The sequence below is a fragment of the Muntiacus reevesi genome, chromosome 20 (genome assembly GCF_963930625.1).
Source record: "Muntiacus reevesi chromosome 20, mMunRee1.1, whole genome shotgun sequence".
Lineage (NCBI taxonomy): Eukaryota > Metazoa > Chordata > Mammalia > Artiodactyla > Cervidae > Muntiacus > Muntiacus reevesi.
Window position 1 is genome coordinate 31,300,484 of NC_089268.1, and position 141,923 is coordinate 31,442,406.

The window sequence follows — 141,923 nt, forward strand, 5'->3', positions numbered from 1 at the left end:
GGTTCAAAGTTTTAACATTTTAGTTAATACCTGAAAGTATAGTTATTTTCTAACAGCCTGGAAATTATGCAGTGTTTTAGCTGTTTAAGAATTCACTGAGGCTAAAGGAATAATCACATGATTTATTACTTTTATACAAATAAGTTACATTAGGATTGCTCAGATTTTTTTTCTAAACCCTCAAAAATTTGAAGTAGCTTAGAAATTGGAATAAAAACAGAAATTTGGAAAGTTGTGCATAGGATTTTGGATGACAACTCAATTCCTAATAAACAAAATACATGGAACAGGCAAGAATATATCATAATGTTCAGTCATTAATTGGGTAAAGAGACCAGGAATGCTTGCTGTGCTCAAATTCCAAGGTCTCAGTTGATGCAGTAAACAGAAAGGAATTGCTAATGCCGTAGATAAAGTGAGAAATGTGAGTAGATGCAGAAATAAAAGGATATTTCTACAAATAATATGGTAACAAAAAAGTTCACAGGAAAATAATCATCCCCAAGTATTTCTGTAGTAGCAACTCCATTTGAAACATTCAAAATAGGTACCACATCTACAGAGCTAACTGAAAAAAGGTTTCCTCATTTGAATCCATCAGATCCAATTTTAACTATCACAAGGAATAACAAAAGACAGACTTAAAAGTATGTTTAGAGAAATGTAGGTAAATTAAGTTTACTGAGTGGTTAAAGTTCTCATTATGAATAACTGAGATGCAACCACACAGATGACTTGGGACATCATTACAAGATAAGATCAACATTGTTATATACTAGTGTTAGGACACTTTTTTTTAAGATAGCCTTTACCATTAAACAATTGTCATTCCAATATATAGAGGTTTCAGCTAACAGAGCATTTAATCTCCATTTCTCTATCAATGTTATTGTTTTCAGATTATTTACCAGCACTTCTTTTTTGTAGGACAGATCCTCACAATTCTGTGAGGTAAGCTGGCACTCTATTTGTTTTTTCCTTTAAAGAAGGCAGAGAAACGGAATCTTTTGTAGGATTACACACATATTTACCAAAATTAAGACCATGTCTAGGGGACTTCACTGGAACTCCTGATGCCGGGGGCCCAGCTTTAATCCCTGGTCGGGGAACAAGATCCCACATGCCACAACTAAGACTTGGTCCAGCCAAGTAAATCAATTTAAAAAATAAGAACACATCTAGGAGGGTTATTCATCAAAAATCTTTTTTCATTGTAACTACTCATTTTATCCAAGTTAAAAAAAAAAGTTATAATTAGTTACTTATTCATGAAATGGAAGGAAAAATAAAATGGTAGATTTCAGCATTGCTTCAGTTGGAGAAGTGAAGTAGAATGGTCAGCTGACACTAAAATTCCTAGAAACAATTTTTAGAAACACGAAAAGTGATATTTTATTCCATTTTATATACTGATTATATCTTAACTAGGTAGCTTCTTTTACTGGGTCTAATTTTCATCTGAAAATAATTTGTTGACCATCCTTTTAAATAGGCTAGAGTTAAAACCCATTTTATAATTCACTTACATATAAACACACATCTGTTATATATGAAAGTGGGGTGTCTAAAAGCTTATCAGAAAAATAATTTTTTAATCTGAAATCATACAATAGTGCCAGACAACTTCCTAAATATTTTTTTCATAAAAATTTCAGTGTTACTGAATAAAATTTCAACCCTTTGCTCTGGCACTGAAGGCCCTTACAATGCACTACTTCTTCAAACTTGCCTTAGTTACTAAATCTGATAAGTCCTTTAGTCTCTGCAGCTAATGTATCACCCTGTCGATGTAATAAAAATAGTACACAGCAGAGGTAACATTTCTCTCCTCTGAACTTTCACAGTATTCAGGTCATCATTCACAAGTCACTGATCAGGATATTGCCTTATTTAAAAAACAATGTTTTTTTTTTGTTTTTTTTTTTGGCTGTACTGCATGGCATGCAGGATCTTAAGTCCCTGACCAGGGATTGAACTCATGCACCTAGCAGTGGAAGTATGGAGTCCCAACTCTGGCACTGTCATTTTTATGTGCAAGTCTTATCAGTGTTATTATACTGAAAGTCTAAGCCCAAGTATGTATGCATGTGTGTATCTATGCTTTATCCCCTTCATTGTCAGGCACAGGAGGCACTGAAAAGTATTTTCTACAATCCTCCCCTCCTCCATGGAGAAGATTTTTAACTTCAGAAGGAGCAGAAAGAGTAAAAGGAGGCACAGTGGTCCTTTGTTAATCTCAATAGATAATACTTATTGAGTAAGTGTATAATACTTTCTGGTTTGTAAAAGGCTCTCATGTATATCTCTTCACATGACATAAGAAACAAATACCAAAGAAAAATGAACAGTATTTAAGATCAGGGCTATTAACAAACATTTAGGAAAAATAAAGGTAAGGAGAGATGAGGAAATGGTAAGCTTTATGGAGATACCCAAAATACAGTTAATATAAAAGGAAAATTTTACAGGCTAGAAAAGTCTAACTGGAGAAAGTCTGCAGGTTCTTAGAAAACTGGTTTTAAATTATACTCCATGTGGAGGGAGGCAGGAGGGGGGATCCAGATGGGGAACACATGTAAATCCATGGCTGATTCATGTCAATATATGGCAAAAACCACTACAATATTGTAAAGTAATTAACCTCCAACTAATAAAAATAAATGAAAAAATAAAAAATAAATTATACTCCAATGAGGGAATAATGAAGGCAATGAAAGACCCAAGGGAAGTGATACTGGGAGAGGCCTACAGTTTGCAAAGTCCCTAGTCAGCCTGGGGTTCTTCAGAGCAGGAATCCAGCAAGGGACTGGAGAACAGAAAACGTTCTGCTGGTGACTGAACAAAACTGGTCCAGGATTTCATCAAAGCAGAATCCATTCTTGGCATAACCTGGTAAAGCGGAAGCTGGGGAGAGGGCACTCACACCTATGAAGATGGTATTGGTCTTTAAAGAACTTCACAGAAGATGATCTGAGTGAAAACAGGAGATACAAAGAAATTCTTATTGACAGTCTTGACTTCACAGGTTGATACTTTGGACATTGTGGAATCATTTCTGTCAGATCCCAGGACTCCTAATGTGTTTCCAAAAAGATACATTTTCTCCTACCGCCCATATTCAGGTCTCTATCATGGTTGGCTGCCTCTGACCCAGTCTTCCTCTCCCCAACCACAGGGCAGTTTTGAAAACATGAATGACACTTGTTATAAATATCTGGTGTGAATCCTCTAGCCTGGAAGAAGTTTAAGCCTAGCTGGCATAAGCCTTGATGCACTGTGGACTCTAAGTTGGGAGAGAGGGATATCAATAGTGTCTTGGCACTTGGTTAGGTCCAAGATAACCAAAAAGTGAGAAACAAGCTGTTGAGCATCATAGGATTTACATCAAGATGCATAACCATTTTGATCTGACTTGATCAATTGTTTTTTATTTACCTGAATGTGAAAGCTTTTCCCTAAAGAATAGCACAATTAATATGAACTAATGTTAACGCTGACTACAGACTGGAGTTGTATGGATGCAACAGTCTCACAATGTCTTAATGATAAAGAAGCTATTTAAGGCACTCTTACTATAACTTCTATGCTGATGAAGAAATATGGATTCCTCTACCCCAACTCTCAGATGGTAAAGCATCTGCCTGCAATACAGGAGACCCAGGTTTGACCCCTTGGTTGGGAAGATCCCCTGGAGAAGGGAACGGCAACCCACTCCAGTATTCTTGCCTGGAGAATCCATGGGCAGTGGAGTCTGGCAGGCTACAGTCCATAGTGTCGCAAAGAGTCAGACATGACTGAGCAACACACACACACACACTACCCCAACTCTGACAATCTTATGTACTTGGCAATAAACATACTAGATTGACCCAGAATCTAGACCCTCAGAGAATTAGACAAGCACAAGTGGCCTTAAAAAGTCATCAGGAATCCAGACATTAGATTTTCAGAGCTATTAACATCATTTCACTGGTATATTTATTTTTTTATTTTTTGGGGCGGTCCCCCCATGGGGGCCTCACTGGTCTATTTAATAAATGTTTATAGCACCTGTATACAAGGCACAGTGGGGTGGGGATAAGACATCACTGATCCAACCAACAGGTGAGGGATTCATTGGAGGCAAAATGAACAGAAACACCAGCCCCCCAAATCAGAAAGTCAGCCACCCAGAAGACATCATAAAATGCTGGCTGAGAGAGATTAATTAGACAACCTGGAAGCCCGTTTAAGTCTAAAAGGTGAAAACTATTTCAGGTCCAACCTCTTCCAGACAATGCTCTCATAGCTTCCTATCAATCAAGTTTTTGTTTTTGTTTTCAATCACTTTCTAGGTTGTATAGGATAATTCATCTCAACCAGACTCTATTTTCTAACAAACACCTGATGACATGTGGTGGGAAATAAAGCTCAGTTCACAGTTTTCTAGTCAGCAAGGGCTCCAGGGTGGCTTCAGTTCAATGAGGAAGGAACATCAACTCTGGCATGTAAGCCATGGGTCACGGAGATAGAATTTTTTTCCCAACGTGGCTTCTCTGATGTTGAATAAGGTATGAAGTTCGGGTGAAGCCTTTTCCACATGTATCACACTGAAAGGGCTTCTCACCCGTGTGGATTTTTTGATGCTCAATAAGGCTTCTATTCCTAGTGAAACTTCTCTCACACTCATTACATTGATAAGACACAGGAGCCTCAACATTTTCCCACTGGCTTTCCTTCCTCCCCTGACTCTCCCAGGTCTGTCCAGGGTCAGGATTCTGAAGGTTTTTATTGCCATGGATCCTCTGATGTCTCAGAAGATGTGAATTCCGCCTAAAGGCTTTACCACACATGTTGCACTGGTAGGGCTTCTCCCCGGTATGGATTTTGTGATGTTCTAGGAGGCTGCAGCTCTGGCTAAATGTTTTCCCACAGTCATCACACTCGTAGGGTTTCTCCCCAGTGTGAGTTCTCTGGTGTTTGATAAGGTTTGAACTGTGACTGAAGACCTTGCCACATTCTTCACATTCATATGGCTTCTCACCAGTGTGAACTCTCTGATGAATGACGAGAGCAGAGCTTCCGATGAAGGTCTTGCCACAGTCCTCACATTCATAGGGTTTCTCCCCAGTGTGGATTCTCCTGTGCTTAGTCAGGCCCGAACTCTGAGCAAAAGTCTTTCCACATTCATGGCAATAGTGCCGCCTGTTTCCTGCGGCACTTTTCTGCTTTCTTTGTAACTGGCCCTCCTGTTCACCAGCTTCTGCACATGCAGGAGTCTGGCCAGTGGCTTCACCCAGGTGGCGTGGTATCTGCCCAGGCTCCTGTGTTGGATGATCCTCATCTGGAGGCAGCTCTCTGATCTTCAGTTGCACCACACCACCTGAAGAACAAACGGCCAACAACTGTCAGTTATGTCCTGCCACAGAGGAAAGCTTTGTGATGAGTCCCAGGAAGGCAAGAATTACAGAGGTCTGTATATGGCAAGGATGAGGATGTAAGTATTAGAATACAGGTGGGAATAAAGGGGGAGAATGGGGATGCTGGGGAGGAGGGAGTCCTGAGAATGAACGGGGCTCTTGGAAGAAGGGTACAACCTGGGAAAGGAGAGATTGGAGGGAAGGTGGTGAGAAATACTGAAGACTGTGCTGGGGATACATGCAGAGGCTCTAAATTCTGAGAAAGTAAGGCAGGGCCGTGTGCTTGGGATTAGATACTAAAAGGGCTGAGCAGAGGGTGACAGTAAACAAGGCAAAGAAAAGAATTTCTGAAATGTTCTGTGAGAAGTAGGGAAAGCAGGAACTCAGAATTCAATGACCACTGAAAGGTGCAGTCATTTCTGGCTGGAACTCAGGCAGAAGCAGGGTCCACCAAATAAAACTGGCATCAGTGCTGGGAGATCTGAGTTGGAGCCCCCACTGTGCTGCCAATGAGCTGTGTGAACTCAGACAAGCCAGGCAATCTTGTGTGTCTCTGCACCGCATCCTCATCTTTAAGGCCAGGCTCTGCAGTCAGTCTCTAGATCACTTCTAAGCTCTCGCCCTATGGTTCCACGGCCCATTTCCTGAAGAGACCCCTCAGCTCTCTTCTCCTGTCAGGGCTAGCAACAGGAAGGGAAAGGGAAGGAATCAGCATTTACTGAGCATCTCCTGTGAGCTAGATCTAAACTAGAGGCGGTACCTACTTCATCCCACCTAAACTGACCACACACTGGCAGGACAGATGAAAAAGCAAGGCTCATGGACTTCTCTAGCGGTTCAGTGGCTACGGCTCCATGCTCCCAATGCTGGGGGCCTGGGTTGAGTCTCTGGTCAGGGACCTAGATCCCATATGCCCTAAGAGTTCCCATGCTGCAACTAAAGACTTCACATGCTGCAACTAAGGATCCCACATGCCACAAAAAAGACTAGGCACAGCCAAATATTAATAAATACATAATTTTTTTTAAAAAAGCAAGGTTCATTGGAAAAGACCCTGATGCTGGGAGGGATTGGGGGCAGGAGGAGAAGGGGACGACAGAGGATGAGATGGCTGGATGGCATCACTGACTCGATGGACATGAGTTTGAGTAAACTCTGGGAGTTCGTGATGGACAGGGAAGCCTGGCGTGCTGTGATTCATGGGGTCGCAAAGAGTTGGACACAACTGAGCAACTGAACTGAACTGAACTGAACTGAAGGCTCAGAAGGATTAATAAACTAGTCACATAGCCAGTTAGTAGTTGGGATTCAGATGTGGTAGTTCTAATGCCAAACATAATTCAAACAGCTTCTAATAGCCTAGTAGATGCTAAGCCAGGAAATTTTAGAAGAAAGCAACGCCCATCAGTCTTACCCAAGGAGGTCAGGCTGCCACAGTTCTCCTGCCTTTTATCTCCATGCAAGTTCACCTGAGATGAATCCAGCTGTGTCCATCCAGGGGAGACAGTCAGGGCCACATCTTCCATTTTAAATGGCCCCTAAAACAATATGTAATCCTACTTAGTTCCACTCGCCCAAAATCACTCCCTAAGCAGTCACACTGAGTACAAGTCAGTCAGACAAAGACAAACATCATATGACATTGCTTATATGTGGAATCCTTAAAAAGGGTGCAGATGAACTTATCAGAAATAGAATTACAGATGCAGAAAACAAACAATTACCAGGGGATAAGAGGTAGGAAAGGATAAATTGGAAGATTGGGGTTGACATATACATACCACTATATATAAAATAGATAACTAGTAAGGACCTACTTTATAGCATAGGGAACTCTACTCAATACTCTGTAATGGCTTACATGGGAAAAGAATCTAAAAAGAGTGGAGAGGGATGTCCTTGATGGTCCAGTGGTTGAGACTCCACACTTCCACTGCAGGTTTGATCCCTGGTCAGGGAACTAAGGTCCCATATGCTGTGTGGTGCAGTCAAAATATAAATTAGTTTTTAAAAAAGAGTGGATATATGTATATGTATAACTGATTCACTTTGCTGTATACCTGAAACTAACATATTATAAATCAACTATGCTCCAGTAAAAATTAAAAAAAAACAAAAACTGGGTACATGTAATGAAGGAACATTCCCTTTACATGGGTTGTTTATAAAAAACAAGTATGGTACACTTATGCCTACTTAACCCTGTCTCTAATAATATCTTCATCAAAAAAATAACCATAAAGGAAAGAAATACACACATTACAAGAAGTACTTTCACATAAATATCTAAAAATCCAGAAAGTGAAAGGTTTGGAAAGTAAGGACCAATGCAGTGAAAGGAGTGGAACCATATCCAAACTTTTCAAAATATATGTGATGTGCTTTGGCAAACCAGGGATGGGGGCTTATTTATAGCAATGATTTTAAAATACAATGAAATCTAGGTCTGAGGTGTGGGAAAATAGATTCTACAGAGCCTCAAATACTGAGGTCTTCAAGCAGGACATGAAAGACTGGGTAAGAAATTAAAAGCCAGGTTAAGCAAATGCTGTTCAATATCTTGGGCTAAAAGCATACACCTTATGTGTTCCTTTAAGTCCCTAGGGGACAGAGCATGATTTTATATCCCTCACTAGCAGCACAGTTTGTGATACTTAAAAAAAATAAACCAAATTACCATCACAACAAAATCTTCAGTTTGTATTTGCTAAATTTCCCTTGAAGAAAATCTTGTTGATGAAAGAGTTGACCAAACAGATGGGGTAGGAAGAACCGAGAAGCACAGACATTCCCTCAGCTAGGAGTGAAACAGAAAGATCCTCTTAAGTGAACACCAAAATAATGACATGGCAATCTTGGAATAGATGAGAAAACTCAAACTCCAGATGCATATAGGATGAGGATGGAGGAGGAATGGGGAGAAAGAGATCTACTGGGGAGCCCATCAGTAGTGAAGGGTGCTGGGTGCAGGGGGAGGGAGAGGGGCTCCAGCTCACCTGGGACCCTGGGGCGAACCTGGTGGCTACCACAGCGGCATCTTCTCTGCAGCGCCCCCCAGGGGCAAGCCTTGGAACCTGGAGAACTGAGAAGGAAAGCACTCTGGATGAGATCTACTCTGGCATTCAGACTTCCTGCCTCGTGGAATCCAAGTTCAAAAACTGCATAGATAAATTGCTACAAAGAAGTTTATACAGCATGTGTGCCTTTCCAAAATTCCTGATCCTGGCCAGCTCAAATCCTTAGACCTAGAGATGTGGTGTGCTCCACAGAGGCACAAAATTGATGGGCAGATCTTTGGTAAGAAATGGAAGCAGTATAAAGACAAAACAAAGCATTCCATCTAAAGAGTCTTTCATCTTGAACATTCTGGAAAGAGTGGAAAAGAGGATATTTGTTCCTGCTAAAATTTATTTAGAAGCTTAGAGTGCTTTTTTCTTTAGTTCTATTATAAAAGACTAAGAAGAGTCAGATTAGCCTGAGCCCAGAAAGAAGGAAAGAGGAATCTACTTATATAGAACTTGCTCAGATTCAAGAGAAGTAAAGGGGAACTTCAGGTTTTCCTGTAAAAGGTGAACTTGGCAGGAGGCAGAAAATAAGTTAGGTTAGGCTAGAACCTCTGTTGAAAAATAAAGATTTCATGTTGGCTGGCATATCCCAGTGTTGTTTGTCTTGGAAATCTGCCCAAATATTCACAGCACATGGGAAACACTCAGGAAAATATAGCAGTTTCCTACTAAGTGATTTTTCAGCCCGTTCTAGTGACAGGTTTTGAAGATTTACACTCTTTGATTTGCACAAGTCCTACAATTCTGGAATATTCTGACAGGCTTTATGCATTCTGTCTTATGTTCCTCTTAGCACTCACTAATATCTGAAAGTGTATTATTAATTTACTTGCTATTCTCCTTACTAGAATGTAAGCTCCACTGGAGGAAGAAATCTATGCTATGGACCATGTTATTCCTGATACCCACAACACCAACACTGGCTACCACATAGGAAGCCTCCAGAAATATATGTTGAATGAATGGAGATAACTGTGTTGCTAAAAAAAAAAAAATCAACTCTTTCCAAAGACCAATTTTAATAAAGTCTTATTTATCATGCCCAGGTTTGGTTAGGAAAGCTTTCCACTATTGTTTGAAATCTCCCTGCTTGTCTCAGTCTCAAAGAGAAGTAGATCTGTGATGGGCATATAAAGCACCTACCTACAGATCTGTCCTTTAGGGGATCCTGAAGTGAAACTGGGTGAAGTCTGTAGAATTCATGCTGCCCAGAAGATAACACTCACCTCTGTCTGGACTGGATCCCAGAGATTCATGCTTGAGTAGAGCCTTCACTGGCTGCAACTGGATATTTCGTGGCCTCTGAATGGGTGTCAACACTGCCATCTTGCAACAGAGCAGTTCTTGCCCTTGGCCACCACCTGGGACCTAAAAGTCATTCATTTATTTATTCAGACACTTCTATCACATACTCTATGTGCTAGTACTTTCTATTTCCCAGTACTTTCTATTTCCTTTCTATCCATTATTTCTAAGAGCTTTATGAATATTAACTTAATGCAGATAGCAACAACCTTAGCTAGGTACTTTTATTATCTGCATTCTTGTAATGGTGAAACTGAGGCACAGTGTTAAAGCAACTTGCCCGAGGTCACCCAGCTTAGGCAGAATGACTCCAGAGCACCCAGCTTAGGCAGAATGACTCCAGAGCCCACGTTCTTCAGCATTACTCTGTGCTCCATCATTATTTATATTTGCGATTTTGTAAAAACTCTTTGGGAACTGGTGCTAAGTTCTCAGAGAACACTAATATGTTTTCTTATCCTAAAAAAGAGGATAATAATTTCTAGCTTACAGGGCTTTGCAAACTAGCAAATAAGGTCCCAGTGTGTGAAATCACCTAACACAGGGCCTCGTGATGGTATGTCCTCGTTAAATGCAGGTTTCCATCCAGACATTTGTACTTAATGGGTTTTCAAGCCAGTCACAATCATTAGCTCATGTACATCTTAGAATTTCCCACAACAACTATGAAAAATGAAAAGCCTGAAGCTGAAACTTGAAGTGATTCTTCTCTTATTACAAGGCTAAGAGGTACTAATGCCAACTCAAGAATCATGGTCTCTGCGTCACCAATTAGAAGCCTTTGGTCTGGTTATGTACATGCTGAAAGGAACACACAAGGATACAATACAAAGGGACCTTAGTCTTATACAATATTCAGGAAGATGGAAATAAATATGAACCCAGGGGTTTCTAACTTGTGGTCCACAGATTCCCTCCTAAGTAGTCCATGAATATGAATAGGAAAAATTATTTTTACTAGACTCTAAGCAAAATTCATTATTTCCTTTAATCATGAGTGGAAACAGCAAACCAAGGTGTTACAGACAGTACAAAAGACTCTGTCACCAACTGAAACTGCAGGTGTTTTCACATCACATTACAACCACGTAAATGTTATCAAAAATATTCACCATCACTTTGAAATTGTACTAGAGTTATTAGGCCTGTCCCTAGATCTCACTATTTAGTGCATTAATTTTTAAAAGCGCATATATAACTTTACCATACATTTACTACTTTGCTAACTGTATTTCAATATAACTGAGTTGCTTTTAATCTTTTATATTTTACTTCAGGTATTTAATAAGTACTATTATGTGAAGGGGTCCAGAGACTTCACCTTACTGTCAAAGAGGCTTATAGTACAAAAAGAGATGGAGAATTTCTGGATCTTAAAGAAAAGCCCCTCACTCTGATCTTGAGATTTCAGGAAGAAGCCGACCACAGCTTGCAGACACTAAACCTGTTCTACCTGCGGCATCGGCCCATCCGGCTGCCTCTCCAGATACTCCAAGAGCGCCACCACCTCCTCCCCGCTCTCCGGATGCTGCTCCCGCACCCAGCTCTGCAGGTCCGTCGGCAGGATGGTCAGGAACTGCTCCAGCACCAACAGCTCCAGCATCTGCTCCTTGCTGTGCGTCTCAGGCCGCAGCCACAGTCGGCAGAGCTCCCGAAGTCGGCTCAGCGCCTCGCGGGGCCCCTCAGCCTCCGGGTAGCGGAAGCCTCGGAAGCGCTGGCGGGAGTGCTCGGGGCTCGGAGCCGGGCTGCCTGGGGCGTGCGCCTCTGCAGCCAAGACCGAGGCGTCCTCTTCTTCCACCTTCACGGTCAGGATCCCCGTCCGGTCCTCTGAAGACTGGGCGTCCAAAGCTGCGCTTTCCTTTGATTCCCTAGCCATCGTGGACCAAGGCAGTACTTGAGCCTCACTCTACCTGGGAACTATATGTCTTCGGAAAATTCTTGAAAGGTGGGAAATCACTATAGGACCGTAAAACTGCAGCGGTCCCCTTCCGCGAGTCCAGGGGCGAGGACACCCTGGGGAGCAGCTTCACAGGTTGCCCCTGCAGTCCGCGCCTCTGCAGCGTCCTCCTCTGCACCCCACCCTGAATCCCACAATAAGTATCCTCAAAGATGTCTTGGTGCAATGAACAGCCTCCAGATGCTGGAGAAAAATTGAGACAGTGGAGCAGAGGAAGCCCAAGTGGAAATCAATACCACTTCCCGGGCCCTCTAGGAAGAGCCTCTCGGTGGTTGTCCCCGAGTTAACCCATTAGCAACCATGCCCTTACCTCCAAAAGAAGCAGTTAGGGGAAGGAGAAAGAAAGGATGACAGGCTCTGAATCATAAGAAATAAGACTAGATCTTTCGATCTTGTAAGGATGCTGTTGTGGCCTATACCATGCTCTGATGTAAGCTTGACTAAAGAGCTGGCATAAAACTGTCACTAAAGTTCAGTAAAAAGCAGGGTTTTCTGAGAGCTCCAGGCAGGAGGACACCCTTTCCCTCAGAAACATCAAAGAAGCAGAACACATCACCAAGCACTTGCTCGAAGAAGCAGTGGCTGCCCCTGGCTGTTGCCCCACTCCAGTGACCACTCTCTTTTCTCCCCTTCAAGGCTAAACTATTAAACTTGAAAGGAAGCCCGCCTATCTCTGATTCTAGTCCTCAATTTCCATTCATCCATAACACACTGTAGGTGGCAAACTGCCAGCAAAGCCATTGAGATTGCTCCTGCAAAAGTAACTATAGTTTCCACTCCCCTCCTCACCCCTGCACATAACAGTTTCCCTTTCTATTTTCCATGGCTTCTTCTCAGGCAACCACTTTCAGGCTTCCCACTTCCAGAAACTCTCTAGTCCTGTTATCTCCTTTCTTTGCTCTTGTTTCTTCCTAGTCCTCATTTACCATCTACCATAATAGTTAGATCTGCAGCTTTTCAAGCCAAGTTACCTGAGTAATCCTGGCTTTACCACGTACTAACTGGGTGACCTTGGTAAATTATTTCAACTTTCTGTGCCTGACTTTCCCAATCTATAAATGGGGATAGTAACAGTAGATAGTGATGGAAGAAAATTTCACCTATTGAGGTATGGGGAAGTTTGTCTGACTTACAAGATGTACATCTGCTTTAACCATTAAAAAAAAAAAAATGCATTCACCTTATTGTTCACAATGTCCACTTTGAAGATAGAGATAAATGCCCCCCACCTCCTATGAGGCCAATGTTATTTGTTCTGACAAGTTATGAAACTGTGGTTTAGGCACAGTTGGAGCTGGGCGGGGGCGGGGGGATGCATTGTGGATATGGTTTCAGACACATTCCTGCATCACTGAGAACTTGAATTTTCTGAACTGTATCAAACTCAAGGATACTACTAGCCATTCTCAGAACAATATCTGCTCATAGCTGCCAGCTGTAACCTTATGGTGTCAAGGTCTCTCCTTGCAATTATGCAACCATGGGCCAGATTCCTCACGTCAGAAAAGCAGTTACAAACATGACAAAGAGAAAGACCAAAATGATCCTGTGGTGTTGGACTGAAATCTAAGGTATCAACATGAACTCAAGTCCCAAAATCTATAGTTACTTATAGAAATATATACAAATGTACACAAGTCAGTGTATAAGTGTATATAGACAGTATTTGATAAATGGCACCGCAATGTTTTGAGATAAATGGAAAAAAAAAATTAGAGGGCAGGGTATATTCACACAATTAAGCTGAAGAAAGCACTAATTTTTTTTCTGTAGTTTTAAAAATATATATATTTTAGTCAGATTTAAAATTTTTAAACTCTATAGAGTGTAAATATATTTTGTTATTACTGTATGTGTAAGTGACTGCTCAAGCACTTTGTAAGGAAATTAGGATATTTTAGAATGGTACACTATGCATTCAAATGAAATGTGCCTTTATGTCATTTTAAGAAAAAGTGTTTTGCAGTCATAAATTACCACAAATGCACAAATTAAAGTTTAAATAGATTGTAAAAAAAAAAACAAAAACAAATTCTAATTGTTTAAAGACATAAAAGTCAAATAGCAAAACCTTCACATTTTTAGAAAAAAATAGAAGCATTTCTTTATGCTCTTGAGTATAAAATACACAGACTGCACAAAATGTGAAGGAAAAATGTAGTACATTTGACATCATTAAAATTTAAAACCACATCAAAAGATACCAGAAACAAGTGGAAACTACAAACAGAAGACTGATGCAAGATGCTTGCGAGCCATATGACCAACAAGGATCAATACCCACATTATACAAAGAGCATCAACAAATAAACAAGAAAAAAGCCAACAGTCAAACAGAATAATTGACAAGAACTATGCACAGGCAATTTACAGATAAGGAGTCTGGAGTGACCAACAAACAAGCAAAGATCTTTAACTTCATTAGTTACCAGGAGAAGACAAATTTTAATACATTTCATACCAATACCTCAGCAAAATTTTGCAGTTTCAGTAATATTTGCTAGTAAGAATGTGAAAATTTTTGAACTCTCATATACAGCTGATGGATGTGTAAGCTGGTGTGCTCATCTTAAAAGGCAATGTCAATATATACTGTAAAGTTGAAAATGATATACACATGGACTTAACAGCTTTAAATTATTTAACTTGTAGGAGTCTTGAACAATTATATTAATTGAGTCACTTTTCTGAGCCAGACACTGTTTTAGGTATTCAGGATACAACATTGACAGAAAAGAACAAAGATTCCTGACCTCATAAAGTTTATATTCCAGTGGGGACTGACAAAAGATAAACAATAAGAATAAATACACAAATTTTAATAGGACATTATGAGAATAATGGTTTTTTAATAAAGGAATAAAAGAATAAGGACAAAAAAGACCTTGATCTTTTTTTTTCTAGTCTATTCTACAGGATTGTTTATGTAGTTGGTAATCTTTAAAGATGAGATAACATATCCCAATGGTCAATTAGCAAGCTTACTTACTGCTTATTATAAAAGCTGAGGATTTTGTAAATTCAGGTTTCCCAGATGCAACATAGGCACGTTGTGTGTGTAGCACTCACCTGAGCCCATCATGTCACCTCCTTGGGACTTGGGGGCAAGGGAAACTGATGCAAATATGATGATCTCATGCTGCTTGCCATCTATGAATAACAAATGTTAGGCTTGCAATCTATAAGAAATGGGCCAGTTAAAGAAGTAATAATCAGGGCCTTATAACCTGGACCCATGCAACAAGGCATGTAGGAGCACTGAAGGCCCAAGGAAGACTGTCATGCATAAGAAGTTTTTTGAGAATTGGAGAAGAACAACAATTACAACTTTGAAACAGTATGGCTATGGGTGGGGGAGGACGTGGACATCCACGCACTGGAGAAACAATGAAATTCTGAGGGCAAAATGTGAAAGGCATTGGGCCTCCATGGAATCATATAAAATTCTTTGCTTCTGACCCAGGAAACTCATATTTTATGCCAGATTCCATGAAAGAATCACAGGCTAAGTTAATTAGTTTGTTGAAAGTGAAAGTCGCTCAGTCATGTCTGACTCTTTGCGATCATGACCCCATGGACTATACAGTCCATAGCATTCTCCAGACCAGAATACTGGAGTGGGTAGCCTTTCCCAGGAGATCTTCTCAACCCAGGGATTGAATCCAGGTATCCTACATCGCAGGCAGATTCTTCACCAGCTGAGCCACCAGGGAAGCCCAAGAATACTGAAACGGGTAGCCTATCCCTTCTCCAGCAGATCTTGCCAACCCAGGAATCGAACCAGGATCTCCTGCATTGCAGGCAGATTCTTTACCAGCTGAGCTACCAGGGAAGCCCTAATTAGCTTGTTAGTAGAATAAAATGAAATCCCAGACCCCAAAAATCTGAGAAAATATGTCCACTAGTCCTTGTTGATGTCCTTTTGGTCTTGTTTAATCTTGGGTCAAAGACCCTATTATGCATACACATAAATCTCAAGATTTGGAGCATTACTTATGAATTTTCCTTAGACATATATTTTCTTTCCATATTATGGTGATAAAGCTTTGCATGCATAACTGCTTTTTTTTTTAAATAATTCTAATTTCCTCAAGGTATAAACATACATATATTGACATAGAAGGCCAGCACTCACTCTAGACACATTTTAACACTCACACTGCTTTCACCTCTTGAGGAACAGTCACCTCGCTGCCAAACAAAAAAAAGAAAAGATATTATGGCTAATTTGTAGACCCTTTAAAAATGGCTTAAGAACACCTCTCCATGGTCAATTTTAAAGACTCCCTAAAAACTAAAAGCCTCACTTCTCTGCTGAGACCTAGAGAAATTCAGGGAGCTTAAGTCCCCCCATCTAATTAGTAGAAAAATTAGGATAGAAGCTTTGTACCCAGAGTTTCAGTTATCCAGTAAGATTTTTACCCACCTATATGGTCAGAGGAGCCTAAAGGGCTACTGTCCATGGGGTTGCAAAGAGTTGGACATGATTGAGCGACTAACACACACACATACACACACACACACACACTTGTTTCTCATGAACAGTATCCCTCACCTTTACCAATCAGCTGTTGTGCAGGTAACAATGGTGACTCTCCTGGCTTGGGTAGCCCACAGTCCCACAAATAAGACTGGAATTTCAGTCATACTTAAGGAAACAGATTCAGGAAAGTAAATAATAGAATCTGAGGAAGTTGGAAAGTGGCAAATGACACCAAACACTTGGATAGGTACTGCCACTGTGAAAGGCTACAGTATGAGCTGTGATAAAAGCCAGTCTTTGATGTAAACTCAAAGAGACGTCCAGTATATTCCTTCTCTCTCCATTTCTCTACTTTTCTCCCAAAGGGATAGGGGCAAACCTGGAAACATCCCCTTAGATAACTGAATTCTATGAGTCAAAGAAAGGTTTCTAGGGGTGAACAGAATGTAGAAGACATCTAGATTTTTCTGAATTGAGGGTTGAATTCTGAGTTAACTTCTTGCTGTGTGAGCCTCAGAGAATCTTCTGGCTATAGCCTTCAACTAGCTCATTTGATATTAATACCTTTGTATTCAACAGTTAATTCTGTACCTTAAAAGTACTCCCAAAGCACTGGCTTCTGCTGCACTGGGTATCATATTGTCAGGATAGGCAGAGTGACCAGCAACTGGTCTAAGGGTGAGAACGTCATCCAGAATGTGACGAGGAGATGGTGATTGTGCTGGAGGATCTGGAGAGAAAACCCGGTAAACCAGGAGAGCAGATGAAAAGGTTGATGTGGGACTCTGTGTCTGTGTGTGTGTGTGTGTGTGTGTGTGTGTGTATACGTGTGAAAAAAATCAAAGTGGGAGTCAGGGCTCTCTCTGAAAAGGCTCCACCACACCTGTTTCTTATCATTCCACCACACATCAAGCAGTAGTTCTTAACTTTGTTTAGTTTTTGGACCCTTTTGAAAATATGATGGACACTATAGCTCCTCAGTGTCTTAAAATTAACCATTACCATAGTAATATCCTTTTGAATCTAAACATTCTTAATTACTCATAGGTCTCAGCTGATCCTCTCTGGCAGGAAGTAGGCAAGAAAGAGTTGTATGTCTCCAAACAGATTAGGAATCCCTGAAATTTCACCTCAGGTCCCACAAACCACACTCTCTTCAAGAGCCTAGTGAGGGGACAGGCTGCCTCTGGGAGCTCACCTCTTCTAGAAAGTCTCAGCTGACTTCAGTGGGAGGTGAGCCACTCTGCAGTAGTGAGACAGCTTCAGGTAGTCAAATGGACAGTTATGGATTTTTTTTTAACAGATGCTTTTTCTGGTTATATACATTTGTTTAAAAATGGATTGAATGCTAAATTCATACCTACTCCTTAGTTTACAAGGATAGAGCAACTAGAATCACATGATAAAGTATCTCCTGAATTGATTTTCTTTAAACAGTTGTAATTTTTAAAAAATCTTGACTCTGTTGTTGATTTTTGACAGATCACTGACAGCTTTCACCTTCTATTTGTCCCTTCCTTTCTCCCCCACATCTGAGTGGGGGAGAAATGTGCTTCTTCACTTGGCACCTCAAACTATGCAAGTCCTTACTTTATCTGTGCATAAGAAGTATTTCCTGGGCCCATCCCCTAACCACGATAAAAACCAGGGCCACTAGCTCTTACCCTCCTTTGCACTGGTGGTGGTGGTTTAGCCCTAAGTCTTGTCTGCCTCTTGTGATACCATGAACTGTTATTTCCTTCTCCAGGAAGCTCCTTCTTTGAGCTTACCTGGCTGTCTGCAATGCAGGAGACCTGGGCTTGATCCCTGAGTTGAGACGATCCCCTGGAGAAAGAAATGGCAACCCACTCCAGTATTCTTGCCTAGAGAATTTCTTGGACAGAGAAGCCTGGTGGTTACATCCGTGGGGTCACAAAGAGTCGGATACAACTGAGTAACTAACACTTTAATATACCTGATAGAGAGCAAAATTTCAAATTCTGTCTTGGAAGTTCCAGTCTCAGCGCTCTTAACCTGTGACATCCTTTGCACTATTCAGGTCAATTCTGGACCAGCTTGGGTGCTGCCCTACTCTCCCCCAAAAGTTCCTTGATGAGAATAAGACATTTTTCATTCATTCTTCATAGCATTATCCCTAGTAATTGGAAGGGGGATTCATACCACCTCTGTACAATAAGCACACTCACAGCTCAAAGAGAGGTAACACAAAATGAAAGGGTCATGTAGTCCTCCATCTACCCCCGTTACCATGTTGACAGTCTGTTGCATATATCCCCTACATGATCAAATCTTGACATATCCATAAGCATTCCGGACCATTCTGGATATGTTCCTAGGCCCATCTTCCTTCCTTCTACTGACAGATGTCCACTGTCTGAACTTTTCTTTCCTTATCCCACATACCTGTTCTGTGTCTGGCCATTATTTCTTCTTTTGGCCCCTGGCATCACAGATTTCATCTTTCTCATGCCCTCCTCATATTATTCCCTCTTCATATACTTTTCAGATACACACCAACTTCATATTCTTACATTTCATTTGGAAGATTTTCTCCCTCCTAACAGGTCCCTTCTTTTCATTGGATTATTATTTCAGATGGAAAACTCAGCAGTTCCAAAGAAAATATAGGGTTATACAGGATGGTATGTAGAACACTGCGAGCATTCACCAGGATCCTAAGTGTGAAAAAAAAAAAAAATGGACACAAGATCAGATTAGAACATCAGCAGACAACTCCAGACCTAAGCAACACAACAGAAAGGAAAGATTCAGGAGATTCAAGATGGTAGTTTTTAAAGCATCTTATGGATAATGATCCAATGCTCTGATGTCTTATGTTAATACTTAGGATACTGATGACTTTTTGTAATGCTGAAGATGGGATGGGAGAGCACTAAGGGAATTTCGGGTGACTGAGCTTAAATGAGGAAATCTAAGAATACAAATATGATGAAGCATGACACTGTAAACAGTGGGATTTGGAGTCAAAAGTCAAGGGTTTAACTGAAAAGACCTGATGTAAGATGTTAACATTAGGGGAAGCTGGGTGAAGGGTACATGAGAACTCTATCTTTACAACTTTTGTGGGGGGAGGGCAGTGACATGCTGCACAGCTTGTGGGATATTAGTTCCCTGACCATGGACTGAACGGGGGCCATAGCAGCGAAAACCCCGGGTCCTAACCACTGGACTGCCAGGGAATTCCCTCTTGGCAACTTTTTTTATAAGTCTAAAATTATTCCATAAGTTAAAAGTTTACTAAAATTAAAGACCAAAGGTTAAGCCTTGGCTCTAAGGTTTGGATCTTCTGAATCTTCAATTCCTCGTCTGTAAAACAGAATAATAATATTCATTTTCCTGTGTGGTTGTTGGGAGAAGAAACTATGGTGAAGTAAATGGAAGCACTCTGAGAACAGCAAAGCACCCAGCCAACGCTGATCAGTGATCCGAGGAGGATCATGCAGGTGTCAGAGGGAAGCAATAGGCAGAAATAGTGTTTACTATGTGGGTACCGGTCACAGGGAACACCAAAGACCCTTCTATTGTAAAACATCAGTAGCACTCTATGTGATCTTTAGGAATTAAACACAGACACAGGTCGTCCTAGCACGTTGGCTGTGGCACTGCCATTTATTAATACATTTTTAGAAAAGGTTAGCAGTCATCTCAAAGAGAATAAATAAGAGGGATGGGGCTAGTAAGAAACAGGAAAGGGCAAAGGAACCAAAGAGAAAGCAGCACCTTCAAAACCCCAAACCTTCCTTTTATGGATGTCCCCAGATCAAAACACCAACATCCGCTGGATCATCAAAAAAGCAAGAGAGTTCCAAAAAAAACATCTACTTCTGCATTACTGACTATGCCAAAGCCTTTGAGTGTGTGGATTACAACAAACTGTGGAAAATTCTTCAAGAGATGGGAATACCAGAACACCTGATCTGCCTCCTGAGAAATCTGCATGCAGATCAAGAAGCAACAGTTAGAACTGGACATGGAACAACAGACTGGTTCCAAATTAGGAAAGGAGTAGGTCAAGGCTGTATATTGTCACCCTGCTTATTTAACTTATATGCAGAGTACATCATGCAAATGCTGGACTTAATGAAGCACAAGCTGGAATCAAGATTGCCGGGAGAAATAGCAATAACTTCAGATATGCAGATAACACCACACTGATGGCACAAAGTGAAGAACCAAAGAGCCTCTTGATGAAAGTAAAAGAGGAGAGTGAAAAAGTTGGCTTAATACTCAACATTCAGAAAACTAAGATCATGGCATCTGGTCCCATCACTTCATGGCAGATAGTTGGGGAAACAATGGAAACAGTGACAGACTTTATATTTTTGGGCTTCAAAATCACTGCAGATGGTGACTGCAGCCCTGAAATTAAAAGACGCTTGCTCCTTGGAAGGAAAGTTATGACCAACCTAGACAGCATATTAAAAAGCAGAGACATTACTTTGCTGACAAAGGTCCGTCTAGTCAAAGCTATGGTTTTTCCAGTAGTCATGTATGGATGTGAGAGTCAGACTCTAAAGAAAGCTGGGTGCTGAAGAATTGATGCTTTTGAACTGTGGTGTTGGAGAAGACTCTTGAGAGTCCATCCTAAAGGAAATCAGTACTGAATATACATTGGAAGGACTGATGCTGAAGCTGAAACCCCAATACTTTGGCCACCTGATGCGAAGAACTGACTCATTTGAAAAGACCCTGACTCTGCGAAAGACTGAGGGTGGGAGGAGAAGGGGATGACAGATGATGAGATGGTTGGATGGCATCACCAACTCAATGGACATGAGTTTGAGTAAACTCTGGGAGTTGGTGATGTACAGGGAGGCCTGGCATGCTGCAGTCCATGGGGTCGCAAAGAGTCAGACACGACCGAGCAACTGAATTGAACTGAGACCAAAACACATTTTGTAGAGACAGGAAGAAAGGTGTTTTCTAGTCTTTACGTACCCCACGTGACTTGGTGAGTGATCCGGAAAACTTGCACACAGCTTGGATTAGACCAGCTCAGCCACCAGGTGGATCTTCTGATGGCGGATGAGGTTGCAGTGGCGGTTAAAGTTTTTCCCACACTGGTTGCAATGGTGAGGGCGCTCCCCTGTGTGGCTTCTCTGATGCTCGATGAGAAATGATCGCCGACTGTAGCTCTTGTTACACTGGCTGCACTGATATGGCTTTTCTCCCTTGTGGATTCTCTGATGCTGGATGAGACCGGCACTCTGGCTGAAGGCCTTTCCACACTCCTTACAGTGGTACCGTTTCTGAATATTGTGGATTCCTCTGTGATTAAAAAGACCCGAACTCTGACTGAAGGTTTTCCCACACTCATTACACTCATAGGGTCTTTCTCCAGTGTGAATTCTTTGATGTCGAACCAGACCCGAGCTCTGAGCAAAGCTCTTTCCACACTCCTCACATCTGTGTGGTCTGGTTCCTACAGGGTTTCCCCAGTGCCTCTCTACCCCACCCTTAAGTTCACTGACTTCTCCATGTCGGGGCCCCTGCTGTGATTCCTCCCAGGTCTGTCCATAAGACACTTTCCCACATGGTTCCACTCTCTTAGGACAATGTTTCCTTAGCACCAACTCTCTGTCCTCAGCCTGGGTCAATCCACCTGAAACAAAAAAAAGACCAGGTAAATGTCACTTGTTCCCTGAGCCTAGTGATGAATGGGTTGCTATGTGAACAGAAATGCAAGGTGCTACTGCTTCTTTTTCTTTTTAATCTTTGTATTTATTTGGCTGCAGGGGTCTTAGTTGTGGCACATGAGATCTTTGATCTTCATTGTGGCATGCAGAATCTTTTTTTTTTCAGCTGTGGCATATGAACTCTTAGCTGCTGCATATGGGATCTAGTTCCCTGACCAGAGATCAAACCCAGGTCCCTGCACTGGGAGCACAGAATCTTAGCCATTGGACCACCAAGGAAGTCCCAAGTGAGGTACATCTATCCTGACGTCACAGAGTAGGAAGGAGGTTACAAAGTGAGGGGCCAGTGTGGCAACACCTTCTTCTAGGTAACGAGGGAAGTTTGCCCTCTTTGGCAAAATGCAGCTAGGTGCCCCTCACATGGATGGGGCCTGAAGAAAATTTTTTTACATTCTTCACAAGAAGAGGATGGTCAGGATCAGAGTGGCTTCTCTGGAGTCTTCCCTGAGAATTCCCTCCACACTGTGATACAGGGAGCCTCAAAGTGACCCTTTCTAAAGAAAGTTATTTTGTGTAGACCTCCATTCATTGGGTCATTTATGGAAAAAGTGCTGAGTTTCTCCTATTCTAGGTACTGTAGGAAGTACTTTATGTCTTTCTAATCTGTAATCATCCGGGGTGCATCCCCAGGACAAAGCCTCAGCTCTAGTGCATCTCTCTTCCTAGAAACTCTGACCTCAGAACTCATTCTCTCACTTCCTTGAAGTTTTTGCTCAATTCTCACCTTTTCAATTCTTCCACTTAAAACTATACTCTTTGTGCCCCATCCACAGCAGTCAGATTCCCTGTATGCTCTTCTATTTGTGCTTTATTCTGTAATACCATCTTCTAACAAATTATATCATCTTATTTACAAGCTTATTATTTGTCTCCCCCTTGCTACATACAATCTTACCTCCATGGGAACAAGATCTTTCTGGTTTATTCCCTGAGAATCTTGGCTGGTGCACAGTGGTGGCTCAATAAATACTTGTTGAATATTTAGAGAAAGGATTAAAATCAATGTTACTACTATGGCTTGAACTGACAGACCCAAGGGCTGGTGCTGAGGCAAAGGCTGTTCCATAGCACTGGTTCACGTTGGACAATAGTCAATCAACCTAATTAGACTGCCTCTATTTAGATGAGTTGAAAGTGAGGATGGAGAAGGGCTGCTGTGGAATCCTTAGGATGTCTTGGGTTCCCTAGGTGTGATCACCACTTTGCAACTCAGAAAAACCCAAAACATTGGACTCTTTCTCCAACATCTAACTGCACTGTCCCTCACACTCCTGGATAGGTACCTCTAAGGACTCCTCTGGGATGAGACCACGGTTCTCCACTTCCTTTTAGCTGGGAGGTGACAACAGGTTTGCAAAACAGAAATGTGTCTGCAGAGAAGAAATGGGCCACAAGTGAGACCAGTACTGCCCTTTTGCTCAAACTTTACATTTACATCTGAAATGTACAAGGGGACTGGGTAGAATATAAAAGCCAAGACATTTCCCACTTTTTAATAATTATCATTTATACAGCATTCCATGAGTTACGAAGCACTTTCATGTATATTATCAAACTAACCACAAAACCTGTTCATGTTAGTATCCCACTTCTTAAAAGAACTAAAGATATACAAAGGAGTCTGTCTATAGTTAGACAGACTATATTTAGAAAGAAATCTGGAAAACACACAGCAATTTGACAAGAGTAGTTACTCCTGGGGAGTTGGACTTGGAGGAGAACTTTTTTACTATGTAAGCTTGTGTGTTTTGGGGATTCTTTACTATCTGTATGCATTTTAAAAGAAACTCAAGTTCAGTGATATAAAGTAACTTTAAATGTTGCTTGGCTAAAAAACTGAAGAGCTGGAACTTGGATTTGGTCCTTGTAATCTCAAGTACTTCCCACATTGCTTTTACAAAATGGGCTTTTCCTGAACATACAACACACATGTGCACTGACAGTGCTGGAGGGAGCACTCTGCTCTGTAGAAGCCCTTTGGATACTCTCCTGTAGCCACTGTAGATGCTTAACACATATTAGTTGAATGAATGAATGACCAGAAGGATTGACGGAGAGATGGATGAAGGACTTACTCAGATGTGCCGTGGAAGAAGGATTCTAAGCATCGTTCTAGATGCAGGCTTGGAAAGTAGAAGAAAGGAGAAAATGGCTGAAAAATGAGAAGTCCAAATTCATGGGAGAGGAAGAAGAAAGTAACAAAGGAACTGACTGGAAAGATGCCCATTAAGGAGGAGGATGAAACCGAAGGAATTTTAGTAAGATGAGGTCATGGGAGTCAGAGGAAGGTCTGCAGTGGGCACTCATCAAATATAGTTTTAATTTAGTTTTAATTTAAATTAAGAGATGTGTTCCAAAATCATAACTGTGTGATTGCTAGAGTAAATGAAATAAATAGAAATGAAATAAATAGAAGCTGGAAACAGAGCGGCAAGAGAAGTTGTAGCTTTGATACACATGGGGTAATGTGAAAGTGAAAACAGGAGACCTCTACTGTGGATACCACACCTCTACTGTTACCAGAAGGGTAACAAAAAGGCAGTAAGAGGCTGTGATGTTATATGTGAGGAATTAGACTGAATTTGGAGCCAATTGTGCAGGGAGAGTTAGAATGGGAAGGCAACTGACTCAGCCCCAAGTACCCAGGTCTATATCCACTGGTGCCCAGTGCTGACACCACTAAGAAGAATACATACAAAAAAATGGCAAGGTCTATTCCATTGGATTCTCTCATCCAGTCTGCCACCTACTAAGTATACCTCATATCTTTTGACTGCAAATGTAAACCCAAATCGACAAGAGTGGCCCTGGTAATTTCTGATAACAGTTACAATGCATTAAGCATAATGTGTGCCACGTGTTTTTCACAAATTGTATTCAATGCTCACAGCGACCTTTTGAGGTATATATTATTGACTGAACTGTGTCATGCCTATCCCAAATTCATCTGTTGAAGCCTTAACTGTATTTGAAGATAAGGTCTTCAGAGAGACAATTAAGGTAATTAAAGGTGGGGTCCTAATCCAACAGGACTGATGTCCTTATAATAAGAAGAAGAGATACCCGAGGGCTCACTTGCTCTCTTTCTCCTCCTCTCTCCACATGCACGAGTAGAGAGAAATGCCCATGTTAGGACACAGCAATAAGGCAGCTCTCTACAGTCCAGGAATAGAGGTCTCACTAGAGATCAACTCTGATGACATCTTGACCTTGAATTTCTAGCCTTCAAAACTATGAGAAAATAAACTTCTGTTGCTTAAGCCAGCCAGTCTGTGATATTCTATTATGGCAGCCTGAGCAGACATTTTGCAGATGAAGAAACCTTGATGAACTGGTTAAGTAACCTGCCCAAGTAAAAGCAGCTTACAGAAGCTCTGAGCATTGCTGGTAGAGCATTTCTCACTCCCTGGTTTCCCAGTTCTGGTTTTTTTGTCCATCTGTGCTTGACCAGGTGGGATATGTTCAACACCAGATAAATCCTGTCCCTCACCTGTCTCTCCGATAGGGTGGGGCTCCTGAGCAGGGTCACATGTGAGTTGGGGCTCCTTAGGCTGGGACTGAAAGGCCAGTGACATCTGTGCTTCCAGAGACACTGTCTCTTTAGAAAGGACTTCTTGTTCCTGTCTGCAGGCTACCATCTAGAAACAAAGAAACAAGATATTTTTTTAAGATATAAGATTTGACCTCTGAAGAAAGTAACTGTCTAAAGAAACACTTCTCAGAAAGACACAGAAAGCAAGGTCTTATTTAATCACCAAAGTCAAGGGGACACAAAGCAGAGGACACAGAGATCCTTGGTGACCGACACATACTCTTTCCCTGGTGACTCTCCCTTCCTACCTCGTGCTGCGGTTCATCGAGCTCTCTCTCCAGATCCTCCAGCAAAATCACCGCTTCTTCCCCACTCTCTGGACAGTGCTCCCGCATCCAGCTCTGCGGCTCCTGGGGCAGGATGGACAGGAACTGCTCCAGCACCAGCTGGTCCAGGATCTGCTCCTTCGTGCTCACATGTGGCCTCAACCACTGGCAGCAATGTTCCCGGAGTCGAGTGAGAGCCTCTCTTGGTCCAGGAGTCTCCTGGTAGCAGAGCTGTCGAAAGTGCCTTCGGGAGATCTCTCTTGCCAGTGGATTACTGCGTTTCAGTCTAGATTCCTGCATTTGGAGATGACTTTCTGCCTCCACTTTTTCTGCCAGAAGTTTTTCCCAAACCTTGGGAGCTTGCACATCCAGGCATAAAATCTCCTTGGAGTCTATATTCATCTTGACCTTGAATAGCTTAAAAGACTCCCTCCAGCTGGAGCTATGAGTTAGAAACACCTTTGGAAGTTCCCTCCTTTTAAGCAGTAAAAGTCATTGTTTAGGTAGAAAAATGGCAACAGTTAATGATAGAAACTTAGAATCAATTGTTATAGACCTAAACCTCTTCACTGAAAGTAGTGACTTGCTGACCAAAGAATGAAATAATGGAATAGATAAAGTCATAATGTACAAAAAGCAGACTTTCAATGTACCCAGACCTCAGTTTTATTCTGATTCTTTTACCAATTGTGCAATCTTGTGCCAATTTCTTATCTTCTTCCAATCTCAGTTTTTTAATATGAAAAAGAAATAGCAATAATACCTTACAGAGTTCATGGAGGAATTAGCGACCAAACAGATCACTCAGAATGGTTAAAAAGTTCAGACTCATTGTAAAAAAGTTAAATTAGAGAGAAAAAAAAAAACTAACTTTGCTTCTTGTCTTGGACTAAATGAATGAACTTACTTTTACTGCAATCTTTACACGAGTTTTTAAAATTAATCTTCAAAACAACCACTAAGGACAGTTTCATTTTCACTAAATTTACAGAAAGGAACGCTTAGGTAGACTGCAAATTCTCTGAGTTTTCCACACTGCTTTGCTGATTCTCAGGGTAACAGCCAACACTGCACAACACCCTACAACATGCTTTCAGATACAAGACCACATTTAATCCTCACAATTACCCTCTGAGGTTTGATTGCAACCACTATTTCACTAGATAAGAAATGGGGGCCAAGAGAAGTTAAGGAGGTTGCTTGCAGTTCAATTATTTAACAAGACAGTCCTAGGAATCTACAGAAGCCCAAGGGAGAAGTCGGCTCACACCCACGCAGGGCCTGATTCCCAGGAGGGCTGTCTCCAAAATGTCAGGAAGAGCAGCCCAGCAGCTGAATTTCAGCGTTACCGGCCCTGGGGCAGACATCTAGGGAATCGGAATCCAGGGTTAAGGGGTGGGAGCGGGGGGATAGGGAGCCCTGATAATGTATCTTTAATTCCTAGGCTCCCCAGGGATTTATATGCACTCGAAGGTTTGAGAATCAGTGAACCATGGGAAAGGGGATTGGAAAACGTCACATTGTGCACCGGAAAATCAGTCCATTCAACGCCCCTTTATCTGCTTTTAGAACCAAAGAATGAGAGTATTACACGCTGGCTCTCCATGAGGAAGGCTACAGAAATTCTACAAATTTGTCCTTAACTTCCTTGTACCCAAATACTTCCCCAGACTTCAGGCATTTCTTGTCCTGAGTCCTAATCCTGCTGCCGTTTCACAGGGAAGACCCTTCGTCCCGGTAACCCTCTCTCGCGCAAAGTATTCCCAGCCCGGGAGACTGGTCGGTTCTAGGTCCCCGGGCACGACCACCGCCCGCTCCCCTCCACCCTCCCCGAGCCGAGGTTCACTTTTCACACCCCTTTCTCAGCCACACCCACCCCACCCAGGTTCTCGGGCCGTCTCTGCAGACCTGGAAAAGGCGAGGGGGTGGGGTGCCCCGCCCCGGCGAGGGGGTGGGGTGCCCCGCCCCAGCACTGGGAGCAGCGCGCCGGGAACAGCGGCCCGGCGGGGCAGAAGCCAGCCCACCGCGGGGCCCGCGGCGCACAGGCACTTCCGGCCGGTCTAGGATCCCGAGTCTCGTTTCCTACCTCCTGCGCGTGCCTCACCTGGAAGCAGCCCCCAATTTCCTGAGCATCCATGTGGATATCAACGGTGAATCACATAATCAGAATTCCATATGTGTGTGGACCCCAGTTAGGTTTTAAACTGAAAACAGAGAGGAAGCACAGACCATAATTATTGAACATGTTTAAAAAAATTTTTTTTTAAAGTAATACACGAACTACAGTTTTTAAAAAACCTAAGACAATGCCAAAATTAATAAAGGGTGGTAATCGCCCTTGTCCCTCTTTAGCCTCACTTCCTTGAGGTAAACAGTCAACTGCCGTTAGCTTGGAATTTTCATATATAGTTCTGATTTCTCACATACATTAGGAGATAGATGGATAGATAGGCATTAAGCTATTTTACAATTCGCTTCCCCCAGCCCCATCACTTACTTTAGCATTTTCATGTCATTTATCTCAAACATCTTTATGGGTCATGTTGGTCTAGCTCATTTAGTGGCTGTGTAATAGTACATCAAGCACCTGCCTCCCAATTTATTTGTCCAGGCCCCTATGTATGACAGAGGTCTTCTTTCCTTCCTCCACCCCTCCCCCAACAGTTGTCTAGATTTCTAGTAGTGTTGGATTGCTAAAAAGTATTGGGTTCCGAACAAATTTTTGGCCAACCCAATAAATACAAAATCAATAAAAAAATCAGTTAAATTAGGTTTACTGGTACAAAAGAGTGTCATTATAAGTAGTTAGTCATTCATCAATTTTATTATGCCAACCAGAACGGAGGCATTTCATAGATTAAACTATGTTTTGTTTTGTTTTAACAGGACCTCATTATTTTATCACAGCAGTAAGAAAGCATTTTGCATGCTAATGGAGGTTCCATGATGGGTTTTAACTCCAAAACTGCAGCTGTATAAATTTCTTTAGTTGTTTTCCTCAATGTTGCCACCTGAAGGCATTAAATAAATTCAGGCTTCATCTCTTACTTTAACTTCTTCCAAATATCCAATAACTGTGTAATCATTAAGAGCACCAGCATGAAGAAAATTTGCCCCAAATTCTGATCACTTTCTCCAATATACTTCACGTGCAAAGCCCTCAGCACAACTTTCCTAAAAACTATATAGTGAGAATAAATGCTCACCTTCTCTTGGGCTTTAAATATATTATTCTCTTCCATTTTTGATGCTCATCTGTAACAAGTAAACACAGTTACCATATACTTAAATATCTCATTGACAGTTGATTAGGCTCTCTAACTGGTTTATATGATTTTTAAGCAGGTAAACTATAGGACTCAGGCCAATTTGAATTAGGGTCAAGTGAACAGCACACTGGACTTCCTTAGAGTTAAATAGCTAGGAGAAAGTCTGGCTCCCGCTTTTCTGTCTGGAGGAAGATTCCCCTGTAGCAGTATCTTGATGAGTGTCCTAGGACAGAAGGGATTATTTTTAACTTAGAGTTGGGAATCTCTACTGAAAATATTTAAAATGCCACTCAGATTAGGGACAAGGAAACACTGATTACTCGGCCAGCAAAAACATTGAGGGTCACCTGAACCTGGAAACAGGCATATTGGGATACTGACTCTACTGTGTGTTTTATCATAAGTTCAAAAGGAAGAAGGAGAAGGAAGAGAAAATATTTGGAGGATTGGTAGCAGAGAAAGTAAGGAACTAGCTGGCAGGTGAATAGACTCAAGTGTAAAAATATTTGTGTCCCATATGAATCTTCACTAACCCACCATGTGAGAGGTTTCAGTAAGAAGTGGGGAAGCTGATCTCCCCATGGATGTTAGCAACTGCTTATTCAGCTACTTCAGGATTTGGTCAAGGAAATTTTGAACATGGTAACCTTGACTACCATGATGGAAGATGTGCATAGACTAAAAAAAAAAAAAAAAAAAAAAAATGCTTTCTTTCACTAAAGCTAATCCAGACATTATCACTGTTGAGCTGCAACCACAGTATGGTGCAATATCCCAGTAGGAACAGCCAGTCACCTAGGGTCAAATTGATTACATTGGACTCTGTGAATCTGCCAGCCAATGCAAGAGGCACTGGAGGGGCAGGTTCAATCCCTGGGTGGGAAAGATCTCCTGGAGAAAGAAATGGCAACCCACTTCAGTATTCTTGCTGGGAAAATCCCAGGGACAGCGGAGCTTGGTGGGCTACAGTCCATGGGGCCTCAAAAAGTCAGACATGACTGAGTAACTGAGCACACCCTCTATGACAGAGCAAACAAAATTTTACTTCAAAGCTTTCTGTGCCATGCTTCTGTCAGTACTGACTTGATGAAAGCCCTACTCATGCCAGCCCCAAATTAGTTGGGTATTAACATGAAATGATTTCCCCTCCAATCTCTGTTTTTAATTGGGTATTTGTGGATCCTTTGTTGTCCTTTAGTGATAGTTTGACAGATTCCATAGCTTTCTGGCTAATTTTCTCTATTAAAGGTCTCATCCAAATTTGTTTCTAATTTAAAATTGCATTATCTATTGAATAAGTTATAGAGCCATGGTTTCAAAGTACAAAAAGTACAAAAGAGACTACATTGAAACATTTCCCTTTGATTTTTTTCTCTTCTGTTGAGCTTGACAATGGTATCATTGTTCCATAGGAAAATGTTCTTGTTTATTAAAGATGAGAACTGAAGAACAAGGGTGGTATGTCATCATGTCTATAATTTACTATAAAATACTTCAGCAGAGAGAGAGGGTGTGAGAGAGAGCACAAATATGGCAAAATGAACACTTATAAATGTAGGTGAGTATATGGTGTTCATTATATAATCACACATAGTAGACCTTTGGGAGTAACTATGTTTCAAAATTCAGATTTTTTAAGACTATTAAAGAAATCCCAGTTCAGTTCACCTTGAGATTTGTCTCAGATGAGTTTTACTGCCAAATTTATGGGGGATAAAAGAGTTCAGAATTGTATGGATTTTAGAACTGTGGACAGAGAAGGCAATGGCAACCCACTCCAGTGTTCTTGCCTGGAAAATCCCAGGGACGGCAGAGCCTGGTAGGCTGCCGTCTATGGGGTTGCACAGAGTCAGACATGACTGAAGCGACTTAGCAGCAGCAGCAGTAGAACTGTGGATAAGAGATCCTGGATATGTACTAGTGTCTCTCTCTCATCTATTTAAACATTTTCAAATTTAAGAAATTTTTAATAAAAATTTTCATCTTACTCCTACCTCTAGTCACTTAATTTCACTCCCTAGAAACAGTCAAAGCTCTCGATTTCTTTTGTAGATTTTCAAAGATATTTTATACATGTGGAAGCAATTATTTATTTATAATTTAACTCCATTATTTTATACAGATAGTAGGATATTATGCACACAGCTCCTCTGTTTGCTTGTTTAATTTTGGAGTTTTTCCCATAGGCATAGATCTCTTTGTTTTTGACAGCTATATAATATTCTATCATATAGATTTATTTAGCCAGTCCTCTATTGATGAGCAATTAGATTATTTCCAAATATTTTCTGTTTATAAATAATATTGTACTAAACATTAAAAAAAATTTTTTTGACACTTGGTAACAATATTTTTAAACATCATTTTATCTACACAGTACTTTACTGTCTAACAGAATACTGAAAATATAGTCCAACATCCCAGTTTTAAGTGCAATATTCAGAGCCGCCATTGTATTTATTTATTTTTTTTACAAAAAATAAACAAATTAACTTTATTAAGTTACCACTTCAGTCCTTATGTTGATTTGTTTACAAAAATATCAGTTTGAAATACATTATCGAAAGTGAACACACAGAATAAATAGAAAATAAGGATGCATGGTGCTGCAGACACATCAACCAACTTATCTTGATCTATTGCCCACTGCTGTAGACAAAATTTGACACAGATTCAGCATTACTGACACAGCAAAGTATCAGGGAGAGGGTTGCAAACTATGAGAAAAGTAGTATAAAACTCTGGACCAAAAAAAACTCTCTGGACCACTCACCAAAAAATAAAAATAAAAAATAATTGTTTATCTGAAAGCTAACCTTAGTATAATACTGAATTATCTACTACTATCCATAGGAACAATTTAAAAATAAGAAAAGTGTCAGGGAACCTTCATTAACAGTATTTTTAAGTCAAAGCTTTTACTTTAAATATCAGATGATTATTCAAATATCCTAACCATGAGGCAGGCCCTAAGACAATAAGTTATAAATAGTCTGAAATTAATAACTTAAACGTGATATGGTTAATATAGTACACACTGCATCAGTATCTCAACCAACCTCTTTCAGGTGAGGTAACAATTAAAAGGTTTAAATTTACAGTTTCAGTTTCTGCTCAGAAGAGTGATATCAGTATCCCAGCAACATTGATGACGTATGCTAATATACATACTACTCTGAATTATACTTGATTGAATTCTATGTACATGTGGTTCCATATTCCAAGTGCAAATTTCAACGTTATGTGTTTATAATCAAAGCTGGGTTTGACAAATGCTTTCTGATGTCTGAAAGCAAATGATGAAAGCACTTCCTAAAAGTGAATAAATATGTGTAGGTGAATAGATATGTGTAGGTGACCATTTCCTTTCTTCTTTATGTGTGATGAACTTCATGAAGCATCAATTCCCGAGGTATGTTTGTTTCTGGACCATACAGCTTACACGGTCTTCTTTTAAAGGCAGTCACCATCTGCTTTACAACTTCATCGAAAAATAATGTGGCAAGCTGAGAGTGTAGAAGTGAGCGAAATTCAAAAGAAATTGAAAAATCCAAAGTACAAGTTCTTGGGTAGCCAGGAAGACCTGGGCTGAAACGCCAAGCGGTCTCCAAATGTTTGAAGAGCTTCCCATCAGTACAGGATGCCTTCACCAAATGAGGTTTCACCAAGGTCACCACTGATGGGTAGCGCTCCAGTACAGGTGGAAACCCAATTTCCAATCGTGTTTTGCAGTATCCAGATCTCCTCGATATTATATCTGATTTTTTACACCAAGGAACAAAATGCTTGTAATCCTCCATTCCAGATACTACGTCATACATTTCCTGCATAGAATAACTAGAAATAAATTCAACAAAGACACATCAGGGTTTACAGTAAGGTATCACATGAAGTGAAGTGAAGTCGCTCAGTCGTGTCCGACTCTGCGACCCTGGGGACTGTAGCCCGCCAGGCTCCTCTGTCCATGGGATTCTCCAGGCAAGAATACTGGAGTGGGTTGCCATTTCCTTCTCCCGCCATTGTATTTAGGAAGTGAGAGTGAAAGTGAAAAGTCGCTCAGTTGTGTCTGACTCTTTGCGACCCCATGGACTGTAGCCCACCAGGCTCCTCCATCCATGGAATTTTCTAGGCAAGAATACTGGAGTGGGTTGCCATTTCCTTCTCCATAAATATTTTTATATATACCTCATCTTACACATATATGAGTATATCTGTAGGATAAATTCCTAAAAGTAGAATTTCTGAATCAAAGAATATTCATTTATTATAGACTACTAAATTGCCTTCAAAAGTAGTTATGAAAATTTCCAGCTCTCTAACACTATCTGAAAGTGGTATCATGCCCAATCTTCATCAAACCTTTTGATTTTTGCCAGTATACTAGTCCCCTATGTTTTCTGTGATGCCAAGAAAGGCCTCCATTGTGCCAAGACTATAAAAGTAAATTCTCATGTGGTTTTTTCTAGGACCTTTACAGCTTTATCTTTTTCCTATTTAAATTCGTGAACCACCTAGAAATTACTCAGTTGTAAAATATGAGATGTGGACTGCACTGTTTTTTTCCCTCAGATGTCTGTCTACCCAGACATCAGTTTTCATTCCAATCCAAAAGAAGGGCAGTGGCAAAGAATGTTCAAACTACTGCACAACTGCACTCATTTCACATGCTAGAAAAGTAATGCTCAAAATTCTCCAAGTCAGGCTTCAACAATACATGAACCATGAACTTCCTGATATTCAAGCTGGATTTAGAAAAGGCAGAGGAATCAGAGATCAAATTGCCAACATCCGTTGGATCATCGGAAAAGCAAGATAATTCCAGAAAAACATATACTTCTGCTTTATTGATTATGCCAAAGCCTTTGACTGCGTAGATCAAAACAAACTGTGGCAAATTCTTAAAGAGATGGGAATACCAGACCACCTCACCTGCTTCCTGAGAAAACTGTATGGAGGTCAAGAAGCAACAGTTGGAACTGGACATGGAACGACACACTGGTTCCAAATTGGGAAAGGAGTACATCAAGACTGTATATTGTCACCCTGCTCATTTAACATTGATGCAGAGTATATCATGTGAAATGCCAGGCTGGATGAACCACAAACTGGAATCAAGATTGCTGGGAGAAATATCAATAAACTCAGATATGCAGATGATACCACTCTTATGGCAGAAAGTGAAGAGGAACTAAAAAGCCTCTTGAAAGTGAAAGAGGAGAGTGAAAAAACTGACATAAAACTCAACGTTCAGAAAATGAAGATCATGGCATCCAGTCCCATCACTTCATGGCCAATAGATGGGGAAACAATGGAAACAGTGAGAGACTTTATTTTTGCGGGCTCCAAAATCAATGCAGATGGTGACTGCAGCCCTGAAATTAAAAGATGCTTGCTCCTTGGGAAAAAAGCTATGACCAACCTAGACATATTAAAAAACAGAGACATTACTTTGCTGACAAAGGTCCATCTAGTCAAAGCTATGGTTATTCCAGTAGTCATGTATGGATATGAGAGTTGGACTATAAAGAAAGCTGAGCCCTGAAGAATTGATGCTTTTGAACTGTGGTGTTGGAGATGATTCTTGAGAGTCCCTTGGACTGCAAGGAGATCCAACCAGTCCATCCTAAAGGAAATCAGTCCTGAATATTCATTGTAAGGACTGATGTTGAAGCTGAAACTCCAATATTTTGGCCACCTGATGGGAAGAACTGACTCACTGGAAAAGACCCTGGTGCTGGGAAAGATTGAAGGCAGGAGGAGAAGGGGACGACAGAGGATGAGATGGTTGGATGGCATCACGGAGTTGATAGACATGAGTTTGAGCAAGCTCCAGAGTTGGTGATGGACAGGGAAGTCTGGTGTGCTGCAGTCCATGGGGTCACACAGTCGGACACAACTAAGTGACTGAACTGAACTGATCTAACCAGATGTCCCAGTACCATTTATTGAGTGATCTGTCTTTTCTCCACTGACTTGAAATACCATTTTTATCAAATTCATAAATATTTGTGCTTACTTCTGGATTTTCTATCCTGTTCATACTATAATTTTTTTTCATTGAAGTTTGTTTTAAAACCCAAAAGGCTTGTTCTTCCTTGTTATTCTTTTCTGAATTTTCCTGGCTACTAATGCTTGTTTATTTTTCACACAAACTTTTGAAGGTATATATCTAGTTTGAAAACAAAATTCTATGTTAATATTTATTGGCATTATATTAACACCTAGACTAATGATAGATGAAAGCTGACATTTTGTCTTGGGATCCCAGATGAGCCCCCAAGATGATAGCTTACGGTGAATGTTGCTGCTGGATTTGTGACCTTGGAAGAAGATTTAACTCTGGGGCCAAAGACAGTCTCTGTCACTCAGAGCTTTGGGTAGATTTTATTAAAGCAACCGGATCGAGAAAGCTTCCAACAATAGGCACTGGAAGGGGGCAGGAGAGTACCCCCCTTGCCAGTTTTTGCAAGGCATCTTACATGCATTAGCGAGCTGTTGATCATAGATAAACACCTCAAGGCTGACAGAGTTGCACCAGGTGCAGCTCTCTCCCACAACATACATATCTGCACAAGGGGAGTCCTCTGTGGGTGAGACACATTGTATAAGTCTTGAAGGAAAACAGACTTCTTTTTTTTGGAAAACAGACTTCTAAACAAGATATATAGTTTCATTAATATAACTTAAGAAAAACTTTCCTATCAGTAAGATGTACTATTTTGTTGGGCAATTCGCAGCTGAAGGTTGGAAATAAGTTACTTTCAGGCAGAACCCATTTTCCTTATAGCAACACAGAACTTAAGGCCCTGCTAAGTGGTTAAAGCTGGAGCAGGAATGCAGGGAAATAAAGTTTGGCAGCTTCCTAGTTTGTCTCCTCCTGGGGCTTGGGGACCACTGGCCTCCCTAGGCAGACCTGCCTAGCCCTTAACCCTTTCATTAACATGTAGAGAAAATTGATATGACTTTCTCTTCATATCTGGCTTCAGTAAACAAGATTTAAAGTTTTCTTATTATTGACCTGGTATTTTCCTCTTAAATTTATTTCTCAACAAAACAAAAAGACAACCTACTGAATCAGAGAAAATATTTGCATATGACGTGACTGATAACTGGTCAGTGCCCAAACATATAAGGAGTTCATTTAACTAAAGCAGAACTAAAGAAACCAAAAAACCCAACCTGATTAAAAATGAGCAGACCAGAAGAGACATTTTTGCAAAGAAGACATACAGATGGTCAACAGGCACCTGAGAAGATGCTCAACCTTGCTTATCATCAAGGAATTGTTAATGAAAACCACAATGAGATATCTCACACCTGTCAGAATGGTTATCCTCAAAAAGTGTATAAATAACAAATGGAGAAAATATGGAGGAAAGGAACCCTTTTCACAATTGGTGGGAATGTAAATTGGTGAAGCCACTATGAAAAACAATATGGAGGTGCCTCAAAAACTAAAAATAGAACTACCAAGGTGGTGGTGGTTTAGTCACCAAATCGTGTCTGGGTTTAGTCACCAAGTCGTGTCTGACTCTTGTGACCCCATGGATTGGAGCCTTCTAGGCTCCTCTGTCCATGGGATTCTCCAGGCAAGAATATTGGAGTGGGTTGCCATTTCTTTCTACAAGAACTACCATATGATCCAGAAATTCCATTCCTAGATATATACCCAAAGAAAATAAAAACACTAATTGAAAAATATACATGCACACAAATGTTCATAGCAGCATTATTTATAATAGTCAAGATGTGGAAGCAGCCTAAGTGTCAATTAACAGGTGAATGAATAAAGAAGATGTGGTATATATACACAGTGGAATATTATTTAGCCATAAAAAGAATGAAGTTCTGCTATTTAAAAAATGTGGATGGACCTAGATGCTACTATGCTTAGTGAAATAAGTTAGACAGAGAAAGATAAATACTTTATATTATCATTTATATATAGAAACCTAAAAAGAAACCAAATGAATAAATATAACAAAATAGAAAAAATTTCTCTGTTTTATCTTTTTTGTTGCTAAACAGATCTTTTCTTTCATTGTGTGTGTGTGAAGGCAATTGATTCCTCTTGTTTATTTTTATAAGTATATTTAGTTTTATAAACAAATCCTTGGATACCTTCATATAATTTTAACTCTTTTCTAACTTATTTCTCATTAAATGCGTTGTCTAGTTCCTGCAGAGCAATATAAAATAATAGTAATCAGAATGGACATTTTTCTAACATGTTGCTAACTTCAAAGAGAAGGCATAAGATATTTCCTCTGAAAGCAGGATGGTGTTGAAGCAAGTTAGATATGTTTATCACGGTTAAGTAAGGAAATATCTATTCTTTTATTTAAATGTTTAATCTATCAAGATGGATGTTAACATAATAAAATGCCTTTTCCATATTTACTAAATGTAGATGTTTCTCATGATATATGCTAATATGGTGAATTGTATTTAAAAGCTTTAAAATTTTAAACAATTTTAATGCTCTTCTCCATTTTGTCATAGAAAAATTTTTACTTCTCTAATGTGCTGCTGGATTCTGTTTACTCTGATTTTATTTAGGGTTCAGCATAAATAAAAATATGTGGTTTTCTTTTTTAATGAATTGATTTTTGGTTGCAGTGGGTCTTGTCTCTGCTCAGTAGTTATGGTCCACGGGGCCTTTGCTCTTTGGCTTGATGAATCTTCCCAAGACTGCGTCCCCACATTGGCAGGTGGATTCTTATCCACTGCACCACCAGTGAAGAACTAGTGGGTTTTCTTATTGGTAATCAATTTTAGTTTAAAGATCATTATTTGTTCCCCACCCCCATCCAAGAACAAATATTCTCTTCTTTTTCTATATTCTAACAGTTTTAAATGCATTAGTATCTGTTCTGTAACTAGTTTATTAAAATTCATCTGTGAAACTTATGTCTGATATTTTTTCAGGGTAGTTTGTTGACAACTTTATGTCTTCAATTGTAACTGGTCTGTTCGGATTTTTCATTTCTTCTAGGGTCATTTTCGTATGTTATATTTTCTAGAAATACACATATCCAGGTTCTTAAAATTACTCTTCATAGCGTTGATTAGGGTAGCATCTTTTAGTTTTTCCTGAATTTGAAATTATGAACACTCCTTCCACACTGGGCTGTGCCCTGCGACCAAGAGAGTTGCAGGAACTCTCCCCAAAGAGAACGCGAACCTTTGGACTGAACGAAACTGGAGCGGAAGGGGCAACGCACCTCCTCTAGACTCACACGGTTTCAACGCACGCGCCATTCTAGCCAGGTTATTTGAAGGTCCGTGGGAGCTGGAGATGCAAGAGAATGAAGAACCCAAAGAACTGGAGCAAATAAGGGGGACTGAGAGAGCAGAAGGCGCAGGTCGGGGGATTCCTCCAAGACAGTGGAAGCACAGGAGCCGTAGCCAAGGCTGCCAGTCCATTTCACTCAAACATCACCGTAAAGGCCACCAGATAACTGTGTAACGGTTAGCGTTCTGGGCTTTGAATCTGACGATCGGAGTTCATATCCTTCATATCATATCAAGCGACCTTTGGGGCCAGTTTAGCTTTGCCTCTCGGATAAGCGACTAGGAGTTCATTTCCTCACACACACACACACACACCCTCCTTTTTTTTCTCCCCCTTTTTGAGTAACACCCCTTTCCGACGTAATGATACGTTTAGCTTCAAGGAGAGAGTTATATTTCAAAGCGAAGGAGTTCTCCAGTCATCATTTAATGCCCCTTTCTGTGATTCCCAAGTGGCCCGAGCCCTGGAGAAGTCAGAAACGGGCATTTTCTCTTGGAAGTTTACAAACTCCTGGGGAGCCGGTGGAAAGGGAAGGAGAGTGAGATTTCCTGAGATGAAGACGCTCTCTGGCCTCAGAATCGTCAAGAACCCTCCTCGCCGCCCGCCGTGCCCCGAAGGCTGCTCACGGATGTGCAACCACTATCTAGGTTTTCCACACTTGTATACAAAAAATTGCTCATTCTCTATCTGAAATTCACAAATAGCCGGGCGTTGTGTTTCATCTGGCACCCCACCGCCGACCTCCAGCGGGGGGCGCTTTCTTCGCTGCGGGGCATCTGCGGGAAGCGACCTCCCTGCTCACTGGGATCATTCTCCAGAGGTGGCCTTCTCTTCTGCTTTCCTTACCGACCCCCACCCCAACCCCAGCCTGGAAAGGCCTCAAAGAGGCAGCAAGCAGAGAAGGCGGGAGCGCAAGTTCCTCCCCCTCTGCGGGCCGTTTTCCCGCGCCTCCTCTTAGGCGCTTTGGACTGGGGTTAAAAGGAAATCTCGGCCTGCTTCCTCTCCGAAGTCTCCTGAAAATCCAGTCAAAGCAACCTCCCCTGAAAGAGTAAAAGCCTTTCTAGATGGAAAGGAAGAAAACCTAGTCTGATTGAAAAAGAACAATAATAAAAAAAGGGGGGTGGGGTGGCTGCTGTTATCAGGCTGGGAGGAAAGATCCAGGTAATGCCAGCTGCAAAATAAACAGGAATCAGTGTTTTCCCCAAGATCAAGCAGCAACTGTAAAGAGCCACCACGGTCCGCCCTTTGAGTGATTACTGCCTTCTTACGATGTCCCAGACCCACTTGGCTACGTCCCATCTATTACTGGAATACCTAAAAGCACCCTCTTTTCAAGACTGTACCTAATCCCCAGTTAATCTGCGTTTCTTCGAATCCCTCCTCAGAAACAGCTATCCACCCAGACTGGCTTCTCGCTCCCCTTAGAGCCTCTTTAGAGTCATTTAAAGTAACTAGGTTCTTAATAAAGGCGGTTTTCTCTCATTTCTCTTGTTGAGCGGTCTTTTCCGGAGTATCCTGTCGCTGTGTTAATTCATTACACTGATTTTGTCAGGCTTGTTCCTGGTGGTCTTTGGCCGGTGCCTTTAACACCACCTTAGCTGGCTCTGTGAGTCCTAGCTGTGTGGGTAGAGGAGGGGTTAGAACAATTAGTCCTGGCAGAGCAGGGAAAAAATCAGGATAGACACTCATGTTGATGCTGGAATGACAGGAGAAATGTGGGTCTTGGGGTAAAAAGATTTTACCAAGGCGGAGAGCAACTAGGATAACCATGTTTTAAAACAAAATAGAATAAAACTAGAGTTTCAAACTTTCGCATTTATCAGGATTACCGCAGAGTTTGTTCAGGCACAAATTGTTGGGCCCCAGTCCTGGAGTTTGTATTTCTAGCAAGTTTCCAGGTGATGATGATGCTGGTGTTGCTTGGGAGAAACACACTTTTGAGAACTGCTGAACTAGAGTAATCTCTTGGATTGCATAGAAGCTAGTTCAGTGACCCAATATGAAACTTCTGATTTAGACATTTAAAATTTTCATTCTAACAAAAGAATCAAATGAGTTCCACCCTACAACCACAGAAGGCTCAATTTCACCAGTCCCTAAAATCCATTAAATCTTTTATCAGTCCAATTTATAAACTGCCACTGGATATCCAGAAAATCTGTAATAAACAAAAGCCACCAAGCTTATGAGAAATCAGGACTCCTATTTCCTTCTCACTGCAGGTGCTTGTGCTTCCATTTAGATGATCTGTGACAATGTTAGTTGAAATAAAAATTCCTCTTATAGGGCTGCAGGAGCAGATGTGGTCTGGTCTCCTTTTTACTTATTTGGTTGGGGGGCTTCCCAGGTGGGGCTAGTGGTAAAGAACCTGCTTCCCAATGCAGGAAATGTATGCGTTCCCCGTCCCCATGTTGGCAAGATCCCCTGGAGGAGGACATGGCAATCCACTCCAGTATTCTTACCTTGAGAATCTCATGAATAGAGGAGACTGACAGGCTACAGCGCATAGGGTCACACAGAATCAGAACATAACTGAAGTGACTTAGCAGGCACACATGCATAAATTAATATAATCTCTATGGAGGAAATTGGAAAATATCTTACAAATGACTACACCCTAGAACGCAGCTTATCTCCTAGACATTTATATTGTAGCTATAGACACACATGCAAAATGGTGTATATATTTAGATGCAGATATATTTACCTTTTAAAATAAGTAGCATTATATACATTGTCTTGCACTATGCTCTTTTTCATTGAACATTATATTTTGGATACACGCACCCATATGTTCAAAGTAGCAGTATTCACAATAGCCAAGACGTGGAAACAACTTAAATGTCCATCAGCAGATGCATTGCTAAAGAAGATGTGGTACATGTATACAATGGAATACTACTCAGCCATAAAAAGAATAATGCCATTGGACCAACATAGATGGAACTAGAGATTATCATAAGTGAAGTAAGTCAGAAACAGAAAGACAAATGCTATATGACATCACTTACATGTGGACTCTAAAATATACAAATGAATTCATTTACAAAATAGAAATGGACTCAAAGACATAGAGAACAGACTTGCGGTTGCCAAGGTCAGGGGATTGGGGAGGGAAGGATTGGGAGTTTGGGATTAGCAGAGGCAAACTATTATATATAGAATGGTTAACAGCAAGGTCCTACCGTACAGCACAGGGAACTATATTGTGATACACCATAATGGAAAAGAATATATGAATAAAAAGAATATATATATGTAACTGTATCACTTTGCCATACAGTAGAAATTAATACCAGAGAAGGCAATGGCACCCCACTCCAGTACTCTTGCCTGGAAAATCCCATGGATGGAGGAGCCTGGTGGGCTGCCGTCTATGGGGTCACACAGAGTTGGACACGACTGATATGACTTAGCAGCAGCAGCAGAAATTAATACACCATTGTAAATTAACTAGACTTCAATAAAAGTATATCTTGGAGAACTTAATACTATACATGCATACTGTGTTTCTGGACTGACACATCAGGGCCAATAATGTCCTACTAGTGGGAAGGGTAATTGGCAACAAAACTTTGCTGTATAGATTTTTATAGTTTTTGAATCATATGAACATAGTACTTACTCCAAAATGGTAATAAATAAAATAAGTAATAAAATGAAAAAATACATTATATTTTTTCCTCCCAAAGTCTATCAAGATGGAAGTCACAGGTAGAAACTGCATGTTACTTTGGGGGGGGGCGGGGAGTGCATCACGGGGCATGCGGGGATCTTAGTGCCTTGACCAGGGATCAAACCTGTGCCCTCTGCAGTGGAAGTGAAGAGTCTTAACTGCTGGGCTGACAGGGAAGTCCCAATTTTTATTACCTTTTCTCGAGGAGAAATACTTAGCCTTAACTGAGAATATTGTAGTGTGTACTTTTTAGTTTTGTCATATCTCTAAGAGATACATATTCTTCCTTGTCAATGATAGGGATCCTTAGAAATGGTTGCTTTTAAAGTTAAAAGATAATAGACAAAAATTCCCTAAAGATAAAATTAACCTGATAATGCCTTAAATAATTCATAATTTTGTGTACACTTCTCTATAAACAACTTTATAAGCTCCTCTAAATTTATTAGGCAATGTTTTTCTATGGTCTTCAATTAATTCTCCAGTGATTTCCTCGGTGGGAAATCTCTAAGCAAAACTTGGAATGAAAATTTCACAGGAGAATGAAACACTAATCAAATGCATCATTTAACAAAGTTCACAGCCATGACAAAATGCTACTAAGGAAGTCGGGAACAGGGTTGGGGGGGGGGGTGGAATAGAAGGAATTAATTCACGTCAGTCAACTGAGTGAGTAACGAATTACCTCGTACAAAATGAGCAGCCACCCCCCACAAACTCAGCCAGTCGACGAGGATGGGATTCGAACCCACGCGTGCAGAGCACAATGGATTAGCAGTCCATCGCCTTAACCACTCGGCCACCTCGTCGCATGTAAGGCTTGCTTCTTCAACGTCTTCTGGCTGGCGTTCTATAGTAATGCATCTAATCGTTCTGTTTCCGGCTTAATCGTCACAACCACAGTGTGAGTTACGTGTCTTAAAGTAAACTTCACAACGGACAATAATTGACGGACAATGCTTGGAGTGGTGAAGTTACTTGGCAAATATCTGATAACAGGTGAAACCAAGCATAATACACGTTGTTGGACACAGGCAAACATTGTCTTGCCAACTCAGCTCTGCGGCCCCGGGAAACACTCACCCGACTTTCACAGGGTCCCTCGACCGCTGCATTTCTCATTGAAGGGACCGGTTTCCCCACCTCTTGATCAGAACTCCCAGGATTCCCGTTTTCTACGTGGTACCAGAATCCCGATTCCTTTCTGTTTAGTTTTGTGATATGCTCGCCAGCCAGGGGATGCCCTCATTTGTCTTTTGTTTTCCTCTCTTGGCATTGAACAGTCTGAAAAATCAGCAACGCAGGAGAATGTGTTTTGGGAAAAAAAAAAAAAAAGTAGAAAAGAGCGAGAGTCTTAATGGGAACTCGCTTGCATCGTAGCACAAGATTGGTTTAGCCTGACTCCTATCAACCAACGGTGGGGTGGGTAAATAATCCCAGATGCGGGAGTCAAGGTCCTGGTTATGGCTCTTTCCTAAGCCCCACTGTGCGGACCCAATTGAGTAACCACTAACATCCCTTCTGGCTCTGACAACCTCTGGGGTAAAATTACCATCAAGAAACTTTTTCCACTCACAAGACTTTGTGTACTTTTAAAGGTGGCTTAACGGTAAAGAATTTGCCCGCAATGCTGGAGATGCAGGTTTGATTCCTGAGTCAGGAAGATGTCCTGGAGAATGAAATGGCAAACCCACTCTTGCCTGAGAAATCCCACCGATAGAGGAGCGTGGTAGGCTACAGACCTCGGGGTCTCAAAAGTCAGACACTAAACAACGAAAAACAAAAATGTAGTGCAGAAGGTTGAAATGTTCTTTTCTACCAAAAATGTTGGTCCCTTTTTCCTCTCTATGAAATCTCTTAGCTCAGCCCTTAACTTTGTTGGGAGGGATTCCTATCTCAACTCATTCACCGAATTTCAAAATACCTTTGATCAGCACGAAACCCTTAGAGGTACTTCATCTAAAATACCGAATAAAACCATCTTATTTGTTCCTTTGAATGGGGCGAGTAAATTGTTACCCTTTGCATCATCGTCATCGGCTACCACTCACACCTACCTCTCAGAGACTCAAAGGCAACCTCATTTCACACCAGTGACTTCAGAACTATTCCTAGTGAAAGCTCAGGGGTGGGGGTGGGGATGGGGGGTGGATTTCTGCTGTTAACTAAGAGTTTCACTGAAGTTTAACTTATACCACTCTACCTACAGCAACAGGTCAAGGAATGTATTTGTTTTGGTCTTATTACACCAATGTCAGTGTAAGTAAACAATAGCTACTGTTAATAAATTTAACACCAAATCTAAGCATTAGAATTAAGGTACTTAGAAAGCATATTTTCAATTAATTAAAACTTTTGGGTTGATAATCTTAGTTTTTTTAACCATAAAGTTATAGTGAGTATTAAATTAGTGAAACATCAAATTAGTTTAAATTAGTTAACATCAGTGAAATGCTTAGAAACTTGTCTTACAAATAGCTATTGCTGTGTAAATAATTTGATATTATGGTAGTTGTAATACTAGCAAAGTAAATAATAAACTAATAATTAATTACATTAAATTGTATTCAAGTAGAAAAGAAAACCCAGTGGGGCGAAAAAACCCCAAAACATTCATGATGGAATTCCTTGGCAGTCCAGTGGAGAAAACAAAATGATCATTGTAAGAAAATTAACACACTGATGAAAATAAAATAGGATGAAGCAAAAAAAAAATCTGAAGAAACCATCTTCCCCCTACTAGACATGTCCATAAATAAATGAGCAGGGCATATATTTAAAAATTCTATCTCCTTTATGTATTGACGTCTTGATGGATAAAATTATATTATACCTGGATTTTCTTTAAAATACAGGAGGAAAAAGTTGGGAAATACATATATGTACATACATATATATTTAGAGAGAGAGATTGGCAAAAATACTAATTTTTACAGTTGGGTGATGAACACATTAGACTATGTTATATTATTTTTGAATAATAATAAAATTATTAAAATAAATAATAATATTAATAATAATAATAGTTATAATATATAACTCTATATAATATATAACCATAATAAAAGTTATATTTAACTTTATTGAATAAGCAAGGAAGAATTAATGCAACGGTCAGGGAGTCAGAGTCAGTCAGTTCAGTCGCTCAGTCGTGTCCAACTCTTTGCGACCCCATGGACTGCAGCACGCCAGGCTTCCCTGTCCATCACCAACTCCCGGAGCTTGCTCAAACGCATGTCCATCAAGTCGGTGATGCCATTCAACGATGCCATCAGGGATGACCATGCCATCCAACCGTCAGGGAGCGTATAAGCAAAGACACATATAACTGTGTTGACAAGAAAAGCTGTGGTAGGGTTTAATACCCTATTTGTAGGAAATTCCTTATCCACAATTTAAAGGCATGCAGGTAAAAGTGCGAAATTGAAAAACATCTGCGGTCCACAGGCTCACAGCTCCGTGAGAAGTTCTCGCCCGCCCGCAATCTCCAAACCTTTCCATACAACGACAGTGTAGACTCTTCGCCAGCAACAACCACCACCCCTTCCCCACCTCACCCTCCAACCCGCGCTCTAAGCTTCAGCTTTTACTTTATTCCCTGGAAGTGCAGACGGTCGGTCGTGGAGCACAAGTTGGTGGCATTAAACCTGTCATGCTTCTTATTGGGGGAGGTGGGGACCTCTCTCTAGGTTTAAAAAATTTTGGTTTCCACCTTCTAGTCTTTATAGCTGGGTAATGATAATAATGGCAAACTCCTACACAGCTCCTACTCTGTGGAGCACTAGCCTAAGTGCTTTACGCGCATTATTAAATAAGAGAATTCCTAGCAGATGCAAAGTTGTAAATAGAATTTATAAACAAGTCTTACTGTACAGCACAGGGAACTATGTTCAATATTCTGTGATAAGCCATAATAGAAAAGAATATATGTGTGTGTAACTGCATTACTTGGCGGTAGAGCAGAAATTAATGCAACGTGGTAAATCAACCGTGAAAGTGAAAACCACTCAGTCGTGTTGGACTCTTTGCGACCCCATGGATTATACAGTTCATGGAATTCTCCGGGCCAGAGTGGGTAGCCTTTCCCTTCTCCAGGGGATCTTCCCAACCCAGGGATCGAACCCAAGTCTCTCGCATTGCAGGCGGATTCTTTGCCAGGTAAGCCACTATCAACGTTACTTCAGTAAAATAAATTTTTAAAAAATTAAGGCAATCCCAGCACCGTCCTTTGAAGATGGGTGCCTGCCCAGGGTCCCACGCAGAGTTGCCCGGCTGCGGTTTAAACTGAGCACTCTTGTCTCCACAGCCCAATGCTGTTACCTTTCACGCAGTATTTCAAACGAGAAGGCTGCAAATTATTTCTCCCTAAAATCCAGTGGAGACGCGATCAAGTTTCATTGACTGGTTTGTTTTAGGCTTGACAAACAAGGGAGAAGGGGAAACCAGTGGTGTAAAAAGTCTTAAAAAGAAACAGAACGCTGGGAAAATCAGAAGCTATTCTTAGGACCTAAACTGCCAAATACCAAACCAAAAGACGGGAAACAAAATCTGCTCAGTGCGCAGGTGAAGGCTTCCCTCGATTTTTCTGGAGGGTTTTGATGGATGTTGCTCTGGACTTCGGTTCTCTAGATGGGGAAAGCTGCGATTATAACTAGTTCTATGACGCGCTTCTCTTGGCTCTTCTATCCCTGATCACAATCCCCACGTCCATTCAAATCAGCTGCCCAGAGCTGAACCTTTCCCATCTGAAAGAGAATCTTAGCTAATATTTCAAAACTGCCCTCTCTGCATCCTGGAGGAATCAGGGGACCAGGTACTGTTCACCTTCTCCGAGAATTACGTGTCCCCAGGCAAACGGAGAAGAAAAGGCAAGGTGGATAACGTGAATTGCAGGAAATTTAGGCTGTGGTAACATGGTTGCAACCTTTTCTGCTCCCGCTGGGATGCCCACTTGAGTTTCTGAAATAGTCTATTGAGTGTGAAATTCCAGGAAAGCAGCCTCTCTTTGGCTGTATACCCTCCCTTTCTGTCAGTAGGTAAACAAGCCACATAAACAAGGTGTTAGACAATACTGGGATGACAAACTCAAAGTTGGGGTATTAGGGTGGATAATAACAGGAAGAGGTTCCAACATATTCCCATGTTAACATCTGGATCCTAGCAGGGTCATAATTTTCACCCACCCAAGTAGCTTTCAGCCATCCCCAAGGCCACAGATCTTTCTTTCGAATTGCCCCCCCCCCCCCCCCCCGTTTCGAGATCAGATATTGGGAAAATCTGGTGGGGAGTGTGGCTGACTTTTTCTCTTATCAGGGAATGCTAAGGAACTGGATGCAGAGAGTTTCGTGGAAACTGGTCTAGTGCTGGAACACTGCCTGGGTATTGCTTGGACCTTGAGATTAAGACCCCTATCTCTCTGCCAAGGGAGACCTTCTTTGTGGTTGAAAGCATTGCTTTCCTAGAGCCTCTAATGAATCAATGCTCTGACGAATCAATCTTTTTAAGAAAAATTATTATTTTAATAATTGAAGTACAGTTGTACAATATTGTTACAGGTGTATGATACAGCAATTTAAAAGTTTTAAAGGTTAAACTCCATTTATAGCTACTATAAGATATTGACTATATTCTGTGTTGTACAATATATCCTTGTAGCTTATTTTATACATGATAGTTTGTACCTCTTAAACCTCTATCCCTACATTACCCCTCCCTGCTTCCCTCTCCCCACTGGTAACAGCTAGTTTGTTCTCTATTTCTGTGTTCCTTTTATTATATTCATTACTTTTTTAGATTTCACAGGTAAGTAATATCATACAGTCTTTCTTTGATTTCTTAATATCCTTCAGGTCCATGTTGCTGCAAGCATGTATTTGTTGATGGATACTTAGGTTGCTTTCATATCTGAGCAACTGTAAATATGAATATTGGGGTGCATGTTATTTTTTTGACTTAGTGTTTTAACTTTTTTCAGGTGTATATGCAGGAGTGGAATTGTTGGGTCATATGGTAGCCTTGCTTTCTCAAAATCTCTGATGAATCAATACAGTACTTGTTTTCTTCCCTACATTTATTTTTAAAACAAATTACAAACATTCCTGAAATTCTATCTTTAACATCACTTTAAAGAGAATATAAGCTCACGTTTCAAGGGTTAAAAAACAGAAACCCCCTCAAATTCTTTTTTCCATTTTCTGGAAGTGACTAGTGATCCTTATTGAGGGTCTTCAGAATCCCTTACAAGATTTTACTGTCCGTGGGTCAGGCTGTGCCTATCAAGGGTTTGTGTTGGTTGATAACCCAGTGCTGAAGGCTGGGAACCAACATTTTCACTGAGGTAAGAAGCCCTTTTGAGAAGCTACTTTAGATTTTGACACTGTACTACACAATTCAAAGAAATCTGGAGATTCTATGCAATTCCTACCAAAATTCCAATGATATTTTTCACAGAAATAGAACAAACAATCCTAAAATTCATATGGAACCAACCAAAATAGACCCCCAATAGCCAAAGTGATGTTGAGAAAGAAGAGTGAAGCTGGAAGCATCACACTTTCTGATTTTAAACTATATTATAAAACCATAATAATCAAAACAGTATGTTATTTGCATATAACAGACATACAGATCAATGGAACAGAGTCCAAAAATAAACCCATGCATATATGGTCAATTTATTTACAACAAAGGAACCAAGAATATACAATGGGGAAAGGACAGTCCCTTCAATGAACAGCATTAAGGAAACTGGAACACAAGCAAAAGAATGAAACTGGGCCACTCTCTTACATCATACACAAAAACTGTCAAAATGGATTAAAGAGTTGAACATAAGACCTGAAACAAAACTTCTAGAAGAAAATATAAAACTTTTAGAAGAAAACATGAAGGGTAATCTACTTGATATTGGTCTTGGTGATGAAAAATGCCAAAAAAAAAAAAAAAAGAGTCAGACCACATTACATTAAAAAAGCTTCTGCTCAGCAAAGAAAGCCATCAACAAAATGAAAAGACAACCAACCTACAAAATGGGAGAAAATACCACATGGCTGATGGGGGAGTTAGTATTCAAAAGTATAAAGAACTTATAAAACTTGACAGAAAAAAAAAACAATTAAAAAAATGGGCAGAGGATCTGAATAGACATTTTTGCAAAGAAGACATACAGATGGCTGATAGGTAACATGAAAAGGTGCTCTGTATCACCAATTATTAGGAAAATGCAAATTAAAACCACAATGATATCACCTCAAACCTGTTTGAATGGCAATTACCAAAAGGCAAGAAATGTTGGTGAGGATGTGGTGAAAAGAGAGTGCTTGTACACTGCTGGTGGGAATGTAAATAGGTACTGTCACTATGGGAAACAGTATGGAGATTCATTAACATGATCCAGCAAGTCTACTCCTTGGTATTTACCCAAATGAACAAAAACACTAACTCAAAGATACCTGTACACCCCTGTTCACTGCAGCATTATTTACAATAACCAACACATGAAAGAAACCTAAGTGCCCATTGACAGATAAATGGATAAAGAAAATGTGGGTGTGTAATAGAGTTCAGTCAAGAGGAAACCTTGCCATTTGCAACTTGACAATATTATGCTGAGTGAAGTGTCAGAGAAAGACAAATACCATATGACCTCACTTATACATGCAATCTAAAACAACAGGAAAAAAATAAAATTCACAGAGAACAGGTAGGTGGCTGCCAGAGTTGGGGGAGAGGGTAAGGGTGAAATGGGTGAAGGGGGTCAAAGGTACAATCTTCCAGTTATAAAGTCATTGGTATGTAATATACAACATGGTGCCTATAGTTAATACCGTATTGCATACTTGAAAGTTGCTAAGAGGGTTTTTTTTTCCTGTTTGCACTGTAGATATTCCCAGCAAAGTGAAAGTGAAGTCGCTCAGTCGTGTCTGACCCTTTGTGACTCCATGGACTGTAGCCCGCCAGACTTCTCCATCCATGGGATTCTCCAGGCAAGAATACTGGAGTGGGTTGCCATTTCCTTCTCCAAAGAGGGTTGATCTTAACTCTTCTCATCAAAAGGAGAAAATTTTGTTACCTGTGTTGATGGATATTGACTAGACATTTTTCTGGTGATTATTTCATAATATATATGAATATTGAATCATTTTGTTGTAGATCCGAATATGCAAATTACATCTAAAAAAAGTGTTGAGACTAGTGAGTCACACTTGACTTGGGCTTCAAAGACTGACACAATATTTAATAACTCTTAATGCTTCATATTTGCCATTTAAGAAAACACTGTATTTATATGGATAGGCTGGAGCCTGAAGAGAGTTAAATATCATTGGCCTAAAAGAGAAATGATAGTTTTATTCACCTCCGAAGTGAGAGGTAGTAACTACAAAGAGACAAGGGGAAACATTCTCCATGAACAGGAAAGTTTTGAGAGTCTTGTTTTCAGAGGATTAAAAGCAGTAGAGTGGAAAAGTGACAGAATGACAAATCATCAGACTAGGTAGCCTAAGAGGGACTTAAATACACCAATATTTTTACCATGGTTGGGTCAGATTTTCTTGCTATTGACAGGGAATTCTATTGCCCAATAAATATTATAAAATCCAATAGAAGTCAAGTGCAGTCACAAAACTGAGGAAATATTTTTCCAGTGCTTGAAAGCTATTACCAGCTTCAGCAAAGTCCCTCACTACATTGACTGAGGGAGGTATGCAGTGCTGAAGCTAAAGGAGATTTCAGTTGTGTTAATGTAATTTGTAGGAGATTGAAAATGCTGGAATGAAAGGCTTACTTTCTCCTCTTCTCTTTTGTCCTCTGTTTGAACTCCAGGAGCTGTGTTCACAATAAAAAATGTGTGCTCTGGGCTTTAGCCATGATGGCCACACTAGACTTTAATGTACTGTGGGCCCAAACCTCTATGCCCTCCACATCGCTTAGAATGTAACATATCTTTTTTCACCAGGAAAAGCTAGTTCTGGGGCGGGGGGGAGGGGGTTTGCGGCGGGGAGATGTCAGGATTGGGAAGGGTCTGCAGGCCACCCAATTCTGGTCAGAGACTTGGTTAGGAAGACAAGGTGGTAGAGAAACAGACAACTGATCTCACACATTCCAAGCTCTTGGATACTCCAGTGACCTCAACTGGTACCATGAAAAGCAATTTCAACATTAAACTAGGTTAAGGCTACTCAGAAATCAAAATGATTTCAAAAAGCAAAACATAAAAAACTCATGAATTCAGTATAAAAAATAATTTTTTAACAGAAGCCCTTGTTTACCTTTTCATTGTATTAGCTGACACTTCATTGCATTTAACAAAAGTAATTACAGGTAAATTTCTTGTTGATGTTTATTTTTCCAAATTCTCAACTTTTCCAGCATTTATGACCTTTAAACAACTTTTCAACACAGTATCTCTGACATTCTTTAAGTAATGAAGTTTAAGAAACATTTCACCTCAATTTAAAAAAATTCTGAATTCTACTTGAAGTTGTCACTAGACATCTTGGCAAGGAGTCATTTTAGTGGATTCTCTGGTGACTAATCAGAGCTGAGCTTCTAGGCTCTACCTCATTCACACCACTACTGAGGCTTAGCAGGATGTGGCCTCTCTGATGTTGGATTAGCAATGCTCTCTACCTAATAGGACTTTCCACACTATTTATATGTATAGGATTTTTCCTCAGAGTGGACTCTTTTATGTTTATTGAGATTTGATTTACGCCCACATTGAGAACATTCAAAAGGTTTCTCTCCTGTGTGGATTTTGAGATGATGATTAAGACCTGTCTTCTGACTGAAGGCTTTGCCACACTCTTTACATTGATAAGGCTTCTTGTTGTGAATCCCCTGATGTTCAATAAGATGCTCTCCCCTTGTAAAGGCCTTGCCACACTCAGGACATTGGTAGGTCTTATCCCCAGTATGGACTCTTTTGTGGTTTCTCAGGCCAGTTAACTGTGTGAAGGTCTTTCCACACTCATCACATGTATATTTTCTTAGTTTAGGAGGGTTTCTGTGCTTTCCTCTTAACTTGTGTTTGTTAAGGCCTGAGTGTTGACTGAAGGCTTCACCACACTCATCACATTTATAGGGCTGCTCCCCAGTGTGACTTCTCTGATGTATGACCAGGGTTGAGTTCACTCTAAAGGTTTTTCCACACTCAGCACATTCATAAGGTTTTTCCCCTGAGTGAATTCTGTGATGTATTATAAGTTCTGAGCTTTGGCTAAAAGCTCGTCCACATACAGGACATTCAAAAGGTTTCTCTCCAGTGTGGATTCTCCGGTGTTGGTTAAGTCCTGCATACTGAGTGAAGGCTTTTCCACATACTTTACATTCATAAAGTTTTTCTTTACTGTGAATTCGCTGATGCTCAGTAAGATTTGAACGCTGGCTGAAAGTTTTCCCACATTCATTACATTCATAAGCCTTCTCTCTGTTGTGCAATTGTTTATGTTCAGTGAGGTCTGCACTATGGCAGAAGGTTTTCCCACAGTATATACATTCAAAAGGTTTCTTTTCAGTGTGGAGACTTTGATGTTTTGAAAGAACTGATCTTTGACTAAAACATCTGCCACATTTATTACACTGATGAGGCTTTTCTACAGTGTAGATTTTGAGATGTTCAGAGAGGCCTGCTTTCTGACTGAAGTCTTTGCCACACTCTTTACACTGATCAGGCTTTTCCTTGCTGTGAAGCCCAAATTCTGTACTGGAGTATGGTTTTTTCCCATTGCGGATCCTCTTGTGCATATGAAGGTCTCTCATCCAGGTGAAGGTTTTCTTACATTCATCACGTTCATGTATTTTCTCACCTGTGGCATCCCCATTCTGCATTTCCAAACTTTCACTAGGCTCATTGTCTCCTTTCTGTATGGCATGCTGACATATAGTTTCATGACGTCCAACAGACCCCTCCCTACACCATTCTGTTTCTTCACAAGGTTCCTATTTCACTTCTAATGTCAAATTCTCAGTCCTCATCTCACCATCTGAAACAACACACCACACAATTTGAGGAGAAAAGGCAACTCAGAAATGATTTAACAGACAGCTAGGAGGGTTAATGTTTATTTCAGATTTAACAGAGCACTTTCTATCTTTTCTTTATTTAGTGTCAGGGATTCAGAGAAACAGGTGAGCCAAATAAAAGGAATGGGAGTAATACAGGTGTATACAGTAATACAGGTGAGAAAGAATAAAGCAAGGCTGATTTATCAATATGGTAAAATTGGTAGGATATCACTTCTGTGATTACCTAAGACTGTAATTTCCACCTACCATAGACTTTCTTTATTGACACCCTTCCTTTCTGGTTTGCTGACTTTGATTAAGAATGCCACCATATATAGAAGCCCATGTGGCAAGGAACTGAAGGTGGTCAGCAATCAGGAAGGAAGTAAGGCCCTCTATCTGTGTGACTGACAAAGAACTGAGTCCTGACAACATCCACGTGAGGTTGGAAGTGGATCCTTCCTCAGTCACAACTCAGGTGAGAACCTATCTTTGGCAGCAACCTTGTAAGAGACCCAGAAGTGGAGGACCCAGCTAAGCCACATACCCAGACTCTTGACCCACAGAAACTATGAGATAATAAATGTGTGTGGTTTAATTGCTAACTTTGTGGTCATTAATTGAGCAGAGAAAAATTCAACTACACTAAATATACAAGAGACACATCTAAGATAAAATGATTGAGTAAAGTTATGAATAAAGGATGAGCAAGAGAAAATTGAGCAAATGCAAATAAAAAGAAAGGCATCATGATGTCAATTTCATAAAAAAGGTGAGACTCAAGCCAAGAGCATGTAATGAGACAAAGAAAAATATTTTATAACGATAAATAAACTTTACAATTTATAGTGACCATGGAACAGATATCAATAATTACATAGAAAATAACAAAGTAACAAATTTTCTAGAGCAGAAATTATAGATGAGATAAAGAGACAAAACAAATAACAAACTTTATTTATTTTTAAATAACAGACTTTAATTATTCTTTCTCTGGCTAGAAAAAACCACCAAATGGACAAAAAAATAAACATTCAGAAGATTTACAAGATTGTTAAATCTATGGATAAACATGTATATCAAGTTCTGTATCTGGAAAATAGAACACCTTCTCAGATGTGCAGTGACCTTTAATGAAAACTAATTTTTGGGTCATAGGAAAACCATAATAAACTCCAAAAGGTGTAAACAACACAAGCATTCTCTGATAACAATAAATCTACAATTAGTAACAGAATCAGAAAACAAACCCTTCCATCTGAACATTTTAAAACTTTCAATTGTTCGTTCAAAGAAAAAATAAGTTTCAGATTTTCTAGAAAATAACTAAAATGCTACATTTCAAAACATTTGGGATTCATCAAAATAAGTGTTCAATGAAATATTTGTAGCATCAAATATTTATATTAGTAATAGATATACAGATCGATCCAGCTCAAAAATTAAAAAATAAAAAGGACAACTAATTAACCAAGAGAATCTGCTCATTTAGGAACACTTTTCTCTCTTCTGTCTCCTTCCCCCTGCTTACGCTTCCTGGGAACACTTCTTATACAAACTACCACAATCTGAAATAAATAAAATTTAAAAGCAAGGGAGAACATAAGGAAGGAATTAACAAAAGTAAATGCAGAGACAAAATATGATATAGAAAAATAATGGAACATTGTAATGATAAAACAAAACTGAATACACCAATATGAACTCATAATTTTTAGGAAAAAAAAAATGTACATCTAGTTCCACCCATAAAATTTGCTAGAAGTATTGTTACCCGAGGGAAAAAGAACACTCCCAGCATCCAGATTTTGTACTTCAATAGCCTTCTCCATTTAGAAGAATTAAAGCTCCTTCAAAAAGGGTTGATACCAAATCTGGGTCTAGGGAAAGTACAAGGTGAGCGTGGAATAATTAATTTTGTTCAGAAAGCAAGGATTCAAAGTTCATACGGTCATGGCAAAAAGAGTGAGGAACAGGGTAGAAGACATCCAGACTAGGCAAAGATGTATCAATCTGAGCTTTAAAACAAGTAATAACTGTGGTATATTGAAACACACTGACTCAATGAAAATTACTAACCCATAATGATACTAACACAAACAAAGTCCTAAAATCCCATGTTGTCCTTTGAGGTGCCTATTAAACCATTCCTTGAATTTGAAAATTGGTATATACAGGGGGAAACTAAGCATCTATCTTCTGTCTAATACGAAGTGATCAAACAGGTAATTTGATGATTTCTTCACTATAAAAAGACTAACAGTTAATAACATAGAAGGAATGAAAGAGTTACAAAATCATTCTGCAACACTTAATAAAATGATTGACCCACAGAAGAATTCTCAAATATTTTGTATTTTGTTGCTGGGAAACTAGTCAATCACATACTACCAAAGAGACACCACACAGTTATAAACGGGAAAAATTAGCTCTTCAATGGAGGAATCATATTGCCATGTCTTTCAATCTTTTTTCCATTTTATGGGAATACAGCATACATGGGCAGCAAAATAAATGATTCAATGAGGAAGCGACCAGAAAGCTTCACAGAGTAGGAAACTTGCCCAGGGTCATGAAAATATCTGGGCCATGAAAGGGAAAATGGGAAAGGGAAACTGTTCTAAAGCAACCAGATGCCTCACACAGCCATGGATTCTATCCTGGTTTGCACAAATCAGCTTTAAAGACATTTTGGAAAAAATGGACCAATTTGAATTTGCACTGAGTTTAGATAACATTAAAATGTATTGCCAAGGAAAAGGGAAGATAATTAACTGAACAAAACAGATTACAAAATAGCACATAGAAATGATCTCTTTTCAGTGAAAGGAATGTGTGTATACACATATATGCATACAAAAGATATTCAAATATAAAATAAGTCACTGTAATCTCTGGAAGATAGAATATTATGCTTGTTTTCTTATTTTGCAACTCTGTATTTTCTAACTTTCTACAATGCATATATACTTCTCTGGTAATAATAAGAGGTAACTTTCAAAAAAGTCAATATACTTTTACAATGTTAATGTCCTATCAGAGTCTACTTAAGGATGAAAGCATCAAAATACTTGAAAGTAACATCTGCTACAGATGATCTGCAGAAAATTCAGCTACACATATTTATTTATTTTTTTTAAAAAATTTTTTATTTTTTATTTTTTTTATTAGTTGGAGGCTAATTACTTCACAACATTTCAGTGGGTTTTGTCATACATTGACATGAATCAGCCTACCTACGCATATTTAAAATGAACATACTACAGAGGCTGTTCTGAGATGACTTATCACCTTTTAATCATTATTACCTAAAATGTCAGCTTTGTCATATCCTTTAACAACTCTCGTCACAAGGAATTAACATGTCATACTTCACACACAAAAAAACCAATGGGGGGACTTCATTTCATTCCAAATTCCCTAGAGAAATTTTTGCCTCACCTGTTTCCTCTGATGGTCGGGGCTCAGGTCTTTCGCCCTTGAACTGGACTGCTGGGGGCTGAACTCGGGTATATGAAGATTCTTCATCTAGTGTTTGAAGGGTCATTGCCTGCAAAAGTATCTTCTGTTCCAGAGCACAAGCTGAAACCTAGAGACAAGTGGCACTCATTAGGCCTGAATTTAACAGGAATTAAACTTCAGAAAGGAGTCTCCAAGAAACATCCCTGGAGACTAGAAGAGAAACCAGGGCCTTAGAGTGCTAAAAGGTAGCCAGAAAGGTAAGTGATGCTTACCTTTTGATCAGAAAGTCTGATCAAATCCTGTCTCTATCACTTCATTTATTGGTTACATCTCCTCCGCTAAGTTACACAACCTCTCTGAACTTAGCTGCCATATGTGATACCACCTAGTTCTTTGCTGCTGTGAATGTTGAAATGACTAGTAGAGTACACAGCATGATACTTACAGAATGTCTTCAGCATCTTTACTCCATCCCTGAATCTCCTGTTTCCCACCCTTCCCCTCCTTACAGGACTGGCTTAGAAAGAAGCTCAGTTCCCTGCTGAATGCTAGGTTTTCCCACTGTTCTCAGAGCCTCCACACTTGAGATGCTCCCAGTTCCCCACAACCACATCAGACTTGTCTCTTCCTATATGTACATTTCTTTCTTTCCAGATTCTCCAGTATGGTCACTGCCTCTTCCCCACTCTCTGGATGAAGCTCCTGAACTGGGACCTGGAGCTCCTGGGGCAGGATGGACAGGAACTGCTCCAGCACCAGCAGGTCCAGGATCTCCTCCTTGGTATGTGTCTCTGGTTTGAGCCACTGATTGCAGAGCTCCTGGAGCCAGCTCAGGGAAAGCCGGGGTCCAGAGGAATCCTGGTAGCAGAAGTGCCTAAACTGCTGCCTGAAGATCTCCCGGGCAGGAGGCTGGTTCTCTGGAAGGCTGAGACCCTGATTCCTGGGGTGGTCTTCCTCCAGCTTCACTGTCACCATCATAGGGCCCTGCTGATCCCATGGGGCTTGGAACAGCTGACCAGCAGACTTTCTTGTGTCCATAGCCATCATGCCTGGAGTTTCAGCTGAAGGCTTCTGAGGGCACCCTGGGGAATAAGACTTAAGTGATAAAGGGATACATGGCAAATACTTCGAAGAACCCACACAAGAAAGAAGGCGACCTGTAACCAAGATAACTAATTTTATTAATTCACTAAACCCACAAATATTTTTTAGAAGCCTACCTTGCACAGAAACAGTTCAAGGTGTTTGAAACGCATTAGCAGAGTGTCCATTCTAGTTGAATGAGTAAAATAAACACAACCAATATGAAAAGTGTATAATATGTGAAGGAGATAAGTAAAAATATATAATTGCCGGGGGTAGGGTGGAATGAAGACTTGCACTTAATGGAACATTTCTCCAAAATCCGGCATTAAGTACGTGGGTGTGGCCCCAGCCTAAAACAAAAATTTCTAATCACTTGGCACAGTTTTTCCACATTCGAGTACATACGATCCAACCTGTGGGAAAGGAAAAGTTACGAACCACAGTCAGAAAATTACTGATGTTTTCGTGCTAATCTTGCAAAACGGAGAGCGGAATTTCCACTTCGTTCACACAGTAGTGGTGGCCCTGGTTTCGTCAGAGCGTGGGAAGCATGGTTGCCAAAAAGGGGACCCCCAAACCCAGGACAGGAGCCTAGCTGAGGGGTTTGGGGCCAGCCTTCCCAAAGCCTCTCAGACAGATGCCTGCTGCCAGCCTCTCCAGACACCGGGTGTCCCCGAGCTGGAACCAGGGCCGGTGCTGGCTGTTCCATGCGGCCCTGTAAGTCTGCGGTCTCGCAGGGTTGAACCCTAGAACAAGGCGGAGGGACACCACAGGAGACTCACCAGACAGGTGCGCTGGCACTTGGCTCCCCGAACTGGACGCTCAGGTGCGCCCCACTTCCGGCGACTCCAGGAGGTCACGTCCCTGAGCGTGCCCCCGTGACCCGCCTCCGCGCACGTGCCGGGCGTCTCCTGGTTACCTTGCAGTGCTAGGACGCTACAGGTTCGTTTCTAGCGGTTCAGGACTAAAGGCGTTGACAGATAACACTAAACCCTGGATCTCTGAGAGTTAAAAAAAAAAGTTTCGGACACTCGCTCTTGTGAACCCGTCAGGATACGTTTAACTGAAAGTGTATGGGAGGAATGCTTGGTGACGACATAGAAAAAAAATGATTGCCCTCTTCCTTAATGGCAGTAGGCCGTTGGCAGTCGGCATCGCTACCAGTTTGTCTCCCCTCTGCCTTCTCCCTAGGCGTTTTCATCTCCTCCGTCCTGCACCCAGAACAGGATTTCCCTCTAAGAGGGAACTGAGCCTTCCCTCTAAGGAAGGAACATGATTGCTATCCTTTAGGACCTCGTGAATATGCTGAAACCAGCAAGAAACACTAAGAAAGTAGAGATGGTAGAGAAGAAATAAGTACAGATGTGGGAAAGAGCTTGGGCCAGAAGACAATGGAAATTTAAGAAGTCAGTGGGAAGTTAAGGAGTCGGGAAACCATCCTGGGGCAAGAAATGGAAAAGAGGTTTGTGAATTGAACTAGTTCAGTTGAGTTCAGTTCAGTCGCTCAGTCGTGTCTGACTCTTTGCGGCCCCATGAATCGCAGCACGCCAGGCCCCCCTGTCCATCACCAACTCCCAGAGTTTACTCAAACTCATGTCCATCGAGTTGGTGATGCCATCCAACCATCTCATCCTCTGTTGTCCCCTTCTCCTCCTGCCCCCAATCCCTCCCAGCATCAGGGTCTTTTCTAGTGAGTCAACTCGTCCCATGAGGTGGCCAAAGTATTGGAGTTTCAGCTTCAACATCAGTCCTTCCAATGAACACCCAGGACTGATCTCCTTTAGGATGGATTGGTTGGATCTCCTTGCAGTCTAAGGGACTCTCAAGAGTCTTCTCCAACACGACAGTTCAAAAGCATCAATTCTTCAGCGCTCAGCTTTCTTCACAGTCCAACTTTCACATCCATACATGACCACTGGAAAAACCATAGCCTTGACTAGACGGACCTTTGTTGGCAAAGTAATGTCTCTGCTTTTTATTTTTTTTTATTTATTGGTTTTTTTTTTTTTTTTGATGCAAAAGCAGTGAGGAACTTTATTACAAGCTCGAGCAGGGACTCCCTCCACACAACCTAATGGCCATGCAGAGAGAGCCCATGTCTCTGCTTTTTAATATACTATCTAGGTTGGTCATAACTTTCCTTCCAAGGAGTAAGCATCTTTTAATTTCATGGCTGCAATCACCATCTGCAGTGACTTTGGAGCCCCAAAAAATAAAGTCTGACACTGTTTCCACATATATTTCCCAAGAAGTGATGGGACCAGATGCCACGATCTTAGTTTTCTGAATGTTGAGCTTTAAGCCAAGTATTTCACTCTCCTCTTTCACTTTCATCAAGAGGCTCTTTAGTTCCTCTTCTCTTTCTGCCATAAGGGTGGTGTCATCTGCTTATCTGAGGTTATTGATATTTCTCCCAGCAGTCTTGATTCCAGCTTGTGCTTCTTCCAGCCCAGCTTTTCTCATGATGTACTCTGCATATAAGTTAAATAAGCAGGGTGACAATATACAGCCTTGACATACTTCTTTCCCAATTTGGAACCAGTCTGTTGTTCCATGTCCAGTTCTAACTGTTGCTTCCTGACCTGCATATAGGTTTCTCAAGAGGCAGGTCAGGTGGTCTGGTATTCCCATCTCTTTCAGAATTTTCCACAGTTTATTGTGAGGAGTCTGGCAAAAAGCAGTTGGCCAGAGGCCATCTGGATGGGGGAGATGACCAGCAGGGCACAGTCTGCATAAAGGCTATCAAAGTTCTGCTCTGGGACGTCCCATCATCAAACTGTTGACTTTAAGCAAAGGATATTACCCTCCATAATGGGTGGGCCTCATCCATCATCCATCAGCCATCAGCTCACCCTTCAGCCCTCAGCTGAAGACCTTGAGACAAAACTGAGATATCCTCAAGAGGGAATTTTGCCTTAAAACTGTAACATAGGAATCCTGCTTGCATTCCCTGCCAGCCTGCTCTGCATAATTTGGAATTAGTAGCTCCCCAATTGTCTGACAAAGAAATGCAAAAAAGCAAAATGGCTGCCTGAGGAGGCCTTACAAAAAGCTGTGAAAAGAAGAGAAGCAAAAAGCACAGGAGGAAAGGAAAGATATACTCAATTGAATACAGAGTTCCAAAGAATAGCAAGGAGAGATAAGAAAGTCTTCCTCAGCAATCAAAGCAAACAAATAGAGGAAAACAATAGAATGGGAAAGACTAGAGATCTCTTCAAGAAAATTCAAGATACCAAGGGAACATTTCATGCAAAGATGGGCTCAATGAAGGACAGAAATAGTATGGACCTAGCAGAAGCAGAAGATATTAAGAAGAGGTGGCAAGAATACACAGAAGAACTGTACAAAAAAGATCTTCACGACCCAGATAATCATGATGGTGTGATCACTCACACTCACCTAGAGCCAGACATCCTGGAATGTGAAGTCAAGTGGGCCTTACGAAGCATCACTACGAACAAAGCTAGTGGAGGTGATGGAATTCTAGCTGAGCTATTTGAAATCCTAAAAGATGATGCTATGAAAGTGCTGCACTCAATATGTCAGCAAACTTGGAAAACTCAACAGTGGCCACAGGACTGGAAAAGGTCAGTTTTCATTCCAACCCCAAAAAAGGCAATGCCAAAGAATGCTGAAACTACCACACAACTGCACTCACCTCACACGTTAGTAAAGTAATGCTCAAAATTCTCCAAGCCAGGCTTTAGCAATACATGAACCGTGAACCTCCAGATGTTCAAGCTGGTTTTAGAAAAGGCAGAGGAACCAGAGATCAAATTACCAGCATCCGCTGGACCATCGAAAATGCAAGAGAGTTCCAGAAAAACATCTGTTTCTGCTTTATTGACTATGCCAAAGCCTTTGATTGTGTGGATCACAATAAATTGTGGAAAATTCTGAAGGAGATGGGAATACGAGATCACCTGATCTACCTCTTGAGAAACCTGTACGCAGGTCAGGAGGCAACAGTTAGAACTGACATGGAACAACAGACTGGTTCCAAATGGGAAAAGGAGTATGTCAAGCTGTATATTGTCACCCTGCTTATTTAACTTATATGCAGAGTACATCATGAGAAATGCTGGGCTGAAGGAAGCACAAGCTAGAATCAAGATTGCCGGGAGAAATATCAATAACCTCAGATAAGCAGATGACACCACCCTTATGGCAGAAAGTGAAGAAGAACTAAAGAGCCTCTTGATGAAAGTGAAAGAGGAGAGTGAAATACTTGGCTTAAAGCTCAACATTCAGAAAACTAAGATCGTGGCATCTGGTCCCATCACTTCATGGCAAATAGATGGACAAACAGTGTCAGACTTTATTTTTTGGGGCTCCAAAGTCACTGCAGATGGTGATTGCAGCCATGAAATTAAAAGATGCTTACTCCTTGGAAGGAAAGTTATGACCAGCCTAGACAGCATATTAAAAAGCAGAGACATTACTTTGTCAACAAAGGTCTGTCTAGTCAAGGCTATGGTTTTTCCAGTGGTCATGTATGAATGTGAGAATTGGACTATAAACCAAGCTGAGCACCAGAGAACTGATGCTTTTGAACTGTGGTATTGGAGAATCCCTTGCAAGTTCTTGGACTGCAAGGAGATCCAACCAGTCCATCCTAAAGGAGATCAGTCCTGGGTGTTCATTGGAAGGACTGATGTTGAAGCTGAAACTCCAATACTTTGGCCACCTCATGGGAAGAGTTGACTCACTAGAAAAGACCCTGATGCTGGGAGGGATTGGGGGCAGGAGGAGAAGGGGACAACAGAGGATGAGATGGTTGGATGGCATCACCAACTCGATGGACATGAGTTTGAGTAAACTCCGGGAGTTGGTGATGGACGGGGAGGCCTGGCATGCTGCAGCTCATGGGGTCGCAAAGAGTCGGACATGACTAAGGAACTGAACTGAACTGAACAACTGTCTGAGTCAATTCTTAAAAAAAAAAAAAAAAAATCTAATATATATTTTTTCTGAGAATCTTGACTAAAATACCAAAATCCTACTAATTCTTAATGTCTGACTAATGTCCAACTTTATATACTTTCCTAATTCTCCCAGGCAGAATTGTTTTTGATTTGTGTTTATCTGTCCTTCTTGTTTTATATTATAATTTTTTTTCTTGTATATACCCTTAAAATGCATGACACACTTGGAGGCAATAACCTTTCTTTAAACACAGTGTCTTCAGAAATGTGTACTAGCTAAGTCACTGTGGAGAGATGTGTTATAATAACACATCTTTTGTAAACACGTCCCTAATTCTAAGGTTAGGAAGGCCACAAAGGTCAAATTACTGACACTTAAAGTATGTTTTTTAGTATTTGTATTTAAATGAAATCAAGAAATACAAGTATCCCCTGCCTTTGGAAATCTGCATTATGCCACTTCCCCTTTACAAATAAAGACCTACATTAGTATCTGCTTTTGCTAAATAAAGCTGAAGAGGATTTTACCCAAAAAAGGTGAAAAGTGAAAACAACTTTGAGCATTTGCATTGCTGCCAGCCTTGTAGAAAGGCATCATGTACCTCAAGCAGCAAGAGTGATGTCACTGGCTCCTTCTCTGGGAACTATACTCAGCATCTCAGCATTAAGCCACTATAGCTTTGAACTGTGTCTGTGCTTTACCTCAATTCTGTCCATCTGTTAGCAAGATGTGTCCTAAGGTAAACTCCCTCTGCTTTATGCCATTTCAGCTTATGAAACATTTCATAGTTCTCAGGTATTTCCTACTTGAGCCACGAAACAAGGCAGAATAAAGCAGAAGTGGTGTGATAGCAGTAAGAATGAACAACTAGCACCTCCAGAGTTTTTCTTGGGTGGCTATTTATTTATACTGTTCTCATAAAAATATGAATATAATGAAATACCTCACTTTTATACACTTTATACCTCATAAACTTTCCAGTTTCTCAAGTCTTCACAATAGTGCAAAGTATATTTCATTCAAAGTAGAAGACAATACCAATGATTTTTAGACTGTCTGTTCCAAAGCTTGCAAAGATAAAGTAGTGAGGACATAAACATCCAGATGATTATGTGTGAGGGACAGTGATGGAGTTGAGCTTGAGAAAACCACTGGTTTTTAGCATAAAGTCAGAAAGATGTAGGAAAAGCATTAAAGATACTCTGCTACCTAATGTCTCTTCAGTCCTACTACCAATATGGAATCAAGTCCAACTGGCATGCTGGATGGTCAAAGGTATTTCTGAGATTTTTTCCTAGAGGTAACTGGAAGAGTGGGTATTACTGGGATTCAGAAAGAAAGAGGGGGGAAAAAGGACATATCAATGAAGAGTAGAATTTGAGGGCACAGATATACATTTTAACTCTTTCCTAAATACTATGCCTTTTTTCTAAGTTGACAAAGTAAGCAGCAAGGCCTAAAACTTCATATGCTACCTTGACATCTTTGAGCCTCATGCATGTGTACTCAGTCGTGTCCAACTCTTTGTGACCCACTGACTGTAGCCCACCAGGCTCCTCTGTCCATGGGATTTTCCAGGCAAGTATACTGGAGTGGGTTGCCATTTCCTCCTCCAGGAGATCTTCCCAACATAGAGATCAAACTTGCATTTCCTGCATTGGCAGGTGGATTCTTTCCCACTGAGCCACCTAGCCCTCTTTGAGCCTCAGCGGGACCAAAAGCCTAACCATCAATTCCTCCACTCTTGCTGTATATGCCTCCCACCCAGCAGGAAGTGACCCCACTTGGCTAGTTCCCCATCAGGTGGACTAGTTACACTCTACTTGGTCCTCAACCTAATGGATTTCACCTCCTTGCCCCCCCCCCCCCCCGCCCAATGAAATTATTCAAACAAGCCAATCACATCCTCCCAAGGAAACCAGGCATCACCTCATCTTATTACTATGAAGCCTGTATCCAAAGCTCCTGTTTGTTTATTCTGCTCCCAAGTGGCCCTCCTCCCCTAGGCTGTGAATACACATGACTAATAAACTCTTGTCAATCACATCTGTCCAGAGCCAGGTGTCATGTGTTTGGCCATCCCCAGAATCTTAGGGTGGGACTTCCTCTCTCACCAATAAGGTGAAGAGGAGGCAAACAAAACAGCAAGCTATGTCATTGAATAGTTGCTTTTAAACTTAACTTACCTAGTTAAAAAAGTACCTAGCTTACCCCTCATTTAGGTAACTTTAAAAACAATGTCACTTTCCTCACTCATCCTGCTAAAGTTCTCCTTTGCACAGTGTGCACACTTAACAGTCTCAGTGGTCCTCTATTCAAAATCTGAGAGCCACTGTGTCATCAGGATATTGAGGGTATGTGATGATAGTGACTTCAAGGAACAAAAGTGCTGAAGGACCACAAAGGAGAAGGATCAAAAGAATGGGAGAAAGAAATAGCAGCATCCATAAAATATTCAGCCCAAAATGTGGTCTGCTCCAGAGACAAGCTACCAGCTTCTTTCAATCTGATGGATGATACCAAAATGTCTTCTAGTTTGACTACCTAGAGTAACAATGATAATGGAGACATCACATCCCAAATTTCTTCAATTTATTACAAAATGATTAGGTCTGTATTCAGCATAGCTTTCTAAAGTGTTCAGTAAGGCCTGGTTGAAGGCTTTCTTACGCTTAGGATATAGACACAGACTTCTGCCCTCTGTGGATCCTCTAATGATGAACAAGGCTTGACCTGTGAATGAAGGTTCGGCCACACTCCTCACACTGGTAGGGCTTCTCCCCAGTGTGGATCCTCAGGTGCTGAGTAAGGCTGGCGCTCCCTCGGAAAGCTTTCCCACATTCCGTACAGATGTAGGGTTTTTCTCCAGTATGACTTCTCTGATGTTCCATGAGTCCTGACCTCTGAGTGAAGGCCTCTCACACTCATTACATTTGAAGGGTTTCTCTCCAGTGTGGATCCTCAGATGTCCAGTAAGGTGTGAACTTTGACTAAAGCATTTTCCACACTCTTTACACCCATAAGGTCTCTTTCCAGTATGGATCCTCTGGTGAAGAACCAGGCCTGTGTTTTGACTGAAGGCTTTCCCACATTCATTACACCGATAGCATTTTATTTTATTATGAATTTCCTGATATGAAAGAAGGGCTGATTTATAACTGACGGCTTTTCCACATTGATTGGATTTATAAGGTTTCTCTCCAGTGTGAATTCTCCAGTGTCGAACAAGCCCTGAGCTCTGAGCAAAGGCCTTTCCACATTCCTTACATTTGTGTCATTTTACTCTTGTGGGGTTGGCCTTTTGGTGTTCTGATTTACCCCTATATTGAAAAGTTTCTCCACACTTTGGATCCTGGAAAGCATCCAATGAATTCCTTTCTGCAGAAATCTGCTTTGGGGCAAATTTACCAGTTGTATTCCTGGCCTTATCAGCTGAAAGAGCAAGTCAATTATTTAAGAGTTGCATATCCCACATAAAGGTTTGGAAGTAAGGTTAGTAATAATAATTGATAACATTACTAAATGCTTATTAACATCAAGGATTGTGCTAAATAATTAAGAACTATCATCCTAAGGGTTTGACAGTTACTGTATTATGAATCTTAGAGAATAAAAATAAATAAATAAAAGGTTTTTGGGCCTCAGTCCAGATCTAAAAACTCAGAATGGCAGGAATGAAATGTAAATTTCCCAAGAGTCTTCAAAGGGTCCCTAATGAACATACCCTCTTGTATCCATCCCTTGTGTAGTCCAACCCCTTCCCATACAGGATCTAGGCTGCCCTGTGACTTGCTTTATCCAACAGAATATGGTGAAAGTGATGATTTATCAGTTCAAGGACTAAGACTTTAAAAGATGCTTTTGAGATCCTTGAGTTACCATGTTAAGAAGTCTAGTTACTCCACTAAAGAGATACATGGAGACTGAGAGAATAAGATAATCTGAGGCCCATCCATCTCATAATCTTGCTAAGCCCAGTTTTCTAGGCATCTCCGGATAAGCTATGAGATGTGAGTGAAGTATCTCGAGCATCACAGTCCAGGCACGTCCTCAATACCTACAGCTTCATTTAATATCACGTACAGCAGCAGAACCACCCTGTTAATCCCAATCAATCCACAGAATATTAAGAGATAACATAATGGTTGTTCCCTTTAGCCACCAAGTTCTGGAGTGGTTTGTTACATGGAAATAATAGCTAAAACACCAAGTGATCAGTCAGTTTGTGGTGATGCTCACAGTAACACAATAAGCTAGGTAATAGAAACAGAAACTGAAACACAGAAATTAAATAACTAGTCTGTGATCACATGACTAGCCTGGCTTGGAGTTAATCTGAATCTAAAGACTGTGCTCTTTATTTTTATTACAAAAAGAACAGATACTCAAGGTAAAAATTTCAATGGTATAAAAGGCATAAAAGTAAAAAGCCCAAATCCCAATTCCTTCTCCATCACCTTGTGTCCTTTTACTTTCCCGAGGTAATCACTATAACCTTGTTGCCTATGTAATAAGTAGCCTATTTTAATCTAGTGACTGTTAATTTCTTACTACATTTATAGAAATATTTTTCCTTCAATATTTTCACACAATGGCCAAAAGATTTTTACATAAAGACATCCACTGATCATTGTTTAAAATAACAAAAATACTGGAAAAAGTCTAAATGTACATCAGTAGGAGATCATTAAATTAATTACAATACATGTATGCAACAGAAAACTAAACATTAAAAAGAATAAAATAACTCTACTGATAAAATTGGTGTGCGAAAGCTTGATAAAGGAGATGGTTGGGGGACTGGGCTCTCGATTGGCTGGATTGTATATGAAAGGCCCACAGTTGTTAATTCTTGGGAATGGAACTTTTATTTTCATTTTCTATCTTTCTACAGCACTTGACTTTTTAAAATATAAACTACCATTATTGTTCTCTGATAATAGCTAATTAAAACATATAATACTAGGGCCCACTGTGGTAAATCTATGGTAGATCTGGGCATCAGTATTTCTTAAACAGTTCCATAATGATTTGGATTCACAGAATTGTAAACCACTATAACAGCCCAGTGAAAAAATAGCACATAGCCCAATTCAAAGTGAAATCAACTCTAGATATGCTCACTTTGTAAATAACCTTTTGGTGTTAAATTTATTCTGCTATTTCTAGATACCACTTTTTTTTTTCCCATCAGAAATACTACTTTTAGCAGATGCTATGCTCAGTGTTTCTGCTGCTGCTGCTGCTAAGTCACTTCAGTTGTGTCCGACTCTGTGTGATCCCATAGACGGCAGCCCACCAGGCTTCCCCGTCCCTGGGATTCTCCAGGCAAGAACACTGGAGTGGGTTGCCATTTCCTTCTCCAATGTGTGAAAGTGAAAAGTGAAAGTGAAGTCGCTCAGTCGTGTCAGACTCTTAGTGACCCCGAGGACCGCAGTCTACCAGGCTCCTCCGTCCATGGGATTTTCCAGGCAAGAGCACTGGAGTGGGGTGCCATTGCATTCTCCGACTCAGTGCTTCTAAAAGATCACAAAAATTCATGCTGTAAAGCTTACCATTCTCTTGCAGAGGAAAGTTCTCCCAAGGATCACACTTTAGCTGGACGATCTGTGACTGATTTGTAAGGCTTGCAGGTCTCACTTCCTTCCATAGCACATCTTGTTTGTAACGTGCACTGGCTTGAACCTAAGGACATACCAGTAGAGCTGGTTTTATGAAAGGACCAGAAAGATGGCAATAGCTAACTAAACCTCAGAGTCTGATTAAAAATAAAATTTCCTACAGGTATAGAAAGCAGAATAAAGAAACCAGTGTCTTAATCAGCAGAGTTTTAAAGGGAAAACAGAAAGATAATGCTTCAGCCCAGAAAATAATAGTCATAAATCTCTCTCCTCTTGCTTACTCATGGCCCCTGTCTTTGCTGGTAGACCCCCGGTGAGCTCATAAATGAACAATGGATTACCCCTTTCCCACCTGTTGTCCTTTGCCTTCAAGTTCTGTCTCTAGATTTTCCAGCACAGTCACCACTTCCTCTCCACTCCTTGGATGATACTCCCATACCCTGGCCTGAACCACCTCGGGCAGGATGCTCAGGAGCTGCTCTAACACCAGCAGCTCCAGGATCTGCTCCTTGCTGTGCCTCTCAGGCTGAAGCCACTTTTGGCAGAGCTCCCAGAGCCGTCTCAGTGCCTCTCGAGGTCCAGGGGCCTCTTGATAGTGGAATTGTCTGAAGCGCTGACGAATAAGCTCCTGATAAGTGTGCACATTTCCTAGTTGTCCAGGCTTCTGCTCCCAAGCATGGTTCTTCTCTTCTTCTACCTTCACTATTCTCAGACCCTCCTGCTCCTCTGGAGTGTGGACCACAGGAGTCAAGACTGGATCCTCTCTCAACTTGGTGGACATCTTAGACTGCAATGGCTCAGGACAGGATTCACTTGGCTTACATCCCAGGAATCAGGAAGAACCTTAGAATCAGAGCACTCCTGTGGGAGAAGAGCCCACTATTAAGGCAGCAAAATAACCAGAGCACTCAAGAACCTATGTTATTAGTAATGCAGACTCACTGCCAAGGTGATATTCCTGAGTAGTGGAATATTATAAAACAATATTCCTGAGACCCACAAAAACAGATAATTAGTGAGAAAGTGCACTTTGCTGCTGATATACAAAATGCAACATATTAGTATCAGAACTTCTATTGTGGGAAATAAGTCCACATTCTTAGAATTTATAAAGACTTTAGTTTACAAAAACTACATTACAGGAAGAAAAGCACATGAGCCAGAGACTGTGGGATCACCATAGTCCATTTGCCAAGGCTTTCTTCCACGCATACTCATAACCTACCATCTCTTCCTAGAACTGCTTCAGCAAGAAGGGATGGATTTTGTGACACTCCTGTAGAGTTAAAGCACATGAGCAGAGTCAAAGTTATTTTTCTGGTAAAACCTTTATCATCTTTAAAGGAATCAAGCTACTTATACAGGGGAATAAAACACTAAAGTTCCATAAACTCGTTATAGTCTTCGTTCAGGGAGTAAAGCAATAAGCACCTCTGCGTCGGATGAGACACCCCCAGCATCTATAGTGTATGAAATAATGAGAATTAGCAAGCAAAATCTGAGTCGTTTGTGCTATTCTATAAAGTAAAAAAAAACAAAAAAAAGCCACACAAAAAACAGCAACAAATCCAAATCTAACAATAGAGACAAATCGTCACTGAAGCTCATTACCAAGCACCGTGTGCACTTGTTGGGGGCGGGGGGGAGAACAGGACACCCAGGCTGCAAAGAGCCCTCCCCGTCCCACTTCTGCCCCTCGCGACAACAGAGATTGGAAATTCTGCAGCTTGGCTGGGGAGAAGTACGACCGCTCACCCGCAGCTCTGGGGATGGCTGGCGCTTCCCGGAGACTATCCCTGGCAAGTAGTTAAGAGAAAACTGTAATCACCATCCCGCCGGACCAACCAGGAACCCAGAAAGACAGAGTAAAAGGCGCCCAGGACCACGAGGCCGCTTCCGGTGTCCGCCTAGGAATCCGGAGGCGTGGTCCTATGATCTTCTCGGCTGCGGGTTTTGTTTCCTTCTTCTGGTTCGGCCAGGGTGGGCGCACCACTTCACTCTGGCAGTTTGGATTTTTACTCCCTTCTCTCTCCCACTGCCGCCTGAAGAAATCCGAGCCGATCCATAAAGGTTAAATCACCCACAACGTTGCTGCAGGAGCTGGCCACGAGCCCTTTTTGTAGTGTATTTATTATTGATGAGTGAAAAGTTTTTTTTACATTCTGGGTATGAGCTGTTATATGAAAACCAGATACTGGCTCCCAATTCCCTTTTTATTCCCAGTTATGTCCTTTTGCTGAAAAATAGCTTTAAAATCGTTATAGTCTTTAAACAGTACTTTTAGGTTTATAGAAAAAGCTTCCCATATGTCCCCTCCAAACCCCTTTCCTGTCTACATACAAACCCTATTATTAGCTTCTTGCATTAGTGAAGTATCTTTGTTACAGTTAGTGAGCCAATATTGATAAAGTATTATTAATTTAAGTTCATAGTTAATATTAAGTTTAATGTAAACTGTGTAGTCCATTCTTCTTGTTTTGGAAAATATATAACATGCATCAACTATTACAAGTATCATATTAAAGAGTTTCATTGCCCTAAAATTTCCCTACGCTCCACACATTCATCTTTCCCACACTCCAGCCCCCACAGCCCCTGATCTTCCCACTGTCTCCATACTTTTGCCTATTCTACAATGTCATGTATTAATAGTTGGAATCAGTTTGTAGCCTTTTCAGACTGGTCCCTTCACTTAGCAAAAAGCATATAACATTTTCCCATGAGTTTTATTTTTTCTGGCCACACCATCCAGTATGTAGGATCTTAGTTCCCTGACCAAGGATCAAACCTGGGATTCTTGCACTAGGAACATGAAGTCTTACCACTGAACTACCAGGGAAGTAAGTCTCTCTCCATGGATTTTCATGGCACGATAGTTCATTTCTTTTTACTGCTGAACATTCTATTATCTGGATGTACCAGTTTGTTAATTCACAAAACTACTAAAGGAAATCTTGCTTGCTTCCACGTTTTAACAATTATGAATAAAGCTTCTAAGAACACCCTTGTGCAGGTTCTTTTGTGGACATGTTTTCGGTTCATTGGGATAAACACCAAGGAGTGAAAACTGCTGAGTAAAAGGGTATGTTTACTTTTGTAAGACACTACTGAACTGTTTGCTGAAGTGACTGTATTTTGGATTCCCACCAGGAATGTATGAGAATGCATTGCTCCACATCCTCATCAGCATTTGGAGTTGTCACTGTTTAGCAATTTAGCTATTCTAATAGGTGTGTGGTGGTATCTTAACTTGCAATTTTCTAATGAGATATGATTTGGAGCATCTATTTATGATTATTTGCCATTTGTGTATCTTCTCTGGTGAGGTGTCTGTTCAGATCTTTTGCCCATTTAAAAAACTGAATTATTTTCTTATTGTTCAGTTTTAGGAGTTCTTTACATATTTCCAATGCCAGTATCTTTTTTCTTTTTCTTTTTGGCTGTACTGCATGGCATGTGGGATCTTAGTTACTGGACCAGAGAGCAAACCCATGCCCACTGTGTTGGAAGGGTGGAATCCTAACCATTGACAATGAGATAAGTCCTCCAGTTTGTTTTTTAAAAAAATCTATTTTATTACAGCTGATTTACAATGCCATGTTTAGTTTTAGGTGTACATTACAGTGATTCAGTTATATACATATCCATACAAAAGAATGTATATATGATATACATAGGGTTTCGTTCCAGTATGGATTTTCCAGTGTATAAGATTGAGTTTTTAAGTGAAGGTCTTCTCACATTTTAATATTTATGAGTTTTCTGGTAATTAATGCTGGCTTCCAAATGAAGGCATTACCCCACTCACTATATTCATAATGGTGTTCTCCACTGTGGGTTCTTTGGTGAGTGACCAGACTTGAAACACAATGAATCCATATACCCTTTACACTGCTAAGTTTTCTCTTCAGTGTGGATTCTCTGATATTTAGCAAGGCTATCACAGAACTTAAAGGCTTTGCCACACTCATGACACAAATAAAGCTCCTGTCCAAAATGAATTTGCTTATGTTTAATGAGATTTAAGCTCATACAGAAGGCTTCTGACACTGAAGATATCCCCAAAGGTTCTCTGTTGTCTGACAAGATCATTCCAGTGTCTGAAGGTTTTGCCACATTCTTTACTCTCATGAGACTCTTCTCAGGATGGCTTCTCTGTTGTTTAATGAGACTTGGATTACACAAAGGTCATTCCAAGTTGAGGATCTATAGGGCTTTCTTTAACTTTGGACATGCTGGTGCTTGGTCAGGGCTGCTGGGGTGCCAGGGTTCATTTTATTAGGGAGGGGGTATTTTTGAATGACTGACTTCCACTCCCTTTACAATGAGTGGCTGCTACTTTTATTGCAGTTGAAGTTGGAAACTCCATACAAGTTGAATGGAGAATTTCCCACACCCACAGCATTGACAAGACTAAGTGAAGCGAAAGTCACTCAGTTGTGTCTCTTTGTGACCCCATTGACTATAGAGTCCGTGGAATTCTCTAGGCCAGAATACTGGAGTCAGTAGCCTTTCCCTTCTCCAGGGGACTGTCCCAACCCAGGGATTGAATCCGTTTCCCGCATTGTGGGCAGATTCTTTACCAGCTGAGTCACAAAGGACTGAACTTCAGGGTAAATTCTCCCAGGTGTTCTTAGGCCTTTTTATCTGAGTGCCATTCTCCCTTGTTTGAGGAAAAGTAAATTGTGTATCCACAAAGGGGCTCCTCCCTCACTTGGGTAAATTATTCAGAAGCCTATGAACTTGTCCAGTGTGGAGCCCCTGATGATGTTCCCATTTGATCTTCTGAACATCTCCTTGTGTGTTAGACTTCTGGAAAATTCTGCTTTGAAACAGACTCCTTGTTTAAGGCCAGGAGTTACCATCTGAAAGAACAGGTTGATTATGATATTAGCACCTTTTCCCCAGAGACAGAAACAGGGTGTCAAATGTGACATATATGAGAGTAGCCTAAAGAGAGAAGTTACAAAAAACAAAACTCTTCCTGTGCTTAAGTTCTAAGTAAGAAAATACACTTGCTTTTCCTTTAATTGCAGCTTTTCAGTATTTTCTTCTGTTTCTTGGGTTTATTTTACTGTGCTCTAAGATTTCAAAAGGGATGTTTAGAGCAATTTTCTTTTTTTTAGCTTTGCTTTTATTCTAAATATAGCATCTAAACTTCTAAACGAAATAATTTACCCTAAGGAGCCTGAAAAACTACCTGGAACAGATTAGATAAATGCAAACTACTCATTATTAGTATTATCACTAAAGCAGAAAGGAGGAACTGGTGCAGAGACTCACTTATTCAAGAGCTCTTGTGAACATAACAATACATAAAGTAGTAGATTAAAAAAGAAGTCATCATATAACAAAGCATTTTACAATCTATTTGGAGAGATTATAAAAATCTCAAAGCTGTAGGGGATATCAGAGAATACCTGGCCTCTCTCCTTATTTTTATGGATGTAAAACTGAGACCCAGCCAGGTGGATTAGCCTAAGTAATCTTAAATGGATTACCTCTAAGAGTTACTTAGAGGTAAAGACAGATTGAGACTGAAGAAGACTTAAATCTCACCTTTAGTTTTTGCCAGCACAGTGTGTTAGTGCTCAGTTGTGTCCGACTCTGTGTAACTCCATGGACTGTAGCCTGCTAGGCTTTGCTGTCTGTGGCATTCTCCAGGAAAGAATACTGGAGTGGGTTGCCATTTCCTTCTCCAGGGGACCTTCCCAACCTTTTAAGGCTCACTGTAGTACGTAAACAACCTTCAGATTAAACTTTCATAGTGTAGCACAGCAGTTAAGAGAAAACACTGTCAAGTTAAACTTCTGGTTTCAATTCCTTGCTCTACCATTTCCAGCTGCATGACCTTGGACAAATGACTTAATGTCTCTGTTTCTCAATTTCTTTAGCTGTAAAATGGGAGTACAGTTAAGTCCCCTACATACAAATAAGTTCCATTCTAAGAGCGTGTTTGTAAGTCCAGTTTGTTCTTAAGTCCAACAAAGTTAGCCTAGGTATCTGACTAACAGTCAGCTATATAATACTGAACTGTAATAGGTTTATAATACCTTCCACACAAATAATACATAAAAAACAAACACAAAAAATAAAACATTTTAATATTACAGTACAGTATCTTGAAAAGTACAGTACAGCAACAGTTACAAAAGCAGCAAAAGTGCTGCTTTTATGCTTGCTTCTGGACATCTTGGGCTTGAAATAAAGATACCATAACACTGTAGTCTATATAGTACTGTAAAATACACAAAAGCGTAACCACTTGTAGAGGATGCACACACATGACAATGTACATCAGACAGGTGAACTAACTTCCATGACTGGGAGAAAGTCAATTCTTAGGTAGGTTGATAAGAAGTCCGGGGTCCCCAAGGAGAAAGGGGTCTGGGGCTCTTGAGGAGGAGTCATGTTTCTCCTTGAGAACCTTTTGACTAATCCTGTAATCTTAAAATATAAATTGTGGGAGTGGGTCTAGTAAGACCTTTCTATTGTTAGTTCTAATCCTGTCATCTTAAAATGTAAGTTGTGGGAGTGACCTTTACAATCTTGAGACATTCTTTTGATTTACTGTAATAACAACTGAAAAAGTATATAGCTCCCTTGCTAATACTAGTAAGGGGGCACTCTCTGCCTGCTTCTGATGTCTATGTCAGAAACTCTCTGTCCTTTTTCACTGTAATAAAACTTCTGCCACACAAGAGCCCTGAGTGATCAAGCCTGGTCCCTGATCCTGAAGCTAAATTTTCTTTTTCGGAGATCACGAATCCAACACCATTCATCGTAAGCTATCAACTGGACATGTGCATGCATGTTCGAATCTTTGAACGTTCACAACGTGAAGGTTCACATGTAGGGGACTTACTGTATAGTACTATGTATGTCATATCATTATTTTTTTTATTGAGAAAAATACACATACAAGGCACTCAGAGAAAGCCCGGGCACAGAAAGCATTGCATAAACATTGGCCAATATGGTAGATACACTATCTCAATGATAGATTATATTACTTTCCTTATTCACTGTCCTCTATGTAAGCTTTACTTTTTTCTGATCATATGGATGGGGAAAAAAGCTTGGTTAGCTGACTTGCTTTAACTAACAAAACCTAAGGGGAATGACATATGCTCCTCCTGAGTAGATGCTTTAAAAGTCATCATGTGGTCCTACCTCTGTTTTTCTTTTGCTATAAGTGTAACAAATTCAAGGCAGAAATACTCTTCTGGCCTGGATCCTAGAGCAGTGAGAATGTGTTGCATTATAACACAAGCAAAAATGAAACACAGTCAAGCCTTTAATTACTTACTGCAATAGCATTAGCAAGAGGTCGAATAAGAAAGAAGTGCTGGCTCCTGCAGTGCTTTTTATTCTTATCCATGGAACAGCGGCAGGCAAGGGTCAGGTGAATCAGGACAGGTGTGGGGATTGTCTCACTGCCAAGACAGCACCAAAAAAAAACTCCAATATTTCCAGATTCAAAGAAGATATGTTAGTCTTCACCAACCAACATCACTTCCAATTTCAAAATTTAATGTTTCATCTATAAACTAGTAGCAACAATAACAACAAAATGTTTGCACATAAAAAAGTAAAAATTATGTTAGAGATACTGAGGTTGAACTTACTAAACCACAACAAACTACATTATTTACCTTATGATTTGTAAAGCTGCATTCTCAGAAGTGGGTATGATTTTAGAGACCGAGTCGATCATTATAATGGTAAAGTCGTTTTTCATTGACTTCTCATTTCTCTGATATTCCAAGAAATTGAAGTGTCAACTAAAGCATTAATTTTTGTCATACCCTTCTTCTGGTGACAACTTCTGACTTGAAAGAAAAAAAAAAGCCTTTGTAATATCTTCACCATGTAAGTCACTGATCACACTTTCCTTTAGCATGTATTTTCTGGTGTTTAGTAAGATTAGAGCTCCCACGGAATGCTTTCCCACACTCATCACACTCGTATGGTTTCTCTCCAGTATGGATTCTCTGGTGATGAATAAGCGTTGAGATTTGGCTGAATGCTTTTCTGCATTCTCCACACTTATAGGGCTTTTCTCCAGAATGAATCCTCTGATGATTAATAAGGGCTGAGTTCACATAGAAGGCCTTCCCACACTCCTTACACTCATATGGCTTCTCTCCTGTGTGGATTCTTTGATGTTTGATAAGGGCTGAACTCACACTGAAGGCCTTCCCACACTCATCACACTCATAAGGTTTCTCACCAGAGTGGATTCTCTGATGTTTGATGAGGTCTGAGCTCACACTAAATGCTTTGCCACATTCATTACATTCATAGGGTTTCTCTCCATTGTGGATTCTCTGGTGTATAATCAGGTGTGCCCTCACACTGAAAGCTTTCCTACACTCGTTACAAGTATAGGGTTTCTCACCAGTGTGGATTCTTTCATGCACAGTGAGAGTTGAGCGTACACTGAAGGCTTTGCCACAGTGATCACACTCATAGGGTTTCTCTCCAGTGTGGATTCTCTGATGTCGAACAAGGCCTGAGCTCTGAGCAAACTTCTTTCCACATTCACTGCATATATACCGTCTTTCTTCTGCAGACGTCGCCTCATGACTTTCTAACTGGTCCTCATACCAGTTAAAAGAAGCTTTTTCATTCTCAGGAATCTGTAAAGTATCCCCATTATATGTGCTGGGGACCTTCTGGTGTGGATCCATCCTTACAAAAATCTTCCCTTCAGAATTAACACCTTGTTCATACATTTGGCCTTGATTCCTGAAACAATAAACACACCTTTCAAATGCGATTTATTCCCTGCAACTAAAGCAGTATGACCTAGGTTTGATCCCTGGGTGGGAAGATGCCATGGAGAAGGGAATGGCTACCCACTCCAGTATTCTTGCCTGGAGAATTCCATGGACAGAGGAACCCGGTTGGCTACAGTTCACGGGTTTGGAGGAGTGAGATATGTCTGAGCAACTTAAAAAAGCAATATGATGTGATAAAGACTTAACTAGGACTCTCAAATATGTTCCACAAACCTAGGACACACTGATCAAGTGTGGCCAGATCAAATGTTTTTATTCATTTGGTACTACCACAAAACTCCTGGAATGAACACCTGACTAATATACTATTTAAATATATACTTTAAAAGGCAACTCAAACACAAAATCTGGGCTGTAAGTGAGTATATAAAATAACATAGTTTCTACTTAAAAAGATTTTTTGTCACATTTAATTAAATTGGGAAACAAGATAGGAGTTGAAGAGATTTGCAGATAGTAGAACAGATGAAGGAGCACAGGAATAGAGAAGGCAAAAAATGAGAAATTCAACTGATATTGAATTAATTTGGGAAAACAACAATAACATCATCATTGTTTTACCACTCACAAGTCCACACTATTTGTGTTAGAAGAGAGATATGGAGATTAAATAAGCTCTGTCTACTGCTACCACTACTACTGCTGCAGTTGATGCGGCTACGGCAGACAGTATTTTAGCAACAGGGATGTTTTGTCTCCTCTGGAATTGTGACAGAACAGATTTTCCATCTCTCCAAAGAAGAGTCCATTTCATCTTTGTAATTGAGACCAACGTGTGGATAACTTGTTGGATTGTTCCCACTCTCTTATACCCTGACAACAATACTTCATCAATTCTATCTCCAAACTTAATAAAACTTTTGCTTCAAACTCAAATTCCACAAATTATCACCCTCTGCCTTTTTCCACTTTACAAGTTGTTTTATGTGTCAACAGTCATAAGTTGACAGTGTAAACCCTTGACAAGAATGGCATTTCACCTCTGTGGTCTTTCTTCCCCAGACCTCTAACTTCAGTAATGAAAAAAACATCAGTCAAATTTCAATTGAGTAGCATCCTACAAAAAACCTGACAAGCATGCCTCAAAAATGTCAAGGTCATCAGAACCAAGCAAAGTGTGAGAAAGTGTCACAGCCAAGAGGAACATATGGACACATGACAATTAAATGTAACACGGTATGCTGGATGGGATCCTAGAACAGAGAAAGGACATTAGGTAAAAACTAACAAAGTGTGAATAAAGTATGGACTTTAATAATAATAATATACAATAGTAACTCAAGAGTTGTGATAAATGTACTACATAAGGTAAGATGTTAACTACAGGGAAACTAAATGTGGGGGGATATAAGAACTCTCTGTACTACTTTCACAATTTTTCTGTAAATCTAAAATGACTAGATCTCAGAAACTACTCCAAAAGTTCTATTAAAAAATTTGTCTATGTTTTTGAACAGGTAATATACAATTCAAGTCAAAATGATCTAAAAAGATACAGAGAAAACCATCTTGATTCCCCCTGTTTCCCACCTCCACAGGTAGCCAATTTTATTAGTTTCCTGCATCTGCCTAATGTTTCTTTACACAAACATGTATATTTTAAGCCTCTAATTTCCTTAATTCAGTTTCAAGCCCTACAAATCAGTCATAGGTTTATTGTCACATGGACACTACATTCCACATGGCTTAGGAACTGTGCCATTTATTTCTAAGTGATGCTGTTTTATCAAGTTTCTCTGAACAGTAAGTAGCTCTTTGGCAATACTGAAAAAGGCTCACTTGGTGCACAGTTCACATACAAATGAACCCTTGCCCAAAGTTCAGAAATGTGGTTATGGAGCTTATGGTGCAAGTTGCTTTGTCCTTAGCAAAACATGGAGAACTCCTAGTCCTACCCAAAGCCCCTTTGGTCTGTAGCTTGCTCACACATGAATTAGTCTTTCCTGTGGCTGCTTCAGTGCGTTGTCTTTTTTTCCTCTCGGCCCCAAATTGCTGACACTGACTTAAGGCAACTACAAAGGACAATAAATACAATATTTTTGTGAATTAAGATAATTCACAAATTCACAAATATTGTATTTATTGTCCTTTATAGTTGCCTTAAGTCAATGTCAATCTTAAGGCTACAAATATGTATAAAGTACCTCTCTGAGTTTTTATCAGTTACTTTAACATTTTTAATGTCAAAGAAAAGGTATCAAGAAAAAAGAGGGACATTTGCTCTCATCTTTTAAACAGAAGAAAACGGCTGGAGGCAGAGGGGAAATGCAATGTAGACATCAAAAGAAAGGAACTTTCATGAATGTTTCAGCTAAACTGAGTTTTTTCCTTTGAGGCAAATGAAAATATTTCAAGAACATCCAAATAAAACTGTCGAGTGTCGGTGAGCTACTAAAGTTATCACCACAAAGCATAGCTGGGGACACAGGGCCAAGAGAAAGGGTCTGCTCCATTCTCCCAACTCCCCTTCCTCGCACCCAAAAATAGGGCTTCGCCAGAAAAGCGAGGAGGGGCACTCCAGCCACCAGCGACTGTCAGTCCTCCGGGCCTCCAGACGCGCAGGGGACAGAAAAAAGGGACGAGGGAAAGGAAGAGGGAGTAAAAAAAAGTGTGTGAGAAGAAGAGGCAGAGAGAGGAGGGGCGGCAGAGTGAGGGGCAGGTCTGAGGTAACCATCCCCCTCGGGGGCCCTTCGCCCAAGAGCTTACTCCACACACAGGAGAAAGTCGAAGTCTCACCCGGAAAACCGTGGTTTGACGAACCAAGGGGCCTCTGATGCCTGCAGTGGCCTCCAGAGGTCAACTTCCGCAGAACCCCGCCCCAGATACCAAGTCGTCCGCTCTAGGATCCTGGAGGTTTCCCTCTCAGTGGTTCGTGAGAGGACTCTCTGAAAGGAGCAAGAGAGGAAACGATTCTATTTATATAGAAAAAAGCATTTTAGGCTTTTTAGCTCTTTTAATCTTGGGTGGCACAGTGGTAAAGTATTGCCTGCCAATGTAAGAGACGCAAGAGACTGGGTTCAATCCCTGGGTGGGGAAGATCCTCTGGAGGAGGAAAGGGCAACCTGCTCCTGTATTCTTGCCTGGAGAATCCGATGGACAGAGGAGCCTGGCGGGCTACAATCCATGGGCTCGCAAAGAGTGGGACAAACCTGAGCTATTGCGCACACACAGACTTGCAGGGCAGACATTACAGTCATCCTCTCATGTATAAGAAATCTGAGAAACAGATAAATTTTCAGAGGTTGGGCAACTGATAAGAGAGCAGAAATGAAATTTGAACCTAGATCTGTTTAGTCTCTACTCCTTTCACTTGCCACCCAGGGGAACGAGCAAATGGATCTTCAAGGCTTAGGTCTCAGAAAGTAATTCTTATATTTATTTGTAAATTTAACACTATTCCAATAAAATATGAACTTTTTAATAAGTAGATTTTAAAGTTAATATAGAAAACGAAACAAGCAAGACTCTGCATAGAAAAGCTGAAGAAGAAGGGCAATGAAGGGGCAGTTGTAAGGCAAGTGCAGAGAAAAAGAAAGAGAGCTGGGAAGTCAGGCAAGAAAGGGAAATTTATTAGAGGGAAATGACAAGAGTGACTAGCCCTTAAAGAGAACCAGTGTCCTCCCTTTCTGACGGGGTCTCTCTTATACCCTGCCAATGAAAAATTCTCTGAAGGGATGGTTAATTTTTAGCCTGTAGTTGAGTCCTGTGGTCACAAAGCCAGAGGTCTGGAATCTGGTGGTCTCATAGCTTTGAGAAGGTAGGCACCAGTGAGAAATCAGAATGTTGTTTGGGCAATTTGGTCAGTCTCAAGGATCACTGTGATTTTATTCTTTGTGAGGTCAACATAATCAGGTCAACCTTAATAATGAGACCCTATGTGGGCCCTATCAGCAGTTGCTCTGAAGAATTTTAAACATGTATTACAAAGCCTCAGTAATTAAACAGTGTGGCACTGGTGAGCAAGATAGATATAAGGGAGATCTTACATCCAGATCTTCAGAAAACTACAGAATGTCAAAGTTTTAACACTTAATAATTCTCCTGTAGGGAGATTACTATAGGAAGAAGGGTCCCTATAATATTTCAATGGTATATTCCTGGCTAGGATCTGGAGAGACAGTGGTTCTCCTTCTGCTGCCAGAGTTGACATTTACTAATAGATCACTTCTTGACTGTGTGTAAGAACTGGGACCTAGAAAAAAACACGTGAAAGTATGAGAGAATCACTGTATAAGCAAATAAATCAGCAGAGTAGGGCAAGTTTCAGGAAAGTAAGGAGAGGAAGAAATAAGGACAACAAATATCTAGATAGCACTTCTTATGTACTACGTAATGTTCATGCAATGTAAAAGGCAGGTGCTTTTATCATCCTCATTTACAGATGAGGAAATGGAAGCATAGAGACAGTTTGACTTTAGACTTGCATGCCTAAAACATAGGGAAAAATAAGAATCACTAACAGACTAAAAGTTTTAAGATAACAATAAATACCTCTCCTTTGCTGCCCTATTTTCTAGGTTTATCCAACTCCCTCTTGAGGTCCTCTAGCTTAGCCACCTTCCCAACCCTCTCCCACCACCCACTTTCCACAATGTGGCTCCCATTCCCAGACCTGGTATTACTCAGCAGAAGAGTCAGGAACTGGCCTCAGCCATTATCAAAGGAGCTGCAGGAGGAGCCAGCTCAGAGCAGAGTTTTCTAGTAACAGAATCTTTGGAACCAGCAAAAGCAGCTCTTCTAAAAATTCAGACAGGCAGCTTTCTTGTAATTGGAGAGTCTGCAATTCAGTACGATTCCTCGTGAGGGCCTCCCTTTTCTGCAATACTTCTGTAAAACAAACATTAATTTACTCAGAGAAAGCAGACTGCCATAGCTGTTACACTGTTACACTAATTACTGAGGGTTATGGAAGGGGGTAAAAAGCCATGTCAAATACGGGGCTAACTTGCAAAGGGCTGTCTGATCACAGACTGGGATTAGCAAGCGCGGCCCTGTGACACAGGAATCTCTTTGCCATCGCCTTGGGAACACTACTGAGAGAGCAGATGGAGAGGTGTGTCAAGCGAGAACAGCACCGCCCTTGATGGAAGGCGGGTCTGCCCAGGTGTGGATGGAAAAATTACTGCTAAAGGGGAACCGCCATCATTTATTGCCAAGCTGAAATAAGATGTATTCTGCATTCTAAGGGAAATATGGACACTGAATGCAGTAGTGGAAGAGGAAATATCTCCTAAATTCAGATCTCCTAGTACTTATTTCCAATCATTTGCTGTTTCTCCCTTTTGTTTGGGATGGCAAGCTGAGGGATTTGGTGGGCAGATTCCAAATGTACCAGGTGTACACGTTGTTAATGTGATTCAATAAAACTTTGAGACCTCAGGAAAGATTGGGGTTATAACCACAAGAGTAGTTTCAAATGTGTACTCCAGCAGTAGTAAATCGTTAGGAAAAACCCTTCCCCGGAGGTTGCATCTGGGGTTATTGCTCACCGTCCCGCCTCTCGAGGTTCACGCCCACGATCCACCCCGGCCCGCCCAGGGAGAGGGAATCCAAGGGATTGCAGCTGAGCAGTGCCCTCCACACTACCGTCCAAGAGCAAAGGAGCCTACTGCAGCCAGATAAGCCACCAGCTTCGAGAATTCCTCGTGGGCGGAAGTCTCTCATCACTTCCGGGGCGGGGCCTCGCTTGTATCCTGACTTGTAGCCCTGGGTTCGGAGGGCGACAGCAGGTTTCGTCCCTGCTCATTTTTGTGAGAGCCTCTGACCCTAGTTTTCGCAAGATTCGCAATTTCTGCCTCATCCGTCACGAAGGTGGTTTTTTTTTTCACTTCCTGATTTTACCCAGGGTAGGACCAGCCTTGAATATTGGAATTTAAAGACTGCAGCTGGGAAAGGGCATCTCCAGTGTTAGAGGATGCCTAAAACCGACACACTGGATGGCAGGAGCTCCGGTTTTCATCGTTAGTGTTCTGAATGCCAATGCTGCATATCCTTTGTGCTTTCTCCAAGATTATGGACCGACCTGAGAGAGCAAGACCTTCAAAAAGCGGCTGCAATACTGCAAAATCCCTTGGACTACTCAGGCGTTCATTAGAGAATTTAACTCAAGACACCAGTGTACTGGTTTGGACATACAAGCTGATAAAAGTAATAATTCCTAAAATGAAACACTACAAAAGGCGGCACTAAGTATGAATACATTCTATGGCACTGGATGAATCAAGAACATAAAACAAGGGTCATAACTAGTCAAAGAGGTAAAGCCTCCGGAAGCCTGGATTGTTTCCACTTGTACCATTAACTTAATGGATCACCTGGTGCAAGCCACATGACCTCTTTGGACCTTCCCTTACAGAATAATAGACCGGAAAATGATTTCAAGTCACTTCCAAACCTAGCATTCTACAGACTAATTAAACACATCAGAGCAGTTATTTCTTTGATGTATTACATACTTATTTTTCTAACTCTGGGATTGATCCTTTTAAAACCTGTCAAAAGTACCACTGAGTTGCAAAAAGAGACTAGTTTTTAAAAAGTCTTCTTTTACACTACTTAATTTCTTAATTGTATTTCTGACTAGCCATATGTCCCCCTACATGTGTCGTCTTAAGCAGGATTAAGAGAGTATGTTAAAAACTTTATGTGGGTCTGCTTGGGGTTTCCTTAGGAAGTTAGCAGTCATTCCTGTCTAGTGGCTGCCCAAGGGGTGGTTAAGTGTCATGTGTTGTCCCCAAAGGTAAATCTTTGATTTGCAGGCTCCCTGCTAAAGATAGGCCCCAGTGTTTTATCTTTCATTTTATGGGAAAAAGCAAGATACAGAAGGCTAAAACTAGACTTGTACTCCTACAACACCTTCCACTTTGGAAGGCAGATCTGATGCTGAGAGCAACCTTAAAACATATATGTATGTTGCTGTAAACTCCAAACATTAAGGCTTTCATAATATTACAAACTATAAAATATATAAACAGATTCTCATAAAGCTTGGCATAGCTGATTTTTCTAATTCTAAAAAAAATCTAGTATTTTCTCTCTCTTCTTTTTGCTATATACCTTAAATATACCTATACCAGGGTTTCTCAGGCACTATTAAACATATGGAAATTGGGAATGTTTCCTTTTGTGGGGGCTGTCCTGTGCACGCAGAATGTTTAGCAACATCTCTAGCGTCTATCCATTAGATGCCAGTGGTATCCCAGCCATCCCTTGATAGTACAACCAAAACTGTCTCCAGACATTGCTAAATTTCTCCAGTTAGGAACCAATGGTCTACTTGAGACACAAAAAGCCTATTTTCAAGCACTTTTGCAATGATAAGCAGTAATCTTTAGAGTTTCCTATTTTCCTTCTTAACCAACAAACAAATCTGAACAAATGAAAAGTTTCACATTTCAACTTTTCACACATACCCTCCTAACGTTGAATTTTTTTTGTCTTCCATCTCGAATGCAGTTATTGATGTATAATGGAAATGGGTCTGTGCATAAAATGAAGAGACATATATCCTTGAAAGCAGTGTAAATATTTCTGTAGCTAGAACACCATAAATAATGCACACAATAATTTGACAAGCATTTATTAAACGCCTACTATGTGCTCAGCACTGTACTAGGCACTAAGGGGTGCGGAGATACAAATGTAAAAGTTATTATTCCTGCCCTCAAGGAGCTTACAATTTAATTTTGGAAATAAATACAAACATGAAACTACAATACAGAGTGCTAGAAAATAATTACAAAACAACATATTAGTAAGTGCATGGACCACACTACAAACTTAAAGGATCAGTGCTGAGGCAGCACAGAATAAGGGTGAAATCATCAGGGAGAGCTCACTCAGAAGATATAATGGAAGCTAGTCTTTGAAGGGAGTAATGAACATGAGCTGGGGCCAAAGAAAAATCTAAGCAAAAGGAACAGCATGAGAAAGGCACAGAGGCAAGGGCTTTATAAGACATCAGTGGAAGGTCACAGGAAGTGTGACTATGATGAATCAAGGTGAATATGCTAGAGAGAAATGAGGCTGAGGCAGATTAAACATGAGGACAAGGTAATAGAGGACAAGGTCCTATCACTGCTCTGATAGGAATTACCTGATGTGAAAATTATCTTATCTTGTGAAATGAGACATCAGAAAAATGGAGTTTGAGGAGGACAATCTTGGAAGCAAACAAAGTGGGGATCTTGGGAGTAAGGAAACTGAAAAGCAAGAATTACAATAACCTGGGCCTCAGATGATATGTATCTGCAGAGAAGGATACAAAGAAACGGCAGAAACAAGGGAAGGGGGAAAAAAAACCAGTGTCAAGGAGAAAACCAAGGATTGGAACAACTTAACAAGATACTGGACATGAACAGTGAAAACCAGAAAAAGACTAAAACACCACTCCAAGATTGGGATAAGAAATATGAAGGGTAGTGAGTCTGTTAAGGGTAAAGATATTAACCAAAGATGCCTATTTAAAAGGAAAACGGTGGTTGGGGACACAGTAACAAGTTCTATCTCCAAACACCAAGTTATATAAGTACCCGTGGAAAAGTTCACAAGTTAAGACACAACCTGTAGGGTAGAAAATATTAAGTTACTGAAATACAGAAGTATAAATAATCCAAATGGATAAAGAGAAGTATAGAAAAAGTAGTGAATAAAATTAAGACAAGAATATTTTTTTTCAGTGGAGAGGAGGAAAAAAAAGATGCGTAGAGAAAAGCTAAGTGAAGAAAATCGACCAATTCTCAAAGGAGAATTCCCGAGATGCAGGGTTAATTAAAAAATTATGAAATGTAAGGACAAGAACTGTGGCCTTCCTGGCAGTCCAATGGTTAAGACTCTGTATCCACTCTGCATCCCAGGGGGCACAGGTTCAACCACTGGTCAGGGAACTAAGGTCCCACATATTACCTGGGTTGGTCAAAAAAAAAAAAAAGAAAAAAAGGATAAGAGCTAAGAAAAGGCATTAATATTTATCCACTGGTGATTCTGAGGACATTTCAGTGGCCTGAGTACAAAAGCCAAAAACGAGTTTTAAGAATGCATTAATGAGGAAATGGGGTTTAACAACAGATGACATGTTTGAAAAACTATGAATGATAGAATAAGAAAATGGTAGTTGGAAATGAGCAGTGAAATTGAAGCTTTTACACATCTTATGCTGTAGATGAACTTACTGTTGTCATCCTAAATGTCTGTTTGCCTGGCCTAAGACATGGATATTTCATTTTCCCTCATAATGCCATTTTCCCTGGGACAGTTTAGAGAGAAATATAATTTGAGTTATAAGTTACTGCTTTTCCTCCCAAGTTTTAAACATGTTTTACTTGTAGAATTTAGCTTTCTAACACTACAAAGGACCAAAATTATCAACATTTAAAGATGATATAATAATAAACCAAAATGACATTTTCAACCAATTTTCCAGTAATTGTAATGGATTTGCACTATACTGCCTATTTCCTTCACCAGTAACTTTTCAGCTAAGCTTCAGTTTCCTCATCTATAAAATGGAGGATATCATAAGATATCAAAATATCTATCATAAGCATGAGAAATAGGGTTTGACACATAGTAAGTGCTCAATAAATAAAAGCAGTATCTAGACCCTCAGAACCAAGAATAAAACTAACTGTTCTATATGGGAATCAACCACGACCACCTTACTCAATGCAGAAAATCTTTGAAACCTAAGATGTCTCTCCTAGGACCATGTTGGATGGCAACTGTTATGGAAGAACCACTTTATTATGCCAGGTTTTAAAAAGTTGAGTATAGGAGAAGAAAGTACTGGTGAACAGTCAATTTCAGATTACAAGTATAAAAATAGAATCTGCAGGATAAAGGAATTTAGTGCTGTCACTCATAGTTAGGAGCTCAAAGTAAGGTCATACAGACTGATCAATGCTAAGAGTGAAAACTGTAGACCAGGAAAGGACTTCTACTTGTGCCCACGAAGAAACAACATCCCTTTTCTGCTGTCACAAACTATTTGGCTACATCTATAGGTGTGCTGAATCAGCCTTGACATATATTGTTCTATCAAGTCATAGTCTTTTCTCACATGCATCCCAGTATAATAGTCATCTTTTTGGTCATATTTTCTTTTCTCTAAATTTCTGCCAGATGCTCAGTAATTCTAAGAGTTAAGTAATCTGGCTATACATTACTTTGAGTAATGTAAAGAGATGTTAGCTGGTACATCTACAAGTCATTTCAATACCACGGTGCTCTGCTAACAGCTTCCACTGGAAGACTACTGTTCCTCTGAACTATTTGGGAGGAGTGTGTGCATACATGCACATGCATACACACACTCTTCCTCTGACAACGTACCCATCCTGTATGATATTTGTACACAGGTAACATTGGCCTCAGGCAGAATTAGTATTTTACAGAAAGTAAGGCACAACTGAAGCAGAGAGCAAAGATCTAGAGACAACTAGATTTGTTTCTGGTTTCTTGTAATTTCAAGTACAAAGGAGTTAGGAATAGTAATCTATAGGCTAAAAAGAGGGAAAGCAGAGGGAGAAGAGAGGATAAGAAAATAAAAGATAATGAAAAGCATTGTTTTGAAAACGTTAACCAAGGAAACCAGGATGACAAATGCCAAGTGGACATCAATGGCTCAATTAAATAGGTGTAGATAACTCTGATGTGATTAGTAATCAATAGGGCCATTGTGGGGTACAGAAGGGATATTACAGGGAAGGAATTTGTGATCCAAAAGGCAGACCTCTATGATGTATTATTTTATGACTGACTTTTAAAAACATTAATCATAAAACATTATTAGTAAGTGCAGTCCCTGTTCAGGATAGTCACCGTGTGAAAATGTGTAATTTCTCTTGGAGCTTTCACCACAATGTATGTCATATTCTTCTGAATAAGATTAATGGAATCAATTCCCATTCTGAAAGGTGATTTTGGAAATAGTTAAAAGTTACTCAATTTCAAATATGGTGAATAAGTGCATAACCAGATGGTCAAAGATGAGATGAAATTCAAAGAGTAATAGAGCGTTTTTCTTGAATGATGTATTAAATGGGAATCTTGAGAGTGTTCCAAATACCTAGAGGAGTGGTAGTACTTGGAATAACAGTACTACTAGAATAGCTAGAACTGCCCAATTTAAAAAGACAACCCATGTTTGGATTTTTCTGTAAGTTCTTGGTGGTAACTTTAAACCAGCCTCATTACTTTATACAGTATCCCTTGGTATACTGAAAGCTTTAAAGATGAATTATAGTGCCTGGTGATGATGAGTTTAATATTGTGTCTTTGCTGGATTATAGAGGGAATGCCCCAGAATTCAGAAGAAAGAGGAATTGTTAGGTGAAGTACTCAACCGATGAACACTGTAGATATGTAAAGCTAATGGTAAGGAACAGATGAAGAGTGAGTGAGGTGCTGAGGCCATCTAAGGAGGTGGGTTCAAGGTAAAGCAAGAGTGGCAGACCATCTAGTCAGGGGGTTTGTGCAGACTGACAGGAACCTGAGAGAGCAGTACTGTGATGGACCAAAAGAGATGAGTGTACATTCTTTGCAGGATTTTTATGTCTTCTTCAAGCACCTCTGTCTTTTTTTCCCATGTGACGCCTTAATGAGGATAGTATAAATACCTATTTGTACCACAGTGTACAGTGGGAAGGTGGAAAGGAAAGTCAAATTACCAAAAGGTATAAACCATCCAAGCTCAAGAGCTGAGCTGCTGCTGCTGAGTCTCCACTCACCTCTTTCTCTGCATCATTCCCACAACCATCACTAATGCGTCCACTTCCTTTGCTGACACAGGTACTGGGGCTGGGGGTGGTGAAGGATACGTATGGATGCTCAGTGACTCAGGGGAGTCAGTGAAGGTGATATATGAAGAAAAATGCTGGAGTGCTGTTAAAAATATAGCATTCTGAGTTTGCATGGGAATATGGATTTCCACTATCAGGAGCATTAGAATAAAATAAAATGTACACTTAAGCATAAACACATTAAGTGTTTATAAAAATTCCCCTAGAATTAGGAGCTCAGAAAGTTAAATAGAAGTGTAAGTCTCATACAGAGGCTGCTTTAAACTCTAAAACAGCTTCTTAGATCAGATTAGGAGCACAAAATGCACCTTTAGGGGAAAAAATGGGAGACAGGGATCACAGGAGATCGGAAGAAGCAGAGGAACTAGAAGGAGTAGCTACTCTCAAACCTACAGCTACTCACCCAAAAGACAAAGTTAAGTGCCTCAAGCCACACAAGCAATTTCTCTAATGCTATTTTAAGCTTCTAAAGGATCAGACCATCAGGAGCTCCACTCTATCAGACACCTCCTAAGATAGTCAAGCTAATTAATTTGTATCAAGGCACTGGACCCAAACTACTGAAGAGCTATTCTAACTTTGCCACCTCTATCAATCTGACCCTAAGGTTGTAATGATGTTGAACTTTCTGCCTTTTTTTTTTCTAAACAGTGAAAGACCTCTCACCAGCACATGGTTCCTCTAATGTTGAATTAACGCCCAATCTACGACTGAAGTTTTTCCCTAAACTCCTGTGGATTCAGATTTTTCCCCACTGTGGATTCTTTGATGTCGAATGAGACTTGACCTCTGAATAAAGGCTTTCCCACACTCATTACATTGATAGGGTTTCTCCCCTGTGTGAATTCTCAGATGCTGAATGAGGCCAGTGTTCCCATTGAAAGCTTTCCCACATTCTTTACATTTATAGGGTCTTTCTCCAGTGTGGATTCTCTGATGTTCAATAAGGCCTGACTTTTGACTGAAGGCCCTCCCACACTCATTGCATTTGTAGGGTTTCTCCCCAGTGTGGCTTCTCTGATGGCCAATAAGATGTGAGCTCCGCCTGAAAGTTTTCCCACACTCATCACACTCATAGGGCTTCTCCCCAGTGTGGATTCTCTGATGTCCAATGAGGTGTGAGCTATGACTGAAAGCTTTCCCACACTCATTACATTCATAGGGTCTCTCCCCACTGTGGATTCTCTGGTGCAGAATAAGGCCTGCACTCTGACTGAAAGCTTTCCCACACTGATTGCACTGATATGGCTTCTCCCCAGTATGGATTCTCTGGTGCAGGATCAGGCCTGTGTTTTGACTGAAGGCTTTACCACACTCCTTACAGTGGTAGCGTTTTACTTTGTTGTGGATATCCTGGTGGGAAAGAAGGGCTGACCTGTAACTGAAGGCTTTACCACACACATTACACTGATAGGGTTTCTCCCCAGTGTGGATTCTCCAGTGACGAACAAGGCCTGAACTCTGAGCAAAGCTCTTCCCACATTCATCACATTTATGTCGTCTCTCTTGGGTAGGATTTCCCCGCTGCCTCTCTAATGAGCCCAGAAGGTCTCGGGCTTCTCCAGGCTCAAGACCCCCGATAACATCCCCGTTGCATTTGGCAGCTGTCTCTCCATGTGGTTGGATTCCAGTAGATATTACCTGTTTTGAAGTTAATTCCCTGTTCTCATTCCTGGTCTCACCACCTGGAATAAAAATGTAATAAACATCAAGTGAATGTCACTTCCTAGTCTCTATGTTAGGAAAAAGAAATAAAATAGAGGAAAGAAAAATACACATGGAGGTTAAGAGTAAATGAAAAGCTTCCATCTGTCTCCAAAATGCCTTCGTTAATATGGGGAGAAAGGAGCAGGGATGAACTGAAGTACCACATACGCCAACTAGGGAATAACTGCCATCAAGAAATAGGGTTGTTGGAAGGAGGACTAAAGTAGAGATGGAATCCCCTGAGGAGAATCAGAAATCGGGGAGTGAGAAGGAATATGGAACTACAAAAAGATCTAATGAGTGGAGTAGGAATGAAAAAAGCCCCAGTCATTAAAAGGGAGGAGCATAATGGGTCTAAGTATGAGAGATCTACATGAATGCAGAGAGCACCAAAAGATTTCAGTATCCAACTGGCAAAGAGACCAATACCCAGTCTATGGCCATACCACCCTGAATGCGCCCCATCTTATCTGATCTTGGAAGCTAAGCAGGGTTGGGTCTGGTTGGTACTTGGATAGGAGACCAATACTCAGTTACAAACTGTAAGATAAGTCCTAGATTAGAGAGTAAAAAAGTTTCCTTTTATTTTTTAAAATTAATTTTTCTCTGGTTATTTTTTTATTCAAGTACAGGGAATTCATAAAATTGTTTGCTTCAGGTGTATGGCAAAGTCATTAAGTTACACATGTGTGTGTGTGTGTGTGTGTGTGTGTGTGTGTATACTCTTTTTAAAATTCTTTTTCATTATAGGCTATTATAAGATACTGACTATAGTTTCTGAATATTGTTGTTTATCTATTGTATATATGGTAGTGTGTATCTTAAACCCATATATACCATATTCCTAATTTATCCCTTCTCCCACCTTCCTCCTTGGTAACCATAAGTTTGTTTCTGTTTTGTAAATAAGTTCATTTGTACTATTTTTTAGATTTCACTATTTTTAGATTCTCTGACTTACTTCACTTAATATGATGTCTCTAAGTCAATCCATGTTGCTATAAATGGTATTATTTCATTCTTTTTATAGCTGAGTAATATTCCATTACATGCATACACCCACCCACCCACCCAACCTCCACATCTTTATTCATTCATCTGCTGATGGACACTTAGGTTGCTTCTATGTCTTGGCTATTGTAAATAATGTTGCACCGAACATGGCGGTGCATTTCTTTTTAAATTAAAGCATCTGTCTTCTCTGGATATACATCCAGGAGTGGGATTGCTGGATCATATGGTAACTCTATTTTTAGTTTTTTAATGAACCGCATACTATTTTCCATAGTGGCCACAAAAGTTTCCTTTCAGAACTCCAGAAGTCTCAATATTTTCTCTCTCTGTTGGATCCTGAGTTTAAACTCAACTATGTCTTTCAGAAAGCTCAAAGCTACTCTACACATAAACAAAAGATCTTTAACAATAACAACCAGAGCTCTCCTTACCCAGGGAGAACATGTTTCTATAATTCTCTGGCCTGTTATCTCTACTCAGATCCTTCTGGGATGAATCAAGAAGCCATTCCTCTCGAATTAGGGACACAGCCATGTCTTCGATCTTCTCTAAAGTCTGAAACAAAACAAGATGCTCATTTGGGGACTGGGACTGTTCCACAGCTTAAACCCAGAGCATCAGAGAGACCCATCAGGGGTGGAGAGCATCATGACATGAGAAAGTACCGTGTAAAGTGATTTGCGAAGCCAGCTGGGAAGAGCAGGAAAATGCATCAGATTTACTGGGGCGGGGGCCGGGCGGAATCAAGGATCCATCTGTCTCTATGCATTAGAATGTGGAGCAAGTTCTTAAGTGAGTACTGCTACAGACAGTCTAGACATGGGGTAGATGCCACAAACACTCTGAGTAGAGCTATGAGGTTTCAGTGAGAAGAAGTACAACTCACCTGGAACCCTGCTGTAAGCAGTGTAGCTGTCATCTCCTGGTCTCGAGGACTTCCTTTCTGGGAAGGGGTAGGACTCTGTGAAACTGATATGGCTAGGAGAGGAGAAAGGAGCTATGAATGAGACCAGCCTTGTCCTATGGTTATAGGAACCAGCACTAACACATTCCAAAATTTTGTATATTTCAGCAGATATGCACGCCAGAGATTTTGCATATGAAACTCTGTTAGTCTTGGACTATGTGTCCAGACCTATGGCTGCCCACGAAACACCTGTACTTTGATGGTCCACTCAGCTTGAAGCTACATGTCAAAAATAGAATGTTTACTGGTTTCCTAACAGGAACTGCTTTACAATTTCTTCTCTACCATCAAAGCTGCAGTCCATTCTTGGGCTTGTACACAGTATTTCTTTAGGTCCTAATCTTTTGTCAAACTGAATATGGGAACCAATCTATCTCTATTAACTCTATCACTTTTTTGAAATGTCCGCTGTGACTGCCAGTATCTGCCTCCTATAAATACCAGACAGGGTAATAAAAAAATCAAAATGGACTACTGGGTCTTGCACAACAGGTATTAAAATTTACTTAAGAATTGTTTTAGAAACATTAAAAATCTAGTAATATAAGACAAACTCTGAAACCACATAAATAAAAAAATAGGAAACACAGTACAAGTATGATATGAGACTAGAACATTTTATCTTGTTCTGTAAAAAAGTAAGAAAATGCACAAAAATGATGGAGAAAAGTCAACAGGACGCAGGAGTCAGATGGAAGAGGCCTCTTATGGTCAACTCTGAGACAATTTAAACATCAAAATAAAGAGAATAACAGAAAGAAAAAAAAATTTGAGTACATATTGATAAATTAAAAAAAATGAATAAAATAAAATGGGGGAAGGAGGGAACACTTTCCATTACAATAAATAAATATAAAAACATTATATAGGAGGTAGTGACCAAAACCATTCCAAAGAAAAAGAAATGCAAGAAGGCAAAATGGTTGTCTGAGGAGGCTTTACAAATAGCTGAGAAAAGAAGAGAAATGAAAAGCAAGGGAGAAAGGGAAAGATATACCCAACAGAATGCAGAGTTCCACAGAATACCAAGGAGAGGTAAGAAGGTCTTCTTTAATGAACAATGCAAAGTAGAGGAAACAACAGAACAAGAAAGACTAGAGATTTCTTAAAGAAAACCAGAGATATCAAGGGAACATTTCATGCAAGGATGGGCATGATAAAGGACAGAAACTAAGAGAGGCAGAGGAGATTAACAGAAAGGAAGAATACACAGAACTATACAAAAAAGATCTTAATGACCCAGATAACCACGGTTGTGTGGTCATTTACCTAGACCTGACAACCTGGAGTGTGAAGTCAAGTGGGCCTTCGGTAGCATTACTACAAAGCTAGTGGAGGTGATGGAATTCTAGCTGAGCTATTTAAAATCCTAAAAGATGATACTGTTAAAGTGCTATACTCAGTATGTCAGAAAATTTGGAAAACTCAGCAGTGGCCACAGGATTGGAAAAGGTCAGTTTTCATTCCAGTCCCAAAGAGCAATGCCAGAGAATGTTCAAATTACTGGACAATTGTGCTTATTTCGCATGCTAGTAAGGTAATGCTCAAAAATCCTTCAAACTAGGCTTCAGCAGTACGTGAACTGAGAACTTTCAGATATACAAGTCAGATTTAGAAAAGGCAGAGGAACCAGAGATCAAATTGCCAACATTCACTGGATCACACAGAAAGCATGGGAATTCCAGAAAAATAACTATTTCTGGTTCCTTGACTATGCGAAAGCCTTGGACTCTGTATCCAGCAAACTGTGGAAACTTCTTAAAGACATGGGAATACCAGACTATTTTACCTGTCTTCTCAGAAACCTGTATATGGGTCAAGAAGCAACAGTTACACTCTTACATGGAACAACTAACTGGTTCCAAATTGGGAAAGGAGTATAACAAGGCTGTATATTGTCACTCTGTTTATATAACTTATATGCAGAGCACATCATGTGAAATGCCACGGTGGATGAATCACAAGCTGGAATCAGGATTGCTGGGAGAAATATCAACAACCTCAGATATGCAGATGACACCACCCTTATGGTAGAAAATGAAGAGGAACTAAAAAGCCTCTTGATGAGAGTGAGAGGAGAGTGAAAAAGCTGGTTTGAAACTCAACACTCAAAAAACTAAAATCATGGCATCCAGTCCCATCACTTCATGGCAAATGGAAGGGAAAAAATTAGAAGCAATGACAGATTTTCTTTTCTTTGGCCCCAAAAATCACTGTAGATGGTAACTGCAGCCATGAAATTAAAAGACACTTGCTCCTTGGAAGGAAAGCTATGACAAACCTAAACAACATATTAAAAAGCAAAGACCACTTTACTGACAATGATCTGTATAGTCAAAGCTATGATTTTTCCAGTAGTCATGTATGGATGTGAGAGTTGGACCATAAAGAAGGCTGAGTGCCAAAGAATTGATGATTTAAAACTATGATGCTGGAGAAGACTCTTGAAAGTCCCCTGGACTGCATGGAGATCAAACCAGTCAATTCTAAAGGAAATCAACACTGAACATTCACTGGAAGAACTGATGCTGAAGCTGAAACTCCAATACTTTGGCCACCTGATGTGAAGTGCCAACTCACTGGAAAAGACCCTGATGCTGGGAAAGATTGAAGGCAAAAGAAGGAGATGGGGCAACAGAGGATGAGAGGGGGTTAGATGGCATCACTGACTCAATGGAGATGAATCTGAGCAAACTCCAGGAGACAGTGAAGGATAGGGAAGCCTGGCATGCTGCAGTCTATGGGGTCACAGAGTTGGACATGACTTAGCGACTGAACAACAATGATAGAAAATAATCACTTTAGCAATTATTCATTCAATGAAGGCGCATCAACAGATACTAAAACTAGTGTTTCAGCAACAAAAGTTTGATGAAGACCAGGGTATTTACTGATACACAGACTTAAGAGTATACACCCAGAAATTACTCATTAATTACAAAGGGAAAAACAGTAACAAAAACCTAGCAAGAACAACCTTCAGCAAGTCATTGAAAAAACACTACCAACAATAGACAAATTCCTGTCATATTCCTGAGAAGGATACAAAATCACTTGTGAGGTGCTCCTGCCAAACAGACACAAATTGAATCTAAATATGAGAAAACATCACACAAACTCAAATTGTTATCATTCTACAAAATAATTGACTTGTACTCTTCACAAATTCAAGATTATGGAAGGCAAAGAAAGGCTGAGGAACTATGCCAAGTAAAAGGAGACTAAAGAGACAGGACAACAAATTCCAAAGTGTGATCTTGGACTAGACTCTGGAAAAACCTTGGGACAGCTGGCCAAAATATGAATGTTTTCTTTTCTTTTTTTTTTTTTTTAATTTTATTTATTTTTGGCTGTGCTGGGTCTTTCTTTAGCTGTGGAGAACAGGGGTTACTCTCTAGTTTCGGTGCCCGAGCTTCTCATTGCAGTGGCTTCTCTGGTTGCACAGTACAAGCTCTAGGGCTCCAGGGCTTCAGTAGTTGCAGCCCCCAGGCTCTAGGGCACGGGATCAATAGTTGAGGCACATGGGCTTAGCTGCTCTGCGGCATGTGGGATCTTCCTGGATCAGGGATTGAACCTGCAATGGCAGGCAGATTCTTTACCACTGAGCCATCAAGGAAGCCCCTGAATATTTTCTAACTGTAATCAATTCATTGTGGTATCTATGAAAATGCTCTTGTTTAAGAAAATACACACTGAAATACAAATAAAATGGCATGTGATACCAACAAAATCTAAAAATGCCTATGCAGTAAATACACTGTGGTAACAGAAATATATGAATCTATAAAATTCCCAAATTCTTTCATTTGTTCTTGAATTTACCACCGGGACTGACAGCCTGTATTTGAAATCTAGCTGAAATTTAAATCAGATCTTATGACCAGTCTGTAAACAGCAGATTCTAGTTCTTGGTTCAAGGAACTAGACAGGTGTCCTGAATGTACTTTCTTTCCTTTTCACTTCCTTACTCCTCATCAGTGAAATCTGGCTCCTCACCTCTATTGTGTTGCCCTTGGAGCACTGGAGATTTGTGCTGTGTTGCCACAGGTTGGAGCTGAGTATCTGGAGGCTCCGGTGCAGATTCTGAATGCATTACCTCTTCCCAGAGTACCCTATGTCCATGTGCACGAGCTGGGACCTGGAAACAAGACAGTTGCATTACAAGGAATCCCTCTGAGAAATGAAGTGAACAATGTAAGAAAAAGCACATCTAAAGGAATATATATGGGGGAAGGAAAAAGAAGAATCTTAATTACTTCCAAGGGGCAGTAAGGAACACAAACATGCTGATTCACACAGAAAGGCATCATTTCTGCTTAGCACTGAAGAAAAACATTTCTGCTGATGCCCTCCTTGATGCACAAAATGCTGACACTTTGTACTCTCAAGAAAGGACAAAAATGATAAACAGCAACTTAAAGCAGTACTCTTCACTGGAAATAGTTTTTGATAAGGAACTAGGAAATCTGAGTTCTGGCCTCAGATCTATCTTTAGTTATTTGGTTGCCCCTGGAAAATAAGTTAAGTTCTCTATGCATCAGTTTCTCTATGCATCTGGCAAACAGAATAATAATACAACTGCAGGGATGTTATGAGGATAAAAAAATGGATTTATAGCCTTTACAAGAATAAAAAGAACTCTATAGATAGAAGCCATGGCACACTATAACTATTTTCATTCTCCTATAACAAAACTCACGCTCAGCATTTATTCTCCCACTTTGTATCAATGTCCCTCCACCCAGCGCCCTGGACTCTCACAGTCACAGCATGCCCACCTCCTTCTACGTACCGGCCGTCCCAATATATCAATTTGCCTTTCCAAATCCTCCAGTAGGGTCACCACTTCCTCTCCATTCTCTAGCTGATGTTCCTTCACCAGAGTCTGGAGCTCCTCAGGCAGAATGGTCATGAACTGCTCCAGCACCAGCAGCTCCAGGATCTGCTCCTTGGTGTTCAAATCTGGCCTCAGCCACTGATGGCAAAGTGCTCGGAGTTGGATCAGAGCTTCTCGGGGTCCTAGTGTCTCTTGGTAGCATAACTTCCTGAAGCGTAGGCGGAACAGCTCTTGGCCAGGAGGGTTATTTTCATGCAGACTTGATTCCTGGTCCCAACCATGATCTTCCTCTACCTTGACAATTACAAGGTCCTCTTCAGGAACCTGATCTGGTGGGGATGGGGCTAAAGACTTTCTTGATTCTGCTGCCATTTAGGGCCAGAAAAGCTCAGGAGACTCGTTTCTACTACCTTCTTTATCTTCTTAAGAGAAGAACCTTCTGAGGGCCTCTTCTTTAAGGGTACTTCTTTGGGGACAGAAAATGACAAATACTGTAAAGGCAAGCCAAAGGTCACAATAATTTACTGAGATATCTTAACAAGTTCCCTACCATGGCATGGATGTCATTTAAGTGATCCTCTCCAGAAATAACTCCTTGCCTTCTTAGCCTTCTGCCATGCCAATTCCATCTGGGAATTCCTTCTGCTTTCTCTCCTGGGGATGTGGAACATGGCTAAACAAAGTCAGGAAACCATGTAGACTGGGTCTAATTGAAATTCCATCCTTAATCTCATCTGACACTCAGTGCTGCTGATTCGATTCCTTTCAGCATTTGCTCTATCAGCTATACTGTTTTGACACACTGAAGCTCTTAACCTGCCCCTCACTCTCAACATGAGACTAATTTCCACATAATCCAGCTCAAGGTATTGTCAAGAAAGGTCCTAACACTTTCCTCTTCTCCACTTAACATTCATTATCCCACATGTGCTCCACGCCCCCACCCCACTCCCAACCCCCTCGTCTCCACATTAACTTCTACTATGGACTTTATTTCAAATTCTATAAAGTCTTCTCTGGGGCATAGGTCCTGCACCTCTAAGGAACCCCGATGCCCTATCAACACTTGCAACCCACAAATCTAGTCCCACAAACTAATGACACAGAATGTTTTAGAAATAAAATCATACAGTATGTAGCCTTTTGAGTCTGGCATCTTCCACTTAGCATATTGTACTTGAGTCATCAACGTTAGTATATGTATCAGAAGTTTACTCCTTATATAACATGGCACGGCAAGCATTCACCAGTGGACTTCCTATGACCATTTGCTTCAGTCGTGTCTGACTCTTTGTGATCCCAAGGACCATAGCCCGCCAAGCTCCTCTGTCCATGTGATTCTCCAGGCAAGAATACTGGAGTGGATTGCTGTGCCCTCCTCCGGGGGATCTTCCCAACCCAGGGATAGAACCTGCGTCTTTTACATCTCCTGCATTGGCAGGTGGGTTTACTACTAACGCCACCTGGCAAGCCCTCTCATTTCTTATATGGATAAATGTTTACCCATTCTCTAGTTTAGACTATCTCAGTTGCTTCCAGTTTTTGATGATTACAAATGAGACCACTATAAATATCTGCATATGAATTTTTGTGTGAACATTTCTCCTTGGTAAATATCCAGAAAAAAAACTGCTGGGTCATAAGCTAAGTATATGGATAACTTTATGAGAGACTGCCAGACTGTTTCCCAAAGTGACTATAATACTTTGCATTCCACTAGCAATATGTGAGAACTGCAATTGTTCTACATTCTGACCAGCATTTGAAACACGCACATACACATATATACACATAGATTCTGGTATTCTAAAAGACATAGTGGTATTTCATAAGGTTTTAATTTGCATTTCTCTACTGACTAATAATGCTGGGCATCCTTTCCTGTGCTTATTTGCCATTCATATAATTGATCCTTCAAATCCATGGGTTCCACATCCCTGAATTCAATCAACCATGGATCAAAGATATTTGGGGGAGAAAAGTTCCAGAAAGTTCCAAAAGGCAAAACATGAATTTGCTGCACATCACCAACTATTTACAAAGCATTTATATTTTATTAGGGATTATAAGTAATCTAGAGATGATTTAAAGTATACAGGAGGATGTGTGTAGATTATATGCAAAGAATATTATATTTTACATAAGACTTGAGCATCAACAAATTTTAGTATCCAAGAGGGTCCTGGACCCAATCCCCCATGGATACCAAGAGACAACTGCATCTTCTTTGACTCTTTCCTATATTTAGAATTAGATTTCTTAAAACAATTGACTTTTGAGAATTCTTTACATATTTTGGATACAAGCCCTTTATGAAAAATATGTGACTGGCAAATATCTCCTCCTTTCCATTCTTTTAACAGTGCCTTTTTAAGAATAGAAATTCATAATTTTTTGAAATTTAATTTGTCAACTTTTAGGGATTGTACTATTGTTGTCATATCTAAGAAGTTTTTGCTTAATCCAAGGACACAAAGATTATAGTTTAAAGGTTTATGATCACTTTTAAGTTAGTTTTTGTTCAGAGTTTGAAGTATGGATGGAGGTTCATACAGATATAAATTGTTGCAGCACTATTTGCAGAAAAGATTAAACTTTAAGTATTGAATTGTCTTTGTATCTTTGTCACGAATCAATGGACTGTATGTGTGGATCTCCTTTCGGAATCTCTATTTTGTTCCATTGACGTGTATGTTATTCCTTTTGCCAATATGAACAGTCTTGACAGTTGTGGCTTTTTAAATCTTGAAACAAATTACTAAGAGTCCTGTGACTTTGTTGTTTATTTTCAGAATTATTTTAGTTTTTCTAGTTCTGTTGCCTTTTGCTATAAATTTTATAACTGTCTTCTATAAAAACAAAACAAAACAAAACTCCTAGGATTTGTGTTGATTCTATAGTTCAGTTGAGAGGCAAGTGACATCTAAACAGTATTGTTTCCCATCCCATAAACATGGTATGTCTGTCTATTTATTTAAGTTTCCTAATTTCTTTCATTAGTACTCAAACTACCTATTCTCAAAGGACTGGATGAAATGCTTTCTTCTTTAAAATCCTTTCTTAATGATTCCAATTTGAAGTGATTTCTCTCTTAGTCTACATATCTGTTACACAAGTATCACTTCAATGTTATTTTTGTCATAATTGTTTATTATTAGTTGCAAAGGAGTTTTGACTTTCTAACTTAATTCTATATTTCCTATGAGTAGAGATCTTTATCTTTTATCTTATTGACAGAATGGAAGAAGATTAGAGGGCTATTATTTATAATACTCAATACAGACTGTATTTGTATTTGTTGAGCAGTTAAGTTTTACGTATAAGGCCCAAGTCTTTAGACTTATTCAATTACAGGGGCTTGTTTCTTTGTGGGATATACGTCTATGGCTTTCACCTTTGGTATCTGGCATCACTCTTGCCTGCAGTAGCAGTGTAAGTGATCTTTCTACCCTTGGTTATGCTCTTCATGTTCTATAAAGCTGCTTATCGTGGGTTGAATTGTGTCCCTCCAAGAAAAAATATGTTGAGGTACTAACCCTTGGTACTTGTGAATGTGATCTTATTTGGAAATAGAGTCTTCGCAGTTTTAATCAAATTAAGATGAGGTTATATTGGAGTGAAAGTGAAAGTGAAGTCGCTTAGTCATATCCAACTCTTTGTGACCCCATGGACTGTGGCCTACCAGGCTCTTCTGTCCATGGGATTTTCCAGGCAAGAGTACTGGAGTGGGTTGCCATTTCCTCCTCCAGGGGATCTTCCCGACCCAGGGATCGAACTTGGGTCTCTGGCATTGCAGGCAGACGCTTTTATATATGGAGTAGGGTGGGCCTTTAAGCCAACATGACTAGTATATTTATAATAAGAGGAGAGACATGGAGATTGACACATACAAAGAGAAGGCCATGTGAAGACAGGAGAGAGTCAAGTAACTAGGGAGGCAGAGATGGAGTTATGCAGTTTCAAGTCAAGGAATGCCAAGGATTGTCAGTAACAATCAGAAGTTAGCTATCACATTGACCTTGGACTTCTGGCCATCGTAACTGGGAGAATAAATTTCTGTGGAAGCCATCCAGTTTGTGGTACTATGTTACAGCAGCCCTATCAAACTAAATACACTGCTAGAGAGACTTTTAACACATACGTAATACAACTTCGCTCCTTAAAATCTTTCAATAAGGAACTTAACTCCTCAGCACGGAATGCAAGGCCCTTTATGATATGTAAAACTGTTTTGCTTTATCTGCTATAAACTTTCCTTTACAGGGCTTCCCAGGTGGCTCAGAGGGTGAACGCATCTGCCTACAATGCGGGACACCTGGGTTTGATCCCTGGGTCGGGAAGATCCCCTGGAGAAGGAAATGGCAACCCACTCCAGTACTCTTGCCTGGAAAATCCTATGGACAGAGGAGCCTGGTAGGCTACGGTCCAAGGGGTCGCAAAGAGTCGGATATGACTGAGCTACTTCACTTGCACTTTCTTTTCTTTCTCCTTCATACAGCCTTTTCTGAATGTGGCTTTCTCCTATCTCCACTCTGCTGTAGAGCTCCTTAGCTCAGTGGTTCTCAATTCCTCCCTTATCCCAGATATTTAGCAATGTCTGGAAACATTTGGGAAGGGATGCTACTAGTAGCTAGTAGGTAGAGGCCAGAGATGTGATTAAACATCCTACAATGCATAACATAATTCTCCATAGAAAGAATGATCTGATTAAAAGTGTCAGTGTTATGGCTGATAAACCCTAGTGTTGCAGAAATCACTGAACTCTAACTTAAAAGTCTCAGCTTATCTATTACCTTTTAAATCAGGTCTTCTCTGTTGCCCCCACTCCTCAGCTGCCAACATCCCCCACCCTGGAAGATAAAGGTGCTCATTTTTGCAGTTATTTTTTGCAAGGTCTAGGCACAGGATTTATCACATTGTATACAGTAAGTACTGCAAATGTCTGCCCATGGTCATGGTTTTTGTAACAGTGATCTTTTCTTTGTATCTCTTTGTAACTTATATGACATATTTGTAGGCCAGAAAGACCACAATGGCAACATTGTGGACAAGGGCCTGGATAAAATGTAACTGAAGGCAGCACTGTAGAGAATAGAGAATAGCATAACTAAAGGAGGCATATCCAAAAGCAATTGGCAAGAAATGCTAATATCAAGATAAAATCACAGACCTGTAGTCCACCAAGGGAAAGAAGATTATGTAGTGTTACTGACATGAGTCTTCAAGTCAGTGTCTCTATCTTTCAGGCATCTGAGGCCAAGAGAATAGGATAGGGTTCGCTCAACATCTCTCAAACTAATGAAACACAGCACTTCTTTCCATAAAAAAGCCCATACACACAAAAGTTTACATCTTCAGTGTTCATACATCAAACATCCTCCAAAGAACTCCAGGAAGGTTAAGAACCCCTACTTACAGAGTGTGGACAGAAAAGGAAGAGAATTTGAAAAATTATCTCAAACTCAAGACAGACTGGTAACAAGTTTACTCGCCAAACTGTACAGATGGAGAAACCAGGGAGCAAGAGATAAGATTAAGTATGGTGATTAACAACAAAGGGTTTAATTCATAGATAATAACTTTACAGAGAAGTGGGGGAATTTCCTGGTATAGAGATTTGAGGGAAGAGTAAAATCTGTCAGTCTCAGCAAAAGGCTGAGATTTTGTGGAGGGTTTGAGACAAGGGGTAAAGAGAGACACTTTTGTTTTAAACACACAGGACCAACATCCATGGTTTTTAAAAAAGTCAATAAAAATTTAATAAATTCATTACTATGGGACACGAATTCTAAGCTCTAATTGTTTTGAATGCATAGTCATAGTTTTACCATGTTTTCTTATGAATTTCCTAAAGTCAAGGTTCATCTTTAACTACTGAACTATTGGCCACCTTCCACCTTATAATCAATACACATCAATATTAGCTATTAAAAGTTTCAATGTTAAGTGTGCATCATTCAAGAACTTTACATTGTTGATGTTAAAATAGTAATATAGTACTAAATGATATTTTAAAAAGTCTCAACAGTGAAACTGATGGGAGTCATCTAACTATTAGGTTTGTTCATATTTCAAACCACATAAACCAAAAAATCTTGTCCGTTATCCATTTGATTATTCTTTTTAGTAGCTAATTTTCCTTTTTTGGTCTGTCCCTCTTCAATCAGACAGTTTTTGAAAGTTACAGCCTATAACCAAGTACAAAGATAATGCACTACAAAATTAATGCACTATAAATAAAAGACCTTCCTCTCAAACAGTTTTGTGTATATAACCCTGTATTTAAATTAAGCTGGTAAGCACCCTGTGGATAAAGACTGCTTCTTACATCCTCTTTTAAGAATACTCCATCAGGCATCTGCTTCAACTAGCTTTAATAAACAAAGTATTCTGAATAAGGTTGAACTTTATATTACCGCGAAGTCGTGAAAAACTGTTTCGTTGTACATTATCCAGTCAACACACTGTCATTTTCTGAATACACTGCTGCTGCTAAGTCACTTCAGTCGTGTCCGACTCTGTGCGACCCCATAGACGGCAGCCCACCGGGCTCCGCCGTCCCTGGGATTCTCCAGGTAAGAACACTGGAGTGGGTTGCCATTTCCTTCTCTGAATACACTACAGAGAGCAAAACAAACTAAGCTGGAAAACAGGTTTCCAAAGACAACTGGGGTTTCCAAAATATATATATATAATGACAATTGTGACAGAAACGCAAAATGCTAAATAAAAACAATTCAAATAGTGGACGATGGTCAATAAAAGATAACAAAGGGACAGTTTTCTACTTTAAGACAAATAAGACTGACTGCAAATAACACCACAAACGATTAGCGATGAAGAAAGCGTATCTTCACTGAAGGTTCCTTAACAAAAAGTTTGGGCACGCGGACTCGGCCTGCGCTAGCAACCAAAGCGACTCTTAACAGACCTAATCACGGCGGGACGCAGACCTCGGCTCAGGGCCCCTCTCCAGACGCCTCAGGCTTGTCCTCAGCTGCGGCCTGGTCTGGCCACAAACCGTTCCTGTTTCCTCCGGCCCAAGGTCCGACTGTACTCACCGTGAGTTCCAGGGGCGGCCCGCGGTGGGGAAAGGATGCTACAAACGGTGGACAGATCCAAAGGAACGGCTGCAAGAAGAAAGATGCGAAAGCAGTAGCCGGCCCAGGAACCTCCAGACCCTAACTTCCAGATGTGAGGCACACCGCCGGCCAACTTGCATCTTGCCCCCAGCCACTTCCGGGAGCCCTCTAGGAATCCTGGAGGTCTGAACGCTCTATGATCGGCCCAAGGAACCGACTGGGGCACCACGCCCCTCACAACCGAACGCTAGGGCTCGCTGTCCTCTAGCGTCTACGCGTCGCAGGGTTGAGCGCGGCTCTAAGGCGCCGGCAAAGTTGTGAGGAATAACGGATTGTGGTGTCACTTCCGCCTCGCGCACTAGGCCCAACGACCCCGCCCCGCAGGCTCGCTGGGGAGGTAAAGGTCCCCCGGAGAGCTGATCCGAGGGCTTGCAGAGGCCACGGCTGGGAGCAGGCGGTAGCTGGGGTAGCGGTGGAGGATGCACTTTAAGGATCCTTATGATGCTAACTAACTAGACTTGCGTTTGGCCGGGTTAGATATCCCTGTACTTTATTGTTCTCTCTCCATAAACATATCTAACCCTCCCACTTAGACTGCAAATTTCTTGAGGAATTCCAGTTTATCATGGTTCATAGAAAATATGAATTCTTTCGAGTCTTTACATATGTTCCACCCTTTCCTATTTTAAAGAACTGCAGTCTTACAAAACCTGCTTTGCAGTTTAGCTTTTTTAGTACTGAGTTAAGTTTAGGATTATGACGTAATTATGACAGAAACTTGAGTTGTAGACCCTATTTCCAATACCACAAATTTAGAAAAACCCAAATTCAAATCCATGTTCTTTCCTTATACACCCTTACAATTTTAACGTTTTAGACTACATAGGATTTGGGGACGGAGGTTGTGGATGCTGGCCTCAAAAATCAAACAGCCAATTATTTTAACAGCAAAATGGGTTTGTGCAGGAAAAGCAGAGAATTGCTATTTGGGTCACGCAAGGAGTGGTGTTTCAGAGACAAGACCAAGAAACAAAGGGAAGATCAACTTTATTAGTTTGGGGGAGGGCTGTCTTGAATAAAAGTTCTCTGGAGAAGAAGGAGGTTATGGCCGTTTCTTATTAGCTGCAAGCAGTGGTCAGTGCATTGCCGCTGGGGCAGGGAGGGCTCTTCTTAAAAGCAGGTGATCAAATTCCCTTGTGAAAAATGTCCTCTCTTGTACCAGAAGAAAAGTTATATTCTTATCATCATGAATAAGAAGTTGTGACAGACAGACTTTTGTACAAAGAATTCCATATAAGCGGAAGCGGACCTTGTTAAAATAATTTTAATTTTCCTTATTATTACTGGCAGGCTGTAATACTAGTACATGTGTGAGAGCTGTCCGTCAGGGCTTCCTGACTCCATTGTAAAGAAGGTTTTTCTTGATTTTTTTTTCACATGGAAAATGTTTTACTTTTGTTGCTGTTTTGGTCCCCCATTTTTATTCCTTTAACATTTTTTCTAACTATCCATTTATGCTGGGTTTTCAGGGGCCCCTCCAATCTTTGTCTTAATTTTCCCTCCTTATCTGATCCTGCTGATAGCCACCACCACCAATGTTTCTATCCAGTCCCCAACCGTAACCTAAAAATGTCTGTCCTCAGGACTAAGCCTTAGTAGTATTGATTTGCTTGTAAGAGTTTTGTCAGCTAATCATCACAATAAATTAATAAACACAGAAGTTACTGTTTCAACTCTTTCAAAATACTTTTGTTATTTCATAGTTTTTGCTTCCCACCAGAGATGAAAACTGAAAATAACTGTCAATAGACTAGAACTATGCTGTTTCATTTTTACATTAAAAAACAATTTTTTAAAATCAAAAGTTGTACACATAGGTAGTAGAAATGAAATAGTGTTGTAATCTAAGCAAAGATTTCTCATAAGGCACTAATAACATAAAACTGCTAAATTTGACTTCATCAAAATTTAAATTTTCTGCTCAGCAAAAAGCACCATTTAGAAATGAAAAATGGAATGGAAAATATTTAGGATGGAAATACTCCATTTAGAATGGAACATATTTTTTCAATACATATTTCTGACAACTGGTATCCAGAATATATAAAGAACTCTTACAGCTCAATCATAAGAAAACAAACATAAATAGGCAAAAGTTATGGACACACACTTTACCAAAGAAGATATATGAATTATCAATAAGTTCATGAAAAGGTACTAAAAATCATTATTCATCAAGGGAATATAAAATTAAGACCATCACACATCCATTAGAATGGCTAAAATGAAAATGACTGACAATACTGAGTGCTAGAAAGGATATAAGAGAGCAAGGAGATCCAACCAGTCCATCCTAAAGGAAATCAGTCCTGAATATTCATTGGAAGGACTGATGCTGAAGCTGAAACTCCAATACTTTGACCACCTGATGTGAAGAACTGACTCATTGGAAAAGACCCTGAAGAAAGACTGAAGGTAGGAGAAGGGGACAACAGAGGATGAGATGGTTGGATGGCATCACTGACTCAATGGACATGAGTTTGAGTAAACTCTGGGAGTTGGTGATGGACAGGGAGGCCTGGCATGCTGCAGTCCATGGGGTTGCAAAGAGTCAGACATGACTAAGCGACTGAACTGAACTGAAGTGAGAATATGAAGCAACTGAACTCTTATACACTGCTAGTGAGAGTGTAAAATGGTACAACTAGTTTGAAAAATAGCAATTTTTAATAAAGTTAAGTAATGTCTACATTATAGCCCAGTAATTTCACCCCTAGGTATTTTTACCTAAGACATAAAACCATAAGTCCATAGCAGCTTTATTCATAATTTGTAATTATTCATAATAGGCCCAAATTAGTTCATCAAAAGGAGAAGAGAAAATCAAATACTGTTATGATCATACAACAGAAACTAAACTGATCATACAGTCAGAAACTAAAAGCAACTACTGAGAGATAAGGCTTTCCTGGGGGCTCAGATGGTAAAGAATCTGCCTGCAATGTGGGAGACCTGGGTTCAATCCCTGCGTTGGGAAGATCCCCTGGAGAGGGCATAGCAACCCACTCCAGTAATCTTGTCTGGACAATCCCCATGGACAGAGGAGCCTGGTGGGCTATATAGCCCAGGGGTTCACAAAGAGTCAGACACAACTCAGTAACTAAGTACGGCATTGATAGATGAACAACATGGATAAATCTAAAAAAATTTGTTATGTTGGTTTCTTTCTTTTTCTGGAGCAATGGACCAAAAAAAGTGGAACAACAGACAAAAGCAGATAGATCTTCCATTAGTCTAATCCTCCTCCTTCCTTTTGAGCTGACTTGGCTTCCCCATTTTATACTTCCAGTTTCCTCCTTATGGTTATACCCAGTGCAAGGTAGGCTTGCACCCACCACCAATAAATGAAAGGGAATGCAAATGGGCATATACTCAAGGCTGAGTGACAATTATATGACAGCAAGTTGTTTATATCTTCCTATAATTTTATCTGTTATAATTAGATGCAGAATATTCATGAATCCTTAATAGACTCCTGATGGCCTAAGGTTACTTGGGGAAGTCTCTGTTCATTTTGTATCCACTGTGTGCCTAGGGTCCATGTGTAGGAGTTGAAATGTCTCTGTGGTTATTTTGTAGCATATCTGAGCTTTCCTGGGTGTGTCTGGGATGGAGTTCAGAGATCAGATTGCATCCCTTTCAGCCAGGCCGCCCCTCCAGTTGCTCATGTCTAACTTCCTACCTATTTAGGTTGAATAAAAGTAGCCTTGTGTGAGCATTTGTTTAAGTAAAATTAATATCAAGATTAATAATATGTGGTGACAGAAAATAAAAAAATGTTTACTATGGGTTGGAGTGGTAGTTACATGGTTGCACATATTATAAAAATTCATTGAGTTGCACATCTGATTTGTGCATTTTACTAATAAAAAGACATTTTAAAAAAGTAAATAAAATTAATAGTACTCTGAGGCTTATGGTGTGATAAACACCAGGCCTCACTCTTCCCTTTTGTTATCAGTATCTATTCCTCAGAGGCAACCACTTTAACTCTTTCTGTTTACTTTTTTACTAACCTCCACATTTAAAAATAACATGTTAACACTAACATTTCTTGAGTTTTTCAAGTATAGATATATTACCTATTGACTTCTTACTATGAAAAATAAACTTTTAACCCTTTTAAATCACTACTAGAATTAGCCACACCAGGGTTTAGAACATATTTTAAACTTCCTGAGTCACTAGGTCCAACTAACCTACAAAAACACAAAAAAATAAGACTCTGGTCATTCATACTTTCCCTGCTTGTATAAGCAGATGACATGTTTCTAAATAAGACTCCAAACATTTCCCACACCTAGGGTCTCAAGGTATTCCTGCATTTTCCATAGTTGCTCTACATTTTAGTTTCAGAAGCATCACTTCATATAGTATATGGAATAGCATATTCTCAAATATTTTGGTCTCATGACTCCTTTTATATTCTTAAAAACTAGTGAGGACTCCAAAGAGTTTGTTTACATGGGTCATATCCAACAAGATTTGCTGTGTTCGAAATTAAAACTGAGGAATTAAAGTTTTTATTTAAAATAACAGTAAGGTACCCATTACATGTTAGGTAACATTTTATGTTACTTTAATATTTTATGAAGTTTATCTGTATTTTCAAAAAAAGTAAAAGAGGTGGAATCATTTCACATTTCTGCAAATCTCCTTAATGACTGACTTAGAAGGTGGCTTGATTCTCCTATCTGCTATTTCACTCAGTATCACACTTTTGCTCATACTGACCCTTCTGCTAGAAGTACACTTCCTACTACTCTGCACTTACCTAAACTCTGTCCATCCTTCAAGGTCTGGCTCAGATTTCACTTTAATCAGAAAGCCTTCTCTAGGAATCCAAAAATGAGGTGTGTGAAACAGCGAAAAGGAGAGAGAGGACGGTATAGAAGAACATGACTTATTTCAAGTTCATGTTGGAAAGATGACCTACTTCCTTTCCCTTCCAAGAACCCACTTAAATGACGGAGTTCTCAGATCCTTCAAACGGTTCTCCGCCTCCTCCACCTGGGGTCCTGAGTTCCTTCCCAGGCGCCAACCTCAGTGCTTCTGGATCCGGGAAGACCGGCCCCTTTCCTCGCGCTCTGGCGCGTCTCGGCCACTTCCGGTAGCTAACGGTTCCAGAGCTCCCGGCCGGCCTTTGCGGCCGGGTAAACGGCGCTGTGAGCTGGGCCCAGCGCCAGGGGCTGGAAAGCGCCGGGAGACGAGGGCTGGCGGCTGAGTGCCCAAGTGAGGGCGGCGCGGATGGTGTTCCCGTCGGGTGGGACCGTCCGGGCTGGGATTGGGGTTAGGTATTTAAGGAGCAGTTCAGAATTAGGGTAATTGTTAGCATTACGGGAAAACATACACAACAGCAACAGTTGCTGCAGTGAATTCATGAAGATAAAATACCACTCAACTAACTTAAGCAGCTTTGAGGGGAAGAAATGCTGAACATGATGCATTTTGATGAACAAAAAGACTTAACAGCACTATTGGCCTAGTCTAATGCTAACAGTATTTACCATGTGCAGGCACTGTTTTAAACCCAAAACATTTGGTCCCTTCTGTAATTCCTACTTTTTGAGGTAGACACCATGTTACCACTGTTTTACAGATGGGGGATGTGAGGCACAGAAAATGGATATGCCAAGGTCATATAATTAGAAACAGGAAAAGCAAGGATTCATACCCAGTCAGTCTGCTCTTAACCTCTGCTCTACTGCCTTTCATTGATAACCTGATTTTACCAGTATAGGAAATATACAATCCAGAAGAAAGTCTGTACTGAGACATGTTATTATAGCGGTGTTCTGAATCAGGCAGTTTCTGTCTAGACAAAGAGCTTAACAAAGGGTGCCTTCCACAGAGAGTTTTAAGGAGAAAAATATACAGATTTTCATTTCACAATTAGGCCCTTCAGAGTCCCTTTTCCTATTCCATTTCTCTCTAGATTCTTCTCTGTTCTTATTTTGTTTCTACTAAGTTAAATCATTTGAAATTGATGATATTTGACTGTACAAAAATGGAATTTCAAATGTTTAACCCAGTATTAAACATCTTTTTGTGTGAGAATTTAGGGGTCTATACCAGTCTTTTCTTTTAGCAAATTGTTCTGGCGTTCTCTCCAAAATATACCTTGAATCTGTTTATTTCTCTTCATGTCCACTTTGGTCGGTGCCACTGCCTTCTCTCATCTGGGTTACTACAGTAGGCTCTTGACTGGTTTCCTTACTTCTGCTCTTTTCTCACTCTTGGTTCCCTAAGGGGTCAGAAGGATTTTTTAAAAAGATAAATCTGATCATGTCCTTCCCTTCCAGTGGTGCCCCATGCTTAGAATACATATCCCCTGCTCACCTCTTTAGCCTAACTTTATATCACATTTCCTTCAATCCAGTGCTTTAGACCCAATGACTTTCTTTCATTTCCTGTAAACACATCAGCTTCATTCCTACCATATAGGCTGTATTAGTTATTCCCTTTGCCTGGCATGGTCTTCTGCAGAAATTCCCAAGGCTGGACATTTATATTTCAGTTAAAATGTCAGCTCTCCAGAAAAGCCTTTCCTGATTACTTGTAGTAGTCAGTCACTCTGTTTCAATTCATTGTTTATATTCCACATACTGTTAATCCTCTTTGATATGTATTGTCTCCCTTTACTGTAGTGTAGGCTTATATAAGTAGGGATCTTATTTATCTTGTTATATCTTGCTATAGCCCCAATACCTAGAAGAGAGGGTTGGCACATAGCATGCACTAAGCAAATATTTATTGGATTAATGAATAAAAAGAAATAGGTATAAAGTCTTTGGCACAGCAGAACTTGGCTGTACAAAATTGAGGTGGTTTGGAACATAGTGAATGGGACCTGCCCTGAGAATGAGATCTTGATCAGTGTTGTCCAATAAATAGGAGTGTAATGTATCCACCTATGTAATTTTAAGTTTTCTAGTAGCCACATTCAAAATGTAAAAAGATGAAATTAATTTTAATATATTTTATTTAAACCAGTATATACAAAATATTATTTTAAAATCTAAACTTATAAATGAAAGTTAATACCTTTTTTCATACTAAATCTTTGAAAGCCAGTGTTTACACTTATTACACATCTCAATTGTTATTAAATTTTCATTGGAAGTACTTGATCTATATTGAGATTGCATAAAATTCAGTGGAAAATTATATACCCAAATTATTCTAAACATACTTAAAGGTTTTCCAATAACTGAATTGAGTATCAGTTTTTAAGTTTAAATTAAAGTGAAAAAAAATTTAGTTCCTCAGTTGCGTAACCATATTTCAAGTGCTAAATAGCCACATGTACCTAGTGGCTCATGTATTGGACAGCACAGATAGTTAAAGGATAGAATGTCTGTTCATCCTTGGGTCAAAAGGGGCAAAGGAGAGGGTAGTATCAGAAGTATGGTAGAGGGAAGAAGGTCTAGAAAAATGCAACTGTAAGCTCTTTATACAGGTCACATTTGAGGACAGATTCCTCTGGTGCTCAAAACTAAGTGAGGTATGGCTTCCTAAAGTAGACTACTTTAGCATGTGTGCTGCATAGATTTTAAGTATTATGGGAATCATTTTGTGGGGTAGTAAAATGGTCTAGTAGTGCTGGTCATATATATTTCTAAGTTGAATCTTATATGATGTGGAACAGTCATGGAAATCAGATTATTTTCCTATAGAGCAGTGATTCTTCACTAGGCTGGTGGGGTAGGGGAAAGATTTTGCCTTTCAGCGAATATTTGCATCTCTTAAAAAATTTTTGCTTGTCGTAAGTTGGGGCTGCTGGTGACCTCTAGGGGTATAGAAGCCAGGGAAACTGCTAAACATCCCACAGTGCAGAGACAAATCCACGAGGAATCATCTGGGTGAAAATGTCAGTAAAACCAAGGTTGAGAAACTGTGCTCTAGAGGATTTGAGTAAGAAAGACTGAGAGATCTATTCTTTTAGAACCTTAATCTCTCTTGTGATATTACTAAGGGGAGAACAGGTTGTTTTGAAGCATTTCCAAGTTTCTAGTAGGTGTTCACTGTTGATGGACTTTTTGGTTAGACTATAAAGAAATAATTTCATGCTCAGGATGAGACTGTAGACTCAATAAAGATAACATAAATAACATGTGCATGTATGACTCAATGACCTTGGGATAAGCTGATCTGTTCACCTTTGTATGGCTTGTGACATGTGCCCCACTGTTTCAATTATTGATGTCAATATTAGAATTGTCACCCTTTTCTCTTCTCTATCACCATCTCTTATCTTTGTTCCTTTCCCTATACCCTTATTCCTTTTTTTCTGTCATTCTCTTTTCATTCCATCCCTTTCTCTTCTATCTTGTTTCCTCTCTCTTTACCAATGCCTGTGCATACCTCTGACATCCCCTTCTCCCCAACCGTCAATCACTTCTTCCCTTCATAGCTATTGGTTCCTGATTCAGAATCACCAGTTTAACCACCACCCCGACCTGTGTCTGAAAGAACTGTCCCCATACTCCCTTTAGGTGCCTCTTAAGTTTCACTGTCTGTTCTACTAGTTCATGAAAACTACAAGTTCTTGCCTCCCTCCAAAAATGATGGGAGAAGTGATGCATGTTTCACAACAATTTGAGAAACTACCTTCCATGTTTAGGGTTCTTTTAGAGCAGGTGCCATCATTCCAGGATGGCTGTCTGCTAGAACCCAGTGATTCTGGATTACAGTGTCTAACATAACATCTTCATTTCCAGAAACTGTGGCTGTGATTGGACTCAGAGCTCTTCTTTCCAACTGGCTGCATCCTCATCAATTTTTTGTGGGTTTCTACAGACTTACTAGGGCACTGACTAATCCCATAGTACTAACAATTACTTAGACCTCCTTTAACATCATGCCTCCTTTGCCTTATGGCAGCAGTTATCCAAGGTCCCACTGGACTTTCTTTTATTGCCACTATCACTCCAGGCTGTCTCTGCCCTGAAATCTTTCTGTACCTCTCTGACTCTTACCCTTGCCCTCTGGTCAAGATCAGATGGTAGACACTGTGGTAACAATCTGGATTCAACATCATATTAAAAATGGGTAGCAAAAAAAAAAAAAAAAAAAGAATAGGTAGCATGGTCTTAATGCTCCAAACTACTTTTCACATTAAGACTTTGAAGGTGTACAACTCTAATTTAGAAATAAAATGAAATTTTACTCAGGTAGATTCTTTGGTGCCAGAGAAATTTTTAATGATGATTGAAGCTTTGCCTACATTTAGGATACTCAAGGTCTCCAAGGTAGATTTCTCTGATAACTACTTTGGCCTGAGTGGCTAAAGAACTTTTGTTACTTATACCATGTTAGTAGAGCTTATCTGCTGTATGAATTCTTTGATGTCTAATAAGGGCTGAACTTACACGGAAGGGCCTCCCACACTCATCACATTCATAGGGTTTTTCACCTGTGTGGATTCTCTGATGCTGAATGAGACCTGTGTGCCCACTGAAATCTTTCCCGCATTCTTTACATTTATAGGGTTTCACCCCAGTGTGTACTCTATGATGTCCAATGAGATGTGAGCGTTGAATGAAAGATTTTCCACATTCATCGCATTTATAAGGCTTTTCTCCAGTGTGCGTTCTCCTGTGTTTACTAAGGTCTGAGCTATGACTGAAACTTTTTCCACAGTCATCACATTTATAGCATCTCCTTTTCCTCTGCTGCCACTCAAAAATGCCCTCACTTTCAAAAGCATCTTTGGATTCAGCATACTGAAGAATATCTTTGTTAAGTCTGTCATTTATCTTCCCAAGGAATTCCATGTCTTTGGATTTATCTTCCTTCTGGGACAACTCTTCAGTTTTAGTCTTGGTTTCATCACCTGTAACAAATGTACAGTATACGAATAGGTCCTATTCTAGGTTTGAGAAGCAAGAAACCCATGGAATAAAGAACATGTAAATGTTAAAATTATGTTATAAAAATGAAAAATCACATATGATGCACAAATTAGATAACTGGCACCATCAAAACATATATTGGCAATATAGGGAAGAAATTTACAAAGAGGCCACTAAGGATGACATCAGAATTATTATTTGGGAATAAATTACGAGGAGAAGAAAAAGCAAAAATGTGGACAAGACAATCATGTGCAAATGCAGAGTGGCAAATAGGAACTCCAGATATGCCAAAGATAATTAAGAGGGATAAACAGAGATTAGAAAACAAAGAAGGGGAAGGAGGTATTTTGGGAGAAATTTAAGGGGTCTGAAACATAGGTAGTAGGAGTAAAACCAAGTAAAAGTGATTGGAAAGGGTAATGGGATGAGGGATTTGAGAGGAATGTACTGAGTAGGAACCATCGAGGGAGAGAAGTGTGTATAAATAATAGCTAAAAGCAGAGAGAGAACATGCAAGTCAGGATAAATGGAGGAAGATAAGCAGGAAGTGACAGTGGATGGTCTGGCATGTGTTCTGGGTTGAATCCTTTCTTCTGAAACTGATGTCCTCGGTATCATCTCTTCTTGTCTAAATCCTAGCTTGGTGGTTCTCAAACTTTATTGTGCATCAGAATCATCTGGATGGCTTAACAAAACAGACCGCTGGACTCCCTACCACCAGGGCTTCTGATCTGATAAGGCTGGAGTGCAGCCCAGGAATTTGCACTTCTTGGTATGATAGATACTGCTGGTCTAGAGACCACACTTTGAGAGCCAATGACCTACTTATTATTCAAGGTCCATCTCAAATGCTGTCTCCTCCAGAAGTCTTCCCTAACCTCCTAAATTGGATGTGCTCTTTTCCCTCTTCCTGATCCCATATCCTCAACCCCAAGCTTAGCATGGAACTTGACACACAGCAAGTACTCAATAAATTTTATAAGGAAGTAGGTGTTTTAATGATTTGAAGGGGGTAATCCTAGGGTCTAATGTTGGGTGTCACCTGTTTGGTTATGCTGAAACCTCCATCTCAACAGGTCTAGGAATCCCAACTGTGCAACAATCATTTAATCACATGGTTTTCAGTGGTTCACTTGGCATGATGGGAGAAACAGCAAGAGCTACCAGAACATTTCAGTGCCTGGGCTGGGAATGGAAAACACTGGCTCTGGACTGAGTGAACTCCACTTTTCACTGTCATCACAATGTCCTCTTGCTACCAAATCTTCCTCAAATTTTACCTTCCTCCTTACAATACATATTTTTAATCAGGCAATAGATTAAAAAAAAAGTTTGGTTATTTGCTCTAAAATGATATTGTTTTGGAATCTAAATACCATTTTATCTCTGGCTACAATTTCAAGGACTGGATTAGAGCCAGAAGGTCAAGATTTCAGTCCTGGCTCTCCTGATAACTGTTTAAATGTTGGCAGATCATAACCATTTGGTTCAATATCACTTCTGTACCCTCCTCAACTACTGTTTTATCAGATGAGGAAATGTATGATAAAGCATGTGGAAAATTATAATGTGTGGCAGAAGTATTGCTAAGTTAGTATTAGTAGGTTAATGATCACTAAGCAAATCATGGAAGTTAGAGATACCACTATACCATTAAGAAAGTATTTTCAAACATCAACACCTTGGCTCAGCTGCTTCTTTTACGTACTGGAGGCACTGATAGTTGGTTTTTGGCGGCTTACTGATGAAGATGAGTATTTTTTTTTTTAAAGAACAGAAAGAGTTGGCACTTGTAGTCAGTTACTACCTTCAGAGGAATCTACCAGTCTTTAGGATGAATCTCTCTCCCATGACTTCAAGAAAAGTCTGGAGAAAATCCCTCACCAGGACTTCAAAAGAATTAAAATTCAAAAGAATTTGTTACAATTCAACCCTCTCCATTACATCTGCAATTGAACAATGTAAAGAAAATTGTATGGAAACTGTCAAATGTGAACTTTTCTCATTTCAGGGACATGCAGTTTCCTTGGCCAACTGGAGTTTCAGGGCTCTGTTGATGTATCTTTTCCAATTGCCAGCTAATCCCAGGCTAATGTGATATTAGAAGATCCTGTTTCAGAACTGACAAGATTAGGATTATTTCATTTTTGCATCTTCTGCCAGGGCTATTCTTCCAATTTTATTTTGGCACATCCATGAATTGCGTTATCATTCCAGATGAGCCCAGTTCTGCTGGTCACTGGGATGAGGATATGTCCATAGAACCATCTGATTACCATTTGTACAACTTGCTTGACAGTCTAGAGGGAAAGGACAAGGTTAAATGCTGAGTGAAGTGAAACAGGAACAAAGTTAGGGAGACTATCACTTACTGCTACCAGAGAGTCAGTGTTGTGGGTTATTAGCATATCCAAAAAGTTTCCTTTGAAATACCTGACAATGTGTTAGAAAGAACTGCAAGACACTCAGTTCTCCAAGTTCTCTCATATATGAAGATAATTCTGTATTAAATGACCTCAATTATAATTCCAAGTTATGTTTACAGAGATGAGTTCCATCACCCTAGCCAACAGATAATATTCATAATCTTGCTGATATGGACAGAATGAAAATTTTAAAACAAGATCCTGCATAAAAAAGTCTATTTAATAATAACTTTATTTTAAAAGACACTGGCTTTATTGGGTTATTATCATGATTGTTTTAAAATATTGTTCTGGACTAGTAGGCTGGAGCCCCAGCTCTCCCTCTAACTCTTGTGGAAACCTAGAAAAGTCACAGCCACTGTGAGTATATGTGTTCAACTGTAAAATGAGGATTTGGACCAGATATTATATTATTTTAATAAAGTTGAGAGGCATTTCTTCTAATGTATTTGTTGTGATTTCTACAGGGTTTTGTGTTTGTGTGTGTGTGTGTGTGTGTGTGGTAGTTGTTTTGTTTTTTCCTTGTCTGTTTTTTGGTGGGGAGCCTGGTTGGAGGGTACATAGATTAAATAAGTTGCCAGGGTGGTACTTTAGAAAAAAGTCATATTCACACTGTTGAATGCAGACAAAATGGACTTCCCTAAGAATCCACAGGCCTCACAGGATAGCTAGATTCCATGAGGCATCTTTCAGTAGATTAGAATTAGAAAATACAATTCATATTTTAACTGCATCGTATTCCCTTGAAATGTTATTTTGGTAGCAGCACATATGTAAACCTCTACAGTTTTAGGTATAGGAAGTGTGTATTTTTCTGGGCTTACACTAATGAGAAGCAGAGTGAAACTGTCCAGAAGTATTTGTATAAAATAAGGAAAGACCATCTAGAATTTAAAGTTTTGCACAGACAAGCCATTAATCATAATAATAGTAACCTCTGTGTTCTACACAATAGAATTTAGCATGTTGACATGTTAATTATTATTGTGCACTATTTTATAAGTGCATGTCCTGTCATCTCCCAAAGGTGAGGAGAGAAACTTTTTATATGGCTTCTTACAGAACATAAGTGAAGATTCCACACAGTTAAGCTTACTAAAGCTTGTTAAAATGATCTGTATCTTTCAGCTTCTACCTCTTGAAACTCCTGCCCATAAGACTCATTAAAAAATAGCACCTAAGTCTAATGATAAGGTCAAGGGGGGGAGGGAGATAAAATCTTCCACAGTGAAGTGAAGGACAAGCAGAAAAACTTAAAAAGGAGAAGAAGAAAATGAGGAAGCTCATCTCTAAGGAACCAGCTCTTCCTTCATCTACACAAACGCCTACATCTTACCATTTCTTTGGGCCTCCCCAGATTTCTGCTCCTGCCAGGTCTTCTTGGGATGAAGCTGGATAGTCAATGACTCATGTTGCCTTCTCAAGGGGGCCAACTTGTCCAAAAGTGCGTCCTGTCTTTCTGAATTGCCTGGAACCTGGGAAAAATTAAGTATGTTTGGGTGTGTAAGGTTGATTTTGTGAAAGAACAGAAAGAACTTCAGAACAAGATCAGAAGAAGCATGTGCCAGGAAACAGGGCCACAGAAAAGAGGACAAATTATCATTCAACTGCAAATGGTAATAATGACTAAAAACGAAGAAACAGAGGTTAATCTACATTTCAGGACACTGGAGAGAATAAAATTCAGTGTCTCTTAACAGTGATCTGCAGAAGCCCAGAATCATAGTCTTGGGACTTGAGATACCTTAAATATCATTGAACTCAACTTCCACCAAATGGGGGCATTTCTTCTATAACTAGGAGAAGGAAATGGCAACCCACTCCAGTACTCTTGCCTGGAAAATCCTATGGACGGAGGAGCCTGGTAGGCTACAGTCCATGGTGTCGCGAAGAGTCGGACACGACTGAATGACTTCACTTTCACTTTTCACTCTCATGCATTGGAGAAGGAAATGGCAACCCACTCCAGTATTCTTGCCTGGAGAATCCCAGGGAGAGAGGAGCCTGGTGGGCTGCTGTCCATGGGGTTGCACAGGGTCTGACACGACTGAAGCAACTTAGCAACAGCAGCAGCTTCTATAACTGTGTGGTCCAATATGATAGCCACTAGTCAAATGTGGTTACTGAGCACCTGAAATATAGCTAATACAAATTGAGATATGTGAAATATGTACCAAATTTTGAAAACTGAAAAAAAAGGAATGTAAAATACCTCATGTTTAATATTGATTGCATGATTACATATTTTGGGTAAATATATTTAATTTCACAAATGTGGCTACTAAAAATTTAAATTACATGTGGCTCACATTATATTTAATTACCATATATTAAATGAATATTTAATTACAGGTATTAAATGTGAATGGGTCACAATTAGACAGTGCTGTTCTGCAATATCCTTGTTATCTACTTGAACGCCTCCTTGAAGGGGAGTTTTTTATTACAAGGTAGCCTATTTTATGTATATGTTGTGCTTAGTCGCTCAGTCACATCCCACTCTTTGCTACCCCGTGGACTGTAGCCCACCAGGCATCTCTGTCCATGGGGATTCTCCAGGCAAGAATACTGAAGTGGGTTGCCATGCCATCCTCCAGGGAATCTTCCCAACTCAGGGACTGAACCCAGGTGTCCCGCATTGCAGGTGGATTCTTTACCATCTGAGCCACCAGGGAAGCATTTTGTGTATAGGTAACTATGAATGTTAGAAAATTCTTTGTTTTCCTCTGACACCTGTTTGCCTTCCTATAGCTTCTCACTGATCCTAGCCTTCCAAACTGACATAGAATCAGCCTCGTGTCTCTTTTTACTCAGTCACACTTCAGTTATTTGACACGGGCAGTGTCAGTCCCTAAGCCTTGTTCTTCTCTAGGGTAACATATTAAAATATTTTCAGGTATTCTTGCATATGCCTTTTGCTTAGGCTGAGTGCATATACCCTGAAAACTCACAGCCAAATGACCACCACCTTCCCACCTGCTTTCGAGGTTCATCAAGCTCTCTCTCTAGATCCTCCAGCACAGTCACTGCCTCCTCTCCAGTCTCTGGATGGTGTGCCTGCACCCATGCTTGCAGGTCCCTGGGGAGAATGCTCAGGAATTGTTCAAGCACCAGCAGGTCTAAAATCTGCTCTTTTGTGTGGCATTCTGGCCTCAGCCACTGGCGGCAAAGGTCCCAGAGCTGGGTAAGAGCTTCACGGGGTCCAGGTGCGTCCTGATAGCAGAGCTTCCTGAAGTGTTGCCTGAAGAGTTCCCTTCTGTGAGGACTGGACTTCTGTGAGATGGAGTCCTGTCCCCTGTAGTGGTCTTCTGCTTTAACTATTAGAAGTCCTTTTTGTTCTTCAAGTTCCAGAAATGTGGTCATTCTGAGCTGTTTTTCAGGAGATTAATCCTCTATCTGGGCCTGAGTCAAGGGGAATCTCTCAGAATCTTGTCTCAGAGAAAAACCTATTGCCATAGAGAAATGACAAAAACTGTTGTGAACACAAACACTAATAAAAGGAAGCTACCAAACTGAGTAAACAATCTGATATACGTGTTAGTTGCTCAGTCATGTCCGACTCTTTTCGACCCCATGGACTGTAGCCCACCAGGCTCTTCCGTCCATGAGATTCTCCAGGCAAGAATACTGGAGTGGGTTGCCATTCCCTTCTCCAGGGGATCTTCCCGACCAAGGATTGAACTTGGGTCTCCTGCATTGCAGGCAAATTCTTTACCGTCTGAGCCACCAGAGAAGCCCAAACAGTCTGATATGAGGCTGTAAATAAGAACACTGAAACAGGAGCATGAATTTGAATCTGGGCTGTTGTGTAATTTAAAGCAAGTTACTAGACCCTCATCTGTAAAAATTCTCAGGTTTCTCATAGGGTTGATGTGTAAATAAGTAGGCAAAGCCCTTGGCCTGGCAGCAAGCATTGAGTAAACGCTGAATATTAATAACTTTGTTAAAAAGCTTTTTCATTCCACAACCTGAGGTGGACCGGTTCGTAGGATTCAGTGGTTATGGGGTACATGCTCCAATTCAGGAGGAGGGTTGTAAGAGTACCCTCGCAGAGCAACTCACAATCACTGTTCCCCTTTAGCGCCGTTCTCCGGGCATGTTGGCCCTAGTCCTCCCTCGTAGCTCTGTTTGGAGGGGTGCGGCAGCCTGGAAGGGGGAGGTGTGGAGAGGGGGTTGCTGCTTACAACTGTGCCCTGTCCCCTCCTCCACTTAGGAGCCGGGAGAGACTCACCTCACGCCAGGAGGAACAGGTGCGACAGCTAGCGTCCTTTGGGGCGGCCCGAACAAAGACTGACCGACCAATCGACGCTCCGCTGCTTTCAGCCAGGCACTTCCGGGCCGCTCTAGGAAGCCTCGCCTCGGTGGAGCGAATCCTAGCTCGCGGAGGACCCCACTTGTGAACATTTGACTTCTGGGACCTAAGCGCTCGCTGATGTTTTCTTTGCCTTTTTTTTTTTTAAAGTTCCCTCTCAATTTTTTTGACTCAATTACTAAACAATATGAATATGTAATGCATTGACAGGGTTCGATATTTATAAAGAAGTATAACCTATAGTGGAAACGAATCTGAAAAAGAATATAAATATATGTAATAACTGAATCACTGCTATACACCTAGAACTAATACATTGTAAATTACACGCGCGCGCACACACACACACACACACACACACACACACACAGTAGCAGTTCTGCAACTTTGTTTTCCCCCCTTCTACTAATTGATTCTGGAATTTGTACATAAAAGACTTCTTTCATTTTGCTCTTTTTTCTTTTAAAGAAAAACAATCACATAGGGTTCAACTATGCCATAATTTATTAATAGTGACCCTGTTGATGGTTATGTAGGTTTTCTTTTTCAATAAATTACTCTGCACATAACTTCTTGTGTATAAGAGTATATCCATAGTATATATTTCTAGAGCTAAGGATTTACTAGAGCACAGAGTTGGAGCATTTGTATTTTTGTTACTGCCAAATTACTAATCTTGGAACTCACTTGTGATGTTAATTTATACTTGTCAACATAATGTTACAAAATATTTTGATCTTTACCAATATGATGGGTAAGAAAGCTTAGGTGGTTTTTTTTTCCTTCTCTTTCTTTCACAAATATTGTTTATTCACCTACCATGCCAGGCAATGTTCTGCAAGCTGGAACTGTAGTTTAAAGCAGAACAATGCCTTTGGGTGGGTGGGTGGGGGGTGGTGGTGGCAGAAAGGAGGGGGAGTGAGGCAGGCAATAAACAAACAAGAAAAATATATTGTTAGGTGGTAGATGTTAGTACACAGGAGAAAATAAAGAAAATATGGAGTTTGGGATGAGAATGAAGTAGTAATGCAATTCTAAAAGGGTGGTCACCAAGGACCTCACCAGTACACTGACTTCTGAGCAAAGACTCACGAAGATGAGTAAATGAGCCATCAGGGGCAAAGCTGTTTCTGGGAGAAGGTTAGAAAATGCAAAGGCTGAGAGTGAACTGTTTGAAATCTAAGAACAGAAAGGAGATTTCTGTGTCTGGAGCTGAAGGAGCAAAAGGGTATTAGGAGTACAGAGAGAGAAATATGATTGTTGTGGGTGAGTATAAGGATATTACTTTGTACTCCAAAAGGAGAAGCCATTCAGAATTTCTGAGCAGAGGAGTAGCATGATCAGATTTAGGCATTGAAAAGATTTCTCTGCCTGCTGTGTTAAAGATGAACTTGTAAGTGTGAAACTATTGCTAACTTGGAATGGGGAAGGCCTTTCTAAGTGTGGCATAAAAAACCTAAAGACATAACTGAAAAGTCAAAAGAGAAAGATAAATGGAACTAGTGATGTAAAAATTTAGAATTTTTGAATGGGGAAAAAAAAACCCTAAAATATAAGCTCTGTGTGTGTGTGTGTATACACATATATACACACACACATATATATATAATATGCCACACATCTCAAAGACTGCTGATTTTTCTAATAAGCAAAGACCTCTGAAAAAGAAAAGAACATGAACAAGCCAATAGAAAAATTGGCAAAGGACATAAACCAGCATTTTTAGAACACAGTTTTTGATAGACAACAATGACTGTTAAAACATATCCAAAATTGATAATTAAAGAATTTACATTAAAACAATGAGATTTTTAAAATCCTGGATTATGAAAGACAAAGACTGATAATATTTCATATTGAGAAGTATGTGGAAATAGAGGCACTGTTGTAAATTTTTGGAAGGCAAGAGCTGTTAAAATTAGTATGTCCATACCTCTTGATCCAGCAACTTAGCTTTGAATTATCCATATAAAATAGTTTTACAAATGTTTGAACATGTACACATTTTTTATATTGGAAAATCCAAACATCTAACATTTGGGACTTAAAATTTCTACATGCCCAATCATTTTTAAAAGTAAAAACTATAAGATGCCAAAGGCATATGAGTAAACAAACAAACAGTATATGATATGATCATTTTTATAAAATAATCACCTTAAATGCATTCTCAATGATTATCACTTGGGATAAAAGAGAACCCACACTTTTTTTTTTTAAATACACTATATTTGTTTTTTAAATTTATAAAAGCCTAATACTGGTGTAAACAGAAAAATAATTTTTTTAAACCTTGTTTATTTTTCACAACTTACAAATAATTTTCCTGTTTGTAAAATCTCTTTTCTCTCTCTGAAATTCGTTGCCTGACAAGTTATCCTGTAAAAGAATGTAACTCCTTTAAGATGAAAATCAGATCCAACTTCCCTGTGCTTCTGAAGGGTAAATATAAGTAATCAAGTAAACCTAGGTGGAACATTTAGAAAGGGTGTAGAAATGAATTATCAAGTAAGCTTTATACAATTTAGACAAAGGATAACCCCTGCCCTGCATGTCTCGCACAGTCAATTGAGCAAGTAGAAAATCTAAAAAGTGCTTATTTGTTTCTCCTTCAGTGCATGATGGACTATTAGCATGTCTCTCCTTCCTTATTTAATGTTTGTTCTATCAAATTCTCTTACCAGGTTTTCAAACACAAACCTCACTACAGGCCATGAACTTCCTGAGTAGCTGAGTATTCTTCAGATACCCCTGACTTCAGTCACTCGTCAGCTTCAGAGAATCAACTCACCAGTCCCTTGGAGCACTGGCTGGGGTTGAGTGGTTGAACACCAGACAAAATGAGGCTTCCAACCATTGTCACGGATATCCTGTTAAAATTCTGTCTCTGCTGTTGGCTTAGGTATGTCCTTCCTCTACTGGGATAAAGCCTCTCTGACCTCTTTACCAAGACATAAGCAGACAGTTTGTGTATGACAAGGAGAGCTTTCCCTCTTCCCCTTCTAGTTATATCTCCCAGAAAGACTAAGAAACAAAACAAAGCAAAATAAAAACCCAGAAAAAACAATAGTTGACAACTTAAAAAAAATCAGTACTTGGTAGATATATACACTCACTTGCTTTCACTATTTAAACAGACAGAAACAAAATGAACTAAGAATTCAACTCAAGAAATCAGAAAAAGAATGAGGAAGAAACTCCCAAAGAAAAGGTTAGAGAAGAAATCAAGATAAAAGGAGAAGTAAATGAATTAGAAAATAGAAAAAGTCATGTTAATAAATAAATCTAAGAATGAAATCTTTGTAAACAAGCCCATAAAACCAACAAACCCATGGTAAATCCAACTGAGAGAAAAATTATCAATGTTTCCTCATCAGATAATATCAGTATTTCATCAAATAATAGCAGGTGAGGAAATAAGTATGCTACCGAAAAATTTTAAAACTCTTAATGAAAAGTCATTAGTTCCAAAATTCATTCAAGAAATTGATAAATCTAAGTCAGTACTAAATAACGGAAAAAAACCCCCAAACAAACACAAAACTATTAAAGAATCATCTCCAGGAAGGCTCAGATATTCTGTAGCATTTTAATTTTTAAAAAGTTTACATGTATAGATGAATTCTAACTTTTCCATTTGGAATATAAAAGAAATAGAATAGGAATCTATTTTCATCACCTATATGCAGTTACTGTTGACATTTTGTCATTTACTTCCAATTTTTGCTATTTTAAATGGTTAAAATAGTTGTGTGATCTTATTCTATAAACATTTTAGTAGGCTGCTTAACTGTAATATAATAAAACTGTTCATTTAAAAAATTATATGTAGACACTGTTTGAGATATAATAGAGCTTATAGAAGAGATGGAAAGTTTACATGAGATATATAATAAGGTGCTTGGTACAGTGTCTGGGACACTGGCGTTCAACAAATGGTAGCTACTATCATTAATAGTTTGCAAAGGGCTTTTCCTTTTGCAGATATTATTTAATTCATAATGGGTATTACTATCTCTCAACATGCTTTTTTCTCTTTAATGGAATAGGCCAGCCTAGGGCAGTAGGAGTGGTAAGTGGCAAGATCCTGGATACTGTCTGAAAATAGAGCCAAGATAACGATTTGTGGTTGGTCAGGTGAGGGAGAGGGGCTCCCCTGGAGGCTCAGAACTAAAGAATCAGCCTGCCAATGCAGGAGATGCAGGTTTGATCCCCGAACTGGGAAGATCCCCTGGAGAAAGAAATGGCAATCCACTCCAAAATGACTGCCTGGAAAAACCCCACAGCCAAGAGGAGCCTGGCAGGCTACAGTCCATGGGGTCCCAAAGAGTTGGATATGACTTAGTGACTGAACAACAACAATGCATCCCAGAGAGGCCAAGAATATATTATTGCTCTTCAAGAGAATCTTTCTGCTTTGTTGGTTTTGCTAAGAAGGTAGAGTCCAGGCTGAGCAGAGTTCAACAAGTTGGGGCTTAGAGTGTGGTAGAGAAAAGAGAAGTGTCCTGTGTCTCAAATCTCAGAGACGCACACAGGGCCAGGATCCTGAGTGGTTCATAAAGACATGAGTGAATACAGGTTCAGTTCTTTCATATGAGGGATTTGGCCTACATGGCATGGAAATAAAGGATTATTACTCTGAAGTCACTGGGAGACCCATGATCAAAGCAAGTACTCCAGCCTCTGCAAAGCCTCAATCTCCCATTCATGTTTCTTTACAGATTGCTTTTTCACTTATGTTTTCATTGCTTCCATTTCCTGTTTGAAATTTGTTTTTCTAATGTCTCTGACCTTTCCCCTTTCCCCTTAATTTCTCTCCGCTGCTTTCCTTCTCTGTTTATCCCTGTCTTTCCCTTTCTTAACTGCTTTTTCTTTTCATCCCTCCCCACTTGCCCATTCAGACCTTAACCCACTGCTTTCCCACAACTGCTTCTATTACTGAATGCTTCACATTTCAACGGTTCTCTTCTCCAAATGAGCTCTACTTTTGGACCTGCATTTTTTCAATTTTTCACTTACATGTTGATTCTCTTCATATGTGTTTTTATGTTTTTCATCTCACCTGATTAACTGGTCTCTAAGAATTTGGTTTATTGTTTTTGTTGTTCAGTCACTCAGTTGTGCCTGACCTTGCGACCCCATGGGCTGCAGCACACAAGGCCTCCCTGTCTTTCACCGTCTCCTGGAGCTTGCTCAAACTCATGTCCATTGAGTCAATGATGCCATCCAATCATCTCATCCTCTGTCATCCCCTTCTCCTCCTGCATTCAATCTTTCCCAGCATCAGGGTCTTTACTAATGAGTCAGCTCCTTGCATCAGGTGGCCAAAGTATTGGAGCTTCAGTATCAGTCCTTCCAACGAATATTCATGGGTGATTTCCTTTAGGATTGACTAGTTCGATCTCCCTGCCGTCCAAGGGACTCTTACAAGAATCTTCTCCAACACCACAGTTCAAAAGCATCAATTCTTCGGCACTCAGCCTTTCTTAGGGTCCAACTCTCACATCCATACATGACTACTGGAAAAACCATAGCTTTGACTAGACGGACCTTTGTCAGCAAAGTAATGTCTCTGCTTTTTAATATGCTGTCTAGGTTTGTCATAGCTTTTCTTTAGAAGCTATTATTATTGACTTTCAATAGATTACCTATAAGTTGTATCTAAAGAAAATTTTAAAGTGGCTTTCCTCTACCTTCAGGTGCTCAAAAGTTACATTTTAAAATTTATTATTTAATCTAAATCTTCAAACTGTTGTTAGCAGAAAATCTTCAGAGAAATCTTATTTGGGAGGCCAATATATAAAACTAATTAAAGTGAAGCTATTTTGGTGGTAAGGGACCGAGAGCCCTGAAGCCTCCTTGAGCAGTGGTAGGGGTCACACAGACAAAATGAATGAAGGGAGGTATATAAGACAGTAGGAAGCTATGTGGCAGTGGGGACCATGTCTCATTAGACAATAGTCAGCTCTAGTCAACTGTTCCCACATGGGAATGTGGTGCCTGGTGTTGCCACATCATGCATTTTTTGTAAGAGAATCTGGAAAGTCAGATTTTATGTAAAATCTCTTTAAGTAGTGGCAATAATTTTATATTACCAAGAGATAATCATACTTTGTGAGAAAAATGCATGCACAGGCTAAATAGAACCCATTGGCCTGCTTGCTCTCTCTGGTTTAAGATGTGAAAGGTCACTGGGAAATTGCAAGATAAATCTTGCTCCACCACCCCTAACCTATCCTACCCATGCAAGTCATAGTTCATTCCAATATTACAAAATAGCTTTTGTAGTACACAATATTTTTAGCGTATATAATTCATAAGTTAATATATTTTATCAAGCTAACAAAAAACTCGTAGTTTTTTTTTTAAGTGTAGATCAGATGTTAATTCTAAATTCATACTTTAGCCAACTCCAAAAAAGGGGAAGAATGGAAAGGGAAGGAGAAAAGAAACAGTAGTAATCTCTAAAATCTTGTTATATGTCTAACAGAACATTTAGATTGCTGGAGCCACTTGCTTCAGAGAAGAAAAGTTTCGGAATAATGAAATGAACCCTTCCAATGTCATAGTTCATCACATGATGTGCTTAGTGGCAGAACATTAGTGTCTTGTTTGGTAAACCATCAGGTGCTTGTCTATCTCAGCTTCTATAAGTATTTCTGAGTGACTGCTGAAATTGCAATAGTGATCACAGAGTTCCCTACATCTAGCTGTGCTTTTTTGATGTCCCACAGGAATAAGCATAGATGGAAAATAACTCTGGACATTACCAGGGCTTCTCTTCAGTGTGGATTTGCTGATGTACAATGAGGTGTGAGCTCTGCCGGAAAGCTTTTCCACACACATGGCATTCATATGGCTTCTCTCCAGTGTGGATTCTTCGGTGTCCCAGAAGATGCGAGCTATAGCCGAAAGCTTTCCCACACACATCACACTCATAGGGCCTCTCTCCACTGTGCATTCTCTGGTGTCCAACAAGAGCTGAACTATGACTGAAAGCCTTTCCACACTCATCACATTCATATGGTTTCTCCCCACTGTGGCTTCTCTGGTGATGGAAGAGGCCTGAGCTCTGGCTGAAGCTTTTCCCACACTCACTACACTGGTATGGCTTCTCTCCAGTATGAACTCTCTGATGTTGTATCAGATGTGAGCTCAGACAGAAAGCTTTCCCACAGTCGTTGCACTGGTATGGTTTCTCTCCTGTGTGGGTCCTCTGGTGTCGAATAAGGCCCGAGTTATAATGAAAAGCTTTCCCACAGTCATGACACTGGTATGGTTTCTCTTCTGTGTGGGTCCTCTGGTGTCGAATAAGGCCTGCACTGTAATGAAAAGCCTTCCCACACTCATTACATTGGAAAGGTTTTTCTCCAGAGTGGATCCTTTGATGCTGAACAAGATGTGCCCTGTAATAAAAGCCTTTCTCACACTCATCACACTGATGTGGTTTTAACTGGCTATGTATTCTCTGATGGTCAGTAAGCTGTGAGCTCTGAATGAAAGTTTTGCCACATACATTACACGAATAGGATCTCTCTCCAGGGTGGATTCTTTTATGTCTAATGAGGCTTGACTTTAGAGTGAATCTTTTCCCACATTCATCACACGTAAATCTCCTCTCATTTGAAGTGTTTCTCTGATATCTTTCTATCCATCCTTTATGTTCTTGGGTTTCTCCACATTCAAAAGCCTCTCCATTGACTTGGTCTGATAACTTCTCTTGGGATTCCATATCTACAGTAAGTTCCTGCTTTATATCCGGCTCTTCTTTCTTTATTCTTATCACATCATCTGAAGTAAAAAACACAGTATTCAAATGTCACTGAAATATATAGGAAATAAAATGAAACATCTATTAGACATACACAGCTTCAATATACTAACAAAATGATTTTACAACATCTGAAGAGGAGATTGGGAGATGGCAAAGAGAGAGAAGATTAGCAGCCACTGGATGGGGAGGGAGTGATTCAAGAAAAGAGTGGAGAAAAATCAGGGAGGATGATGAGGGATCTAATGAATAATCGCTGTAAACAATGGAAGAAGATCTCAGATAAGAGCGGGTTCATCAGGGAGGCCACAAGTTGGGTAGAGAGGGATGAAAGAGCAGAAACTGTGGGAGTAACAAAACAAGACAGGAAGCCAGCAGTGGCAGGTATCAAGATGGAACCATGAAACAACTTTGTGCAGCGTGTTCTGAGGAATAATGCGAAGACCTTTAGACATATGAAAACATGAGAGATCAGCCAGAAAGAAGCATGACATGTTCAAACGTGCAGAACAAGGAGATTAGACTTTAGACACACAGGGTAAAAGAGACAGAAATTGCTTTAGCTCACAGAGACATTATTACTCTTCTTACAAAGAACACTGGGAATCTGTCAAACCTGAAACTACACTCTGTGGGTCATTTGAGACTGAGATTCTCAAGAAAACAACAGTAACACAGAGGAGGTTCTTTAGCAGACCCTAGCCTCCCATCTGACCTTATCCAAGGAAAGCATGATCCCATAATTTCTTTGTCTGTCTTTCCTACAGAAGTTCCTCTGAGTAGAGTCCCAACAACCCCCACTCTTTCAGGGTGAGAGATGTGGCCACTTCCTCAATGATCAATAGTTTCTGAAAAAAAAAGTGAGAGATTATCCCATTCAAGCCATGTTCTCCCTGCAGTAGTCACATTTTTAGGGCCCAGAGTAAAGGGCAGAATTTATAACCATGTAGAAATAATGCAGGGAAAGGTGGTTTGCTTTGTGTGACAAAAGACACTAAATGAAGGAAAAGACAGCTTGGAGACAGTCACACTGGCCACCTTTCAAACCCACCAATTTCCTTCCCACTTGGTTTTGCACATGCTCTTCTGGCCTACAATGCTTTCCACTTCTACTATTCATTTGGTTGATTCCTATTCCACTTTTAGGATTAGTTACCGTGTTATTTTCTTAAAGAGACCTCTGACATACCTCTCTCCCCATATACAATCTATCACAGCATATTTATTTGTGTGGTTATTTGTTTAATGCCTCTGTCATCAGATTGTTTTAAGCTCCATGAAAACATATCATGTCCACTTTGTTTATTACACCCAGTGCCTTGCACAGTACCTGGAATATAACAGGTACTTAATATACATCTGCTGAATGATGAACAATTCTAACGTCTTCAGGGGAGCTATATGACCTACGTGTCAACACTAACCACAATCCTGTTGGTGTTGAGGGTCCTTAAGCTGGATTTCCATGGTGTGAGGCTGGAGATATGCTGCTTTCTTAGCTAGATCCAGAGGTACCGATGTCTCAGAAAGCACTTCCTGTGTCCAGGCGTGGGTTGAAACCTGAGGATAAGCAAGCTCATTTAGGCAACTGAAGGGCCCACAGAGTAAGTGATCCCCAGAAATCCCACAAAGGACCAGCCTGGATGCCCACTTCCCAACTCTGTCCCCACTGAGCATAGGGCCCTTTCCTATCCGCTGGCCTGATTAATCTAACTTCCTCTCCAGATCTTCCAGCATAGCCACTGCCTCCTCCCCACTCTCTGGATTGCTTCTGTATCCAGTCCTGCAGTTCCTCAGGCAGTATGGTTGAGCTGCGCCAGCACCACCAAGTCCAACGTCTGTTCCTTGGTGGGTATCTCAGGTCTTAACCGCTCATAGTAGAATACCCAGAGCTGGTACAAGACCTCAAAGGGCCAAGGAGTCTCTTGGTAGCAGAACTATGGGAAGCGGTGGTGCAATAACTCCTGGTTGTTTTGGCTGCTCTCTTTTGGGCCAGATCTCTTATTCCCAGCATGCCCTTTTTATTAGTTACTTCAAAGAGCCCTTATTGACTCTTCAGGAACCTCTAGATGAAAAACAGTGGCCATTCTTGCTCCAATGGGCCAAGAGGAGGATTGTTGCTACAAGTGTTATCCTTTAGAGCACACTCCTAGGGTTACAGAAACCACAGTTAAAAAGATAGGAAGGCTGATTCAACATTTGAGCTCACACACTAAGTTTAATCTTTCTGTTCTAGAAGAAAAAGGAAGCTCAATCCCAAATTAAAGAGAATTCAATAAAGAAAATATAAAAAATAAAAGTTTAAGGCAATTAATACCTTTTTCTAAATAGGAGAAGGAATGTTTGTCAAGAGACAGCATTTTTGACAATACTGGGAATATTGTTGGATGCCTTATTCCTCCAAATAACAGCAAAACAATTAGTTGATATGGCCAAGTTAAGTTTATTCTTATGAGAAATGGAGAGCACTTTGATAGTCTTGCTAGTACCTCCTAGGGGAGAAGGCAAAGTCAGAATATTTATGAGGTTTGGGGGGCTTACGGCAGATCTTTCAAGGCAGGATAAGGATTGGGCAAGGATAGTGATAAAGTAGTATAGGTGAAGATTTTCAGTTGAAGGTTTTGAAAAGTCTAAATCCTATCTGTTGAAAGTTGAAGTGTTTGATGTTCACAGAAATGGATAGAGGGGTAAGTTGTTAAACCACGTACTTATCAGTAACTTTTATCTTTTAGGGCAAGTAAAGTTATGTTGATAAAGAAATAAAATAGTGAAGTCACACTTAGGGAAGACAGTTGAATACTAAAATTATGTTAGTGTAGGTAGCAGGCTGTGTGGGTGTAGATGCTTTCAGTTTTCTATGTAATAGGAGACTTAAGCAGGGCCTATGGGTTTAGGGAAATGTGGACTAACAACTGATTAGTATGGTGGACAGTGATTAAGAGCACAGGCTTTGGATTCCAAAAGACCTAGGCTTGAATCCTGTCATGTTTTCTTATATGTGGTAGTTTAACATCTCCAAACTTGTTTCCCCTCTGTAAAAATACTTTAGAGGCTTTTAAACAATGTTTTATTTGAAATAATGTTAAACTTACTAAAAATTTTTCAAAAAAAGGTACACAACAGTCCCTTCCCCTAACATTAACATCTTACATAACATAACCACAGCACAATTCCAAAACCAGAAAAATAATGTTACAATGTGATTAACTAAACAGCAGACCTTATTATATAGCGTCTTTTTGAGGATAAATTAAACTCAGTGCCTGGCACTTAGTAAGACCTCAGTTTAGAGTGCTGCAGTTACCACTGTGACTTGGTCACCCAGCCGCTGGCTCCAGGCATGACGCTTTGGTACACTTCTAGGTTTCGGACACAGAACAGAGGATCACGCAAGGAGGCCCTCTAGTGCCTTCTCTGCACCTAGCATCTTTAACTCACTGGGCAGGTTTGGTAAACACCTCCACTTTCCCAGCCATAGGAGAAAGACTGTTTCAGGAATAACTCAAGATAAAGGATTATGGAGCCCACTAACACGTGTTGTCTTCTACTAGTTTAAATCTTCGAGCGAATAAGACAATATAGTAAGTTAACCAGCTAGACTACAAACCCTTTTCCCAGTTACCGCACTGGCTGGTGCCCCAGCCTCGGGAAGTGTTGGCTGTCTGTGTATCCTTTAAGCCACAAGGACCTGGCTGACCATAAAAGGCTTCCGGGAGTAGGCGGCCGAGTCGGACAAACGGATGGCCCTCATGGAACTCCTCGGGTTAACATTACTGACCCAGGAGTCTTAGTCTTAGAAACTTTCTGGAGCGCCGGCCGGCAGCGGGGCGGGCTCCTGTGGAGTCTCCGCCGGCACTTCCAGCGCTGGCAAGAGCAAGGAAGTGACTCCCCCGACCCGCGCCCGACCGACCTGGGGGTCCCGCCGCGGCGTCCGGCTGTCTTCCCGCCAGTCTTATCCCGGCCCGAGGGAGGCAGCCGCACTTACCGATCCGGCCCCTCGGAGCCTCAGACCTGCTGCCAGCGGAAGTGTGTCCGCGAACCCTGCCCGGCCGTGCGCCCCTGCTTCCGGCGGCTTCGGAGGAAAGGTCCGAGCCGTTTAGTGTGGCCAAGCCCCCCGCGAGGTCTGCACATGGGGACACCTATGTCTGTGGCGTTTTGATTCATAACTCTGCTCCTCTTAAAAAGAGGATCTGAACGCCAGCTCCGCGGCTTTGAGTTCCTAGGCCCTGTCCTGTTCGGGGCGGCGGGCGGGGACATTCCCAGGCGTGCTGCCCCTCCGACCACCACTTCTCCGTTCCTATTCTGTGACCCGAGTACTCGCGTCCTCCTTGCCAGCCTACCTCTCTGGACAGCATCCGCCACTCCGTCCCGACCTCCATCAACTTGAATATATTTACCAGGCAGACACATCGCTCAACCAGAATGTGTCCGCAGCATTGCCATCAGCACAGTTGCTCAGTCTTGACCCGCAAGGAGAGAAAGGGAAAGGAGAAGGATTAAGGCACATTGATGAGTGCGGTGTTGTTCGTTCAATTTACAACCCGGAAACAAGCAAAGAGCAAGGTGATCTGCCCAAGTTTGCACTGCCAGGGACAGGATGCGCACCACGCATGCGTGGCCCAGACCTGTCCTGGGATCCCTACAACGTGGCCACAGTGAGGGCCGCAAAGCCAGAGACTACCGCTGCTCAAATTAAAATGACAGTTTCCAGGCTTAATGTGTGACATTTAAAAATGAAACTGTTACAGGGCTCTTTCAGCTGGATGTAATGTAATGTTGGTTAGGAGCTGTTCAGTACTATAATAGGCGCAAGGAGTACAGCGAAAGTATAGGAAGGAGATGGTCCTTGGCCTAAGATGCTTACAGTCCAGCTGGGGACACGGACTAGCTAGTGCTTAGAAACTTCTGATATGGAGTTGGGCAAGTTGTACTGGAATCCTGAGTTCTCCAGATTATTAGCTAAACTTTAATAAACCCATTTCCTATACAAATTAGAGATACTAGTAGCTTGCAGGAGTACTGTTGTCAGGTTGGTTTATTTCTTTTCCTGGATGGACTAAAGAGTTTTCAAAGTAACAGGCAAGTTACAGCTAAGTTCAGCTCAAGCAGATAGATATTTTATTAGACACAAACTCTCAAAACACAGGAGCAGGTCGCCTGCACATACTCCTTATGTATTAGCTGTTCAGTCATGTCCGACTCTGCCACGCCATGGACTGTACCTGCCAGGCTCCTCTGTCTATGGAATTCTTCAGGCAAGAATAATGGAGTGAGTTGCCACTCCCTTCTCCAGGAGATCTCCCAGACCCAAGGATCTAACTCAGGAATCTGCCTTGCAGGTAGATTCTTTACCATCTGTGCCATCAGGGCATATTCCTTGGCTTCCCCTGTTTTGTACTTCCTGTCTCTTCTTTTGGTATTACCTGTGCAAAATAGGGCTTGTACCTGCCACCAATCAATGAAAAGGAATGCAAATAGGCATACGCTCAAGGTCAATTGACATTTGCAAGTTATATAACAGCACATCTGTTGTATCTGTCTTCCCATAATTCAGTCAGTTATAATCAGGTGTATATATATATATAGAATATTTATGAACCCTTAATAGGCTTCTAACTGCATTAAGTTACTCGAGGAAGTCCCTGTGGTTAGTTTGTATCCACTGTATACCTAGGGCCCATGTGCAGGAATTGGAAAAATCTCTGTGGTTATTTTGTAGCATATCTGGGAGCTCTCCTGTGTGTGCCTGGGAAGAGGTTTAGAGGTCTCTACAGGATACTAGCTTCTATCCTTTTCAGCAAGGGCAACCCTCCTTGTTCATGCCTACCTTCCTACCTAACTCTGTGATGAATTAGGAAATACTACACTGCAATGTTACAATGCAACAGGTAGTAACTTGCTGTTTTCCTAAGAATTATAATAAAAACTATTTGGTAATTCGATTTCTTTCTTACCTTTAGGCAAGAATCCTTACTATTTTATTCTAGGCAGTGAGTGAGTGAACTCCTTGAAACTACCTTAAAAAGCGAGACTCTTCATTTTTGTTATTCCTGCACCCTTGTCTTAAACAGAGTGGCAATTCATTTGTTGCACAATAAAGTTTAATTGTTGCAAGTGGCACAGAGAATGAGTGCTTCAAAACTTCTTTGGCAGACACCACAAAAGTTCTAAGAAACTTAGGACCCCAGGGAGAGGACAGAATCTTCTGGAAAAATCCAACAGCTGATGGGCTGTAACTTGTACAGAATGCTTCCACTCTGCAGGCATTTTCAGTTGGTAAATGGAGTAGGAAACAGGTGTTGGGGAGGAAAATTTTTCTTTCTACATTTCTAGGTTCTTTGGTTGGTCTTATAATTAACATAAAACATTCTCAGGAGAAAAACAAATTGAATTTTGTATGTATAGGAGCCCTGAAGATAAGAGGGGCTTATATGCCATCCTGACTTAAAGAATGGAATAGGTGTCTGGGCTTCAAAGGGCAGGAGGGTAATTCACAGGAGGATAAGAAAAGCAGATGTTTGGTAACTAGGTGTTTGCCCTGCCATATATATAGGTCTTTCAGATTTAAAAAGTTACCTCTGGTAATAACTCTTTTTTTTTTTTTTTTTTTTTTTAAGCACAAGCTCCCTATCTAAATTCTTTCAAGTAGTTAAGGGAGAGGAAAAAGTATTTCCTGAGTCTTCCAGGTTGATAGATTTCAACTCAAAATAATTCACATTCCAAAGTGGCACATTTCAGAGTAGTCTATTCTTCTCTCCTTCATACTCACTTTGAGTCTTGCTGAACTCCCACAAATTATGGGTCCACTGGAATTCTGTGCTCATGGGGGATTACAAATGCTACACGTGAATGGGGGCAAATCCTCTGCTCAGGCACATGCTCTGTTGTCCTATTTTACTTCACTTACAAAACACAAGTTAAAAGATAAAGTTAAGAACTTCAAGACTGTGACAACAGGGCATTAAACTAAGCTCATGACTTTCTGAAAACAGGACATTTCTGAGCTCTAAGGCACTGTGTGACTGCATAAGTCAGCTTTGAAGCTAGTACCACACATCTAGCAGACACAGTGGGGAACCTTACAAGGGAGGCAATTGTGGAGCAGGCTTCAAAGAAATGGGTGATAAATTTGGGAAAAATTTCACCTGGAATTCACAGGTTCTGGTTACAGCCTGGAAACAAGATATGGTGGGATTGTGATAGACTTAATGAATGAACTAGAGTTAATACCTTTGAAAGACATCTTACAGAACAATTCCCAGGGCACAGAATAGAGAAAGAGTGAGCACAGTCTTATTCCATCCTCAAGAGGAAGTAAAAACACAGTGACTGTCATATCTAGTCAGGGTGAATAGAGACTTGCGTTCTGCAACCTGCTCCCATGGTAGTATGGATGCTTCTCTCTCTGGCTAGGACTTTCATTCCCCAATGTTCCCCTATTTAATCACACTTGTGGTCCTGTTTCATCGAGTTCTTTCTCCAAATCCTCCAACATGATCACTAGCTCCTTGTCATCCTTTTGCTGATGTTCTGACATCCAGGCCTGGTGCTCCTGGGGCAGGCTGGTTAGGAACTGCTCCAGCACTAGCAGCTCCAGGATCTGTTCCCTGGTGTGGCATCATTCATTGATGGCAAAGTTCCCAGAGTTGGTTCAGAGCCTCACAGCATCAAGGTCCCTCCAGGTAACAGAAATGCCTAAAGTTCTGACTAGCAGCTACCTCCTGGTTGTTACATTTCCTCCCATGTTGCCTATATTCCTGGTCCCAAGTGTTGCCCTCTTCTTTCACTGTCAGGAGACTTTTCTGTTCTCTTTGATATTTAATAGAGAAGACTGCAGCCAATGTGGCTTCTCTTGTTGCAGAGGCTCTAGGGCACACAGGCTTCAATAGCTGTAGCATGTAGGATTGGTAGTTGTGGGGCACGGGCTTAGTTGTTCCGTGGCACGTGGGACCTTCCCAGACCAGGGATTGAACTGGTGTCTCTTGCATTGCAAGGTGGATCCTTAACCACAGGACCACCAGGGATGCCCTGGCACCATTTCTAAGGTGAAATACATCATTATTAATTTAGAGAAATGCCTACTGAAATCTTTAGCTGAGGTGAAAGACTAGTCATCTTGAAAGCCACTGAATGAACCACTAAAATGTTAATTCAATGAACCGTTAAAATGTAAATTCAAAAGGAAAACTGACAATTCTGGTGAATTGTCATATGTGACCGAAAGCATAAACTAGGTAAGACAGACACTACAACTCGTAATGTGGAAACAATGTGAAGCTTGGCCACAAGTGATGAGATTAAAAATACCAAACCAAGCATGTTGATGTTCTCCACTACAAATAAATCTACAGATAATAGATTTCTCCAAATTTCTGATCATGATCAGTAAGGGATCAAATTATGTCCAGATGTTTGCTAGCAACATAAACAGACAGGTCTGTATGCTTGTGTGTGACTACACATTCCCCACTGACAAGGTGCCTCTGCCAACGTCTCTGGAAGACAGACAGCGCTCCCTGTAGCCAGTGCTGGAGGGAGAGGGGGACGGAGGCAAAGGAGGAGGGTCTCCTTTTCTCCCTCTCCCGGGGGCCTCTGTGTGCACGTGTGCGTGCATGTGTGTGTGTGTGTGTGTGTGTGAGTGGGGGTGGTGGGTGGTGGGTGGAAGAGCAACTGTGTATTCAAAGTTTCAGCCCCTACCTACAGCTGCTGGCCTCATCTCATAGCATCTTATAGCAGCCCAGAGGGAAGTTAAACCTTGGGAAACAGGCTCTTACCCCTTTCCAGGCCTGGGCCTGACAATCCCGCCAGAAGCCCACTAACCCTGGGCACGGCGGCTACTGCCTGGCCTCTCTAGGAAGATGCTCTTGGTGGTTGTCTGCTGGGGCCTGCAGGGAAAAGTCAGCCCAGCCTACCAGGTCCCTACTGCCACCATGATTTTGAAATGTATCACCCATTAGTCTTCTAAAAGGATGATATAGAAACCCCTTCCTCCCAACTTTGAAGTTGTGTTGCTTCGCGGCAAGACTTGTGGGGTCATAGTTCCCTGACCAGTGACTGAATGCGGTTGCCCCAAGTGAAAGCACCCAGTCCTAACCACTGGACAGCCAGGTAATCCCCCAGTACTGTCTTTTCTGATTTTATATCCCATAGTCATATTGCCAGTGACATAGTCAAGGTTAAGAACTAGGGCTCTGGAATAATATGTATGTTTATATCCTGCTTCCACTGTTTACTATGTATTCCTGTGCCTGCTACTTTATAGCTCAGTTTTCTCAACTATAAAATGGGAAATAAAATGGAAAATATAACAGCACATGTACAGTCATGTGATAGGATGCATCAGCCTAGTGCCTGTAAAAAGAAATTATGAGCTCAACATGACCTTAAAACAAAATACTGGGTTATCTAGACCCTATAGTTCAAGGTCACTGAAACACAAATGCCATTCTTATAAAGCTTCTTCATGGAAAATTTTGTTCATTAGATTATCGTATTTCTAACATAAAGGTTCTGTTTCTAGTTAGTTTTCATATAAAAACATGAAATTTAATATTTAGACCTTAAATATTTTTATTTCTCACATTAGTGAAAAGGTACCTCATCAAACAGGTAAAATAAGTAAAGCAGGATTCACTTTTATATCCTGAAATCATTGGTAGAGCTCCAACTTGTTGCAGATTCCTCTCCACTCTTTTCTCAGATACCAACCCTTTCTATACTCTCCTGCCAGGCTTTTCTGGAGAGAGCAGCCAGCAGCACTGAAATAGTTTCAGGACCTAGTTTTGTAGTACTAATTTCCTCAGCCCTCTTCCAAAGTTGTTAGTAGCCAGAGAACCCTATTTCTACCAAGAGAGCTTCCCAGAACTACACCATCCTCCCACCCCAGGAAGGTGCCCCAAACCCCCACAGCATGGCAGTAAAGTCCTGGTTATGCTACTGTGTATGTCCTCCAAATTCGAAGGTTTACTTCAATTTGAACACCCTTCCTTACCTCTAACCCCAGCTCTTGCCTAATTTGCTTCTACTCCCTCCGTGTCTTCCTTCAATCTCAGGATTATGGCCTCTTGCTTTAAGTGCTCTTCTGGTTGTTTACTTCCTGGCATGACCGCTGGACATAGAGTTTGGCTTACGTATTGGAATGCCACCAGTGCATACATCCTCGTTTTTGACATGACTAATTTAGTTTTGTTGTATCTTCAGTTTTTAAAGGACTACTTTAAAAGCACTGTTCTGCAGTACCTTGCTCAAACTATTCCATTTCGAGGCTTAGCCTACCTCTTCTTATGGAGAATCATTAACTAGAGTTAATGATAATGATCAGGCTCTCTTTACCTGAATCTTCTTTCCCCCACACTGTAATTCTGGTTATTTCCCAAGAGTCCTCTTTTTCTATTTTCATTGTCATAGACTACCTTATTTATTTGTTATTGTTTTGTCTCTAAGTTGTGTTTGAGCCTTTTGCAACCCCATGTACACCCACCACACTCCTCTGTCCATGGGATTTCCCAGGTAAGAATACTGGAATGGGTTGCCATTTCCTTCTCCAGGCGATCTTCCTGACCCAGAGATTGAACCTATGTCTTCCGTACTGGCAGAAAGATTCTTTATCACTGAGCCACCAGGGAAGCCTGACTCATTTATTAGCCTCCCCCAAATTTTGCTCTTCTGGTTTGACTTTAGCAAGCAGAAACATGGCAGTAAAGATTATATGCAGAATAGCAAACCAAAAATGAGAGAATATAAAGAGATACTGGTCTTTCAGTCATTCATCTCAACCGATATTTATTATTTATTCAGTATTTTCCCCTTTCTATTTCCTATGAATTTAAGTTCTTTACATGAATAGGTTTTCCCTCTTGTGAATTCTCTGATGTTGACTAAGGTGTGAGCTCTGACTGAAGGCTCTTCCACACTCACTGCATTCATAGGGTTTCTCTCCAGTGTGGATTCTCAAGTGTCGAATAAGGTGTGAGCTCACTCTGAAGGTTTTTCCACATTCACTACATTCATAGGGTTTCTCCCTGGTGTGAATTCTCTGATGCAGGATAAGATGTGAGTTCAGGCTGAATGCTCTCCCACATTCTTTGCATTCAAAGGGTCTCTCCCCAGTGTGAATCCTTTGGTGTCTAATCAGATCTGAGCTCCCCCCAAAGCCTTTTCCACACTCATTACATTCATAGGGTCTCTCTCCAGTGTGGATTCTCTGATGCCTAATAAGCTTTGAGCTGTGTCTGAAAGCTTTTCCACATTCATTACACTGATGGGTCTTCTCGCCAGTGAAAACTGCTGCATGTTTAATAAGGTTTGGGTTCTTGAGAGATTTCCCACATGGGTGAATTTTTTCTCCAGCATAAATTCTCTGATGCTTAATAAAATCTGAATTCCATTTGAAACTTTGGTCACAGGTACTGTGTTTACAAGATTTCTGGTGTGTAAATTCATTTGAGTTCAGATTTAAGTTTCTCTCACACCCATCATGGCTTATTTCACCTGTAAGTGTATTTTTGTGGGTGAGGATTTTACTGAAAGCTGCATCCTGAGCAGATGATGATTTCCGAGACTCCCCTGAGTCTTTTTCCTGCTGCCTCTTTACCTTGCCTGCAGACTTACAGATGTCTTGAGGCTCAGCAGATCCTTCTGACAAAAATTCTGAAATTCTTCCTGATACAATTCTCTGTGATTCCATTTTCTCATAAATGTCCAGCTTTGGCATGGATTCACTGTTTTCACTCTTGTTATCTAAAAAAAATGATGAAAAACTAAAGAGGAAAATACTTGCTTGCTGAACTAAAAGAAGGTAAAACTTTGAGATACACCCAAGATAGTTACATAGTAGCCATGATTTGGCTACTCTAAAAACGTGACCTTTCAAATGAGAGGAGGGATGGATGAGGATAGAAGAGAAAGAATAATTGGTAAAAGCATATGTATGCAGTAGTTGGCAGAGAAAGGAAAGACATGTGAGATGAGCAGACGACAATAGAGAAGAGTAGGAAGAGGATCATCAGCAGCAAGAATGGGAGTGGGGGGAACAGGTAAGAAGACAGAACTATGAAATGTGACTGAGAAGGATCTTGGGGAACTTTGGGTCTATATTTCTACTGTTAGAGGGTGAAAGGGAGGCACCATTTTAAAGAAAGTAGATGAGGACATAGATGCATAGAGAAAAGTAAAATTATAGACTCAGGTATGTGTATGTGGTGGGAAAAACCTCCATCCATCTATTCATCCAATCCATCTGTCCATTTCTTCTTCATCTTTCATGGATAATCAAATTCTGTCATTTCTGCTAAATGTCCCCTATATACCTCTCTTTCTTTACATTTCTGTTAACTATAGAACCTCACCACTTCCTGTTCAGATAACTGTAACAGCCTCCTTATTGTTTCACTCAAAGCTATTCTTCCTAGTCATCCTAAATACTCTCACCAGACTAATCATCATTAAACCTTGTCATTCTTACACCCTACTTAGAAATCCTAATCTCCTCTACAATACATCTGAGCTCTTCAGACTCATTTATGATCTAGTCCTCACAAATCCTACCTTCTAGCTCATCAATCTATACTGTGCTCGTGACTCTATATTAAACTGGAATCAAGCTGCTCCTCTTTTTATAGGGTTTCCTTTGTCTAGAATAAGCTAGGATGGGAGAAGGGGTTAGGCAGTACTGGTCTTAGGGTGGGAAAATTTACAGTTTTAGATGAGATGGATGGAAATGTTTCCAGAACAAACCTGAAAGCAGAATTTGGGTAATCTTAAAAATTACTGTAATCTATTCTTAGGTTTATTTTTTGGGACCATATACACCTAAAGTGATACTGAGTCCTTGAACGTTTTAAACAATGAGTTTTAGAACAGCAAAGAGGATTCTATGGAGGTAGTCAGCACAAGTATGGCCAACTTTCTGTAAAAACATGAGGGCTTTGTAAAACTAAAAGTAAAATAAAAAGGCAATAATATGGATCTTGTTCTATGTATCTGTGAATTGAATTATATTCTATTTTATAATATATAATATAATAATATATAATTCTGTATATATTATATAATTCTATATAATTCTGAATTATATTCAGAAATGAATTATATTCTATTTCTGAGTGTATCATCACATATTTGTCTCTTTTTTCCTATCATTATATCTGCTTCCCTATTAACA

At 40.4% G+C, this 141,923-nt stretch overlaps 9 protein-coding genes, 1 non-coding gene and 1 pseudogene across 20 annotated transcripts in view; all 11 read right to left on the reverse strand.

Moving 5' to 3' along the window:
- Positions 1–3,973: 3,973 nt before the first annotated feature.
- Positions 3,974–11,925, reverse strand: ZKSCAN4 (zinc finger with KRAB and SCAN domains 4). 2 transcript variants are annotated; one of them, XM_065912014.1, is made up of 5 exons: positions 11,310–11,925; positions 9,691–9,832; positions 8,396–8,481; positions 6,814–6,937; positions 3,974–5,362 (listed from the first exon to the last, which is right to left on the reverse strand). In XM_065912014.1, the coding sequence occupies exons 1-5, from the start codon at positions 11,643–11,645 to the stop codon at positions 4,500–4,502; spliced, it is 1,551 nt and encodes a 516-aa protein (XP_065768086.1). In that variant the 5' UTR covers positions 11,646–11,925; the 3' UTR covers positions 3,974–4,499. The 2 variants fall into 2 exon arrangements, with proteins under 2 accessions (XP_065768086.1, XP_065768085.1); XM_065912013.1 differs by having other exon boundaries at positions 11,223–11,925.
- Positions 11,926–21,215: 9,290 nt separating this feature from the next.
- ZSCAN9 (zinc finger and SCAN domain containing 9) lies at positions 21,216–26,186 on the reverse strand. Its single transcript, XM_065912032.1, has 3 exons — positions 25,767–26,186; positions 25,417–25,564; positions 21,216–21,832 (listed from the first exon to the last, which is right to left on the reverse strand). Exons 1-3 carry the CDS (start codon positions 26,184–26,186, stop codon positions 21,216–21,218), a joined length of 1,185 nt encoding a protein of 394 aa, XP_065768104.1.
- A 6,241-nt stretch (positions 26,187–32,427) lies between these two features.
- LOC136151226 (coenzyme Q-binding protein COQ10 homolog B, mitochondrial) lies at positions 32,428–43,139 on the reverse strand. Its single transcript, XM_065912172.1, has 2 exons — positions 43,108–43,139; positions 32,428–32,890 (listed from the first exon to the last, which is right to left on the reverse strand). Exons 1-2 carry the CDS (start codon positions 43,137–43,139, stop codon positions 32,428–32,430), a joined length of 495 nt encoding a protein of 164 aa, XP_065768244.1.
- Positions 42,752–42,833, reverse strand: TRNAS-GCU (transfer RNA serine (anticodon GCU)). Its single transcript has one exon. It is a non-coding gene; the product is annotated as a tRNA-Ser (tRNA).
- An 8,533-nt stretch (positions 43,140–51,672) lies between the features above and the next one.
- Positions 51,673–52,854, reverse strand: LOC136151228 (zinc finger protein 420-like). The gene is made up of 3 exons (XM_065912173.1): positions 52,557–52,854; positions 52,049–52,472; positions 51,673–51,889 (listed from the first exon to the last, which is right to left on the reverse strand). Exons 1-3 carry the CDS (start codon positions 52,852–52,854, stop codon positions 51,673–51,675), a joined length of 939 nt encoding a protein of 312 aa, XP_065768245.1.
- Positions 52,855–56,071: 3,217 nt separating this feature from the next.
- LOC136151119 (zinc finger and SCAN domain-containing protein 23-like) lies at positions 56,072–69,956 on the reverse strand. Its single transcript, XM_065912051.1, has 4 exons — positions 69,882–69,956; positions 68,479–68,987; positions 68,061–68,183; positions 56,072–57,575 (listed from the first exon to the last, which is right to left on the reverse strand). The coding sequence occupies exons 2-3, from the start codon at positions 68,905–68,907 to the stop codon at positions 68,142–68,144; spliced, it is 471 nt and encodes a 156-aa protein (XP_065768123.1). The 5' UTR covers positions 68,908–68,987; positions 69,882–69,956; the 3' UTR covers positions 56,072–57,575; positions 68,061–68,141.
- LOC136151144 (zinc finger protein 665-like) lies at positions 64,407–79,786 on the reverse strand (annotated as a pseudogene).
- Positions 71,677–104,482, reverse strand: ZKSCAN8 (zinc finger with KRAB and SCAN domains 8). 5 transcript variants are annotated; one of them, XM_065912011.1, is made up of 13 exons: positions 104,315–104,482; positions 97,209–97,744; positions 96,413–96,554; positions 92,336–92,427; positions 91,881–92,004; positions 88,657–90,413; positions 84,343–84,410; positions 81,543–81,757; positions 79,667–79,815; positions 75,782–75,958; positions 75,436–75,562; positions 73,686–73,855; positions 71,677–72,991 (listed from the first exon to the last, which is right to left on the reverse strand). In XM_065912011.1, the coding sequence occupies exons 2-6, from the start codon at positions 97,623–97,625 to the stop codon at positions 89,452–89,454; spliced, it is 1,737 nt and encodes a 578-aa protein (XP_065768083.1). In that variant the 5' UTR covers positions 97,626–97,744; positions 104,315–104,482; the 3' UTR covers positions 71,677–72,991; positions 73,686–73,855; positions 75,436–75,562; positions 75,782–75,958; positions 79,667–79,815; positions 81,543–81,757; positions 84,343–84,410; positions 88,657–89,451. The 5 variants fall into 5 exon arrangements, with proteins under 5 accessions (XP_065768083.1, XP_065768084.1, XP_065768081.1 ...); XM_065912012.1 differs by lacking the exon at positions 73,686–73,855 and having other exon boundaries at positions 97,209–97,716; XM_065912009.1 differs by lacking the exon at positions 73,686–73,855 and having other exon boundaries at positions 97,209–97,719.
- A 952-nt stretch (positions 104,483–105,434) lies between these two features.
- On the reverse strand, positions 105,435–124,416 carry LOC136151102 (zinc finger and SCAN domain-containing protein 16). 2 transcript variants are annotated; one of them, XM_065912036.1, is made up of 4 exons: positions 120,910–124,416; positions 119,655–120,124; positions 118,015–118,153; positions 105,435–114,230 (listed from the first exon to the last, which is right to left on the reverse strand). In XM_065912036.1, exons 2-4 carry the CDS (start codon positions 120,039–120,041, stop codon positions 113,710–113,712), a joined length of 1,047 nt encoding a protein of 348 aa, XP_065768108.1. In that variant the 5' UTR covers positions 120,042–120,124; positions 120,910–124,416; the 3' UTR covers positions 105,435–113,709. The 2 variants fall into 2 exon arrangements, with proteins under 2 accessions (XP_065768108.1, XP_065768109.1); XM_065912037.1 differs by having other exon boundaries at positions 114,168–116,552.
- A 149-nt stretch (positions 124,417–124,565) lies between these two features.
- On the reverse strand, positions 124,566–133,317 carry LOC136151099 (zinc finger protein ZFP2-like). Of its 2 annotated transcripts, none has more exons than XM_065912030.1 (3): positions 133,102–133,317; positions 130,186–130,321; positions 124,566–128,781 (listed from the first exon to the last, which is right to left on the reverse strand). In XM_065912030.1, exons 1-3 carry the CDS (start codon positions 133,138–133,140, stop codon positions 127,757–127,759), a joined length of 1,200 nt encoding a protein of 399 aa, XP_065768102.1. In that variant the 5' UTR covers positions 133,141–133,317; the 3' UTR covers positions 124,566–127,756. The 2 variants fall into 2 exon arrangements, with proteins under 2 accessions (XP_065768102.1, XP_065768103.1); XM_065912031.1 differs by lacking the exon at positions 133,102–133,317 and adding an exon at positions 132,672–132,760.
- A 6,225-nt stretch (positions 133,318–139,542) lies between these two features.
- Positions 139,543–141,923, reverse strand: part of ZNF165 (zinc finger protein 165) — a 7,694-nt gene continuing 5,313 nt past the window's right edge. For 3 of the 4 annotated variants that reach the window (XM_065912015.1, XM_065912016.1, XM_065912018.1), the window contains exon 4: positions 139,543–140,500. In XM_065912015.1, coding sequence (XP_065768087.1) covers positions 139,596–140,500 — 905 coding nt within the window. In that variant the 3' untranslated portion in view covers positions 139,543–139,595. Of the gene's footprint in view, positions 140,521–141,923 lie in introns of all 4 variants that reach the window. The other variant, XM_065912019.1, reaches the window with a different exon arrangement.

Excerpts from the sequence above, each read along its gene's own strand:
- ZKSCAN4 (XM_065912013.1), bottom strand. The coding sequence starts at position 11,645 with ATGGCTAGGGAATCAAAGGAAAGCGCAGCTTTGGACGCCCAGTCTTCA. Across the intron at positions 8,482-9,690 it reads GGGATCCAGTCCAGACAGAG|TTCTCCAGGTTCCAAGGCTT; the intron begins GTGAGTGTTATC and ends TTTCCTTCTCAG. Across the intron at positions 5,363-6,813 it reads TGGCAGCCTGACCTCCTTGG|GTGGTGTGGTGCAACTGAAG; the intron begins GTAAGACTGATG and ends TTTGTTCTTCAG.
- ZSCAN9 (XM_065912032.1), bottom strand. The coding sequence starts at position 26,186 with ATGAATATAGACTCCAAGGAGATTTTATGCCTGGATGTGCAAGCTCCC. Across the intron at positions 25,565-25,766 it reads TCGATGAACCGCAGCACGAG|ATGGTAGCCTGCAGACAGGA; the intron begins GTAGGAAGGGAG and ends CTTTGTTTCTAG. Across the intron at positions 21,833-25,416 it reads CCACCCTATCGGAGAGACAG|GTGGATTGACCCAGGCTGAG; the intron begins GTGAGGGACAGG and ends TTTTTGTTTCAG.
- LOC136151226 (XM_065912172.1), bottom strand. The coding sequence starts at position 43,139 with ATGCAGCGGTCGAGGGACCCTGTGAAAGTCGG. Across the intron at positions 32,891-43,107 it reads AGGGACCCTGTGAAAGTCGG|TTATTCTATGCAGGAAATGT; the intron begins GTGAGTGTTTCC and ends ATTTATTTCTAG.
- LOC136151228 (XM_065912173.1), bottom strand. The coding sequence starts at position 52,854 with ATGCAGAATGGGGATGCCACAGGTGAGAAAATACATGAACGTGATGAA. Across the intron at positions 52,473-52,556 it reads AAGATCAGTTCTTTCAAAAC|ATAAACAATTGCACAACAGA; the intron begins ATCAAAGTCTCC and ends ACCTCACTGAAC. Across the intron at positions 51,890-52,048 it reads TCAGGCCTTAACAAACACAA|GGGAGAGCATCTTATTGAAC; the intron begins GTTAAGAGGAAA and ends GGCCTTTACAAG.
- LOC136151119 (XM_065912051.1), bottom strand. The coding sequence starts at position 68,907 with ATGTCCACCAAGTTGAGAGAGGATCCAGTCTTGACTCCTGTGGTCCAC. Across the intron at positions 68,184-68,478 it reads TTGAAGGCAAAGGACAACAG|CCAGTGCACGTTACAAACAA; the intron begins GTGGGAAAGGGG and ends CTTAGGTTCAAG.
- ZKSCAN8 (XM_065912012.1), bottom strand. The coding sequence starts at position 97,625 with ATGGCAGCAGAATCAAGAAAGTCTTTAGCCCCATCCCCACCAGATCAG. Across the intron at positions 92,005-92,335 it reads TGCTTACAGCAGGGTTCCAG|ACTTTAGAGAAGATCGAAGA; the intron begins GTGAGTTGTACT and ends GTTTTGTTTCAG. Across the intron at positions 90,414-91,880 it reads TAGAAACATGTTCTCCCTGG|GTGGTGAGACCAGGAATGAG; the intron begins GTAAGGAGAGCT and ends TTTTTATTCCAG.
- LOC136151102 (XM_065912036.1), bottom strand. The coding sequence starts at position 120,041 with ATGACCACATTTCTGGAACTTGAAGAACAAAAAGGACTTCTAATAGTT. Across the intron at positions 118,154-119,654 it reads TTGATGAACCTCGAAAGCAG|GTTCCAGGCAATTCAGAAAG; the intron begins GTGGGAAGGTGG and ends AATTTTTCCCAG. Across the intron at positions 114,231-118,014 it reads TGGGGAGGCCCAAAGAAATG|GTGATGAAACCAAGACTAAA; the intron begins GTAAGATGTAGG and ends CATTTGTTACAG.
- LOC136151099 (XM_065912030.1), bottom strand. The coding sequence starts at position 133,140 with ATGGAGGTCGGGACGGAGTGGCGGATGCTGTCCAGAGAG. Across the intron at positions 130,322-133,101 it reads GGCGGATGCTGTCCAGAGAG|GTTTCAACCCACGCCTGGAC; the intron begins GTAGGCTGGCAA and ends GCTTATCCTCAG. Across the intron at positions 128,782-130,185 it reads TCAACACCAACAGGATTGTG|ATGATGTGATAAGAATAAAG; the intron begins GTTAGTGTTGAC and ends TTTTTACTTCAG.